Here is a 144,179-nt window from a genome sequence, read left to right as displayed (position 1 = left end):
CACTTATATTCTACAATTTCCCATTTCCTAGGACCCTACTACATCTTGGTTGAAAACCAATCAATGCAAAGTATTCATTCTAAGATTTCATTTCCATTCTCTACCTTTAATCCTAGACGATTGAAAAGTGTTCCAATTTGGCAGAGATTAGCTGCAAATGTGGTTAAGGAAAGAATTAAGGGAGCAATTACAATGAAGCTTGATGTGGAAAACCTCTCTTCTACATCCAACACAATTTACATTGCAGATTTGGGATGTGCAGTTGGACCAAACGCCTTCGACGCCATGCAAGATGTTGTACACTTCATACAACAAAAGTACACTCTCCAATGCCCGCAATCCAACACAACACTCCAATTCCTAGTACTTTTCAATGACCAACCCTCCAACGATTTCAACACACTCTTCACATCTCTCCCTCGGGAAAGGCCGTATTACGCAGCCGGTGTGCCGGGCTCGTTTCACCGCCGATTATTCCCCGAATCCTCCATCCATTTTGTGCACTGCTCGTATGCTCTCCACTGGCTTTCCAAGGTACCAGAAGAGTTATTAGACAAGAATTGTGGTGCATGGAACAAAGGGAGGATTCACTACACCAATGCACCCAACGAAGTTGTCCAAGCTTATGCATCTCAATTCGCTAAGGACATGGAGGAATTTTTGTGTGCTAGAGCAATGGAGATTGTGACTGGGGGTATGATGACCATCATCATGCCAGGACTTCCCAACGAAATGCCTTATTCTCAACTGGCCGCTAGTTTAATGTATGATTTTATGGCATCAACCTTCATGGATATGGCGAATGAGGGACTGGTAAGTGAAGATGAAGTGGATTCCTTTAACTTGCCCATATACACTCCGTCGCCGGCCGAGATGGCCTCAGTGGTGGAAAAAAATGGGCATTTTAGCATCGAGATGTTGGAGTTAACAAATCCTGCTTCTTTGGTAGGTGGTCCAGTTGATATAAAAGCTTGGGTCATTCATGTTAGGGCAGCAATGGAGGGAATGTTCATCAAACACTTCAGCACTGATATTATCGACGAAATGTTTGATCGATTGACCAAAAAACTCTTTATGTTTACTGAACAAGTGGAATCAGGGTATAAGGATCGAACTCAGCTACTCGTTGTTTTAATTCGAAAATAAAAGGTGTTGGTCATACGTACTGGGATTCCATTATTTTTAGTTGATTTCGATATTTTTACTTTGATTATTAAAGTAGTTGCATCTATATATCTTAAGTAATTTTCAACTTATGTGCGGATTAAGTTTTAGCTCAATTGGTATGGGCATTGTTGTCAATGCAGGAGGATGTGGGTTTGAGTGCGTTGAAACGCATTTTTAACTCGTGTTTAATTTAATAAATCTTAATGTTCAAGATTAGATTTGATAATCATGTATTTATTTTATTATATTTTTTTATTCATATTATATATATTTGTATATTCATATTGTTTTCTTTGTATTGTATAATAGTTCACCATTAAAAATTATTACATCATCATTCCGTTAGTTATTTAATTTTCGGATGACAAAATAAAACTAATCTCAAAATTAATAACCAAATTGTAATTATTTTAGTTCAATGACCAAAATAAAATTTACAATAATTAAGTGATTACTGATATAATTTATTCTAAATATTTTAACCACCATTAAGAAAAAAATTGTTCATTCAATAATCATAGATATGGTGTGTAGTATGATAATATTTTGGTAAAAATACTAAAATATGTCTCTCTTTGTATTTAGCAAATTTAAAAATAGGCCAACAACCTCTTAATCCAGTGGCAAGAGTAGTATGTTATAAGTATGGAAGTTTGAGATTTAATCCTAAGTTAAACTATCGAAATAGTCACTTTTGTTTACTTCAGGTTACATTTTAGTCACTTATGTTCGAAATGTTACGTTTTAGTTACTTATGTTAACGTGTTGTAACACTTTAGTCACTGAGCCGTTAATTGCTGTTAACAGTGTAACGGTAAGCTGAAGTGACACATTAAATCATCATTTCAAACAAAAATTTAGCTTAAATTCTACAATTGGTCCCCCATATTTTTTCGTTTTAAGCAATTTAATTTGTTTCTTTTACATTCTTTTAACTTTCAATTTTTTCATTCTCTTCTGCTTCTTCCTCTGCTTTCCTCCCTTCTCCATATCTTTTAATGTAGTTTTTCTATGTTTTCCATTTGTTAAAACTAGTCCCTATACTTTTATTTTTTTCGAAAAATTTAATTTTTTCTTTTTATTTCTTTATTTTCCTTTTCTTCTTCCCTTACTTTTATTTTTTGAACAATTTAATTTTTCCTTTTTATTTCTTTATTTTCCTTTTCTTCTTCCCTTTAGATTTAACAAATGGAAAACATAGAAAAACTATATTAAAAGAGATTGAGAAGGGGGGAACAAAGAGAGAAGCAGAAGAGATTGGAAAATTAAAAAAAGAAGAAGAAGAAGGTAAAAGGACATAAAAGAAAAAAATTAAATTGCTCAAAACGAAAAAATATGGAGACTAATTGTATAATTTAACCTAAAATTTTTGTTTAAATTGATGATTTAACGCGCCACGTCAGCTTACCATTACATTATTAATAGCAGTTAACGGCTCAGTGACTAAAATGTTACAACACATTAACGTAAATGACTAAAATATAATCTGAGATAAACAAAAATGACTATTTTAACAGTTTACCCTTAATCCTAAACAACCCATTCTAATCCTTCAATTTATAAAAAAATTTAAATAAATAATACAAAATCTCGACTCTACTTGTGAAATAAAATAAAATTTCCCACTATCCAATAATTATCCCTCCTTTCTCTCTCTTTATATATTAATCACTAATTATTATTCTTTCTACAAGTGACTAAATTTAAATATTTAATTTTCTAATTATATATCAAATGGATACTTATAATAAATATTTATTATATCTCATATTTATTTGATATCAAATTTATATATTTTTAAAATGTTTAATTAAATTATTTGCTCAAAAATTGGTTTTAATCAACGCAAGGACCACACCCATAAGCCTTTGGAAATTAATCAACAAAACCTAGCTAACCTCTCGTTATAATTTTTATTTTATTTTATAATGGCATAATGATTTATTTGGTCTTTAAAATTTATAAAAAAATCAATTTAGCCATTCATTTAATTTTTCATCTTTTTAGCCCTTAAACTTGTGTCTTTTATCAAAGCACCTCAAAATGAATAGAAAAGTTAACGTTTTCTTAACTTTGTTGGCATTGCATAAACGTGGACTGCCACGTGGATAACATGTCAACATTTAATTATTTTTTAAAATTTTAAAAAAATTCAGAAAAATATAAAACAATTTTAAAAATTAATTAAATGTTGATGTATCATCAACATAGCAAAGTTAACAAACGCTAAATTTTCTATCCATTTTGGGATAATTTGACAAAAGATACAGATTCAAGAACTAAAAGGACTTCTTCTTTTTTTTTTATAAATTTGAAGGGCCAAAAAGCTATTATACTTTTTATAATTTTAAAGATAGGAAATCAAAACTCAAGGACCACAACCATAAACCTTCCATTTATTTAGTGAAGATAAAGTACCATAATTTTGGCGCTACATTAATCTAACATTATTTAATCTTTATTTGAAGGTTTTCTTTCGTTAAATTTTTTTAAAATTAATAAATATGCATTTGACAACCAAATCGATCCATATATGGATGTCAATATCATGGAACATGATGTTTAATCAATCTGATTGCAAATTTAATAATCTTACTCATGTTTCAATTAATATATATTCAAATTCATGTTGTTACAATGGAAGAAAAAACATTTTTTTAGCTTGAAAATTTAGAAATGTACAAATGATACTTTGAAATATTTAAATTTTAGTTCGATTGAGTTTTAAGTCGACTGGCATGAGTATTGTTGCTAATGTAGGAGGATATGGGTTCGAGTGTGCTGAAGTCTATTATCTTCCTATTTATGGATTGGAGAGGGGGTATGAGTAGTTTTAAGTATTGACATTTAACATTAAAAAAATTTAAATAATAATAATTTCCATACATGTCCCATGCACATATGGTGTTCACATACTCCTCTACCATTTATATATATAGATGCAAAGGTAATTATAATCGCTCAATCTTTTGCTTCAGTGATCTAAATACATACAAAACTAACGGAGGGAATGGCTGCTCTGGTGTCCGATTCACTCGCAAAGGAGAACAATGACACGGCATCAGAGAATTCAACGGCACAGGTCATCGGCGGACACGGAACTAATAGCTACTCCAACAACTCCTCCTACCAGGTGCAAAACTTCAATTCAAAGTTAATATTATAGAAGAAAATAAAGTAGATTTTAGAAATGAACTCTGCTAAAATTTTCATGATCACATGATTAATCTGTTTAATTCACACTTTTCATATAGGTAGATTTCATAATTAATGGTTTTTTTTTATGTAAATGAATGATTAATGCTTCATTTGGATTAATTTACTTTCAAAACGATATAAATTAGGGTCAAGTTATGGTGTGTTCAATAATAAAATTTTCATGATCACATGATTAATCTGTTAAATTCCCACATTTTATGTATAGATTTCTCAATTAGTGAATTGTATTATATTTTATGATAAAGAAAAAGAAAAACTCGTTCAAACGAAGTCCTTATATTCGATATTTTATTAAAATAAATCCAATTTTGCAGAGATTATCGGCAAATGTTGTGACCAAAAAAATTGAAGATGCAATTATGAAGAACCTTGATGTGGAAACCCTCTCTTCAACATCAAACATATTTCGTGTCGCAGATTTTGGATGTGGGGTTGGATCAAACACAATAAATTCCATGCAAGATTTGCTCCTAATCGTAGAGAAAAAGTACATATCTCAGTGTCCTACATCTTCTCAAATGCCTGAATTTCAAGTGATTTTCAACGACCAATTCACAAACGATTTCAATACCCTCTTCACTTATCTCCCACAAGACAAGCAATACCTTGTAGCTTCCGTTCCTGGTTCTTTCCATAACCAAGTATTGCCTAAATCATCACTCCATTTAGCCCATTGCTCGTATTCGTTGCATTGGCTTTCTCGGTTGCCGAAGGAGCTGCGAGACGAGCGTTCTCCGGCGTGGAACAAAGGCAAGATTCACTACACCAGTGCTCCACCTGAAGTTTTAATGGCGTATGCGACGCAGTTCGCTGAGGACTTGGACGATTTCTTGAGCGCCAGAGGTCGAGAGATGGTGTCGGGAGGGATGATTGTGATTGTTGGGTCAAGTATTCCAGATGGGATGCCTTATTCTCAAGTTGTGAATGGTATAATGTACGATTGCATGGGTTCCATCCTCATGGACATGGTGAAAACCGTAAGTAAATACCTTTTTGTCTTTCGACCCCAATATATATACTAGAAATTCTATCAAAATCGTCGTTATCCTCTCTGTCATCCATGTTTATCGTTGTGTACGTATCTATGTATTACAGGGATCCATCAGTGAAGCTGACGTGGATGCATTCAACTTGCCTATATATGCTTGCCCTCCAGGGGAATTCATTGAGGGGGTCGAAAGAAACGGACTATTCAGCATAGAAGTGATAGAACTGATGAACCCTGCACCATGGCTAAAAGGTCCCATTGACATCCCCGTCTTTGTGAAACATGTAAGGGCCGCTATGGAGGGAATGTTCAGCAATCATTTTCCCAGCAAAGCCATTGATGAATTGTTCGATCACCTTGTCCTAAAACTATCAGACATTTCTCAGCAACTGGAATCATGTTACAGGGATGGACTTCAGCTATTTGCCATTTTAAAACGTAAATAAATCAACGCTTCATTTCGATATCGTAACGATGCTATCCGAAAAGACTCTATCTTGCATGCAAACATGTTTGATAAGATTCAGGTTTCTTGGATTATTTTATTAAAGCATAAATTTGTACTTTGTTTGGATGGATTGCTGGTATGAATGGGCAAGTTTGTTCTCTGATGGTTTGGATCTATAATAATTAGAATCCCATTTTCTGGGTTTCTTTTTTTGTATGTCATTTTCTGATATCAGTTTTATTAATTAGTCGGAGTAGGTTAACCTAATCTTGAACAAAATAATATGTTTTAATTATTATATGTATATATAAAATTTCAGAATTATTAATCCGGGATAAATCAATATTTAGTCCCGAAATTTGATTATTTTTTCGATTTGATCCTTAAACTTGTATTCCATTAATGTATGATGCCGTGGCACTCTGAGAGTCTGTCATGTCACCACCTAAAAACATTAAATAAAAAAATTAAAATTTAATCAAGTGATTACGTGATACAATCTTACAACGTCATATTATCATATTTTAACAAAATCTAAGTTTAAAAATTAAATTGAGAAAAACTACTCAATTTTAGTATTAATGTGGACAAAAAAATGTTAAAACCAAAGTGAAAAAATTTACCAAGTTTAGGGACTAAATGTTAATTTATGAAAAAGAAATAATGCAAACTAAGGTGGTAGGGTCAAGTATTTAAGCATTACAGACCCGTTTGGTATGCTTCATGTAAAAGCTGTATCAAGTGTTTGGTGGTTATATTGTGCTTGCTATATAAAGTAAAACATCAGCGTTATTTATGATTGTACAAACTTACCTTCATATGTCGTAACCATTTTTCTTTTTTTTCCTTTGTAACATAGGTAACATAGGTTAGATTTAGAGGGGCTCGTTGGCCTCTCTGGTCCCAACCAAAATTTTAGGCTCGTTTGTTAAGTCTGGGTTTGGCTCGAAAAATGGGTCTAAAATTTTGCCCAAATCTAACCCGAATAAAAATGTTAAAATTCAGGCCCAATCTAACTCGGCCGTATTAATTTTTATATAATTTTTAAATATATATAATACATGAAAAATAATAAAAACATTAAAATGAATATTTTCCAACAAATTGAAAACAAATTTTAAAAAATATGTATAGTTAAATAACACTAAGATAGATGCAACTTAACAAACAAATGCCTATAAAATAATAACAAAATTAACAATAAAATAAGTGTTATACAATAACAATTAATAAAATAATAGTAACATAATAGTGAAATGGTAGCAAAATAGAGGGAAAAATAAGAAAATAACATTATTAAAACAACTAAATATAGCAGTTTTTTTCCCTTTTGTGGATTTAGGCCGAGCCGTGCCCGAGCAAAAAATGCCTTACCTGAGGCTCGATCCTTTTTTAAACAAGTCTTATTTTTCTGCTCAAACCCATTTTTTGAACAGGCCTTCGGGTCGGACCGGGTTACCTGGCCCATGAGCATGTCTAGTTAGATCCATCATCTATGAAACTTTTATATGTGGAACATTTTTAAAAAAACATAGCATTGATGTGAAAATAGTTAATTTGGTTTTCAACTAAACCAATAGTGGATTATAGAATATATACCGGTAATTGAAACTTAAAGATCTTAACACTTGTTTATAGAGGAATCTAAAAAGAAAAAAAAAAGTTGATAATGAGTCATGAACGATGAAATTTTTCGATTAAAAAGTCTGGGTATTCATAAATATATCTAATTTCACATCACGGTTGATGAAATCTGCACAAATTTTCTATCTTTGTTTGACAACAATGACAGTAGAAAGAAACAGAGAAGATGAAGTCTATAAAATGATCTTTAGCAATCAACCCAAACCACTTTGAGAAGTTCATTTGTGGTGTTTGAACACAATTCTTTACATGCTGACGTAAAGTGTTAGCAGAAGCCGGGGCAAAGCCAGAAAACTTTTTAGGGGGCTAAAATGAAATTTAAATTTTTAATAGTCTATATCTTATAATTTTTAAAAAGATTAAATTAAATTTTCATAATTTTAGAGTGGCCAAAGTGTAATTTTACTTTTTATTGATTTAAAATTTTAAAAATTTCTAAAGGATCAACACAACAATTTTTTTATTTTAGGGAGCTAGGCCCTTGCTAACTACCCTGGATTCCCTATGTCACCAAGAGTTCTATGTTGGTTGACATATCTTAGAATTTTGTAATTATTTCAAGATTTACTTGCAACAAGTATAGTGGTTTAATTTCTAGTGGTAAAATAGATTATAAAGTCTTTAATTAGTGGAATTTGATATATCATCATTTATATTAAATTTTGCTATTAATTCCTATACTACGAATAAGTTGTGAATTTAGTCTCGTTACTTTATTTGGGTCATTTTTGTTATTATATATTTTTTTAAAAATTTGAAATTTCAATTTTGTGTCCTGATCAAATAGTAGTAGTTCAATTCATTAAGTTCTGTTAGTTTCGGAATATTATGCGACAAATATATTATCACGTGCCTAATGTCATGTTAGCTTACTATTCCATGTCTTACTTACAAAAAAGTCAATTCATGGATTTGACTGCTGTCATTTGAGTTAAAATTAAATTTTTAAATTCGAAAAGTATAGAGGCTAAGAATGCTCAAATTATAAAACATGGATTAAATCTACAACTATACGTATAGTACATGACTAATAGCAATTTTAACCAAACGTATTTAACTTCTACCATTTGTTTCAGGACTGAAATAATAAAATTGAAAAGTATAAGCATATTTATTTTGATTAAAATATTTACGTGATTGTTTAAGAATTGTTAATATCGTTAAAATTTTCGTTAAATTCAAGTTCATTATAATGTAATCTTTTTATTACATGGCTATCAAGTGGGGTTTTTTTTTAATTTCAAATGTCACATAAATGAATTTAATGGAAAAACTTTAACGTGTAAGTACATTTAACCTTCAATTTATTACTCTATAATTTGAAACGAAAAATAATTAACCCTAACCCTAACTTATAGATTGAAAACTACATATATTCTATACACTAGATTACGATACACTCAATGTGGGTGAAAATAGAATTACGTGACAAATACATTTATAGAAATTATATAAATAACAAATGAGGCTTTGGTTAAATGGTGAAATAAAAATATTGAAAACTATGAAGACTTGGGTCCAAATTTTATTACATATATAAATAACAAATGATGTTTTGCCTTTTACAAACACTTTTGAAACGCACTTCTAGAAAGGAGAAGTTAAAATTTTAATTTTCCTCTCCCAAAAGTATTTTGATGCTTAGTTACTTTTTACCCTCTAATAATATAATAAATTCCTTTATTTTTTATTGGTGCTTAATTACAAATATGTTAAAATTATTAATTAAAATAAAAATATTTTTAAAATAATACAAATGTGTTAATATCTAATTATAAATATTTAATGGCTATATTTAAATATTTGAAATATAGTTTATATGTTCTAATTAAATTTTATAAATATTTAAAATTTATATTTCATATATTAAAATATTAACAAGTTATAATATTTTTTATATTCTTATTAAAATAGAATAATATTAACTAATTTGAACATTAAATTTAAACGTATATTTGTTACTTGATAATAACATGTCTAAAATGGACATTTTACTTCTCAAAAATATTTTTTTGATAATAATGTTAAACAGTCAAAACTTAAACTAAACTTTTTAAAAGTATTTCTCAAAAATATTTTTCTATAATACTTTTTAAAAGCATCGCTAAACTTGCCGGGAACTGCATCGCATGGATCAGATGCGGGCCGTATGAAAGAGGGACCAATTCCATAAATTTCGGCAGCCAAGGATCTATTGTGGATTCTAATTGTAAGCCGACAAAATAAAAAGAAAAGAGCTTTTTGACTTTTTAACTACCCATATTTAAACCTTGTACTATTTCTTTAGAGGATCCTCAATTATCTATAATTGCATGGAGATTCTCATGTTACCAATTTTCGATATATGGTATTGAATTTCTTAAAAATATAAAATTATGTTTTAAATATATGATTCTTATACGTATACGCGTATGATAGAGTTTTTAATAATTATAATAAGTCTTCATAGAACACAATTTGACACCTCAATAATGTTAGGGTAAATTATAAAAATAGTCACTTTTATTTGACTTAGATTACATTTTAGACACTTGACACCTCAATAGATTCTTAACTAAATAAAGTTAATTTGGACTGCCACGTAGGACCACTATTAGGGAAGTAACGGAGCTTAACGGTAGAGTGACCACTTCGTAACAAAACGACAACGTAAGTGACTAAAACATAATCTGAGTCAAACAAAAGTGATTATTTTTGTATTTTACCCATAATGTTATAAGCAAATCTTTTACTACTTCGCTAATCATTAGCTGACATCTATTTCGGGATAGCTTGACATTACTATTGCAATTTAGAAGAGTTTTTAAAAAGTTTAATTTGGAAAACGTGTTTTTGGAAAGTGTTTTGAAAAAGTGTAATCTGTTCATTTCAAATGTTTGGTATTGGTGTCAAAAGTTAACGTTGAAAGTTAATTTGTCCATTTTAAAAATGATATTGTCACTTAAAATAAATTAATTTTCATAATATTTAAATATAATTATACATGAAATATACTCTTTTTAAAAAATATTTTAGGCAAATTAAAAGTATTTGTAAATTTAGTGATACATGCAACTTTTAAATATAATTAAAAGGAATTTCGTGCTGGCCAAGAAAAAAATTATAACACCATATTTTAAATGATGTAGAAAATTTTGGGTTTAAAGATTTTAACAGAAATTCCAGGTCGGCTTACTAATAAATTATAAAAATATATATTAAAAAATGCAATCTCCAAACAAAATATTGTCGTTTGCCGTGTGCCCTTTCTCTGCTCCACTAATCATTATATTATTTGAATTGCCACGTCCAAATTTAAAAAGAAAATTAATTTTTTGCCTTTTTATTTTTAATTTATATTTTTTTCAAATCATCACAAAATAAAAGATTTTATTGATGTGATGTATACATGAATTATCATGTAAATTAATTAATTTTTAAAATATTAAAATTATAAAAAGTATTTTCAAAAATTAAAAAGCATTCTAATTATTAAGAAAAGTATAAAAATATTTTTAAATTTAAAATAAATTAAACACTAACATGTGGTCCATATAATTATCCACATGTATGTCATGTTCTTAAATTTTCATTTATTTCAATAATTAAAAAGATAAAATAATAAAATAAAAGGTGTGCCTATTTCCTAGTCACACACAACTACACCCAATGAAATAAATTTCCAACATTTTAAAAACCTCTTGAAAATTCTTGGTAGGTAGCATTAAGAAAAAAATACTTTCATAAGATGGAAATTATGACTTTTGGGGTTATTTGTAAAAATAATATATAATGATTTTTTCCTCCAGTTTTAAAAAATTCATTTTGTTCTCTATTTTTTATAGCTTTAAACTTGTATTTTTGTCAAATCATCTCAAAATAAATAAAATGTTAATGTTTTTCTTTAACTTTGTTTTAAATTTTAAATTTTAAAATTTTAAAATTATAAAAATTATTTTAAAATTTAAGAAATGTATGACATGTCAGCAAAGTTAATAAATGTTAATTTTTCCATCCATTTTAGAGTAATTTGACCAAAAAATAAATTTAAGGGCTAAAAGAAACCAATAAATAAATAAAAGGGTTAAAATATTTTTTTTTATAAAATTGGAGGACAAAAATGTCATTATGCAAAAAAAAATTCTTTGAGGGTATTGAACTTTTTTTTAAGTCAGCAGTCAATGACTTTTCCTTTCCCAGTTTGTAATTTGGGTTTCAATCTTTTGGGTAGAGGTGTTCATGGGTCGGGCCGGGCCCATAAAATTTGGTTGACGTCCTAGGCCCGGGCCCAGTCTGGCCCGAAATATGAGCCTAAATTTTTGTGCAGGCCCAGCCCGAGAAAAAATTCTTAAGCCCGAGCCCGGCTCGATCCGGCCCCTTTTTTAATAAACACCAAAAATTTATTTTAAAAATAAAAAATAAAAAAAGCATTTTAAAATTAAAAAATAAAAAATAAATATTTATTATATTCGGGCAGGGCTGGGATGAGCCCGAGCCAAAAAAGTGGTGCCTGAGGCCCAGCCCATTTTCTAAACGGGCCTTATTGTTTACCCAAACTTATATTTCGGGCCTATATTTTTACCCGAATGCCGGGCCGCCCGGCCCATGAACACCTCTACTGTTGGGTCTCATCTTTTATTAATTATTATTACATAATTAAGGTTAAGAAATTGAACAACTTTTATTAACAATTTTAGGCTAATGTTGTGGAATATCTTAAATTAGTTCTTCATTTATTAACAAAATTTTCTGTTAGAGGGTAAAAAAGTCCTTGAACTTTGGCAAAAAATTTAATTAAACCTTTCTATAGAAAATACACTCAATTAAGTTTTCAAACTCTCAAATTGCGTAAATTAAATCCTTTGGCCGTTGTTTTTTTTTTATATCTTTAACTATTAAGTTATTGACGTGGTCGTTAACGGTAGTGCCACATCAGGATTTGTTGCCAAAATCATTATCAATTGATGAATTGGAAGGGTGCTATTTTAAAGCATACAAAAACATTTTAATATTTTAACGAGAATAGTCACTTGTGTTAACTATTTAAACTAATTAGTAACATTATATAAATAAAATAAAATAAAATATGGCAAATTAAAGTATAGAGATTAAATTTCAAAATTATTAAAATAGGAGGAGTAAAACCAGAATTTGACATGAATTTCTCGATATTTATTTGAAATTTATAGAATAAGAAGTAGGTTTATAAATAATGCAATAGAGAAAAAATTATATGAAACTGTAATTTAACGTCATATTTATCTTTTTTTCAACAAGAGAATGAAAAATTAGTTTTTTTTCTCTTCACAATACTTAAATTCAATTAAAAAATATTAAAAATAAGGGAAAAATCTGATTTATCGGAAAAGAATAATAATGACCTGAAATCACAAAGGTGGTCTATTTAAAGAGAAGCGAATTGCAAGAGCAAGCAGGCTCGCAAGCAAAGCAAAACACAGCAGCGTTGCCATGGCACTGCTATTGCTCTTGTTCCTAGCCAACATTTTAACAATTTCAGAGGGAACATGCGAACCGGGTATCGTAAAACAGATTCATCTCCTCCGACCAAGATCTGGTGCCGGAGGAAACTCCATACCGGGGTTATCGTGCCTGAGTTGGCGACTCGCCGTCGAGACCAACAACATCATTGGGTGGAAAACTGTTCCAGAAGAGTGTGAAGAATACGTAGGTCACTACATGTTAGGGAAGCAGTATCGGAAAGACTCGAGAGCGGTGGCTAAGGAGGCTTTTCTATACGCCCAAAGCCTCAAGCTGGCCGGCGACGGCAAGGATATTTGGATCTTTGATATTGACGAGACTACCCTCTCCAATACCCCTTATTATGCCCAGCATGGATTCGGGTATCTATCTAATCTAATAAACCAATGCAAAGTAAAAAAAAAAAAAGTCCTTCAATATTATCCATAGATCTGCTCCGACACATCTCTAATATTGTAGGCTCACTATTTTATGAAATTTTCAGAGCGGAGCCATACAATGCCACATTGTTCGATAAGTGGGTAATGGAAGGGGCTGCTCCAGCATTACCAGAGAGTCTTTGGCTTTACAACAAGTTATTGAGTTTAGGGATTAAGGTTGTTTTCTTAACAGGAAGACATGAATCTCAAAGAAACACAACTGCTTCAAATCTTAAGAATGTCGGATACCACGCTTGGAACAAGCTTATACTCAAGTAAGTTATACTCCTGCATTCACCCTACCTTCAAATGCTAACTAACCATTAACATCCTTACTAATTTCTTACCATATTTGTTCACTTTTTTTTATACCTTAAAGACATTTCTTTTTGCTTCACTTTTGTAGGGAACCATCAAAATATTCAGGGAAAACAGCAGTATTTTACAAGTCAAAGGAGAGGGAAATGCTGGAGAAGAAAGGGTACAGAATCATTGGAAATATGGGTGATCAATGGAGTGATCTCTTGGGGACCAATACCGGTAACCGGACGTTCAAGTTGCCGGATCCAATGTATTACATTAGCTGAAGATATATCACCAGCTTGCCAGCTGGAGGAGAGTGGCCATTGATTTATGTACCACTTATTTATTATGTGTATGAAAATTTGCAATAAAATAAAATAAAATAAAATTAAGACTTATTTATAATAAAATTAGTAAAAGTTTATATTGTTATTGGAATTTTATAATTTCATACTTTTGTACTTTTTAATTTTTTAATATATATTTTAATTTTTATAATTTCAATTTTTAAAATTCTTTATTTTTTTGAAAGATGGCATTACTATGATGTCATTATATGACATGTGGTATATGATTGGCTAAATATTCAAATCATTCGTTTTTAATATTCAAAGGATTGAATTGAGAACATCGGGAGACGTTATGGATTGAAATGGACCAAAAAAAAACTTTAATAATCAAAGTAGAAAAATAGTATACTTTAGGGGCTAGCGTGTGCATAAAGCAAAAAAGAAATGGTAAATATATCTATCTCGTGATACATACATACACAAATGATGTGGAATTTATTAAAGGTAATTCAACCAAGCTATTAATTTTCAAGTTCGGAAAATAAGTTGATTTGCGACAAATTTTTGGATGAGATCCAGATATTTCTGGGCTGAGATATCTGCATAGCATTTGAAGAGTTATCTCTTAACTTCGAAATGCACTTTATCCCTTAGCTTTGAAATGCACTTTATCCCTTAGCTTCGAAATGCACTTTGAATCACTCGATTTTGAGTTTGGGAACTCGAATTACTTGATTTCGAATTCGGGAGCTCAAGTTATGACCATTTTACTTAAGACTGTGCAAGCAAAATTTTTGGATGGAATTATTATTGAAAATTACAAGTTTCGAGCTTTAATTCGAGTTTAAAGCCTAATTTTGATTATATTTATTATTTTATTATTTATTTATTCTGAATTTTAGGATATTTTTAAGTATTTAAAGTTGTTTAACAGTTTTATGTTTCGTAGTAAACAAGAAAGTTTAGTTCTATTAAAACTATTTCTTGTTTAGATTAATTAGAGTTTTGTTTGAATGTAATTAACTAGCCTATATATATAAAGGTCTCTCCATTATTCATTAAAACTATTGATTCATTCATTAATCAAAATTTAACTCTTAGAGTTAATTTCTTTATGCAAGGTTGTTTTCTTATAATTTTTAAAAGTTATTTTTCTCTTGATTTTCTTAAATAAGTCTTGAGAATTCATTCTTCGTCCTTCAATTTGTCAAACAAGGTAAATTTATCCTAAAAGGTAATTTGATCATTTCTCAAGGATTAAGAGATAAAATATTATTTACTCGATATATTTGATAAATAAAATTTTAAAAATATAATACATTAAATATACTAAAACATCTAAATAAATATTTCTCAACTAATTAAAAATACATTTAAAAAAGTTTTTATACTTAAATAACACTAACATAGTTACAACTTAGTAAACAAATGCCTTTAAAATAGTAGAAAAATTAATAATAAAATAATATTTATACAATATCCAAATGATAACAACAAAATAATAGTAATATGATAACAAAATTGCAGCAAACAACAACAAAATAGATAGAAAAAAATTTAGGCAAATTTGAGTCACGCCGAGGCCGAGCCAAAAAATCTTATCCGAGATCTGGTCTGTTTAAAAAACGGGCCTTAGTTTTTGTCCAATCCCATTTTTTAGATCTATATATTTGCCCAAACCCTCTCACCTTTTGGGCAGGCCTTTGAGCCTAGGCGGACGGCCTGATCCATGATCAGGTCTAGTTAATAATGAGTTATAGTAAAATTGTTAGACATGAAATGCTAAGTTAACCAAATATGTGATATAGAGATATTAATTGTGATGGAAATGTTAATAAGAATATTTTGATACGTAAGAATTATATTATTAAAGTGAGTAATTATCTTTTGGCTATGAATGAGATTTATTGGTTAATTCATGATTTTAATCGATATCATGTTAAAACACAAGAATTATTATGTAAAGGATAAATAGCAATTGAAATTATGACTTTCTACTATTAGGAACTATTATGTGAAATAGGTACGCGTATAAAGTCTAATATTGATATGAAATTGATCATGAATATGTGAAGGAACTTAAAATGCCCTTGTATGATATGTTTATATGTATGCGTTAGATGAACAAGTGTTATACTTGTACAGTGTCCTAATAAACTTAGTGAAATGTTATGTCCAATTTTTCCCATTTTTTATCTGTTCAAAGGATTTTAAATGATACACACTAAATATGCAGATCACACGTTTTCGATTCAACCAAACTAATCCGATCTCTTATTTTTACAACAGGTCCAAAACATGCACAATCCAAACTAAACTGGATATGTTTATACATTATATATATAACATTCAGTGTCGTTAGGAAACATGAGCTACCCACATTTACCTACTACAGTAAACAGGAAACATAAGCCAGAACACCTCAATGCAAATGCAATCTACGTTGAAAGCGATGTTCCAGAGACGACAAATCCAAAGCTTCCCGAACAGCTGCTTTTTCTTTCTTGATCTGGATCAACTTGTCATAAACACACCAAGGAAAGCTCAGGAAATGATCCCTATTCATTCCCTCATTATACTGACCCCAATAACTTGGATGATATGTGACATAGTACCAAGCTGAGGCTTTTGCATATGCATCATCTATTTCTTCATCCAACTCACTTCTTTCTTCATTGAACCATGACCTAGCTTCCTTTCTCAATGATCTCACTGCCATACTGATCGCTTCTGCATCCCTTTTCTTCGTAAAAGATCTCGACATTTTCAAGATACCCCCACTGAGTATTTCAGCCTCCGTTTTGACCCTGTAATAGTCCATCAAATTCCCCAATTTGTAATCGTATTTACTTTTGTGGAAGAAAGCATCGTCGATATAATCCTCAAAGCCTTCAACTTCCATGTCGGGATCATAAAACCTCTGCATCTTTTCCCGAGTTAAGAACTTAATCGAGCATTCATTGGGTGCAAGGTTCTTCACCTCTCGGAAAAGCTTTCCAATAACATTGTGTGATTGATAACTTGGCTTGTCTGGTTTCTCCATGAAATCCGGATATTCTTTGACCCTCAGTTCTTGTGGTATTTCAGCTGGTACACCCGTTTTCGGAAAGTCAACTGCAATTGAAAACAGCTTTGCCAGGTTCTCTATCAGCAAAAGCAGTATGAGCATTTGAAATTATTCCCAAACTGTCATTGACTATGTAGTTTGTGAAGTATTCTTCAATTTCCTGCACCAGCATGTAGCAATTATCAAAAATCTCATAATTATATCTACACAACCCAACAAAATACAGTAAAGCAAACCCAATAGATATCAGTTCAAAAAAGGTCGCAAGCACAAGGAATGGATTACAACATAATACAAATACAAATAATAAACTTGAGCCTGAGTAAAAATTTCACTAGTTTAGAACCTTCGTAATGTGAACTTAAGTATCAAGAAACTTTTCTGCACATATTCCAAGCGGATTTATACAAAATACCCAACGAAAAATAATGTTGAAAACAGCTCTCAAAATAACACACAGTTCAAGTCATTATAACTATTATACTAGTGCCAATTGACAGAATGAACTTGTAAGAATCTGGAAGAATGTTAAACCAATGACATCCTGGAACCGAAAAAAATGTTGGAGGGGGGGAGAGAGCAAGAATCATGCATTTCAGCATCAAGAAACTATAACAAGAGAACAAGATAATCAAAAGTCATAACTATTAGATAAATTCAAGTGGTATATAACTGAATATTTCAATACCTAAAAAAACTATTACCTCAATGGTAACTTCATGATCCAATATGGTTGTTGGAGCGGGTGAATAATCCATAGGATCCATTTGCTTATATGGAATCAATTCAGGGTCCCAACAGACAAAGTAAATATCACCATCCAGATCACTTCCAGAGCATTCATTGGGATGAGGTCTAAAAATTTGATTCCATTTTAGTGTCAGCAAATCACCATGCAGTGTGAAATATTACAGAATACAATCAAGCCTACCATCTTGTTATTATGTGTAAAGACACTGAAAAGCACCAGATAGCTTCCATAAATTGGGCAGGATTTAACACAAATATGCAAAAGAATACAGGTATAGCTAATCTGCAATTCAGTAATACTCTGCTTGTAAAGGAAATGCTCAACAAGTTCCACCAAGAAGAAAAGAAACATGCATTTTACTACTGCATAACAATCAATGATAACTCCACCAATAAGGGACAAAAAAGAAGAAGCTAGAATCATACACTAAAACGATAGAAACAAAATAAAAGGCAGCTTTTGCAAAGTATAATGAAGAACAAACACTTTCTCAGAGTAGCAAGAAAAGGTAGAGTATGCCCTTTACGTACCTGGTTCCTTTCTGTGGAAAAACAACACAATCGACCATATGGTGCAAATCAGGCACATTGACAGCCCTTAATACACGCACATCGCCTGGGTGCAAGCAGGGGTTTTTGGCAACAATTACCTTACCCTGAACAATACAACGTTGCTCAGATCTAGAGCCAGAAAACTGCACAAAAACTTGGCCATAATTCAAGGTTCTAGTTTCATCCAGACATCCCATCATAGACCTTCCTTTTTGAACAAAAATCCTGGCTTTAGTCCGCAACTCCAGCAACTTCGAAGCTCGAAAAGCTTCCAACATCATTGAAAGGAATGGTTCAGCATCAGGCTTATAACCACACAAGAGCATTTCCTTCAGAATGTTAGTATTTTCTCCTGGAGACATTAACTCCAGAGCCTCCTGAGCCTCTAAAGGATCCGTCAGGAGAGCATTGAGTTGCTCAATTACTTCTCTTTGTTTTTTCTCAAAAGCACGGTCTGGAACTCCAAGAGTAGATAACAGGGTAATCAACTGGCGGTTCAGAAAACATGGCTGATACTTACTCCAAGCCAAAACATCCAGTTTAGTGTTCTCTGATTCATACTTTTCCATACTCTTTCTGAGGGATAATTTCCAAGATGAGGTCGGGTCAATAGCCACAACACCCTTGAATCCACCAATCCGAATCTGAAAGGCAGATGGAGTGCAACCCTTCAACCGACATTTAGCTGCCACCTTCTTAGCAAATTTAGCTGATATTTTTCCAATTCCATCTGAAAAGACGTATTTAATCCCATCCTTCATAATTTCTATATCTGGAATAAGGTTGATTTCATCTTTAGAAACACTAAGAGTTTCAGTTGATGAACTGAAAGATTGGCCCAGTCTAGCAGCATATTTTGCCACATTTCTTATTTTACTAAAATTTCCCATCCATGACCTTATATCTGCTGCAGTGAGCCCCTTTCTTGAAGCAAACATCCAGGCTGAGTTCTCCCGTAATTGACTTGATGAAAAGGCAAGAAATTCAAATCTCTTATCCCCAATCAGTACGCCATTTCTAAGAGTAGAAAGAATCCTTTCGTAAATACTAGTTCTCCTACCCCTTGCCTGCACATTTATTGAATGGATCTTCTCCAACTCTTCATCAACAAAACTGATGCGAAGAAAATTATCAATATCATTATGGAATTGGCGTAGCACACGGTTTGAAACATTAATCTCAGGACCACAAAAGTAGACCCTAGAAGGCGTTATCTGAACCCTTCTTACATATACCAAACCTTCATCTAAGGATATAGCAGGTGAACCTTGATATTTCCTCGATCTTGAGAAATTTTTGTACTCCTCAAAGAGCCACCTCGAAGGTTCATAGCAGCATTCTCTTAGATAATAAAGTTTCTCCAGCGCATGGTCTATGTAGACTTTGTCCATTCTACAAGGATCAACCAATCGATAAAAAGTATCATCAAGTGCTGGTCCTGGGATGCACCCATTTTGCACCAACAGATTAACCTTGAACAAGATTTCAAATGGCAAGTCAATTACCCGCAAAGGGCATACAATTGGGACTAGACTAAGATTGCAGGAGTAAGAAGAACCACTTTCCAAAACCAATCTGCTTTCATTTTCTTTGTAATAAGCAAAGTTCTCCCGAAAATTTGGAAGTCGGAGGTTGTGAGGAAGCTCCAAGCATAATACAGAAGATTGTCCAATACAATTAGAACGAGTGAAATCCGTTGTCCTTACCCATTGATCATCAGGCACATCCTTGAAATAGTTAAGCAAGGGATCATCAAATACAAGTTCAGAAGCACGCACTTCTTTCTCATATATCCGGGGAGCGCCAAATAACTAAAATAAAAATTAAAAGGAAACCACAAAGCAACACAAGCAATTATCATTTGTAAGAGATAAAACTTTAAGAAATTGCATTGAGCATCAAAAGAATAGCAGAAACTTCTTGCAATGAAGAAGTTAGTTCCTCAGGTATGGCTACTGAATAGTCCATCAACAACCTTGCATGAGACAAGTTTCATAAGACAATATTAAATCCATCTAGCTATCACCATTTTGAACTGCCTATTAATCTTAACAGTAAAATATGGGCTGATCTGTACCCCTTCTCGAGTATATATTGATTTGCACCAGTTATTAGTTTTCGATTGCCAAAAAGATCTAGCGCCCTAGATCAACAGAAATGAAAAACTCTATATAATTTACATGGATATAATAATGTCATCCAATTACCAAGTTGGCATCTCAATGATTTAATAGAAGACTAATGATCAGCAAAAGAAATATGATATATGCAGCTGACTGATTGAGGACGCCTGTTATCTGGAAGCAATGATGTTATGTTGAACTCTTATTTCTAGGAAGCAAGGATAATACAATAGAGACTAATGATGAATTTATGATGAAAGTTTAGCAAAGCAACCTGAATCAGAAGATGCTTTGAGGTTTGACTGTCAGGACAACGCAGCTCAATCTGCCAGATGTTCTCATAGAAGAGCTCAAGCTTGTATTTTGACCTACAATACGACACTAGAAATTCCAATTTCCGCATTCCAGTCCCAAAATTTAGAGTAACATTTTCTGCTTTCCAGAGAACATAAAATTTTTCTACAGAGACTTGACAGCCAAAATTCACCGTAACACGTTCCATTGTGTGCAAAAAGGCTCTCGGCTTTGGCACGATGTCGGTCTCCATTTCTCGAGCCTTAAGATATGATCTCCCATAGTATAGCCTTTGATTAGCCAACCTTATAATTAGCTCTGCAGCAGAGCTTCTGGTAAACTGCACAATAGCATATGCTCTTCCACCCTTTTTATGCTGCCTGATCTTCAGGGCATAAACAGTTTCTCTGCCCGTATATCCCTCTAAAAATGTCTTTACTTCTCCTGCAGACACATTTGAGAGGAACCCATAAACCTGAATCGTCTTACCCATTGTCTCAATTCACTCTGTGCTCTTACCACCTTACAGCATACAATTAATTAACTGCAAAAACCAGAGACCAATATATAAATAAAAACCTTCAAATGCACCAACATGGGAGACAAGTTAAGCTGCTGTTCAAAGAAACAACAATCAAACTTTCATAAAGAACAAGGAAAAGAAGCAACAAAACAATCAAAGCTTTTTACCTGTAATGGCCTATGTTATCCATTTTTTTTTTCATTTTTCCTAAATTATCCATATCATATATATATATATATATATATATATATATTGAACTATATATTTAAGTTCGATCTTGACAAGTCCTACCCCTTAATAAATGAAATATGGATATAGAATATTCTCCAGATATATAAAAGCGAACTTCACCAACTACAGGATCACATTCAAATAGTTAAACGGATTTCAACAGAACTCATGCCGGGCAGTCACTCCTATCTAACACGGTACCATAACTAATGGCTAAATCACTAGAAGATAAATTTTATAGCACAGACATATGTGGATTTTACATGAATGCGAATGAGGATTTGCAGTCCCTCTGCCCAAACAAACACTTTCAAAACAGAAAAAAGAAAAGGAAATCAGTATTTAAAAAGCAGAATAAGAGAAAAAGGCTGCGCCCAATATCCATGAAGAAGAAAGATTTTAACGTTTATCAAAGAAAAATAAATTGTAACTCAGTTTCAAATTGAACGTCTAGTTTCAATCATTATTAAGAGAAGAAAGAAAAGAAAGAGGCTTTACCAAAGAGAAGAAGAAGATGAATGATCAGTCATAACGATAACTAAACCCAAACTCCATTGATATTAGAGTGAGAGTAACATAAAAGACTCCAACTTTACTTAGAATCCTGGATTGTCAACTATTTTAGTCAATTTACTCAAATAGACGAAGAAAAATGCCGTGATTTCCTCCGTCGCACCCCACATTGCAGGATGTTCTGCAAATCGCTTCGGCTGGCCACGTCACACGTTTAACATTAAATTATTATATATTTTTCCAATTTTCCATTGGCTTCCCTATCTAATAGCGAATGGCTTTTGGCCACGTCAGCGATTTTGTTTTTACGTGAAGATTTTCGTGGAATTTTGTATCGTGGAAAATGGAAATCAATGGAAAAGGACGATAAGGCCGGGTTTGTCTGTCGTACGGCCTGCCTTCGTCTGAAACTTGCTTACGAAGGAGTTAGTGGGGTTATCCGCTGTGCTCAATCTTAAAAAGCAATATTTATCACCGGCATTTTCCACTTATCTCAGTGACAATGCGATAATTGGAAAATTTTACAAATTTACAAAAAATAAATAAATAAAATTATAAAAAGTATACATAATTTTGAAAACATTAAAATATGTTGCAATTTTTTAAAAATTATTAGAAATTTATAGAAATTACTAGAAATGATAAAATGTTGTAAAAAATTATAAAGATTATATAAAATTATTAAATTTTTTTAAAAAAAGTAAAATTTGTTGTATCTTAATGTAGGGTAAATTACACATAAAAGCCCTATTTTTTTAAAATTTACCGAAATAGGCTTGGTATTTTATTATTTACCGGAATGGGCCATTTTCCATGAAATCGCGTTCACGTCAGCGCGATGTCAGGGGATGTGTCAGCAAATTGTGTCCACGTCAGCGCGATTACTTACATGGCAACAAATTGCGTCCACGTAAGCGCGATTTGCTGACGTGGAAGCAATAATTCATGAACAGTTTATGTTTTTTAGATTGGAAAACTTTGAAAGGCCATAACTTTTGGCTCGTTTGTCCGATTGAGACGATTTTTTTTATTTTGAATAGCTTTTCGAGATCTACGCACTGACAAATGCCGAAGGCGGTTTGCCGCAGTTTTCGTCGAAAAAAAATCCTTTTTTGCCTCTAAATTTTGATTTTTTCGGTTTAAAATTGAATTTTGAAACATTCAAATCATTATTTTCCTTATTTATTTGAAATAAACACCAGGTTTTTTTTTTTACAGAATTGTTGTATTATTTTTTCTGATTTGACACGTGTATGGAATAGGTCCGATAAATCATTAGAACGTAAGTAATATAATTAAGATAATAACAGTATTTTTATAATATGTCGCTTAATTAGTTTAGCTTAGTTGATTAAGATGCTTGCTCTTTTCCCTTAATAGCTTGGTTCAAATCTTGTTGGTAATAATTTTGAATCTTTTTTGTACTTGTTGCATTTATTTTTTTAATCAATTAACTCTTCAATATTACATTAATATATATTATTAGTACAATAGTATAGACGGATTGACAATTTGAGCTACAATATTATGAATATTAACTACAATACATAATTTGAGCTACATATTACAGTAATAAATTAATATGTATTATTAGGGGAAAAATACCAAAAAAGGGGGCAAATTACACATAAAAGCCCTATTTTTTAAAAAATTACCGAAATAGGTCTGGTGTTTTATTATTTACCGGAATGGGTCATTTTCCCCGAAATCGCGTCCACGTCAGTGCGATGTCAGGGGACTTGTCAGCAAATCACGACCTCGTAGGCGCGATTTGTGTCCACGTAAGCAAATCGCGCTGACGCGGACGCGATTTGCTGACACGTCCCCTGACATCGCGCTGACGTTGACGCGATTTCAGGGAAAATGGCCCATTCCGGTAAATAATAAAATATCGGGCCCATTTCGGTAAATTTTAAAAAAATAAGGCTTTTTTTGGTATTTTGCCCCTTAATGTATACATACGCTAATATTTGACATAAAATTGATTGTATTTTAAGAATATTTTAATAAAATATTTGACATAAAATATTAATATTTGACATAAAATTGATTGTATTTTAAGAATATTTTAATAAAAATTAAATTTTTAATATTTTAAAATACATCAATTTTTAGTATTTTACCAGTATTACTAACATGTTTATTTGACACGGCTCCCTTTTCAATGTATGAAGTAAGCTTCATTCATCCATTATCGTGCACTTGCTCTTTTTGTTTTATACCAAAATTATTTAGAATGTTACTTATGGACTTGCGAAGAATAATGGCATATTTGGATATTTACGGGCATTTGATTTGTAATTGTGATGATAAATATTAAGGATTCAAAAATATTTGGATTAAAATATTTTAAGACAACGGATGCACATGTCAATAATTAGACATCTACTTAACTTTTAAAAATTTTATTTGTGAATTAAGATATTGAGAACGAAGCTATAATAAATACAAGAGTAGTTGAACTTAAATCACATGTTGTACTATGAATTTATAATGAAATTATAAATCTATTCAAGTGAGGAACATTATTTGTGAGAACACATTTGATTGTAAAACCTATTGTATTATGATTTTACATGCTAAGTTTGCAGGAGTAAATTTAATGGTGAAAGTAACATTCTTCAAGGTAAAAAAATAAGAAATTTGCCATGGGTGTGTAATAGATTTAGGATCAATTGCCGTAAGTGATAAATATAGTAAATACTTCTCACTAAATTAAACTCCACAGACCTAAAAAAATCGAACTACTTAAATAATCTGTGTCCGCTGTTTGTGTTTTTTTTTTTTTTTTTGTTTTGCAGTCCTTAAAAGAATTGTCAACTTTCCCAATCACTTCTTCCAGAAGTCCTTGGTTATGAGCAACTGCCATCAAGTTTACAAAAACAAAAGCAAGAAGGTTTTTCACTTTTGCATGGAAATTGCAGGTGATATACCACACGAGCTTGAACATAAGTGCTGATGGAAGCACATTGTTTAGTGGGTATACAGATGTTACATGTGATGAGTTGGTATTTGATGTTTGGATGCCAAGATGTGTGCTTTAGACACTATAAAATCTATTAAAAGGTATATTGATCATTTGACTTTCTTTTTTTATGTTGTTATCATATTTATTCCTTTAAATCAGGAATAATATTATACTTATTTTATACTCATTTTGTTCCATTACGGTTCTATTTCATTACCACCGAATAGCTATTATGTTGCAACTCTATACCATTATAGAGGAACCAAACATGTTAGTGTCGTCAAGGTGTATGCTTAAGTGTGCCTAGGCCTTAATATTATACAACAAAAGCATCTCATTCCCATTTGATCATGCGCAGACTTAATGTGCCTAGGAGCACTTTTCTGCAAAAAGAAAGGGATAATACTAACTCTATACTTTTCAATATTTCAGCATTCAACAACAAACATTGACCACAAGTAAATCATGCATACTAAGCCATATACTCTCTCTCACACACACATACAGAAACTCAAACATATACAGTTTGCGCTTTATTTCACTCAGGCTAGCGGTCTCTTTGGATGTTGCACCTAAGGCAATAAAGGGTTCTAAGATGTAAAGGGCGCCTTGCACCCTTGACAACACTGAGGACACTAAGCCAAAAATCCAGAACAAGGGTTGGTTATATCTATGAAGTTCTAAGAAGCAGATTACTTGAACAAAAAATCGATCCATGAGGGAATTTTGGTGCAAATAAATATATTTTCAGAACTGAAAACATCTTCTAACTGCCAAAATATAAACCTAATTGTTTAGTACATGGAAAGACTACCAAAATTTGGTTCAACTCACCAAGATAATAAATATCCACATTGAAGACCGAATTAAACTAACTCAACGCTACTAAGTTCAAATCCAATTGCCTGAACGAAGTTTACCCGAGCAAGATCAAAAGTAGATCATAACAGCAACTCAGCAATCTGAACAGCATTAAGTGCAGCTCCCTTACGTACTTGGTCACCACAAACAAAGATGTCCAGCCTGTTTTAAGATTCTATATTAGCATGAAAATCTTTTAAAAGGAAAAGTAAAAATGTAGGAGTTTTACCCCTGGTTTCCTTCTTGAGACAAATCTTGGCGAATTCTGCCAACTGCAACATCATCTTTGTTTGATACCTCCAATGGCGTAGGGAAGTGATTAGAAATCCGATCATCAATAACTATGACCCCGGGAGCATTTTTCAAAATTTCTCTTGCTGTGTCCTGATCAATAAAGAATTTACCAAATAAAGAGTTGAAATTTGAAAAGGCTACACCAATGCAACATATAAATTAGCATTTCCTTGCATCGATTAGCATTGCCATTATTCTGAACCAGGAAAATTCTCATTTCTGTTTCCAATTTTGAGATGCTCTTATTAGTATTGCAGTGTGTGCTGCTTTTTCTCCAAATAGGCAACCATGATTAGGGATAATATAAATTGGAGCCATAGTATTTATTGTTATCAATAGGCTACATGAAACATCCTTACAAAATACTTACCAATAATAATGTGGGTTGAAAGTATTAATATAAGATGCTTCTTCCATTTTTAACTTCCCTCATTCTAATCATAAGGGTTGAACAAAATCCAACTTTAAACCTAACCCACTCTTTACAACTTTTGTCCCAAGAAATGCAAATGATGAAAGGAAAAAGGGGTCCAAAAATAAAATCGTAACAAGTAAAACAAGAAGAAGCCCTAAAATCCATAGTCTAAATTCCTTTTTCAAAAAAAGGCTCAAGAACTTAAAGATGAATGCAGTGCATGTAAATGCACCAAACATAGCTACAATGACAAAAAAAAGGTCAAATCTTGCAACTTTTTTGTCACTTTTATTTCATATATTGAAGATAAAATTGTAAATCCGCAAATCATAAAATATTACCTCATCAAGTGGCTTCTCGAACTGAAGATTGACACTTTCAGCATGTGCACGCATCACAGGGACTCGTATGCATGTAGCAGTGACTTTAACATCAGCATCATTCTGAGAAACAAGTGAGGGCGATCATGCAAGACAAAACATGCTTTGATGAGATGATTTTTCCTTCTCGATCTCACTTCCAAATGCAAAAGACATATTACATAATTTTATATATCAGAAACTTCAATTACTTACCCAGATTTTCCTTGTCTCTTTTACCATTTTCATCTCCTCTTCATTGTATCCATTCTCGAGAACAGGGGCATTATGTGAGAACAAATTAAAAGCATACTGCAAAAGTAAAAGAAAGGAGACAATTATAAGAAACCAAGAGAGATGTAAAAGATATTGCAAACGACTGATACTGTAAACGAATGTACATACTTGCTGCTTAAAGATATTACAAGTGGGCGGTTTCCCTTCCAAGACCTAATATAAAATACCACAAGGAATCAGTTTAGAACGAAATCTCATATAAAAATAAACAACAAAACGGAAAAGGAGAAAGGAGAAAACAAAACGGAATCAAACAACCTCACGAGTTTGTAGCTCAAGCTCGTGCATGGCAGCAGCACCAGCACCACTAGCTGCCTGATATGTACTAACCACCATACGAGTCACCTGGAAAATACCACAGGCAAGCATCAGATGTTTAAGCAGCTTGATGCAGTATAATTATAACTTAAGCATTGAAACCACCAAAAGATTTACAAGAACAAAAAACATCCTACGCTAAAGATTCAAATACCCAATAGCTTTTACAAGCGATCAATTGTTCATCTCATTTCATTCAAACTCAATATGTCTTCAATTTCTAGCCTAGATTACATTACATTATATTCTCCTTTTACAAACAAAAGAACCAAACCTATAACAAATGACTAAAATTGTTGTTATTCCAGGGAATATCTCAACAACTATAAAATTTCGACTATTCGAAGCTTTCAACAAGCTTTAAAGAATTATCCATCTAATTTAATTAAAAACCAAACGCATCAACGAACAAACAAAGCAAAACCAAATTCCTTACCAATCAAAATGTATAAATATTTACGAGTAAATAACCTCATCCCGAGAAAAAAAAAGGAAATTTATCTAATACCTTGGCACGGCGATGAAGTGGGGTAGCAGCCATTAAGCAAATAATTGTAGAACAATTCGGGTTTGCTATCAAAGCACCCTTTTTCATCCCAACTTTAATCCCATCCATTGCTTCTGGATTCACTTCAGGAATAACTAAAGGCACCCCATCAACCATTCGAAACGCAGAGCTGTTATCTACCACGATGGCACCTTTCTCAACCGCAATGGGACCGAACTCCTTGCTTATCGACCCACCAGCACTGAAAAGCGCGATGTCGACGTTATTAAAGCTATCGGAAGTTAGTTCTTGGACAGTGAAGGTACGGTCCTGGAAGGAAATGGACTTGCCAGCGGAGCGTTTGGAGGCAAGGAGCTTGAGGGAACGGTAAGGAAAGTCACGGTCGGAGAGGACGGAGAGGAATTCTTGGCCTACGGCGCCAGTGACACCAACGACGGCGACGGATGGGCCCGATTCTTGGAAAGACATGCGGACCTTGGAGGGGAGCTTCTTTGGTTGGAGTTTGTGTTTTGGGGTGGAAAGAAAATGGGGTTTGAGAGGGTGGCTGAGGGAGGCCATTATCGAGCTCAAGGAGGAATTCAGGTGAGACAGTGAAAAAGGGACCTATAGGTATAGAAGTGGTGGCGGCGAAGCGGCGGCAGTGCCTAGAGGGTAGCTCTAACTCTAAGCTGCTGTGGTGACTGCTGCTCATATTTAAATGCTGGTGAAAAGGTTTTCAGCTTTGATGGTTTTGGAAAGGTTTTTTTTTTTTGTTAATTGTTTTTAGAGAAGTTAAAATAAATTATTAAAGGTTGAACTCTTTTATTTATATTTTAGTTACTCAACTTAAAAAAATTATAAAATATTTATTAAATTATTTAAAAATTTTCATTTAAGTCATTAGACTATAAAAATAGTTGATATATGACCTTTTATGTTCGTTTATTTTTTATGAAACAACTTTAAACGTTACAAATTTACAAATTAAAATCTAAACAGCTTTCTTCTCCGATCTTTGACATTGACTGTCAAATCGACTTAGATCTAATGTATATTCTTCTACTCATCGAATGGTACTAGTCCATCATATTAAATCTTGAGTCGTCGCTTGAAGCTTGCTAGCCAAACTTAAAAAAAAAGCCTTAAAACATTCCATCGATTTAAACAAAAACTCTTAAATAGTTCGCTAACTTAAATAAAAATTTTCGAATAGTTTAATGATTATTTTATACTTTTTTGAAGTTTAAACTTACTAATAGTTTAATAACCTTGGGTATAGTTTACTCATTATTTAAAATAGAGATAAATCTCAAATTATACATGAACTTTGATTGGGTACAATTATACACACGAAACTTTAGTTTTAATTCAATCATACACATTTAAATAAATATATCAATTTATTTTTATATTAGATAAATATAATTATCTGTGTATGCAATACAAAACATAAAATAATACTATATTAATAATTTTTGAAAATTGAATCATATCAAAATTTCAAGTATGACATTGCACAAAATCAAAATTTATGTATAAAATTACACATTTAACTAAAATTTATGTATAATTTTAATATTTATCCCACTTTTCTAAAATCTATTGGCTAATTTTCTTTTGCTTTTTCAAAAGTCATAAACCATCAAAGTTGAAAACCATGAACATCAGTCGACATTTACAGATGGGCAGCAACCCCCAAAAACAAAATTATTTATTCGGATAATATTTTATTATAAATACTATTAATATTATAAATAATTTATTTTATTTTATTTTGAAGGATGAATATTAAAATTATACATAAATTTTGATATAATTTGTAATATTATAAATCAGCTTCAGCTTTTCACATTCCACTAATTTCATTTATCTGTGTGACATAATTTTTGCTAAGTCCTATAAATTGATGGCATTTTATTAGGTTAAAATAAATAATTATATAAAAAAGATTTATTAGGGCAAGTGTTTATTTCTTATGTAATATTAAATTCATAATTTTATTTGATTAAAAATGTTACGTGTGAAATCATGATTGGTTAAGGTTTTTTTTAATAAGTACTGGTTGAATAAAAATGGTGATGGAATGAAAGTTTAGGTATCTTTTTTGACAAAAGAAAAGCTTAAGTCTTTAAGTGAGAAAAATGTTATAATTTAGGGTTAATTTTCTATTTAATCTATTTTTTAAAAATTACTTATTTTCAAGAGCCTGAAAAAATCAGATTTCAGCAGTAGGGCCTAGCTTGCAACTCCCAATGGGTCAAGTCCAATTTTTAGGGATGTGCATTTGGTCGATTCAATTTTTTTATGTAAAAAATCGAATAAATCAAATTGACCTAGGGAGCAAAATTGAACAGAATTGAACCTTCAATTGAATTCGATTTTTTTGGTTTTTAGATGATTTCTAGTTGATTTTTTTTTCTAATTGAAGTACTTATAATTTTATTTCCTTTAATTTTTTTCACATAATTGTATTCTTTCTTCAATTTAGTATATTGTATTGCTTTTAATTTTAATTTATTATAAAAATATTAAAATTAATTCAAACAATTTTAAGGAACTCAAAAATATTTATTTTCTTACATGGTAGCATACAATATCCATGCCTTCTACTATTCTTGATAGATATATATCAATTTGGGTTTTATATTAAATAATAAAAATTAAAATGAATATCAGAAAAATAATTAAATTATTAATTTGGATTTTAAATATTAATGGGTATTGAGTTTTAAATTTTAATGAATAGACTTTTAAGAGTATTAAGTTTTAGGGAGCATTTGAGTTTAAGATTTAAATTTGAGTTTGGGTATATAAATGAGTTATGAAATGTTGGTCTTATGGCTTATTTAGTTTAAAATATTAAAATAAAAATTGATTGAATAAATCATTTAAATCGAATAATTAAACTGAAAAATAAAATAAATCGATTTTTTAATTCAGTTCAAACTCACCCTAAAACTTATTACACTAAACATTGATTGATTGGTTGAGTTTAGATGGACGGTACTTTTAGTATAAAAAAATGATAAATGTGAGATTAAATATCGTAACCTAAAAACAAAAAAAGAAGTTAAACACAACGTACCACATCACTAATCGAAACTCACCCTAAAACTTATTACACTAAACAATACAAAACTTTGCATTACCACTAGCTTTTGTATTACTTATTGGTAAACGCGCCTATTAGAAATTCCCTTACCTTTTCTAGTGGAGAATACTAAAACCCTAAACCTTGATCGCCCTTTTTCCAAGTTTCAGTTTTTAGTATCAATACAGCAATGGCTTCCATCTTCAGGAACTCAAAGCTAGCAATCCCCAAAGCATTCTTCTCCACTCAGGCCGTAAAACAGAACCCTCCATTTCCATCTTTAAAAGCCGCGAAATCCGCCATAATAACCGAGAAGGACCCTGAAAAGCTAGCGGAAATCTTCGAACAATGTTCCCATTTGCCCACTTTCCTCCGCCACCGCCCCATCTACCACCTCTCCATCCGCAAGCTAGCCCGTGCCAACCGCCTCGACCTCGTCGACCGGCTCCTCGAGACCCAAAAGCTCCATTCTCAAGACACCCCTGCGCTCAAATCCGAAGGTTTTTGGATTCGTCTCATTATGCTTTACTCAAACGCTGGGATGGTTCCACAAGCACTCCAAACGCTCGACGATTTGTCTAGAAACAGGTATTGTAATATATCTGAAAAATCCCTTTGTGCTATTCTCACAGTTTATCTAAACAATGGTATGTTTGAGCAAATTCACGATTGCTTCAAGACTCTTTCTAAGAAGCTTGGCGTTAAGCCAAAGGTAGTATCGCATAACTTGGTATTAAAAGCATTTGTAAAAGAAAATAAGATCGAATCTGCACGTGAATGGGTTGAGAAAATGGATGTCAATCCAAATATTGATACTTATAACATATTGCTAGGGGCTTACTTGAAGAATGGGGACCAAAATGGATTTGATGGGGTTATGAAAGAGGTTATAAATAAAGGGATTGAAGGCAATTTGGCTACTTATAACCATAGGATTTCAAGGTTGTGCAAGAGTAAGGAATGTGCCAGGGCTAAGAAGTTGTTAGATGAGATGATTTCAAAAGGGATGAAACCAAATTCAGCTAGCTATAATACTATTATTGATGGGTTTTGTAGGATAGGGGATTTAGAATCGGCTAAGAAGGTTTTGGATAAGATGCTGAGTGATGGGTATGTTTTGCCTTGTTCATTTGCTTATTATAGCTTGATTAGGAGTATGGTGAATGAAGGAGAGTTGGATATGGCTTTGGAAATGAGCAAGGAAATCATAAAGAGGAAATGGGTTCCACCGTTTGAGGCGATGGAAGGTCTGGTTAAAGGGTTGGTAGAAAGGTCGAGATCAGAGGAAGCTAAGCAAGTTGTTGAGAAGATGAAAAAGAGGCTTAAAGGTGATGCCTTAGAATCATGGGGCAAAATTGAAGCTGCTCTTCCTCTATAAATGATATTGAAGCAATGGTGAGGTCTGGTTAAAGCTTTGGAGGGTTGCTCTTTCTTCATAGAAGCAAATGCAAGGCCATGCAACTTGATCTTCCTCCATTGAGTTATCACAAGATATGCTCATTTCTATTTGGTGAAATGGCATATTAAGCTTCTGAATTTTAACAATTTTGTTGCATCTGATAAATCTTGTGATTTTATGTTTTGAGGGGAAAAAAATGATTATTTAGTAATAATTATTGGAATCTTAGGCTGGTTTTGAGTATTTCGTCATGTTTGGTATTTGATTTTAGCCTGATCATATTTTAGGTCTGGCAATATGCATAACAATCATATTGCACATGCCTAAACCAAATATCAGAAAGATGATATTAACCGAATCATTTCAGTGTTGTGTACGTAGGAGGGTCCTAACATTCATCGAATGTCTATTATTTACATGCCATAACCTCTCAAGGTGAAATTGATTCAGCAGCTTTGAATAAGCACAAAAGTTCCTTTTAGAGTTAGATTTTCATTTTTATTTTCAAATTCAATTACGTATGTTTCGAAATGGATAAGGTTAATTTCCCCATTTTCAGTAGAGGGATTGAAATGCATTCCACCCCTAGGGACAGGGGCTTCCCTGATACTTTTGCCAGGGAACCGATAAAAGAACAGCCAAACTAACTAAAAAACCGTTTAAACCAGATTAAAGTTATAAAATGAATGCTTGAATTATTATTTGTGTTTATTAATTATTATATATATTATGAATTTTCTATTGTCTATAATTTTAAACCAAAAATTAATGGTTTCGACTGTGCTAATCCAATTCTTACAAGCAGAATTATTGAGCATTTGAATAGAAATGTAACTCAATTTAGGAAACAACCAAGAAAATTGGCTCTAGCATTCACAATCGCATTCGACTTAGCCCTGAAGTTTTAGAAACTATGTTAATGAAATTTAGGCCAAATACAATCAACAAAGAAAATCAAGCACAAGGGGAAGCTTCCAACAATTATCTCTCGAATACATCAAGTTTTAATTATTATAACAAAAAAAAACATTACTTAATGATGCCAACAGGACATAACGCTCTTTTTATGCTTATATAAAGGCAACAACAATGGCCAACGTAAGAGAAAATCAGGGGAGAGACGCAGGCTTTTACCAGTTTGGGGAAAACCATGTTTGTTTCACTAGCTTCCATTCAGCAGAATAAACAGTTCCTCATCTTTAATTGCTCCCTTCTCCATCGCCCTTTCTAATGCACTTAATCCCCCCTCATCTGTAATTGAAGACTTTGCTCCTCTGCACAGTTTTGCCAAAATTAAAACCACTTTTACAAGAGATGAAAGTACTAAGTATACTTTGATGCTATCATTTATTTGTCTGAAGTTGCAGTTTTCCTATGCAGCTTACCTTCTTAGTAGATGCTTTGCCAATGAGTTGTTCCCTAGCGCAACGCAATGGTGCAAAGGAGTCCTTCCATGGAAGTCGCGCATATTTATATCAGCACCAAACTGCAGCAGCAGCTCAAGCATCACACAGTTCCCACCTTGGCATGCCAGATGCAACAATGAACAACCTTGTAGACAGTTCCCCGGGTCATTAGAATCCTTGATTCTCTGACAGTCCAATGGATCATGCTGTTCCTTTTCAAGAGACGAGTCTTGTGCATCAACAACATGGTGATACAACTCAATGCTAACAATATCATCAAAGGTTGTATTTACAATGTTGGCCTCTGATATTGCAAGTAGACGATATACTTCTTGTATATTATCAGTCTTAACTGCTTGCCAGATGTTGGTCAAATTAGGAGGATCTCCAGGTTGTAGTGCATCTTTGATGATCAGCAATTTGTCTACATACTGGTTAGGAGAAGGAATAAAGGTAGGTTTTGTATTCGATATCACAGCTTCATATCATAATAGCATAAGAGGTGAAAGGCTTATCTAATCAGCATTTGCATGGACATGAAGAGAAAGAAAGATCAACTAAATACCTTAGCATGAATGTATTTCTCTTTAAGGGAAATCACATCTTTGGCACATGGTTTTGGTACTGATGTGTTTGTAGCCTTTGGTTCATCCACGCTGCAGTGAATTACATTAGCAGGAAATAGAAAGCAGATTATTGTATAAATCATCAGTTTCCTCAAACTCATTCTTTAGTAATGAAGAAATGGTTGTTAGTAGCATATTTTGATGTTCTTATTAGCCTGGGGAAACTCTTACCTCTCATTCTTAAGGAGTGAACCTTCCCATATAGAGTTACAATAAGCATTGCCCAGAGTACAGAATAATTCCACAATTGAAGGTTCCCACACTTTGACATCTAATGTCAAAGATCTCACCTGCACAAACAAAAAGAGTAATCTTTTATTTAAGACTCTTAAAATGAACTTAATATCATGATATCAATTTACTTCTACCATCCTCCTTCCCATTAACAGTTCTTCTAACATGTTGAAAACCAAATAAAGATTAAGAACTACAAACTAATAACCAAGAAGACCATGAGGTGTTCTTTCTTTTCTTTGAAGAATAAATTGCACCTTTGAGATGTGTACACCAAGGTTACGGTGAACACCTGAGCATTCAATGCATAACAGTATGCAAAGATTAAGAGATGCCCAATCAGGTTCAGCAGCACTGCACTCTGCACAAACATCATTTCCAGGAATTTTTCTGAGGACTGAAGAGATGGGCTCTGCTCTATAGCCTGTTTGTTCAATCTCCGAAGTACCATGGCTATTAGGTGATGTAACATTAGAAGGAGGTCTGGGAATATCCACATGCTTTTTTCAGATGCAGCCACAACAGACAACCAAAGCACTATTAGCAGCAATTTGATGAGAATTAGAGCATTTCACATCACTACAAATGCAAAACTGTGGCTTTAAAAGCAGAAAAAAAAATTAAAGAACCTGCTGCTGGATATGAGAATTCAAAAGAGATACGATAACTGCAGTTATTTTATTAACCCAGTCCATTCTATCTACCCCATTTTCAGCCTGGCCAACCAGCGACAAAACTTATCAACACAATCATCATCAAGAAAACATTGTTATAAAGTCAAAAGGCTATGTGTCCTCTGTAAATCACCTGTAATGTGTAAGTTTTCAGTGGAGTTAAAATTCTGAAGCAAAGCCGTAAATCTGTGTCCTCTGTGTCCAATTTTATTGTAGAAGCACGAAGATCGACAGTACGAGAGCCCAAAGTTCCTTCATTAAATGATAATGACCTACTATGCCTTGCACGGAATTTAGCAAATACACCACTACTGTCTCCAGCTGAACCAGTATGTTGATGGTGATAACCCTAGGAATAAAGCAGATAAACATCATGCTTCATCAAAATCATTTTTCAAATAGTTTCATAGTCAAACCAAGGATGTATGAAATGCTTCTTTCGTAGAACCAACTCTACTATGCATTCATTTCATGCTTGTTGGATTTCAGATCAATTCAAACATCTTCATATCCAAGCAAAGTGAAAATATAAATGTACATCAGGAGAGGACACTAAAACCAAATAGTCAATTAGGGGAGGAATGAACCACTAAAAAAATATTATGTGGGTTTTCAGGTTGCAAATATGTACATAAACAATCCCATATATGTAAATATATCCATTCTTACAGTAACAATGGAAATTGCATCAAACATTAGATTCTTGGACCTAATAGTTTCTACCTGTGCAAACCCGGGAATCTTATTCCAAGATTCTTGGGATATTAAAAGCTACATTGAAAGGAACTGATAGACTAATTTGGAGAACTATGCACGGCTAAACAGAGGATTATGTCAGCTATTTGAGATAGACTAATTTAATGACCCAAACCCTCATGGGATTAGAATCATCGGGAACCTTGTCTGGTCAGAAAGCTTTGAGCACTAGTGGATCAGAAGGTTCTGTTATATTCAGCCAAGTTTCAAACGCTACCAGGATTGTCTCTACAGGACCCAGTGCTGAAATAGGTATTCTTTCACCGCTCACCATGTTGAAGAAGATTCAGCAACCTGGACTACAGATTCTAGAGCTTCAGACCACATGATAGGTGATGTATCATCGTTACAAGAACGCAGCTCAATTCACAAGAGTTGTACAGTCAAAATTGTCGTTGGGTCACTGACAAAGGTGACTGGTATTGTGAAAGTGACCATATCCAACACATTAACACTTCAAGCTGTCCTTTTGTTTCCAAAGTTAACATGCAACTGGCTGTGAATTAGTAAAGTTACTAGAGATTTGACGTGTATTGCTAAGTTTTCCTCCTCTCATAGTCATTCGGGGAAGATGATTAGCAATGCCAAAGAAGTTGGAGGTCTCTATCAAATTAGGACCAAGGATCGATCCTCAAAGGCTCAAACTCATTATTGTTAGAAATTGAGTGGGCAACCAAAAAGAAGAAAGATAGTGAAAATTTCTTTCTTATCAAATTTAAGAATAATTTTCAAGCTATTCATACACATACAATAAGAAAAGAAAAAGAAATTAAATATTTTATGATTCCTAAATATAATCAATTAGCTAAAAAGTTACTTGTCTAATCTCTAAGAATTTGCTTAATCTGTTAATTATTCAACACTTCTCCTCAAGTTGGTGCATAAATATTACACATGGCCAACTTGCAAATCAAATTATGATATGTTCTGTTGTTGAGTCCTTTGGCTAATACGTCAGCTAACTGTCTGCCAGATGTCACATGGATTAGTCTCAAAGCTCCAGTAGTCAACCTTTTTTTTTTATAAAGTGTCGATCAATCTCAATGTGTTTTGTTCGATGTTGAATCGGATTTTGAGCAATACCGATGGCATCTTTGTTATCACAGTACAAGGATAATTTTTTTCTTCTAATAGTTTTAATTTATCCAGTAATTTTTGTAACCACAGAAGTTGACAAACACCTTCAGCCATTGCTCTATATTCTGCCCCTGCACTTGATCGAGCAATCACACTTTGTTTTTTGCTCCTCCAAGTGACTAGGTTTCCTCTAACAAGGTGCAATACCAAGATGTAGACCTCCTATCATATAGAGATTCTACCCAATCTGCATTTCTATAGGCATTTATTTGGAGGTTACCATGTTTAGAGAAAAGGAGACCTTTTTCTTGGTGCAGACTTTAGATAGAATGCGAAAAACAGCCTGCATGTGGGATTTTCGAGAATCATGCATGAATTAGCTTACCAAGCTTATGGAATATGCTATGTTGGGTCCAATGTGTGAGAGATAGATTAATCTTCCAACCAGGCTTTGGTATCTCTCCTTATCCACTGACTCTTCAGTCCCTGTTTGCAGCTTATAATTGCTCTCCATAGGCGATTCTGCTGGTTTACACCCCATTTTACCAGTTACCAATGCAGATTGGGCTGGGTTACTAGACGATCGAAGATCAACATCCGGATATTGTAGACTTGTGGGAGGTAATCTTATTAAGGCAGAATACAAAGTCATTGCTCAGGGAGTTTGTGAGCTTTTGTGATAACATAACTGCCATCAATATTGCTCAAAACCCAGTCCAACATGATCAAACAAAACATATTGAGATTGATAGGCACTTCATTAAAGAGAAGTTGACTACCAGTATTTTGAACTTAGTCCATGTGACATCTGACCGACAATTAGTCGATATCTTTACTAAGAGGGTCAACAACAGAACTTATCACAATTTGGTCTACAAGTTGGGCATGTGTGTATCTATGCACTGACTTGAGGAAGGGTGTTGACCATTGACTATTGATAGCCTTGTCAATCAAGGCTGATATGATTTCTTAGGGTTAAATTATCGAGATTTTATTTGTTCTATTTATTGTGAAGATTGTATTTACTTAAGTAGTTCAAAATAGTCGTGAATATATTATACCCATGTAAATACTTGAGTTAATACACAAGAACATTATTCCAAAACCCTCAAATTATTATTTTTTCGTCAATTTCTTCAATTATCTTTGTAGTGTAGTTATCTAGTTTATGAACAACCCAAATGAAGTATATCTAAAAGCAGTGTTCAAAATATTGAGATACCTAAAAATGACTCCAAGAAAAAGCTTATTTTTGAAAAAGAGGAATTAACAGGACCATAGAATTTTTCATAGATGCTGATTGGGCATGATCTTTGAATGATAGGACGTTAACATCTGGGTACTGTTCCTACTTATGGGGAAACTTTGTCACACAAAAGAGCAAGAAAAATCTGTGGTTGCTCAAAGCAATGAGATTTTATTGACCCTAGTTCATGGAATCTATGAAGGAACGTAACTAAGAGAACTTTTAGAAGAACTTCATTTTCCAATTCAAAGTCTCTATGAAGTTGTGACAATCGAGCAACAATTAATATTTCGAAAAGCCAATGCTTGATGATCGCATCAAGCATGGAGATTGGTCGACACATAGAGTACATGTTGAAGTTGTATACACACTTATATGACAACAAACTAAACATATCCTTACCAACTCCAAACCCATCCCTAGAGCTCAATTGACGCGTATTTGTTCAAGCTGGAAATTATTAGCATTAGTTCTCCAGCTTGAGCGGAGTGTGGAAATCTGGGATTATTATTCCAAGGTTCTCTGGACTTGATAAGCTAAATTGGAGGGATTTAACAAACTAATTTGGAGGACTATATACAGCTATAGGGCAACAAGACCATACAAACATTTAATTTCCACTGCAATGCATCATCAATTTTGTCAAAACCATAAATTAGCTAGCATCAAAGCTAACATCTAGGTACAGGCATACCTCCCCTTCACCCATAATCATAATTAAAGGACAAATTGCTCCAAGCTATATTACTAGACATGATCAACCAAGGATAATAATAAAATGTTAACACATACCATTGGTTTGATACCCTTATTCCTATAATAGTATAAACTTCCTCGACTATCAAGTACAAAGAACCTTCTTTTCCAATCTCCCCTCGAACTAGAACGTTTCAACAAATATCCTTGTTTGATTGTCTGGACCTGCAAAAAGAATGAAAAAGAGTACTTCATTTCTCCAAGTAACAACATTGATGAAATAAACACGATGTTGATATGAAAATAATAGCCCAAGTAAAAGATATGAAGATCAAGCACTCACCTCCCCTTCAATGGAGGACAATATGAGTGGTTCTACACTTTTGTCTAAATTCATGCCAACAACTTGAATAGAACCAGCATTTGTTGAAGGCTCTATGTTGTTAGAAACTCGTAAAGTATCTATCTCAGCTTGGGTCCTGAATTCTTGAATACGTTTTTCAAGCTTCTCTTGTTCAACATTTGCTAATTCTTTTGATTGTTGAGCATAGATCAATACCTGATACAATGTGCACATATGGCAGAGATATGCATATAACTTATGCATTTATTACATTGACATTTATATAACAAAAAGTTGAAATGCATGACTCCTGTTGCATCCAAAGGATGAAATTCTTAATTCAAATATCTCAAAGATGGATTTGCGACGCAATTTATATCAAGGTAAAGACAAATTCATATGCATCAGAGAAGACAAAATTTTGTTCTTTAACATGGTAAATCCCCAAAAAATATACACAAGATGACAATAATACAAAAGGAAGAAATTTCCAACAATCATAGATTCCTTTGACTATATGTCATTATCTTCTTTCTAATATCATGGAGGGAACAACCCTTATTGAATAATTAATCAGTTAATTGGTTTGTAGTAATCAACACCATCTCATTTGTTTTGTTTCAAACCAAAAAGTGAAAAAGGTAAAACATTACCTGGTGAATAAATGGTTCCAACTGGCTCAATATGTCATACCCCTATACAAAAGAAATCAATTATATTCAGTCCACATACATTACATCTTTTTAAAACTAGCTCAACCTAGCAAAAATTTTGAGAAAGAAAATACAAACCTGCTTAAAATATCTAAGATGGGCATCCATAATTGCACTTATAGATTCCAGAAACTCATACTTTTTTTTTGCTTCTATATTCATCAGAGCAGTTGCCTGTTTTCCTTAAACCACAAAGAAAAGTCACCAAATGAAGTACGGAATAAAATGGAAATACAATTTTAATATAAATAAATAGTGAGACTTGCTGCTGCAGTAAACATACTAAATCAAAGCGCCTTCTCTCAAAAGAAAATTTTGAATTTTGTAGATCCTGTCAAAACCAAAATCCAATCCAACCCAGAATACAAGCCATGTTAGTTTTATTATTGAAAAGACAACTGTACTCTATGGATAACTTTAGAACTTAACAAGAAAATATGAGATGATGATGAAGACATGATATAATTTGAACAAAGAATGCCTTCATAGCAAAAACCAAGCTATTATTCCATGCTTTAATATAAGTGTTGAAAAATATGGAATGGATGAAGGAGTGTTTGAGCGAGTGCCCACTTTCTGATCAACTACAACAGTCGAGATTGTTGAACTAATTTGGCCTGCAGTGCAACAAGTGACCAGCAGCGGCAACAACAACTGTGCTCGGAATGCAAGACTGAAGCTGGACCGAATGAAGCAATCTGTTTTGTTCATTTTGTTCCTATGTAATTTTGTTTAGTTCAATTGTAATTTACTTACAAAGTTAGTAGGATTAAGTTTGTGATGTGAACTTGATGTAAAAGCTGAAATGTCAGCTTATATTTTGTGTTTTGATCAAGGTAGTGTTAGTCTAGCTTAAGTGGGAGCAGTTATGTCATTAGGTAACTGTCATGTTAACAATTTGTAACTTATATTATTTCAAATTTTGAATGAAATACATGATGTTCTTCAGTTACAATTTTGCTGCTGTTCTCTTTTCTTTTTGCTTCGATTCCATTTTTTTGCTTGCTACTTTGGTTTGTTTTGCTGTCAATGTTCCAAAAAATGGTATCATGAGCCCAAGTCTTTGAGGGACTCTGTTGTTGGTTGTGTTTTTTGGCTAAAACAAGTTTGGAGAAGTAAGAAATCGAAGCTGTTGGGCTAGTTTCAGCAAGATGAGCTTCACACCACCTCCACCACCTATGTTCACTGGAGAAAACTATCACATTTGGATAGTTAAGATGAAAACATATCTTCAGGCACACGACTTGTGGAATGTGATTGAAAATGATATCGAACCACCTCCATTGAGAGCCAATCCCACCATTGCTCAGATGAGCCAACCCAGTGAAGAGTGCTCCAAGAAGCATTAAGCAATTGCCTACTTGCAGAATGGGGTATCAGATGTGATCTTCACCAGGATAATGGCCCGTGATTCACCTAAACAGGCATGGGAGAAGCTGAAGGAGGAGTTCATGGGGTCAGACAAAACGAGGCAGCAGCAAGTGATCAATCTTAGGAGAGATTTTAAAAATCTAAAGATGAAAGAATTCTGAGACCATCAAGCAGTACTCAGACAGGATAATGACCACTGTCAACAGCATAAGGCTCATTGGAGTGGACTTCAGTGAGAGAAGAGTTGTTGAAAAGGTCATCACAACTCTCCTTGAGAAATTCAAGTAAAAAATTTCTTCACTTGAGGACTCGAGAGATTTATCAACTATCTCACTGTCTGAGCTGATAAACTCCTCTTTTGCACTTGAGCAAAGGAGAGCAAATAGGTAGGAAGAACATCCTGAAGGTGGTTTCCAGGCAAAAGCCAATGAAGGCTCAAGTTCAAATCTGGAAGGCAATAAGCCTTGGCATAACAAAAGCGAGAAATCAAGGAAAGATGAAGGAAAAAGGGTATTTCCACCATGTATTCATTGCAATAAAACAACACACTCAGAAAGATACTGTTGGTTTAGGCCAGGTATTCAGTGCAGAAGTTGTAAACAGTTTGGCCATGTTGAGAAAGTGTGTAAAAATAAAAAGAAAGAACCTGTTCAGCAACAGGCTCGAGCTACAGAAGATCTTCAAGCTCAGGAGGAGCATGTTTTCACAGCCTCCTGTTTTATTAGCACAACAAAAGCCAAAAGTGATTAGCTAGTGGATAGTGGTTGCTCACACCACATGGCAGCTGATGAAAAACTGTTTAAAGACCTTGACAGGACCTTTACCTCAAAGATCATAATTGGAGATGGGAACTTGATTGAGGCCAAAAGCAAAGGCAATGTGATGATCAGCACTGGTTCAGGTAACAAAGTGATTACTGATGTGCTTTTTGTACCTGATATAGATTAAAATTTGCTTAGTGTGGGCCAGTTAGTGGAAAAGGGTTATACCTTAGTTTTTAAAAATGGCTGTTGTAGTGTTCAAGACTCACGTGGTTAGGAGCTAGTTACAGTAACTATGACTAATAGGTGCTTCATGCTTGATGTGAGTCAAGTGGAGAGAAAGGCTTACACCAGCCTTGCTGATAGCACTGGTCTTTGGCATAGGAGATTAGGCCATGCTAATTTTAGATTTCTTGATCTGTTGCATAGGCTGAATGTGGTTGATGACAGGTTCAAAGTTGAAGTCACTAGTTCTGTTTGTGAGGTTTGTCAGCTTAGTAAGCAGGCTAGATTGCATTTTCCTGCTGATAGTGCATGGAGAGCTCAAGAAAGGCTTGAATTTGTGCATTCTGATGTCTGTGGTCCAATGAAAACTCCTTCTCTCAATGACAACAAGTATTTTATCTTGTTTATAGATGACTCGACCAGGTTCTGCTGGGTTTATTTTTTGAGGCAGAAGTCAGAAGTATTTGAAACATTCTGCAAATTCAAAGCTTTGGTTGAAAATCAAGCTGGTAGTAAAATCAAAGCCTTAAGAACTGATAATGGCTCTGAGTATGTGTCTGACAGATTTCAGAAGTTTTGTGAACAAGCTGGAATTCACCACCAGCTAACCACTGTTTATACTCCTCAACAGAATGGAGTATGTGAGAGAAAGAACAGAACTGTGCTTGATATGACCAGATGTTTGCTATTTCAGAGTAAAATTCCAAGCAAATTTTGGGCTGAGGCAGTTAACACCTCAGTGTATCTGCTCAACAAGTTGCCAACTCGAGTAGTCAAAGACAAAACTCCTTTTGAGGCTTGGCATGGAGTTAAACCAGTGGTATCACACTTCAAAGTATTTGGCTGTGGTGCTATGCCCATATTCCAGTGGAAAAGAGAACCAAGCTCGAAAGCAGAACTGTTCCAGAAATCTTTGTTGGCTATAGTAGTACCAAGAAGGGCTATAGAATGTTTGATCCATCAACAAAGAAAGTTCTGGTCAGCAGAGATGATGAAGAGAAGGTTTGGAGTTGGAATGGTACTAAAATAGACTCAATTGAATATGGTCAACTAGAATGTGTCTTTGAACCAACAGAAGAAGTTTCAAACAGTGAAGCTGTTGATGATGCACCAGTGAGGCACCAGAACCATTGCTGATGTTTTTCAAAGAAGCAATGTTGCTATAGTTGAGCCATCTGAGTTTGAAGAAGCTATTAGAGACAAACATTGGAAGAAAGACATGGAAGCAGAACTGGAGATGATCCACAAGAATGACTCCTGGGAACTAGTGAACAGACCTTATCAAAAGAAGGTCATTGGTGTTAAATGGGTTTTTAGAGCTAAGTACAATGCTGATGACTCATTGAACAAGCACAAGGCAAGGCTTGTGGTGAAAGGCTACTGTCAGCAGTATGGAGTTGATTTCATGGAAACATTTGCTCCAGTAGCAAGATTGGATACAATCAAACTCCTGTTTACTTTGACTGCTCAGAAATAATGGAAGGTTCACCAATTAGATGTAAAATCAGCTTTTCTGAATGGTTTCCTCAAGGAGGAGATTTTCATCGAGCAACCAGATGGATTTAAAGTTGCTGGAGAGGAAGACAAAGTGTATAGGCTGAGAAAGGCACTTTATGGCCTGAAGCAGGCACCAAGGGCCTGGTATGACAAGGTTGACACTTACCTGTCTAGGCTCGGGTTTGAGAAAAGTGTCAGTGAAGTTACACTTTATGTGAAGAAGTCAGAATGTGAGACATTGTTGATTGTTTCTCTCTATGTGGATGATTTGCTTGTGACTGGAAGCAAGAGTGAGCTTATTGATGAATTTAAAGCTCAAATGCAGGAAGTATTTGAAATGACAGACTTGGGAGTAATGACATACTTCCTTGGCATGGAAGTGCATCAATTTGATCAAGGCATATTCATCAGCCAACATGCTTTTGCCTTAAAAATTCTCAATAAATTATGCATGCTGAACTGCAAAACAGTAAGCACACCCGTGGATTAAGGTGAGAAGCTAATAAATAATGGAGACCAAGAAAGAGTTGATGAGAAGTAATATCGAAGCCTGGTAGGTTGTCTGCTATATCTAACAGCAACTAGACCTGATATTATGTTTGGTGTCAGTCTCTTGTCAAGGTTTATGCACTGCTGTGACGTGGTTCACTTGAAAGCAGCAAAGAGGGTTCTTAGATACATTAAAGGAACTGCAAGTTATGGTGTGATGTTTGAAAAAGGAAAGGAGCTAAAACTGGAAGGATATTCAGACAGTGATTGGGCTGGTTCTCTCGATGACATGAAGAGTATCTCTGGCTATTTTTTTACACTTGGATCGAGTGTCTTTTGCTGGTGTTCGAAGAAGCAACAAACTTTTGCTCAGTCCATAGCTGAAACAGAGTACATTGCAGCTGTAGCAGCTGTTAATCAAGCCATATGGCTCGGGAAGTTCCTTCATGATCTAAATGAGGATCAAGCTGAAGCAACTGAGATTTGGGTAGACAATCAATCTGCAGTTGCCATAGCTAAGAACCCTGTGTTTCATGGTAAAACAAAACACTTTAAGATCAAATTCCATTTTATTAGAGAGGCTGAGCAATCGAAGGAAGTCAGCCTTGTTCATTGTAGCTCAGAAGCTCAGTTGGCTGACATATTGACCAAGCCATTGGGAGCAACCAGGTTTGAAGTTTTAAGAAGAGGAATTGGTGTTTGTTACATACAGTCCAAGGAGGAGTGTTGAACTTTGGCCTGCAGTGTAACAAATGACCAGAAGCAACAACAACTTTGCTTGGAATGCAAAACTGAAGCTGGACCAAATGAAGCAATCTGTTTTGTTCATTTTGTTCCTATGTAATTTTGTTTAGTTCAATTGTAATTTACTTACAAAGTTAGTAGGATTAAGTTTGTGATGTGAACTTGATGTAAAAGCTGAAATGTCAATTTATCTTTTGTGTTTTGATCAAGTTAGTATTAGTCTAGCTTAAGTGAGAGCAGTTATGTCATTGGGTAACTGTCATGTTAACAATTTGTAACTTATATTATTTCAAATTTTGAATGAAATACATGATGTTCTTCAGTTACAATTTTGCTGTTGTTCTCTTTTCTTTTTGCTTCGATTTCATTTTTTGGCTTGCTACTTTGGTTTGTTTTGCTGTCAATGTTCCAACAGAGATTGTTTCCATATATGAGTTATTGGCAATTTACAAAATCAGATTTTTGGGTTGGGTTGTGTTGATATTGTGGAATGTATCTAACCCATCAATGAAGATCATATCTCTTGAGGAAATATATATGGAGAATTGGATCGAATTGAATCATTCTTATCTAATCCCTTGGATGAAAGAAGTTGGATTGGATTGGATTGTTGAAGTCTTAGTTGCCAACAATCATTGTTTACATTGTTTGTTATTATTATATTGTATTTAGCTTATTTAGTTGTTGTTTAATAGGTACGGTAATAAATCTTCTTTATGTTAGCAAGCCTTGAAATATTCTACATAATTTAGAGACTTGTGTAGGTTATTGTATAGAGAGATATAACACTTAATCTGTTCAAGTTAGGAACTTCATTTCATTTTATTGAGTGCATTGTGATTGTAAAACCTATTGTGTTGTAGTTTTACATGCTAAGTTCATAAGGGTGAATTTAGTGGTGAGCATATCATTCTTCAAGGTACAAAGGTGAGGAAATTGTCACGGGTGTGTGATAGATTTAGGATCACTTATTGTAAGTGTTGAAGATAGTGAATATTTCTCTTAGACACCCCTTCCAAGCACGTACCTTGTGTTTCGGGCCAACAATAAGGAATTGATTTATTAGTTATATTGTCAGTTCTTGAAACAAAAATGTATTTACTTTTGGGGACCTAGATAAAATGTTCAAGAATTGCAACTAATACTTTTGTCATGCAGATAAAGTGGGAGTTCTTAGATACTGGAAACAACAGAAAGAACATCTAAGCCAAAAAGAACAGACTGTGTACTTCATTTGATGACAGTAAGCAGAAAGAACAAATCAAACACGTAAATTTGTCAAGAAAAAGGCACAACAAATCAGGATATATTGTCCAAAAACAGGGAGCTACAAACTAAAATGATATCGGACCCAATAGTTAAATGTACAAACTAGTGAACTAGATTCAGTATAGCAGAGAAAACTAGTGTGAGACTTAATAGAGTATAGGATAAGAATGTCATCTTTGAGCCCTCTTAAAAACATGTGAAAGTTCAATAATTACATAAGGAAAGAGCATACCTCTTCTAGTTCAACAACAATATCTCCTCGTGTATTCTTCTTCAGAGACACAAACTTTTCACGTGCCTGGAAGTAAAAGATGATTTGGTGAAAAGCATTATATCTAAAAGGAATTAAATATCATGGTAGTTTTAATGGTATTGTTTTGCTTGATTGTGGCTTTTCATAAAATTTTAAAGGAAAAATAGTTATTTAAAACTTCCACAAGACATATATTTGCATCACTTTTATATTCTTAGCACTTGCATTTGTAAATCCATTGGAGAACATATTTAGGTGATGAGACATCCCCATCAGTGTTTTGCCACATAATATTAAAGAAAGTAAACTAGCAGTATATTTGTTTTATGCAAGGAATATTCAGTTTCCATAACACAGAAAACATGTCATCAAGTTGCTGACTAGGTTTTTATGTTTTTCATTTCTATTAGATAACACTGGACTTACAAGTATTCTTAGTGGTAGTACATATAAACGTAGCATGTTTTTACCTAATAATTACTCAGTTCCAAGATTGAGAGAGAAAGAGAGAGAGAGAGAGAGAAGGAGATTCAAATTGCCATTAATATCCAATCATAATAATGACTTCACGCTGGAAAGGGAGCTTCATTATCTTTAATACCTGATCATATACATATTTAGCTTTGTTAAACTGTTGACGAGACTCCTGCAAAAGACGGAGGATAAAAGCTATAAAGCAAATTAGGAAAGGCATAAAAAAAGGAATTTAGCTCAAGACTCTAACATAGTTAGCAAGGAAGAAAAGTTAATAAAAATGTTGAACTTTTCAAAAATGAAAGCAAATATTATGTTTGCTCATTTGACTTATTAGCTGCCCCCAAGGTCCCACCATATAGACTGTTGTATTTTGATCTCTTAATGCATCTTACTCATATTTGTTTCCACAATTATGAACATTTAGATCCAATATTGTCCATGAATAGGATAAAAATATTGTGAATGTTTCTTGTACAAAAAGAACATCATGCCTCAATCATTCAATCTTCTTTTTATATGAGTGTCCTATACTTTCCTCACATTATAAATTTCAGATTCCAGGGGGATTATAGAGTTTTGCTAGAAAGTACTCCCATTTTCAAGATGATAAGGAAGGAAAAGTGACACATGGATAAATATATAAAAGAATGGAAAAAAATATTTAGGCTAACAGTAAACTACATGGATGGATAGTGTGGCAATAGATAATAGAAAAAGCATAATATTCCCACTTTGATGAAAAAAAAAGTGGAGGTGGGAAGACGAGAGAGAACATAATGCAAACCATAGAAGTAAAAAGACCACAAAAGAGTGATGTGCAAGGTTGTTTACAGTGGAAGAAATATTTCAGAGATTAGGCCCTCTCAAAGTTGTTTCAAACACAACACATGAATACACTAAAGGAAACATGACAAGTAATTAAGTTTGCTATAAATCCAAAGTGGTTGTTTAACAGAAAAAGTCCAACCTATGTCATCTACTGCACCTAGATCAAGTTTAAAGACATACAAAGAAAGCTAAAGGGTTGCGTCGAAACCATTAACAACCCCATTGTAAGCACATAGAACAAGGTTTCAATGCAAAATCTCAAAAGGGGAAAAGTTTCGCTCACTGTCTTGATTTCTTTTAAGTTTTTCAATAGAATTAAATCCACATTCATAGCCATTCAAAAGTGGGCTAGATAATGGCAATTTAAATTCTAAATTCATGAAAAAAAACAATGAATTTTACCTTTACATCTTGCAAATCAACAGTCATAAAGTGCATTAGCCGATCAGCTAACAAGTGCTCCACCTGTAATAGGTATTCTAATCTCAGATACAAAATTGAGCATCTCAAACAGGACACCTAAAATAACTATTCTCTTAAGCATGTAGCACATTGTTAAAATGGAATCTCAAATATGAAGTTTTCTATAATTAAATGCTTATTTGAAGTTATGCAACAAGTGGCCTCAAGATTACAGTTTTCGTGTACGACTAATATATTCAATGTCTACCAGTGCTATTATATATAAAAAGCAAGGCAATATAACCAATCGAACACAAAAGCATTTTTATGGAAAATGAAGAATTTATAAAGTAATTACATATATATAAATTACCATGTTGAATACTTTTTTGAGTAAATATACAATCTCAACAGTGAATCCGCTTTTGCTAATGTCACAATACGGCTTGTACAGATACCATATGTACATGCACCGATAAGTCTTGAGCAATGACAAATTCAAAGGTCTTTTTTTTTCTTGTCATAGGGCAACTTATTTCCTTATTAAAGCTAGTTGAAGGAGTTCATACCACACATATACATTTTTCAATACAAGTTCCAAAGGTGCATGATATCTACCATCAAGAAGCTCACCTTCTAAATTAAGAATGTTACACAAATTTGGGAGAAAAGGAGTTGATGCGATACATATACTTTTTTCAATACAAGTTCCAAAGGTGCATGATATCTACCATCTAAAAGCTCATCACTTCATTATATCCAGTCATAGTAACCTATAGAGATCTAAATAATTGTTATTAAGGTCTTCGTACAGATAACAAAAGCACCTCAAACCATTTTCGGTGCGGCCAATTTGTTCAAGCACGCAACTGGTGCGTCTATGTGTGCTTTCTTTTTAAAGATTTAAGAATAAAAGTGCCCTTTTGATTGAACTTCTCTTGAGTTTCTTTTATTTTCACTTTTTTCATTAGATATGCCTTTACTAGTAAGAAACAGATAGTATCAAACTCTATACTCCTCAATATTCGAGTTTTCAACTATAGACAAGGACCATAAGGAAATCATACAAATTGACTAATAAAAGAAATGTGTGCTGTAGCTAAACTAGACCACACTTTAAAGTTTATTTCATGTACATATATTGCTCTTTACTTCACTTAGGTTAGCACCCTTTTTGCGCCTTGCACTTGAGGCAATATAAGGGTTCTAGCGCTTAGAATATGCCTTACATCTTTGACAATACTGATTTAAATATACCCAAAGCATAGAATACTACGTAACCATGTACAATCATACAGGACAAAAAAAATATTGGTTAAGAAAATAAAATCTAATAAAATGTTGTTAGTAACAAAACATATACATTAGGAATAACATTAATAAGACAAAAGCTACTTGTCCAATATTCTTCAATTGGACAAGAAAGAATTGTATTCTTCTAATGGTAAATTGATACTCACTTGTGAAAGAAGCATCTCCTTGTAGTTAGCAAGCTCACGAAATGCATTGATGAACTTAGACACAATCGGTCCTACAAAAGGGAACCATGTAAAATTCCTTTGAGGTAGAATCTTTAATCTTTCGGCTAGATTATTCTATCCACAAGCAACTACATTATTTTTGAAGTCAGACATATTCTCATCTCCTTTTTTTTCTTTTTACATTTTAATTTTTGATACATAAAATAATCTAAGACGCAAAAAGGGGAAATATCAAGGGCACCATATACTAAGAACCCAAATTATGTAATTGAATAAATCCCTTTATCTGTTGCAGGTCAAGTACTCCTTAGAGGGTATTTACACAAGTGCTATATAGCGAAGTAGATGAACCCCCCAAAAAAAAAAGTAGCATTAACTGATTCTCAAACAAAAAAGGGTGAAAAGATCACAACCTAACCTAACAATTGAATGATAAAATACCAATTCAAAATGGGATGATGTTATAATATATCGACCCATGTAGCAGCTTAGTAGAATGAAGGGAATTAAAAAGTTGCCCCTAACAGTAAGTTGATGGAGACCATGGTATCCCCATAATCTTCCAGCATGACAAATCAACCACCAAATGAGATGTAGCCAACAAAAGTACTAGTAAGAAAAAAAGTACAGATGAATCTGACAATTAAAAAATTAAAACTTAGACCACTTTCTACATCTCTTTTTAGAAAAAAAAACTCCACATGACGTATGTCATTGCCATTAAATCTCTTAAAAATAAGGTTCCAAGCAAATGCAGAACAAATATCATAATTTCAACGATCATCTAAATAAATATTTTGTTGGCACCATCAACACATTGTCATTGGGCTTAACGAAAAATCTTCCAAGTTCAACTTTGGGGCAGTTTCCAAGGGTTTGAGGTTAGTCAAGTTATAAAGAACTCAAATCCTCCCAGCTTAGCTAACACACCTGTAGCTTCTTTCCTTAGCTAAACTAAAGAAATGAAAAAAAACAAAAATAAAGACACACACACACAAAAGCTTCATTGGTCATTAAGTGTGGTAGAATAGGTTTTTCTTACATCCTCTAGGAAATAAGCATTCTGCTTATTCGCATTACCATTATATAAGCTTCTCATTACCATTGTACTAATCCATATAATTCAACCACGAATGTCTTCATACCATATATTCCACATTAGTCACACAACTTCATAAGAAATTACTGGAACAATTTTTCTAAAAGTCTAAAACCTCAAGTAATTCATCTCACTTTTAACTCCAAAATGGGGAGACATCTATTAGTGAACTATATAATATATTGAGGTGAGCAGGAGGGCTTAGATGTATTGGCTTATGCTCAAATCTTGCTCACACTCCAACCTAAGACCTCTCTTTTTAAATTAAACAAGGTCCAATTCAACGTGATACTTCATGATCTAACGTTCTGAATAAAGTGCATACTTCTAACTATTCACCAAGTGATTTGGAGACTAACATCATCTACAACCCAATGGAATCTCCTAACATGTCTTTTCCTTATGTTTTAAACACATTATTCTATAGCAAGGATGAACACAAGGGGTTTAAATACAAATCATACGATTTAAATGCAATTCCTATCCAATTGCATTTGTTCAATAAGCCAGAAAACATATTTTTCAAATAGATTTCGGCTTTCTATCATTTGTTCAACATAAATTTACTTGAGAAAAGTAGTCCATTAGTAAAAAATGCACGCAAATAAGCGAGTCAAATCGACATCTGTGTTTATACCCAGTAATTAAAAGAACTTGTAAAATAGAACCCAAGTTATAGCAACCTAATCGAAATTGTTAACATTTATTTGTAAGAAACAACTGACATGGTTGGTGCTATAGTGAAAAGGTGAAATAAGAAGACACGTTGACTACCTCCAATGGAGACACTAATGGGATCATCTTGTCCACCACCAAAGGCTTCTAAAGAATCAGCAAAGCTATTGTCTCCATTAAATGCTTCTCCAAGAGCTGTCCTGCAAAAGAAATAGAGATAGATCCAAATAATAAATAAACATATATGTGCGTGTGTGCGGGCGCTTGCATGCATAGAGAGAGAGAGAGAGAGAGAGAGAGAGAGAGAGAGAGTTATTAGGCTTGCTACAAAGCTTGCTACAAAGCTGATGCTTTTGTATTAGAGACCAAATATTTAACTCAAAGGCTTGCTACAAAGCTGATGCTTTTGCAGGTTGAACTCAGAGCACTCAGAATATGTTTTCAGTCAGTATTATGTGGAAGAGACGAGAAATGATAATCAAAAGGTACAAAACTAATACTAAAAATGAAAATAATAATAATAAAATATCCATATTTTATATAGAAAAAACTTAGTATTAATAAAAATAACATAACCTCAATAAATTATGATTGACAATAATTAAATCCAAATACTTCTATTAGTGATCATAGAAAGACAAAAGTACGTACATAAACTTTTTACTTCCTTTGTATAGTGTTTGACAACGATCTTTCAACTCATTAGTCGTGTTCTCTAGAAATGATATCTGATCAATCAACCAACAAACGTATTAGAACCTTAATTTCATAATTTAAACAAAAATAACAATAATCCTACACGATCATGAAAAATATTTAGGTATAGCAATACAAAATAATAGCTAATTAGAGCAGATTCAACCGAATTTCGATTACCCAGTAAATACAAAACCCAATTAAACTGATTTGCATTCGATAGATTGAACCGATTATTTAGTAAATACGAAATCGATTGGAAATGATGTACATTCGATAGAATGGCTAAGAAATTAATTGAATTAAAAATATCAAATATAATTCTGGAGTTAAAAAAGGAAAATGTACAAGAATGAAAATGTGAATGTTGGAGTTACTTGGTTTTGAAACATAGGGGAATCTTCTAGCTTGATAAAGTTCGCCATCGCTAATTTTCTTCTTTTATCTTTTCAAACTCAATAACAACAAATCTCAGGTCAGTGTTTCGGATCCAAGAATGAAAATGCTGGAACTAAGAGAAGAAGGTAAAAACAACACTTGTCCCTGTTTAACAAAAGATCTTTTTTGGTGGAGCGCCACGGATTGAAAATCTATGCCAGTTAAAAATAAAAATAAAAAGGTTAAATATATCCCAACTTTTTTTTTCGTCCATTATACTAATATCCGAGCCTAATACCGTTATTTTTTTTGATGTGACAGCATTGCCATTTACACGCCGCCGCATGGACTGCTATTTGCAACTTTTTTTTTTTTAATTTTCTTTTTCATTTTCATTTTTTCTTTTCTTCTAGAAATTAATAAATTTTATAACCTTAAAAAATTATATTTCTTTTCCTTCTAGAAGAATGAATTTTTTTTTTCATTTTCAATTTTAACGCTGCCACCATCACTACCCGTTGGATTTCGGAACCGTTCAAGTTGGATGCTAGCAGTCAATGGTAGCCTTCATCCCTCCTTCAACCTTATTGGTTCGGATCTCCCAAAGCAAATTTGGTTTCTACTTCTTCCAAGTGGTTGTAATTGTTCGAGCAATAGTTTTTTTGGGTGTTGCACTAAATTTATTGTAAATGAGTCAAATTACTAGAAGTAACCTCTGCGTGAGAGTGAGTAAGGTGAAAATATCTTAGGAAATCAAAATTGGAAGCGGATGAATAGATCGTGAGCGAGAATGCGAAGAGGAACCGGAGCCGAAGATAGAAGGAGAACGACAGCCTCTCGTCGGCTTCTCCATTGGCAGAATACAAAGGGTGGATGGTTTTTTTCCTCAGAAAATGGCTAGAGATCACTTTTTTCTTTTCTTTTCTTGGGTTGAGTAACAGAAACAAAAAAACCAAGCAATGAAGAGCACAGGAAAAGAAAGGAAACTGAACTAGAAAATGGGAAAAAAAATTTATGTAGATTTCTAGTAATGATGGTTTATTGTTGTTTCCATATTTTAATGAAACAATATGCTGGAAATTTGAGTAGAAAAAAAATTGTTGTTATGTGCCATGGAATGATAGTTCCTAGGGTTTCATGTTCTTTAACAAATAAAATAAGAAGATAATGACGATGATGATGTTGGAAAAGAAAAGAAATAGAAAAACAGGAAAGAGATAAAAATTAATTATTTTATTCTCTAATTATATCATATAAAAATTCATAATTTTTTGAATATTATATGTTTTTTAATTTTATTAAATTTTAAATATTTTTAGATTATATATCATTTATGCCACGTGTTACAATCTTATTCTACCACCTGTCATGAATTTAACACGTTTGATTTGGGTACCGATTTAGTTGATGAAAGAAAAGTTTGGATACCAATCTAAGAGAATGGACAAGTTCGAATACCAATTTTATATTTAACCTTAGAAAAAGAATATGAAATTCCATCTGTTTGAGGGCTTTGAGCCTTTGTATAAGGGCATCAATCCCACTGAATGAAACCTTAAGAATAGGCAAATATCATGGGGCTGGAACTTAAGTCTAGCAAATTGTGGGGTTTTAGGTGATTTCTTTGCTTCAAATTTGTCTAAATCCGTCTAACTCTCAAAGGATGAGAATTTTTACAAAAATTCTATAAGGTACCGAAATATAGCAAAAATTAGCTCAAAGCGAAAGAACTAAAAAACCACAAAAAAGTAATGTACACAAGGTGTTTGAGTAAATACTCTTAAATATATCCTTTAACTCAAGAATGAGTCAAGTACAATAAGATGATTGCAAATCAGGGGAAGACCTATTTATAGTTGAACTCCCCAGATCCAACGGTGAAAATTGAATTATATCAACAGTTGAGATTAGTGCCTATCTACAATATAAGAGTTTTATCCCTTAAGATTTAAACTCTATACAATTTTTATCCCTTAGGATTTATAATAATTACCGTGGAAACTCTAGTTTTACTAGTGCATTTCATTGGGCCACCAAAGCTTCAAATAGATGGGTTTCTCCCTATGTTCCACGGATCGGGTCAATTCAAGTGGGTTAAATGAACCCTATTGAATTAATTGACCTTTAAGGGATGGTTTGTGTACATTCGTCATAGGCTTTGATCCGTGACCTGTGGCATTCTCCCCTACCCATTCTTGTGACGCCCTTATCGTGTCCTCAGAATGACACATGTTTGATTTGTCTCGAAACTGCCATAACTCCTCGACTGATTCCTAACCATTCTCTCTATTGGGCAGTTTCACCTTTTGAAACATTTACCTCGACTGATTCCCAATGAATCATCTAACTTGAATTGCATTTCTCTCTTGTACATCTCAATCAAAAGAGATCATTGCTCTTACTTGCCCCCATTGTGACTTGCCTCGACCGACATCCCCCTGATCCATACAAAAAGAATTTGGCATACCCATATTAAACACTGGGTTAACCTTGAGTATTGTCACAAACTCTGCTTTGTAAGCCCCTTAGTTTACCCGTTTCAAAACTTTGAAAGAACCTATGTGTCTTTACCAAGACAATGGTAAGTCATAATGTAAAACACTAAGAAAGTGTTTGAGATGTACCTTGCTCATGGCATTTACTTGTTTTAACTGTCCAATTTGCATCACTACTTTTTTCACAAAGTCTAATGCACAATCCACCTCACTCATAGGTGGTAACCCCAATGATTACTAAAACAGTCTTCATATCAAATTTCTACACCTATAGTATTTCCAAGGAGGTCTTGTTAGCACTCCAATCTATCAAGCTAATGTTCTTATCACAATGAACATCCTTGACTAGTTGGATTGTCGAAAATACCTTGGTTTCATCCCTCATGTTTTGACTCACTAGCACAATGCATTATTGTTGTCAAGTATCCAAGATACATATACAATTGGCAAAAGGAACCAACAGAGCATTCATCTTGTCAAGGAAATTTAAGTCAAGAACAAAGTCGAAATCATCCAGGTGAATTACCTTGAAGTCTTCATTGACTTTCCATTGACTGTTCTGTAGCTCAACCTCTTATGCTACTCCCATAGTTGGAACTCTTTAGAATTTACAATCTTAATCTTCTTGGTCGATTTGCTAACTGAGAGACCAAGTTTACCCATAACTTTATCCGATATAAACCAGTCTAATGCCCCTATATCAACAAAAACACTCTTCCTACAGCCTGCGATGTCGATGTCCAAAAATATTAACCTTTTCTACTTACTATCCCTCTTTGATTTTAATGAATTGAGTATCATTGACCCAAGCTTTAAAGCCTCACTCTCCAGCTTCACTTCCTCTTCTTTACTGATCTTGTGGATAGCTTAGATTGCTCTGGACTAGAGGTGTTCATGGGCCGGGCTCGGGCCGAGCCCAGAAAAAAATTTTGGCCCGGGTCCTAGGACCCGGGCCAGGCCCGGCCCGAAATATGGGCCTAGAATTTTGTCGAGGCCCTTAGGAAAAAATTCATAAGCCCCCTTGAATTACTAGTTTTTAAATAAATACCAAAAATTTATTTTTAAAATTAAAATTAAAATTAAAAAAAGTATTTTAAAAATATTTTAAAATTAAAAAAATTAAAAAAAAAGTATTTTAAAAGTATTTTAAAATTTAAAAAAATATTTATTATTGGTAGGGCCCGGCCAAAAAAGTGGTGCCGAGGCCTGCCCATTTTTAATCGGGCCTCATTTTTTTGCCCAAGCCCATATTTCGGACCTATATTTTTACCCAAACCCTCCCATATTTCGGGCGGGCCGTCGGGCCGGGCCGGGCCGCCCGGCCCATGAACACCTCTACTCTGGACAGTCCCGTATCTTATGTGGTCCACAATATAAGAAACATTTCATTGACTTTTTCTTTTCTTTTCTCTAACCCTCTTGGCTTCAACAAAACTCAAGATCGAATCGAGCTTCATCGATGCTTTAACTGGCTCATTATCCCTTTCGATGGAAAAATACATGGATCATTTCAAACAGTCCTTTACCATATGTGGACTATCACAAAAAAAAAACATCTCACTGGCCCATTCTATTTGTTGTTGGGCTTCCACTTCCAATTATGTGGTTTCTCATTACCACTATTGTCGTTACTATTCTCAACTCGTCATTCTTCATCTCCCCCACCATTTCCCTTCTCTTTGGGCTTGGAAGACTCAAACTTGTCTTTCCTTAGAACAAGCTCAATTAAGGATTCTGCTACGGTCATAGCTTTGGAAAGTTCTTTGACCCTTTGATGTTGCAACTCTTACTTTGCCCACAACTTCAGCCCATTCATAAAGAAGAAAAATGCATTATTTTCACCCAAATCGGAAATTTAGAGTATGAGTTTACTAAACTGTTACACATACTCCTTAACTATGCCTTATTGCATAAGCCGACACAACTTAGCTTGAGCCTCATCCTCGACATACTCTGGGTAAAACTACCTCTTGAATTCAGTCTAGAACTTCTCCTAAATTCCAATGGTAGCTCCACCTCATTTTTCGTCTATAGGTGTAACAACCCAATTTTTAGTAGTGTCAGAACAGTGATTTGAGATCACTAAATCCGATGAAAAATTTAGAAAAATTTATTAATTAATAATTATAAGTTAAGCGTGATTTTAGAAATATTTTTGAATTAGTGAATTTTGTTATTTAAAAGAAATTATTAGGTAAATTGGGTGAAAATGAGGTATCGAGACCTTGATATTATAAATCGAGCCGTAAATATTTTTATAAATATTTACGAGTGTCATTAGGTAGTATTAAAGTTTCGTTAAGAAATTTTAATGTTTGATGGTTAATTGATTAAAATGATAAAATTGAATTAAAAAATGCGTATTGGTATTGAATTTATTAATAGTAATTATTGAATTTTGAATAATATGTTTAATAAATAAAAATAAGGTGAATATCGATATTGAATTAAATGATATTGAATTGTTTGTGAATTGAAATAATAGATGTTTTGAATTGATTGAATATTTGAAATTGTTGTGGAAATGAATTCGAAATTGGAAAAGTAAAATAATACCCTATTAGCCTATCGGACTAGATTGGATACGAATGACATGCCATAGGATTTGTGATGTGATGAGGAGATTTGTAGTTCGGCCAAGAAGATGATTCTGTTAATATATGCTTCGGTTTATCCGAAGAGGCGTCTAATGCCTTATTGGTATGTTTGGGAGGATATGATATACTGGTGTGTAAAGGAGATTTATATTATTCCGGGTGTGTTAGGTTGGATATTCTGGTGTGTTTGGTTAGATCCGTGTATCTGTCAAGGTCTGAGTCTTGTTAATAGGGGTAAATAATTGAAATGAGAAATTTTGAATAAGTGTGATTGATTGAGCTATGGAAAGAAATGAGAAAGTGAAATTGTGAATTGATATGTGAATTAGAAATCGAGATATGAGATTTGAAGATATGAACCCAAAGTTCATGATGTGATTAAGAGTAAATATTTGTTATATAATATTAGTGAGTACAAATTGCAATAGAATTGATATTGAATATAGTGATAAATTGAATGAATTGTATATGAATTGAAATGAACTATTGGAATGAGATGTGAAAAATTCAATGGAATTGAGATAGTGAAATAAGGTATGAATACGATTAAATACAAGATTTAAAATATTGCTTATTGTTATTAATTATCAAGTTGATTTTAAGTATGAGATAAATAATGAATAATTGTAGACATTAAATAAAAATGTATATAATTTATCGATTAATGTTATAAATTTGAATTATGGTAATACCACTAAGTATACCCATACTCAGCGTACGGTTGTTTCCGTGCGCAGGTTAGTAGAAAGCCAGTGTCCAGTCCAACATCCAGAGCAATCCCGACCTCAGAGAAATTTTAGTGATGTATCTTTCTTTTAATAATGTGGCATGTATCTGGGTGATGTATTGATTAAAGTACGCTATATATGTTATTTATTTTTGAATTAGTTATAAGTTATCTGATATGTTTGGTAATTCTCCGTAACCCAATTCCGACGACGGATACGGGTTGAGGGTGTTACAATGGACCTATGTCGCCATCATAATAAAGCGACATCAGTAAAATACATAGCAACAATATTTACCCTAGTCAGGCAAAATATTTGAATATGCTATTTGGAGCACTTGTATCGGTACATAGCACTTCTATTGAAACAAGTGCCCCAAACTATCATAAACAAGTGCACCTCCAATCACCCTAGAACATCTTTAAAATGATTTTAAATTGTCTCTAAAGGATTTTAACTGCCATAAACTTGGGTTAATGACTTTATAAAAAAAAATTAAAGTTTGAAGTTTAGTAAAGCTCCTATTCCTCTCACCTAAAAGACCCCAATTTAAGCCGATAAGCCTCAAACATTTGGTTTATGATCTAAATGGGTTCAACATGTATTCAATGACCCAAAATGATTTCAAAATTGTATATTACACTTTCTTAAATGTTGAAAATTGTTTTAAAGAAAATCTATAAGGTTGCCAAATGGTGTTTTATTAAAGGAAAATTTTGACTATGGTTTGCAAAGTACTCCGGTAGCACCTACTATATATCAAGATGGGTGAGGGGTGGTACAATAGCCATTTTAAAGAATAAATAATGCACACAATTCAAGTTCCTAAAGTTTACCTATACCTTGTAAGTTTCTTAAATTTAATGTACTATTCTACTCTAGAGCTTAAGATTCAATTATTGTGGAGAAGGAATTGAGTCAAATTTCATAAGCTCAAGAACTTTTAAGAGAACTTTTAAGGGGTGTGAAACTCTTCAAGATGATGTTACTAAAATTCTGAGTGACAATTAAATTGAAACCGTGTACATAAAATGATGAAAGGACAAAGGGTTCATCATTTAGTAACATCGTGCTAAGTTTAAAATTCTTCAAATTCCTTATCGACAAACAAGTCTATTGTATATGCATTTTATTATTATTGTTGTTGTTGTTGTTGTTTATTTTTTTTATAAGTTTACAAAATATATAAACTTTGACCGGGGCTTTACCTAAATTATACAGATAAATTAACTTACCATTATAGGGCATTGTTTGATAAATTAAAAAAAAGTGTTGAATATGATTAAATAATTTGATAAATATAATTTTAAAATTTTAAAAGAAAAGCATTTAAAGGATAATATTAAAAATATAAAATAAAATAAAAGAATTGAAAAAATATACATAATGTATTTATTATTTTCACACTTTTCATTAAAAGATTCTATAAATTGCTTATTATTATTATTATTATAGATTGTGCTTAAAAATTAAAACATTGAAAATATTAATTTTAATTGATTTAATATTTTCAATAAAATATCAAATAAGTACTAAATTTCCTGCCAAAGATCACCTTACCACTCTAATTGTGGTTATATATGTTAGCAAGCTTCTATTTATTCTTTTGAATATTTAGATTTAATTAATTGAGGGTCCTATACCATAGCTTAAGAGCAAATTAATAGAAATGTGAGCAATTTAATTTTGAAACAAATAAGTAAAAATATTACCTTCTTAACCCTTTTATTCACACTTAAATGATTGACTTTATACTCAAGAGATTCTCAGTTAACTGTTCAACTTTTTAAATTAACCCTTTACTTTGTACAGTCGCCACAACCTTTAAACTGGTTGTTAGTTGCTGTTTCTTTAATACTTTATTTTTTAAGTTTTATTTTGTTTTTAATTTCAATCCACGTTATTGTGGTTTTATTTTATCCACAGTTTCATGATTTTATTTTATTTACTTTTAATTTTTAGTCATATTCTGGTGAATATATGTGATTTGTTAATATAAAGAGTACCGCTAGATCCATATCATTCTCAAAAGGCTTTATCATGAGAGATTATAATAATGATTTATTCGAGATGATGAGAAGGATGATAGGACATTTGAGACTTGACCTTTTATGCATTACTGATGCGATGAGTCTCTTAGGGCTTTTGGCAATTTTTTCTTGGTTGATCGGTGTTCATTGTTAAATTGATTTGATGATGACGAGGCTAGGATGCAAATTTCAACGATTTGGTCAAGCTGATACATCTCTAGTTTGTTTCTTAATTATTCCTATGTAATGCCAATTTGTCCTTTATTTTTTCAGATTATTCTGCCGACATAATATTTATACATTAATTTATAGTGATTTATTTATCATTTGTACTATATATCATATCTTTGTATTATTATTTTCGAAAATAGACTTATATTTTGAAAACAAAGATGAAGTCCCACCAATCTTTTTTATGAGGTGTGATCGGATCATCTCGTAATTTGATTGTTTTAATAACATGCTTGATTTACTAAAACAATAATTTTTGGTCTACAAAATCCAGAACGGGAGTCGGTTACGCACGAGTAAGGATTAGCACCCTCGTTACGCCCAAAATTGGTACCTAATTGATTACTCGATGTCTTAGTATCGAAAATTAAAAATTTGAAGAGAATTTAAAACGCGATCCCACTTTGCATAATGTTATTTTTAAATAAAATCACTTGAATAAATCAAAACATATGTAAAAGGCCCTCTTATCTCGAGGTAACAAAAAGTCATATCCCGTAAGTTAGGATACGACATTTCGAATCCTCGAAAATAAGCTTGCTCTTTATTTTAATTACTATTTAAATCTCATGTGTTTTAATTTTAAAAGGAATGTTCGGTTATCTAGGTTCAAAGAGAAAGTCGAACCCTATAAGTTAGAGCATGACTTTTCGAATATCTAAATACGGAACAATGCCTTAATTTTAATTATTTCTTATAAGTCGTGTAAAAACGGATTCACTATTTAATATGATACACGATTGAACAAATAAATATATCTAAACCTAAGGTAAAATATGGTAAGGACTAAAATAAAAATAAAACGGCTAAGCGAATAAAGAGAAGAAAAATCAAAATGATCATGATAAAAACAATAATAAGTACTAAGTAGGTAGCTGAGATCACGATAATCTAAAAGTAATAATGCAACACAAATTGATTATAATAATAACGATAATGATTATGACATGAGTAATATTTTATTTAATAATATCATGAAGAATAATAATAATGCAACATCAATTTGTAATAATAATGGTATAATACTAATATGCATAATAAAATAATAATAAAATACAAAAGCACATACAAGTAATATAAATAAATAAATTTTAATTATGGAAGAAGGTGGAAGAAATAATAAATGAATAAACAAATAACAATAAATAAAACAGCTTATAAAAAGGATTGAAATTAAGTAGATTAAGGATTAAATTGAAATCTAAGCAAGGTTTACAGCATAAATTGCGAAATAAATAAAGGGGCATAAAGGACCAAATTAAAAATCCAGCAAAATTTGATGTAAAAAAAGAAATAAAGGACTTAAATTAAAACGAGAAAATGAAGAGGGACCAAAAAGGGCATTATCCCATCCACATCACTCGTGTCCTTCCCATTTTGGGTCCACAGTGAACGAGGGATTAAATCACAAAAAAAATAGAGGGGTAAAAATAGAAGTACAAAATACTAAGCTATGGGACAAAATTGAAAGATATTAAAAAGGCGGAAGGATTGAAGCAGAATTAGCCCCATTTTTACGAAAACACGCGGATCTTGCTAGTATCTGGGTCGGGTCTTGGGTTGTGCTCTAAAACGACGCCGTCTTGGGGCTTCTGAGACCAGCCCCAGATCGGAAGCCAAAATATTCAAAATACCCAAAAAAGACTAGAAAACCTTTCGGTTCCTCGCACTCCTTTCCGACGTGGTCCTCCGGTGAATCGAAAACAATTCAAAGACCATACGCCGAAAGGAACCGTCTTTCGTTGGCGACGATATCCTCGCATGCTCTCGACATTGGAAAACGAAGCTGCGTTCAGGTAAAATTTTTTATTTTATTTTTTTGTTTTCTTAAAAAATATAGCAGATAAAACAGTCACCTTTTGAAGATTTTTTGCATTCTGTTTTGATGATTTCTTTTTCCGTGTTTTTTTTGTTCGATTTCTATTTCAAAAAAAGACAATTACAATCTATTATTTTTAGGCTTTTAGAGCCGATTTTACATTTTATTTTTTTATTTTTTTCTACTATTTCGTACTACTTCTTGTGTTGTTTCTGCATGTTTGGTTTCTGTCTTTTCATTCTTTTGCAGGTGGTGGTTGTCGGTAGCAGTTGGCGGCAGCGTGCTGACGTAGGGGACGTGCGGCGCCAGAGGGCTAGATTAGGGTTTCTGTTTCTGAACATTGTTTAGGCTAACGGGCCATTGGGCTATTTGGGTTTTTTTGTTAATTTGGACTGTTTAGGCTTAATGTAATTTGGGTCTGACATTTTGTAAATGGACTGCACTGTTTATTTATTTGGTTTTGTTTATTATATTATTTTGTTTAGTGGGCCGGCAGAATTGACTTGTTACAATTATTGTTCATAGTTCCTATTAATAATATTAATTTCTTTAAAAAATTACACTTTTACTTCAGAATAAAACGCTCACTTTTGTAGTTGAAGCAACTATAATCGAATTTATGCTAAACATCTTAAAGTAAAATATAAAATTAAATAATAACAAAATATATAAATGAATATAGATTCCAATATTCAAATTGACAGTATGCCAAAGCTGATAAAGACATTGTCATATATGTTGCAAGAACTTGAGCCTCTTCCAAAACTGAGTCAGAATGTTCTTTTATAATGCGATTGTTTTTCTTTTCTTTTTTATTATTATTATTATCTTTCAAGTACGTTTTACAGTAATAATGTTGTCTCTGAAGTTTGAACCTGCGTTCTTCTTATAAGTGCAATACTTAATATTTGTTGATCTTATATTGCCATTAATCAAAGATCACTTGTTCATGAAACAACTAATGATCCAACTCAAAAGTCTCAAAACGAGAAAAACATGAGTCAACTCGCCTCTTAGGGAGCCGTCAACCAGTGTCAAACACTGAGTCGAAACTCTTTTAACTTCCATACCTCCATACCAGTCTTTTGTTTACTTCTGCTGGTGACCAACTAATTCCCACTATCAGCCCAGCTGGACATGATGGATCCGCTTATGAGTCCTTTATTAAAGAAAAATCTGTCTCCATACAATTGATATGCAACAACCGTGATTCTACATGATCTTTCATTTGAACAAGCCTTTTTCATGTATCAGTATGTAAGATCTTGTCTTTCATTTTGCTAAATCTTGTTGCAGTTGTAATGAAAGACAACATCTTTCCTACTTTTTAACATTATTCCAGAAACTGGGATAGATTTATGAATCTAGGAGCACAACATTTGACTATGTACAATGGATATCTACACTTTAAGTGCTGCTAAGGTCAAAGGTTATTATGAATTTGGATTTATCAAACATCCTTTCAGTTAAGTGCACTCAAATCTGAGAATAATTACAGTTTTAATAATATGTATCGCCTCTTTGGTTTCTTTGAATTGAGAGCTTTTGACTGCTTTTGGTTTGATTAAGTGACTTGAGGCTTTTATGATATACCACTTTAATTAGGTATAATTGAATTCTTATCAATCTGCTTTCTTTGGTGGTCTTAACAGGTTGATGACTAGTAGCACTTAACCATGATGAGATACTTTTGGTAATCTTTAGGAACATTGTAATGCAACTTGCAAGTTAGCTTATGCAAGTGCTGGTTTCTTTGATAATATTAATACCTATGTTATTCGCACTCAAATATAAATGTCAGATATCGATCTATGTAAGATACAGGTTCAGTATGTTCAATATTCTTAAACTTTTTCTATGTATTTGGAATATCATGAGATATTGGAGCCTGCAGCATTTTGGACTCAGTTTTTAATGTGGTAGACATAGATAGTATATTTCATCTGATATTTATGGGTAAACATTGATTAGATTGTTCCTCGGTTGATGTCTTGTACTGGGTTCTCAAAAGTATGTGAAAATGCTTATGACTATGTTGAAAAAAGTGTGGCTCAGGTAAATGTAAGTGGATTTATTCGATGGGGACAATGATGTTTACTCCTTCAAAGATGCATGAACTCAGCTGAATTTAGTTTGTGTATACGTCAGTTTTTAAACTTTTTAACCTATGGGGTTAAGGTGGGATGGTGGGGTCGGTCTGTATTCCCCCAAGTTAGGGTATTGAATGATGATGGGTGAGACAGAGGAACTCAGCTGTTGAGCATTTAGCAATGAAAGCCTGTCTTTTCTGTATGTGTTTTTCTTAGCAGTTAGTAATGCGGCGTGATGGGGATGGTTCTAACTCTTTAGCTTGGTACATTGTATGTTACTTCATAGTGAAGGACTGATGGATGTTCTAGTTCGAGGTTGAGTATTAGTATGGGATGACTTGACTAGATCAGCGCAGCCAAAAACCATTATGTTTTAAATACAATAGCAAACAAATATACGAATGTCTCATGATTTATGTAATGTGTTAAAGTGTGTATTTGGTGATCGAAGTGATAGTGCAAGTAGGTAATATAGATGGCATTGTGATAAACAGCAATAAATTTACTATTTTTTATCCCAATACAACAAGTGATTTTGCAAAATTCTACTCCTAGACCATAGGGAATTTTGACACTCAACTCGTCATTAGAGACTGGAGCACCAACAATGGCATGTTCATTCAAAGAGAGCGAACTTGATGTAAATAATTAGCGGCTATGCAAGATTCTTTGGAAAGTCGAGCAAGCTGGTCGGACAAACTAAAAACTTGTGTATTCACATAGGCATTGTGGAGAGAGTCCCATAAGAGTTTGGCACTGGGAGCTACAAGAGTGTAGTGATCGTCATATTGATAGAAGCAATTTGCCAATCTCTATGTGTAGAAGTGCGTGATGAAGCTGGAGAAGAACCATTAAAACTGCCCAAACAAGTTGTGTCCACACATAAGCATGAAGACTAGAGCTTTCAAAGAGGCCAACTTAAGACTGCTAACAGTGATAACAGTGATATCGGAAGCCATTTGGTGAGGGTAGGTGGGCAGCCAGAGAGGATTTTACTCATTAGAGTGAAAAAAGAGATCCATATCTCCACGTGCATCAGTTACATACAGAACTTTTAGGATCTGTTTCATTCCTCGTTTTGAAGTTTCCCTTTGTTCCTTTTTTTACTATTATTAAAGATAGTGGGCATGTTCAGTTATACCCATCTAAAAGACGACACAAAGTCCATATTTTTACTAGCTTGACAAAGATTTGCCTACCCTGTAGGCTTTATAGCTTCAAAAAGTTGCTCATTAACCAAGCATCTTGAAAAAAATATAGACATATCAATCATTTGTTCACATTCTTTAAAATAATTCCCGGAATATTCGGTGGACATGTCTATCTATAATTGTATTCAGTTGGCAACAGTTAAAAGAACAAATTTCTCAAACTGCCCTATCTTTTATAGTAGTCATAAAATTCCATATACATTACTAGAACACCAAAATACAATATCCCCCTTTTGAATCAAAATTAAGAATACAAATAAACATATTAGTTTCTCTTTTCTCTTTTAACTTGTGTTAAATTATGCTAATAGGATTTCGTTTAGCTCTTGGCTGTTATGCTTGGAATATATAGTCTAGTATTTGACTCTGTTGTTGTTGTTGTTAAGTCCTCGGAGCCCTTAAGTAGAAACCTGGGAAGGCCAACCTTGTACCCTGTTTTTCTGACATCTTCTTGAACTTGTTCTCTGTATTCCCTGAAAGTAAATCTTCTGTAAATGGAAGGTTTTACGAAGCTCTCGATCAAAGAATCGTAAGAAGGGCAAAGGAAATAAGCTATGGAGTATCTGTCCGTTGTTGCATTGGAAACCACCTTGTGTTCCACGCTTTTGTAAACATCATTGCTCCATGCCTGTAGAAAATTATAGTTTGGGGATTTAGAATTTAGAATGATTAAATTAATAATATGTTGACAGTGAAAGAGAAAAAGTTTGGATTTGTTTGAACCTGGAAAAGGTCCCCAATGTTGACTATAAGAGCATCTTTGTTAGGTTTGACGGTCACCCATTTGGAGTCTTTCATGAGTTGAAGCCCTCCAACTTGATCTTGGCAAAGAATCGTTAGGAAATCGCTGTCGGTGTGAGGCACTAAACCGAAAATCTCCGGAGATATTGGACATGCTGGGTAGTGATTCAGGCGAAGGAAACATGTTGTTTCGTCGCATATGTTGCTGATCGATGCTTGTTTCCAGTTGCCCAGATTTTCAGTCAGGATCCCTGCTAGAAGCCTCGACAGCTCCGACATGGCTGCTGCAAAACATGTCATCACTTCCCTGTACAAAACCAGAGGATTTTGGATTAGACTTTAGACCTCTAACTTAAAAATCCCCACAAAGGGAATGCAAGGGTGTTTTAACTTTTAATAGTTTTAGTGTACCTTAAAGATTTGAAGTCTCCATAGCAAGCTTCATCCGAGACTTTGGTGAGAGGGACATGAAAAGCTTCGGACCAGGAGAATTGGTTAGGACAAGTAGCCCTAGGGCTTCCCCACCTGTAAGAATTATTCAACAGTCCACTGGTGGCTTTCGTTTCAAAGGGTGCTCGGAATAATTTCACTTGCTCGCATCTCATCTTGTCGACTAGTTGAGAGCTAATGCCATGGTTCACCACTTGGAAAAAGCCCCATTCCGATGATGCTTTGCAAATGGCGGCAGCACAAGCTCGGCGAACCATTTCGTCGTCACTGCCTAAATCACACAAGTCAATCAATGGAAGCTGGCATTCTTCCATGGTAACTCGGGTTTGAGGTTCATCCCATTGAGTGGAGTGGCATAAAAGTGTACCATAATGGTTAAGGAGAGGTGGGTCTGAATCTGAATGAGCCATATTTGCAAATGGATATACAACACACAAGAGTCTTGAAAATATGTAAGTGTGAAATGCAGGGTGGAAACTTGAGGGGGCAACTCTGTCTATATATGGTTCGGGGACAGAGAGTCTAAAGGGCAAAGAGAACAAGTGAGAAGCCACCAAATGTTGACAGATGTCGAAAGGAGAGCGTTTCACTCATTTATTGTCTGAGACAGAAGGATTAAGCCTTTGTGCAGGATGGTGGGATAATGATAAGAAGAAAAGATCCAAACCTACCTTCAATTTTTGACTTTATTGAAAGCTTTTGATTGCGTATGCAAAGCCCCTTTCTAACAAGTAAAGGTGGGGTAACTTTGTTTTTCCCTTTTGGCTACGGGGAAATGGCAAATGGGAAAACTCTAGCAGTTTTTGGATCCTTCCATGTTCTTTACACCCAAAAGAAATTTTGGGTCTTCTGCCTTTTTTCTATTTCATTGACTTTCAGGCATTTCTTTTGATTTTATTTTCCCTCTTTTGGCACCTTTGGGGGATTGATCAGAAAAAAGATGATGAATATTTTAGTATCAACCTGACTTGGAATTCTTTGGAATGTATTGTTTTCTTTTTCTTACTTTTGGGTTTTAATTAAATTTGAAGCAGTAGATTCAAAATCGAGAACACCACCAGTGCTAGGAGTAAGCAAGGGCCTGCCCAAAAAGAATTATTTTGTTTTTGAAGAAAATACTATTATTAATAACCATGAACAATGTCATTAACCTCTTGGCTTAGTGTCAAGAAGTATGAGAGTTTGAATTCAATCTCTAACAATCTCACTCCTACTCCCAATTATCAAAACACATAGTACAAATGATAGTCATTGCAACATTGAAATAATTCAAAAACAAAAATCCTAGCCCTACCATCATCAAATCAACCCGACGATAAACACCGATTAACAAAAAAAAACTATCAAAAACCCCCAAGAGACCCACCGCATCAGTAATGCGCAAAAAGCCACGTTTCAAATGGCCCATTCTCCTCTTCATCACCTTAGATCTATCACCATCATGGTTGAAAAAACTGTCAAAAGCCCCAAGAGACCCACCACATCAATGATGCATAAAAGGCCAAATCTCAAATGGTCTATCCTCCTCTTCATCACCTCAAATCTATTACCATCACTATGATCAATCATGATAAAGCCCTTTAAGCATGATTCCTAATAGATTTAATGACACCCTTATATGGACAAATCTCACATATATACTCGAACATAACTAAAAATTTAAAAAAAATCACAAACTACTTTTAAATAAAACAAAGTGGACAAACCAAAGCCACGAATAATATGAACAGAATAAAACCACAATAATTTAGATAGAGATTAAAAGCAAAATAAAAAGAAAAATGATGTTGAAAAAACCACGACCAGTAACCAGCTTGAAGGCCAGCGCCGCCATCGACGAAGCAAGATTTAATTTGAAAAGTTGAATGGTTAGGGTTTTTCTATAAAAAAAATTTGGAATTCTATATAAATTAATGCAATAGTAAAATTACACTTTGACCTATTAAAATAATAAAATTTCAATTTAATCCTTTTTATAATTTTGAAATAATAAATTAAGAAATGGTAAAATTATATTTAATTGATTTATAAATTTATAATTTAATTGTCACTCTTTAAAATAAATTTTAAACTTCATCTTTAACCTATAATACTCAAATTCTAAACTTTATTTAATAAAAATTAAACGTTGTGAAGCTGGGTTTGGATGGGCGGTGTATTTCCCTGCAGTTAGTGTAAAAATAACGGTGGCGGTGAGATTAGATATTATAGTAATATTATAGTGTGAGATAAAAAGTAAACAAAAAACGCACAGTACCACACTTAATCGCCTGTCCAAACCCACCAATTAAAATAAAGTTAAAAAATTAAGAAACCTTCACGAGTTAGCCTAATTTTTAAAATAATCTGGGTTTGTTTCTATGATCAAATATTTCTTGCAGCACAAGAATCTTTAGGCTCTTGAGCAAGTTGCAGTTAAGAAATGTTATCACACACTTCCATGTGGTGTTTTCCAAAAAGAACAAGAATAGAGCCGTCAGGAAATAAGAAAAGTCTCAGCTGCATAATCTATATGCTTTTCTGGGAAATTAATATAATCAGATAGGAAAAAAAGTGGACGACTCATCATTCACACTTGATTCTTTCCTCTTTTGATCTCTGGGAAAAAAGTGCCTTCTTGTTTTCTGATTATTTTTGTGTTGATGATTCTAATTCAGCTGCCAAAAGTTAAATAATTCCTGGAACTAAACCCTCCAACCGACATGTTTTAATATATTTCTCCAACATAGTCATACCAGGAAATAAGGAACTCCCCAAGAACATACACCTAGGAGTTCATGTCTTGCACTCAAACAGAAATCATGTCTAGTCAATTTCTTTTCATTTTCTTTCGTATGTTACTTTGCTTACCATCTTTTCCAAATTTACTAGAGTAGAATGGGTTCTTTTCAAAAGATAAACTTTGACTATACTCAAAAATCAACTTGATTAAATGCTTTCTTTTCAACATTATTTTTCATAGTATACAAAATATTATTAAAAAAAATTAATTTTTTTTATCATTAGACATAATGTTGGTGGCTAAATAGCCTCTTCCAATTAATGTCGGGTAACCCCTATACCCATTAAAAGAAAGAAAAAAAGAGGAAAAGGAAAGAATGAGGGAGGGAGGATCCATGTGCTCTTTTGAATAGCATGTGATATGATGGGGAAATGAAGCCGCCGCCCATCAAGACTTTGAGTTCAGACAATGATTTGACAAAATGATTTCGTGCTTCACACCACTGGGTTGAATAAAATCTCACCATTTATTTATTTTTATCACATTTTATATTTTTAGTAATAACATGAATATAAAATTAATATGTATATTAAAAGTAAGGTTTCATGTTTATTAAATCTCATCACTTCTCCCTCACAATTTAGCTTTTGTAGTGGTTTCCATGATACTATAGATCTTCGCCTAACATTAAATGAAAGTTTATAAATAAATAATAGCCGGTTCTACTTTTTAGTATTGGTTTTTGTTTTTGAATGTCCTCTAGAATATTTATTAGATTTATCAAAGTAAGCATATAGCTAGATTTATTGAGTTTTGTTATTGAAGGATTTCATCATGATTGCACATTGTGACAATGATTGCAATATTAAACTTTGAGATGATGATGAAGAAGATAAATCATTCGAGACTTAGCTTTTCGTTCATTATTGATATGGTGGGGGTTTCTTGAAGGCCTTTGTACAATAGTTTGTGTTGAGACAGTTTTTGAGGACTGCCAAGTAGTGTCCATTGGTGTTTGGTACTACTCAGCTCAAAAAACTTGCCATGTTTAAGTTAGCAAATTTGGCTACAAAATCCTTGGGTTTTGATTCTAATGATGCTTTGGGTGTTTGCAAGCCCATTTATAATATCCAAATTAGTTATAGCACCATATTCTAGAGATTGATTTGGATTGGATCAAGACAACCAACTTCCCAAGTTTGGTGAGATTGGATCGAATCAAGTAAAACTTGAACATATTTTGAATATTCTAGACTTATCCTGATCTCATTAGATATCTTCTTTATACGTATTATCTTGCTAGTTTCATAGGAAGATTCATTGTAACTGATATAGTATGTTATCAAGTCTTTCTTCCTTACAAACTGAGAAGATTTGTATAGGTGTTGTACAAAACTGAGAGCACTTATTTTTTTTCATTAAGGAGCATTTCTTGTGAGTGTATTAAGTAAAAAAAATCAAGTGAGTTACTTGGTTAATGTCATAGGTTTTTAAGAAACTTAGAGGAAAGTTGTCTAGATTTTAGGTACAAAGGTGATGAGTCTAATCTGACTAGTGTTAGAGGTTGTAATAACTTTTTGTACATGTTGCTAAGATAGTGGATTATTTCTCTGGGCAATGCCCCACAAACGTAAAAAAATTGAACTGTATATACATATCATGTGTTTTTTGTTTTTTTTTCCTTGTTTATACTCAATGTCTGAAACAGTTGGCACTGGTTATAAGCACTTCTTCTGGCACTGCTCAAGTTTTCATGAAAATATCAATTTAGTTCTTTTTATTGGTATCAAAACACACACTTAACACCATCTAGTGGATTTCTCGGTGTTGTTATTTACTTGCAAGGGAAGGCTCATCAGCTTCTCGTCCCCCTATGCTCGATGGTGTGAACTACGCCTACTGAAAAGAAAAAAAGTTGGCTTTCATAAAGTTCTTTGATGAAAAATCTTGTAGATCAATTCTTACTAGTTGAGAACATCTATTCACTAAATTTGATGGAGTCAAGACACCTAAGTTAGAATTAACTTAGACCACTAAAGAGGAGAAGCTTGTCGATGCTAACTCAAAAGCTCTCTATCAATTTCCTGGGTAGATCTTCAAGAGTTCAATAGAATCTCCAAAAGTACTCTTGCCAATGAAGCCTAGGAGATTTTTAAAACAACTCATGAAGGCACTAATAAAGTAAAGCAATCAAAGTTGTAGCTGCTAACAACAAAGTTTGAAACTTTGAGGATACAGGAAAATGAGATAAATGGCGAATTCTATGTCAAAATTTGTGATTTATCGAACCAAAATTTCTCTCTTAGAGATAAGTACTCAAATTCAAAGTTGGTCAAAAAGGTCCTTTGATCATTTCCTAAAATATTTAGTATCAAAGTTACAGTCATCAAGGAAGCCAAAAACATTGATGCTACGCACATTGATGAGTTGATTGGCTCTTTAAAAACCTTTGAAATCAAATTGGATAAAGCTAAAAGGAACAATATCAAAGGAGAAGATATCATTGCACAAGTTACTGACATAATTCCCACTAATCACAACAATGTTATAGAAAAACTATAGGAATAGATAGCTTTACTAACTCAGAACTTCAATGAGGCTTTCAAAGACATTCTAGAAAAAGTCAAAAGTTTGAAACTTTCAGGAATGATTAGAAAAGGAAGTCCAAAGGAGTTATCATCAATAAAGAAGCAATCAAGGATAAGAAGAAGGGAATTCAGTGTCATGAATGTCATGGTTCAGGCATATACAAGCAAAATGTGCAAACACCTTGAAAAAGAACTCTTATGTGTCATATGGAGCGATAAGGATTCCACCAGTAGCTTCAATTCTAATGAAGAACATTTGAGTAATTACGTTGTCTTTACCTTTAAGGTGGACATTGCTATTGCAACTAAAAGTGACACTGATGAAGCATCTGAAGCTAAATCAAATGTTGGGTTCTTGAAGACTTACAAAAAATTCTTTCAAAAGTGGGAATTAGTGTGTAATGTCAACTCCAGACTAATTGTTGAAAATAATCGATTAAAAGAAAAAAATTTGAAGTTTATCTAATAGGTGGAAGCAAAAGAGTCACAACTTGTTATTTGATAAATGCCAAAAATAACATGTTTTAACCTTTTTATTAATGCATTTTTGGATGATTATTCGATTTAAAATGGTTAATTTTATGCTCCTAATCCTTTAAAATCCTATTTCTATACTTAGGAGGGCATTTGAGAGCAAAATAAGTGAAAAACGTGCGAAAATTAAAAATTTGAAGTAAGTTTCAATAGTCGCACGGGCTGGGCCATTCTACACGGGCTGTCACGCAGTCATATGCTAGATCGTGTGGATTTCACGAATCACACTCTAAACATGCAAAAAGAGCAATTTTTAGGTTTTCCAGGCATTCTAAGACCTATATGTGATACAAATAAGAAGATTGGAGAGAGCTATCATAGAATACTCAAGAAAACAACTAAGAAAACACCATTGAAGCCGACTTTGAAGCAGATTTCCATCGAGATTAATGATCTCCTTTTGATTTCTTTGAAGTTTATTATGAGTTTTTTTGTTTCTTGTAGTTATATTGTCTTCGAGATGTTTTTATTTCATATTATGAACTACTTTTCTAAATACCTAGGGAGATGAACCCTAGGATGGATTCTGTTATTTGATTTCTATTTTATGCAATAAATACTTGGATCTTGTTCTCAATTATGTGTGCTTAATTCTTGATTTAATATTTCTAGACTATTAACCCATGTTTGATGTGTTTGAATCAGAGGAGAAATAAACCATGTTTAAGAGTAGATCTAGCATAATTGAGTGGAGTTGCATGCAATCCTAAAAATAGAACGATATAAATCTACCGGATTAGAGTCAAATTTAATAGGGGGATCCATAGATCGAGTTAATGCAACAATAGGGGTCTTAATTAGAAAGAAATTTCAATTAATCAACCTAGAGTCAGTTGCTATTAGTTTTGAAGAATGATATTAGCATAATTTAGGGATTTCCACAGATCAAGGTACTAAGTCAAAAAATTGCGTAATATAGATTGATAATGACAAATGAAGTCTAGGTGGATTCTTTCCTGAGTATTGTCTCACTTCTTGGTTGTTAATCGTTTATTTTCCTGATTTGTTCTTTGACGTGTTCTTTAGTTTATTAATTTAGTCAATTTTAGTTTTAATCAATCACTCTAATTTGTCGATTAAATAATAGAAAGATGATAATTACTAGGACTTTTAGTCCTCATGGGAACGATATCTTTACTCACCATAATTATACTATTAATCGATAGGTGCATTTGCCTTAGTCAGATTTTTAGTTAGTTTACAACTGCATCACTATTGAAATAGCAAATCTGGAGAAAACTTGAAAAGAGTTTTATTTAACAAAATAGGTGCTCAAGATATTCAATGCTCGTACTAGAAAACTCGACAAAATACTAGTCGTAGGAAGACAAAGCCCCAAGAAAAGGAGGATTGGGTATGTTGATGAAAAAGGCAAAGTTCTTATTGAAGGTCCTACTATCTTTGTCAAAGCTATAAATGATTTTCACAGTGAAGCTGAAACCAATCTACTGTGATTAATATTGATAATAAGGGATTCCCTGAACCCAAGATCATTGTCATTATTATGGTACACTAGACTACATTAGACCAGGATGTTTTAAAATACTGCATGAAGTTGTCAACACAGTTGCTATGTCATCAACAGAGTTCACTTGAGACTAAATACACGCATGACTCACTATGAAATTTGAAAGGGAAGAAAGCCAAGTGTGAAATACTTTCATGTCTTTAGGAGTATCTACTACATTCGCAAAGATAGAGAGTATCAAGGGAAGTTTAGTTCAAGAGTGATGAAGGGATTTTCCTAATCTACTCATATTCAAGCAAGGCTTTTCGAATATACAACAAGTGAACTCAAAAGGTAATAAAATATATTAATGTGGTTATTAATGATCGATCTATTCACAACATTTCCATAGACGAAGATAAATGAGTGGCACAAACAATGCCCACTGCTCCAAGCACTGAGCAAGCAGCTAAAAAAATTGAATAAGAAATTCATTAGAGATACAACCATTATCTAGGGTTAGAAAGAACCATTCTATCAGTGATGCAATTAGTGACATCAACGATGGGGTAAAGAGAAGAAAAACCATGACCAAAATATAGAGATATGGTAAGGTTTGCTTGTTCCACCTTTCAAGTCAAACCAAAGAAGTTTGAAGAAGCTTTAAAAGATGAGGATGGGATCCAAGCTATGCAGGAATGACTCCAATAGTTTGATCAAAATAAAGTCTAACAACTGGTACCAAGACATTCAAGTTGTAATGCCATTGGCACAAAATGGATTTTTAAGAATAAGACTGAAGAAAATAGGAATATAACTCACAAAAAACCCAAGATTGGTGGGTCAATTGCACACACAAGTTGAGGGAATTTAATTTGATGAAAAATTTTCTCTTGTTCCTCAATTGGAGGCCATTTGATTTCTACTAGCCATGGCCACTCACCTTAACATCAAGTTTCATCAGATGGATGCGAAGAATGCCTTCCTTAATTAATTCTTAAAAGAGGAAGTGTATGTTGCTCAGTCAAAATAATTTAAGGATCCTGATCATCCTGATTTTGTGTTTAAACTCAAAAAAGTCATCTATATTTTGAAGCAGACCCCTTATGCCTAGTATAAGAGACTCTCACAATTTCTTCTTAATTAGGGGTACCAACGAGGCCTAGTTGACAAAAAAATCTTCATCAAGAGGCATATAGGTACCTTTTTTGTTACTTAAATCCACATTGATGATATAATATTTGGTTCCACAATCTGAGTTTTATGGAAAGCTTTGTTAAGATGATACAGAACAAGATTGAAATTAGTATGGTAGGAGAATTATCCTACTTCATTGGTTTCCAAATCAAATAGCTTGAGAATGACATCTTTATGTCATAAGAAAAGTATACTAAAAACTCAATCAAAATTTTTTGAATGAATAATGCAAAGACTACGAGGACACTAATGTCACCAAGTGAAAATATCAACATAGATGTAGGAGTTCCCACTGCTCCTAGCACTTATAAGAGTATGATAGGAAGCTTGCTCTATCTGAATACAAGTAGGCCTAATTTGAGCTTTAGTGTAGGTGCTTGTACTCGATATCAATCCAACCCCAATAAGGCACATGGAAAAGCTATGAAACACATCATCAAGTATGTTCTAGGTGTACTTAATTTTGGGATATGAATGTTAAAAGATTGTGCTATGAGCTTTGTCGAGTATAGTAATGCAAACTGGGTAGGAAACATAGATGATTGAAAGAGTATTTTTGGAGGCTATTTCTATCTATATGAAATCTTGTATCTTGGTACTACAAAAAGTAAACATCAACCTCACAGTCAATAGCTGAGGTGAATTATATTGTAGTAGGAATTTGTTATAATAGATGTCGATAATGGCAATAGAATGATCGCAAAAATAAAGAAAAATAAGAACACATAGATTTTACGTGGAAACTCTTTCGGGAAAAAACTACAGGTAGAGGAGAAGAATGTCACTAATTTTGAAAAACAAATTATACAAGATGAGTTTTGACTACATCTATTTAAAGGTTGAAAAACCTTATTCTAATTAATTTAAAAAAAACAAGGTAACATTGATACATCATATGTTCCTTTTGATTATGTTGAAACTTTTTTCAATGAGTTAGAAACAAGCCATTCCTCTTTAACTGGTGATTCTATCACCTATATTTTTGAGCCTAGTACTAATTCATCTGTTGTTCAGAATCCTAGTGTTGAACCCATTATGGTTATTAAAGAAAATGAAGAGGAAGTTATGGTTACAAGAGTGGCCATAGATCCAAACATTGATCTTGGCACTATCACTATTGAAGTTAGTTTCAAAAGGACTCAACCAATGCTCATTGAAAAGACAGAGTAGAGCTACAAAGCTTCAAAAATAAATATGACTATTGATAAAGGGAAAGCTCATTTGTTCCCTTTTGATCTAACGAGAAAGAGGTTAAGCTTGATGATCGAGTCATCTTCGAAGACAAATTCTGATGATGATATTCCTTTGAAGAAGCTTTAACTTGGAGGTATGGCTCAAAAAAATAGGCCTAACATCATTTTCTCTCTCGAAGAAAAGAAGGCAGCCAAGCTTGTAGACCATTAGTCTAAGAAAGAGAAAGAATAACTACTAAAGAAAAAGGACCAAGCTTTCCTCCCCACTACTTGCACCAACAAGTATTTGCTCTTTGCAAAGAAAAATTTTAATATAAGAACAAAACATTGATGGAATAAGCTTTGGAGATAGGGGCATTAACATTCTACTTAAGAAAAATGATCTGCTACAATCTGTTGCTTTTTACAACCTTATGTTAAGGAGGTTGTCTATGAATTTTATGTCAATCTTATCAAGACCATCAATGATTCATCAAGTAAATTGTACCACAAAGCTTATGTTCAAGGAAAGTGGTACAAGTTTAGCCCTGAATAAATAAAAGAGCTCTTGCTTCATCCTTGTTCAACTGATGTGGAACTGGAGGAATCATATGACTTCATGGCCAAGACCATCATAAATGGAGTGCACTAACTTGGCCAAATGCATCTAAGCTTCAATCCTCCACTTTGGAGCCTACATATGCTAGCCTATTTTTCACTGCTACCAAGAACTAGATTTCCAACAATGAGAGGAATACAATCACTAAAAAGCTGGTCATTCTACTAAGAAAAAATTGTGATTGTATTCAGTTCAATTTGGGGTAACTCATCTTTTAGGAGATCATTAAGCATGCAAATCAAGTCTACCTTAGGTTATGTTTTCCTTTCCCTTCTCTTATTTTCTAGATACTTTATAAATAAAATCTAAAGTTGTTCTTACAACTAAAAATATGAGAAAAAGCTTGTCGAATTAAAGTTTTCTTACAAGTGGCTTGAAGGGAAGTATTTTGAGGCTAATCTTGGAGTCATTCTTGGTGCTGAGTCACAACCTGTGGATGCAGTGCCTATACCACTTGGCACTAAAACTCGCACTCTTGGGCAACTGTCAGCTTTTGAACAAAAGATGCTACAACATATGGATGATGAAATTGCCTCTCAAGAACGGGCCATTTAACGACTTCAAGCCAATGCAAGTCATGATAAGGCCTTGTGGAATGATTTGCTGACCAAACAACTCCATTAACTCCTTAGAAAACTTGTTAAAGAAAAAGGGGCAGTAGGATATACCTATTGTTGCTTTTAATGTTTTTCAGTTTTTAATTCTTTTCGAAGTTGTAATGTTGGTAACTTTAAACACAAGTTTTATTACTTTGGTTGTTATATTTTTTAACCTTTTTTCCAATTATGCTTACTATTTTATAATTCCTAGTATTTTAATTACTGATACGATCATCATCTTTTATGGAACCAATGATTGATTCGCTTGATTATATTAATTGTTAAGTATGATTGATTAAAAGGGAGTTAATTAGGGGGAGCATTTGTATCTCTTGTTGTGTATGTTCTTCTATTATGGTTTTCTTCAAAAAATTCCCAAAGAGGGAGATTGTTGAGGTAATTTTTGAGTAATACCAATGAGTAGTGCCCATTGGTGTCCAGCACTGCTTAGCTCAAAAATTCGTCATGTTTGAGTTGACAAATTTTAGCAACAAAAATCCTTAGGCTTTGATTCCAGTTGATACTTTGGATGTCTACAAGCCCATCTATGATATCCAAAGTGGTTATATCTACATAATCTAGAGATTGGTTTGGAATGGATGAAGATAATCGACTTCCCAAGTTTTGTGAGATTGGATTGAACCAGGTAAAACTTGGAAACATATCATTGTGATTCAAGACTTATCTTGAGCTCATTAAAGATATTCCTTAGACTTATTATCTTGTTAGTTTCATGGGAAGATTAATTATAATTGATATAGTAAGTTAGCAAGTCTCGTTTTCTTATTAATTGAAGTGACCTGTATAAGTGTTGTACAAAGCTGAGAACAATTATTCTTGCTCATTGAGGATGTTTCTTGTGAGAGCACTGAATTAAATAATCAACTGAATAAACATATCATGTGTTCTTTGTTTTCCTGTCTTGTTCATACTATATGTCTAAAATAGTGAGCGCAGATCTTAATCACTGCTCAAATTTGCTTGCAAATATCAATTTAATTTTTTCATGTCATAGTATGTGCCCTATCTCTGTATTCAATATTATTTATGGTTTCTATTAATGAAATTTATTTTAAAAATTGACTTAGAAAATAATTTGTATTCAATTTAGTGATTGCCGAGTTCGACAGGTTCATAGTACTTTATTCAAATAGTTCGAAAGACTAATTTTAAAAATTAAATACTAAAAATTTCATTAAATTTCAAGCATTTTAATCACCAACAATTTAATTAAGTAAATAAATTTAATTAAACTAATTATTTAAATAATTAAATTTATATCTCAGATCGCAATCAATCATAAAATTTTAGTATTGAACTCGTATGTATTACAAATAAAATAATAAGAACAACAATAAAGTGATGCCGCCCGAAAATACAACCATCACATGTCGTAGTCGTTAATTATATGATTAATTTAGAAAAGGTTAGTTATATGATTCATAATAAATATAGAAAATTGTTGGCACTCGTGAGGAATTTCTATTTTAATTAATGAAACAAAAGAATCCGGTGGCATATTATTATTAACAGAGTATCAGATGCTCTTGAAGACCTGAAGAAAACTATAAAATAACAAGCTTCATTAATTTATTATATCATACAAAATGGAAGCCCAAGGCAATGAAAATTATTTTCAAAGACATTTTTGTTTAGGGTCGGTTGCATTCATATAAATATTCGTGTATATAGTAGGAGAAATTCTTTGTCTCAAGATGCATTCATGCTTTTGAAACAAGTAAAGCCTACGTTAAAAGCAAAATTATATTTTAATAATAATAAAACCTATATCATATGGTTGCTGTTAATAATTTCAACTTAGATATTAAAATATTTATTAAAATGTGTAGTATTCTTAAATAATAACTTTAGGTTTGACTTGATGTGTAGTTTTTTAAAAGAAACTTTGACCTTTGAACAAATTTATGCCAACTTTTTAATGTTTTTATGTTTATGGTTCTTTTGTGATAGATTAGGTTAAGAGATGGATCTCGTAGGGAGATGAAATTAAAAAAATATTGGAATTTGCAACACTTTTTGATGCTTTAAGTGGGTGTTATAGCTTTTTTATGCTTTAAAGGTAGGTGTTAGGGTTTTGTAATAGAGAAGCTAAGAGGAGAGAGATTTTTTTTTTTTGTCTTCCCTTAGTCCAAAGGTTGCTCCTTTTTTACTATTGGTTTACACAGCTATCATTAATACTTGACAATCACTAAGCAGTATTACATGGTCAAATCATAATATGAAAAGATAGTTTGTATTAGTAAACGAATGTAAACATGTCTTTAGTCTAATCAGAAATGAGCAAACCGATTGAAAGACTAATATGTTGTCTATCAAGTTCAATTGGGGGGATGATTTGCCTTGGGCATCGGAACGAATGACTTCTAGAAGATAAAGACATAGTTGTGATTAACTGAACTAATAGCACGTCGGACTAGACCCAAGAAGAATATATCTTAAATCTGTTTATGGATTTATTCACTTGTGATGTTAGTGTAACATACCTAAATCCTGAGTGAATGATGAGCGATGTATGTGTGAATCATATACTTTGATGTAAGTAAAAGCCTGAACTCAAATAGGGTAAGGAACCGTAAGCTAGTGCGTTGTGATGAATGAATTAATTGTTATTTGATAGAAATTGGCTTTTCATAAAGGAAAATTTAATGGTTACCATGAGATAAAATAGGACCACACTAGAAGAAAGGATATTATCTCAAAGAGATTAAGGATAAGGCCATTGAATGAACACTGATTGAGTTGCTTTCGTAATAGTATGTCGTTATGGAGAGCTCAGTCATAATACTATACTGGAATGACTTTGTGACAAAATGAGTTTATAATTAATAGGTGAAAAGCTGAAACTTAATTATAAATCATTTGATCCTTAATCGCACATGTCTAATCGGTCCCTCCGCTAGCTCGTTGAAATGAGAAATGAATAACATGTTGAATCAAATGAACAAAAATAAATAGAAATGGTGAAAAATGGATAAATGGGAAACATTTGGAAATGATTATGGGTTTCTCCAAAATGAAAAACGAAAATGGAGAAATGAAATCATTTGGAAATGGATGTGGTTTTCTCCAAAATGAAAATGAAAAGTGAAAATGACTTGGAAATGAATTTATGTTTTTTGAATTAAATCAAATTTGAAAATGAAAATAAATTATTTGGTCATAGAAAAACCGTTGAATGTAGAAAATTAAATATATTTTCTCATAGATTATTTTACGATAAAGTCATGATTTTAACAAAATTAGAATTGGGTTGAGAAGATTATTTAATTGATTTATTAATTAAGATATTTATTCTGAAATTAAAAAAATAAATATCGGGTTGGATCGAATTATAAAGTACTGGGTTAAAAGTCTAAGAAGTATACCTGTAATTGGACTCGATATGGCAGAGGCCCAAACGCTCTTCATGGTAAAGAGAGGGATGAAAAACCCTAGTATTATTAACTAGGGTTGTCGCTCCCTATACTTCTAGTTAGACTAAACGTTTGTTTTTTTAGTTGAAATAACTTCTATAAACAGATGGCATTAGTGAGGCAAAATACACAACTTTAAGATATTGTTATCCTGCCCGAAAATAGAGAGTTTTATTCTCTAAGTATTAAATCTATTTTCTGAAATAACAATTTTGTCGGTTTCTATTTAGAAGAGATTTTTTTTTGTTTTCACACTAAAATAAAGAAAATTATTTTTTTCTGTGTTTGATTTGTATTGTTCGAGCTCACACTCGAAGTAGTTCGTGATACGAGAATAGCAAATAAGGTTGTTCGGTTGAAAGTCAGGAATGACAAGGATTCTTCTAGTCAAAAACACAAGTGTGATTTTGATAAAGGGTTTATTGTTCTAAATATCACAAACCAACTCGATTTTCAAAATTTTTATTTTCACTTATGCAAAAAACCCATTTTCAAATCAGATTTTTTCCAACATGGCTACCACAATGTACTTCTTCTGTACCACCACGGGTGGAAATGGACCCACGATATCCAATCCCAAAATGGTGAAGGGCCACAGGTTGGAGATGAACTGCAACAGTTCAACTAGTTGAGGTGTACATGTGAAAACTTCTGGCAGGGCTTACACTTGGCTATGAATTCCATGGCATCCATTTGGAGGTGGGAAAGAAATAACCTTGATGGGGGAACTTTTGTGCAAGGGCTCGGGCTCTCAAATGTCATCTAATTTCTTCACTATATAGCATAATAAAATTGATTCCTACCTTAAGCATCAGATCTCCTATCTCAGTCATCTCAGTTAAGAGGAGTCATAGAAAGAACAGGCTCAAAATCACAATCAATTCCTTTTTGAAATTCTCATGCGGCTACCGGAGCTCTCCCCGCATGCCATAAATGACTTAGGAATAGGAAGAATCCTAGAACCAAATGAGAGGTAGCTAACCAACTTCTCGGAGGGACATAATTAACTGCATTGATCTCGGTAGTTATGCCACCTATAGATTTTAAAGACCTTAAAGGAGCATATGTCATATATTTCGCAGAACGTCATTCTTGCCAAGGTTGTATGTCTTTTTTCAACCTACTCAAGTCCAAACCATTGGGACTTCTTAGAGGTTCTAACCAATGAACATGCAAATCCTTTATTAGATATTGGTAATAGATGGACTTTCTATAAGGTCTATTTTACTGACAGGATTTATCACCTCTTCAACGAATTTGATAGCTTGGCTAGTGACTCAAAATTTGCAATTACACAAATCCATTTATGTATCTCCCTCATAACATATTTAACTTAAGATGGAGCCAAACACTTCAAGAATGGATGCTAGAAACTTTTCATGTCTAACACCTCATCTATCATAATGTATCGGGCTACTTTTTTATGAAGCTTAGCCTATTCTATACAATTGAAAGGTAGGTTTACACCTACAAGGAATTCCACTATTGGTTTTATATAGGTTACCCCATCATTTATGCTAAAGACCTGTAAAAATGTGATATAATTGGGTTGCCTCTTGTGTTCTAATAGAATCTTACCCTATTACTTAATCTCAATTAAAGAAGCCAATCGAAAAAAGGAGTTCGCCCAAGTGTTTTCAGTTATAAGGATCCTTTCTACCTTAATCTCTAGGTACCTAGGCAACAAACATTTGACCAACATATGATGCTTAGCCAACGTGGATTCATGAATCTCATACTCACCCTAAATTTACTTTGCTACCAATTTAGAGTTTGTGTGAAAATGTAACTTATGAACTCTTAATTTCAGTGCTAGCTCAAGACCTAATATGAACGCTTCATTTTCTGCTACGTTGTTAGAAGTAGAGAAAGCAAAGGACAACCCATATTGCCACTTGTTACGTTTCAGATTGATTAACAATATCCCAACTCCTAACATGTTGTTTCTAGATGATCCATCAACATGAAAAGTCCATACATTAACTTATATAGACAATTCTACGATGGAAGGTTCCTCAAGTAAAGATACAAGGTTCATAGGTGTTTCTTAACTTATAGATGGTTTCGAGCCCTTCATGAAGGAGCGTTGAAGGCCTTCCTTGGCAAGAGCTCTAAACCAAACTCGCTAAGTTCTACACTTCACTTTATCAATCAGCCTAAAGAGTCGACCTTCCTAAGGATATCATAGAGGTTCTAGTCTAACAATACTGTAATTGGGTGAGCTTAAAAATATCATTAAAGTTTTCTCGTAGCAATCACTAAGGTAAAGACAATCTTTTAACTTTTGAGTAATTTAATTTCCTATCTTGAAGAACCTTACTCACATAATATTTTAGCTGCTAGTGGCCACTATCCTCTCTTACCAACACCGCTACCACTGTTTCATCTGAAGTTGTTATGTATAAGGATAGACAATCCCCTGATGATGGAAAAGCAAGTAACATAGGGGGTGCTCAAGTACTGTTTTAACTATTAAAAGAATTGTTGTAGCCTTCTGACCATTGAAACGATGCTTTGAAAGCCTTGAAGTAGAGTAGAAACTTATCAACCATTTTTCAAATGGACTAGTTTAGAGCTACCACCTAACTAATCAAATGTTAAATATCTTTAGTGCTTTCGGGAGGATTCAAGTCAAGAATGCCCATGATCTTCACTGGGTTGGCTTCGATCATCCTGTTTCAAATCATGAACCCTAAAAACTTGACGGCTCCTACTTTAAAGGTGCACTTGATGGGGTTCAGTTTCATGTTGTACCTTCGTAACACAGAGAATACGTCCCGAAAATCCTTAACATATTTTTCTATGGTGACACTCTTGATAAGCATATCATCCATGTATACCTCCATATAATGTTTGATCTAGTCCTTGAACAACTTGTTAACCATTCACTGGTAAGTTGACCTCGCATTCTTGAGGTAAAAGGGCATGACCTTGTAAAAAAATAGTTTATCCTCAATGAAAAGGTGGTCTTTTCTTGATCTTCTTTGGCCATCAAAACTTAATTTTACCCTAAGAAAGCATCCATAAAACTTATATAATGATATCCTACAAAGGCATCTACTAACTTATCAATAGAAAGAATTAGAAAAGCTATCTTTTGGGCAAGCTTTATTAAGGTTGGTGAAGTCTACATACATCCTTCACTTGCCACTAGACCTTGACATCATAACCATATTGGAGACTCACTCTGGGTAAGTGACTTCCCTGATGAACCTTGTTGCTAGTAATTTTTGCACTTCTTGTCTTGCAGCTTTGATTGTGGGTTGAAATAACTTCATTTTCTTTTGTTTTAGAAGTCAAACTTTAAGGTCTACACCTAATAAGTGTTTAATGATGGAAGGATGAATGGTTGGCATGTCTTGTACAAACCATACAAATACATCAATATGTTTCCTCAGTAGAACTTTTAATTTTTTTTGGACGGTGAGAGGTTGGATGCTACTTGTGTAACCTTATCAAGATTCTCGTCACTCAACCAAAAGGTCTTAATTTGTTCTATTACTTCAAATTTGAGGCGTTTGGCTTCTAACCTCACATCTAAACTCTCCAAGTTCAACATTGGTTTACCTATCATGTTGACTCTAGCAGAGTTCATGCCAAAGGAACCAATATAGATCATTCAAGTAAAAAAGGGGCCAATACCACCCTTGATGAGTTGCAGGAACACAATATGGCACTGTATTGGCCGTCCACTAGTTGGGCTTCATATACAATTTGCATAATGGAGAGAAATTTAATATTCATACAAAAAGTGGACACAACCATCTTAGTCATTCTTATTATGGGTCGACCAAAGATGGCCTTGTAGGTTAAAAGATGGTCCATCATAAGAAATTTTACCATCTCTGTCACACTATGTTAACTATCGCCTAGGGTAACTTGGAGTATCACTGAACCTTTGACCTTAATTGGCCGATTTGCAAAGTCGAAGATGAAACTAGATTTCTTCAAAATTGATTCCTTATGACCTATCTAATAGAATGCCTATGAACTTAGGTTTTCTACCGAACTACATGTGTCCACCAATATTGTTTTTACTTGAAAACCCACTATGGTGGAAAAAATAACAATGAGGTAATTTCCTTCCACATCTACTACCTATTCCTCGTTAGTCTCGAAAAACCATTTATTTCCCTGGTACTAGGAAAATAATTCATATTTTTGCAATCATTCCTTTAGGGGCAGACCCTATAGTAGTCACCGTAGTTACACGAAGGGGAAACATTACGCGAAGCACAAAAATATTTATTCCTACCAACTGGGGTTCTAATGTTACTCCGTTGAATCTAATCACTTTTAGCAAACCTATGAGTAAACCCTGTCTGAGGGTTGTTGACAAGGTTATACATGAGAAATTGGTGAGTAGTTCCCGTAATGAATACTTGGATAACAGATCATCTGAAACCCTATTTGTTATCATGGTGGCTAAGTTGAATCTTTAAACAAAGTCACAGAGGGACTCACACTCCTTCTAAAGGACATACATGATGTAGATCGGGGATTGCTTCAAGGATTTGTTAACTTCAATATGACTCGTCCTGTAAAAATAGTGGTTGCTTGACTCTTAGTATGACAACCCCCTTGGATCATGAGCACTATCTCGATCTTCCTACTCTAATTGGGAGAAACAAAAAGCATGTTTTCTCTTTTATTAGGTAGAGACTTAGTAAGCATATCTTTATTTAGAAGAATAAGTTTTTGTCGAAAGTTGTAAAAAGGTCTTGCTTAAAATTGTTGCTAAAACGATCCCGATCTATTATATGAGCAATTTTCTTATTCTATTGAACACTTGTGACACTTTTCAAAAGATGATGAATTATTGATAGTGGGGTTCAAACAATAGTGACAATAGGAAGATTCACTAGGCTTCTTGGGATAGGTTGTATGCACCCGAAAAGTTAGGGAGCATGGGCTTCTACAATCTTCACTACTTTAATCTTATGATACTTTGTAAGCAGACTTTGAGACTTATTATGAGTCTGGGTACTCTTTCTAGTCGGTGTTTCAAAGCTAAATATTATCCAACTAGTGATATTTTATGCTACTGAAGGCAATAATCCTTCATTGGGAAGAGTATTATGGTTGCTAAGTATTTGATCTTAAAAGGTACAAGAAGGCGAGTAGAGGATGGTGATTCCATTGAAGTCTTCAAGGATCTATGAACTTGTGATGATAATAATTTTTTAGTGGATTCGACTCATTTGCCTGGCATGGAAGATTTCAGAGTCAAAGACATTTTGGCTTAATGTGGGACATAAAGTTTATTAATGGTATTTTTGTTCCTTATGACGTCACTTGCATCTCAAATACTTCAATCAATTATTACAAGGGACTCAATTTTTGCAATTTGTATTATAATGCAAACATTTTTTATTTGATTAAGACCGACTATTGGCTTGTTATTGATCTCTATTCACCTATTCATTCACCTTCGATTACTAGACCTTAGCAACAACTTGGGACTCTTATATCCCTCCAAAGGTTAAATTTTTTTTTAGATTCTTGAGGGGCTTTATATCGTGTAAATCGAGGCTCATCGATAAAGGAATTCAATTGGGTTCTAGTTGTTCTCAATGTGGAATGGTCAAAAGCCTTGATCATGTACTACTTCATTGTATTAAGCTAGTGTGATTTGGCATCTTACTAACTAATATTTCTCAAATTCTTTTGTTTATGATTTGATTATATCTTTTTCTAGCTTGCAAGATGTTGAGATGAGGTGTAAGGTTCTAGCAACAAATATTGAGTATATGGTTCCATAGGAACTTGTATTGTTGGAGGAACATAAATGTACCAGAGGCACTCATTATGTATTTTTTCGTTTCGTATTTGTATAATTGGCTTAATGCACAAGGTGTGTTTGATAAGATGTAAAACATTCCTGCTACATTGCGCAGTAGCATTTTCATGTGGATTAACCCTTAAAGTAGTTGGATAAAATGGAATATAGATGCGATGAGCTTTAAGGAGGAACTGTTGACTAATCTTGCTACAATTGTCAAGCATTTCAATGGTGGTTTTATCAAAGGCCTTTCGAGTCACTCTTGGTTACACTTGGAACCAAAACTCACTGAAGCCTTTGTGATTCGTGAAATTCTTTCTTAGTTGAAATCCATTGGTATTGATCATATTATTGTTGAAACCGATTATCTTCAAGTGATTTTTGGCTTGAATGATAGTGTTAAGGATATTTCTTATTTTGGTATGTTGATTTCGGACTGTAAAGCTCTTGCTTCTCAAGTCCAAAATTTGTCTTTTTGTTGGATGCGTTGGGAAGCTAATATGGCTGCTTATGCTTGCAAGGGTAGCCTTCTTGCATGTGGGCTACATAGAATGAGAAAAACTTTTTATTCTTTCCTTGATTCTACTTTATGATGCCATGTCTACTCTATCCAATAAGACTAGAGGACATAGGATAGAATGTATAAGTAAGTCTGTTGGCTTGGGTTTTAGTTTATGTACTCTCTTGTATTGCTTATAGCTTATTCTACTTTGCTTTAATGAAGTTATATTTCTTAAAAAGATCTCAAACTTCCCTTTCTTTTATATTCTTTCCATCTATTCCTTTGGGTCTTTTCTTTTTAGTTTCATTTTTCAATCATTTCCACATTGATTTCTATGATGTCTTAGTTTTGCCAAGCACCATCATATATGAAAGCTTGTGCATAAATAATAGTTCACTCTATTTTCTTTAAAAGTAGTGGTGGTTCTAGTTTTAATTTTTAAGTTTTAATCCATTTTGTTTTATCTAAAAACTATAGTGGTTCTTGTCCAATCTGTTTTCTCTAAAAGTAGTTGTGGTTTTAGTTTTAGCTTTTTTTTTAATCATGTTTTGGCATATACATGGGAATTTCCAAAATAGGGGTGCTACCAAATCTATTGGGAATCGTTTCCGGATAACTTTGTAATGATAAAGCACTGTGATGATGTTCACAAGATTAAACTACGAGATAATGATGATGAGAAGGATAGCGAGCTAGGATAGATCATTTGAGACTTGGTTTTCCGTGCATCATTGTTGTGGTGGGTCTTTTGGGCTCACAATTATGGTTTATTGGTTTATCGTAGTTCGTTGTCAGGTTGGTTTGATGATAACGAGCGGGGATGCAATTATTAGTGGTTAATCAAATTTATGCATTTTTAGTTTGTATCTAAACCTTCGAGTAATATGGTTATTATCAAGTTGTCTTTCTCCTCTATTGATCTTTTTTTTTCTTTGAGGCAATGACATTTGTGCAACAATTTGTAGTATTTATCATTTATACTGTGTGTCATATCCATGTAATTATTATTTATAGTGTTTTAAAAATGACTTTTAAAACCTTTCCTTACAAATTGCTTATTTAAATTTGTCTTTATATCAAATTTGGCGTTGTCTACTTGACTTTCTTCAACTTTTATATATATATATGATAGGAATTGAATCATATAGTATAAGTATAAAAAATTGCAAGGAATAAAGTGTAAATTTGTCATTATATTATATAAAAATATTAAAATTTGTCACAATACTTTATTTTAATTAGTACTTGCTTTATTAAAAATATGAAAAGTTGATGCCTAGTATACTTCAAGAATCTACCTATATAATATTTTCAACTACTTTTGGAGTTTTGAGGGATTAATAGAGACATTTCTCCATTAGAAGTTAGAGGTGATTTAAATATTTTGAAAATAATATAATTTTAAAACTTATTATTATATTTTAACTGTTTGTGCATGATCAAATAAACTCATTTTTGCCTTATTAATTTTCCTTTTATTTTTTAGTAATTATAATGTTTTATCTTAATTTTTCATGGTAATTTCATTTCAATATTTTGTTAACTTGAAAAGGAAAAAAATTTATATAGGTAGAAAATGATAGCTAGAAAATAATAAAATATTTATACGATTATTTTAGGAAATAATAATATTTATATTTTGTTTCAATTAAAGGAAATAATACTATATTTATTAATAAAATATGAAATTAATTCATATTATTTTGTAAAAAATATTACCTTTTTTTTACCGTCATACATAATATTATTATCATCCATAAACATTTTAACTAAAATTTATTTACTTCAACCACCATGAAATTTTTAATTTTTTAAGAAATAATAAAATTTTTAAATGTAATAAAATTAAAATTCTATACAACAATTTTTATATGACAACTTTACATTTATAAACAATAAACCTCTTTTTTTTTAAGTTTTAAACATTATTAATACTTTAAATAAATATTATAGTTGAATATTTTTAACATTAATTTTATTTTGTAAATTCCCCTTTTAAACTTTTTATTTTTATTTTTTAACTTGTTTAAAAAAATTGTCATTAACAAGTTGGATTCTCCTAACCAGTGACTACCTCGAGATTATTAGATTGAATGAAGACCCTATCATGACCTTGCTCCTGAAGTAGGATTAAACCATCCTGGATACCCCAACTCGGCAGCAAAGGCCCAGCACTTCCCCAAAAACTGATTATATCCTCAATTCCCCATTTCATCTCGAACCACACTTCCTATAGCAGATAGACCGATATTCATCTAAACAGCACCATTAGAATTAAGGAAAAAACACATACCTATTAGTGATTGCTCACAAAGTGGTCCCGATCCCAACACCAACGCATCCTTGTGTACTAAAGTATATTGGTTGGCTTAGCTATATGACACCTTAATAATCTCATTCAGATTTATGGATATACCTTGGAAAATAAAAAGATTTCTATTTTTACAAACGCGCCACACTAGTAACCCAAATAAACAAGCTCAACTTGGATCCATCGTGTTAAGATTTGAGTGAACATGTAAATTCGAAGTCAACCAATCTATTATATTGCTAGAAAAGAAAACATCTTGTTGGCTTAGTGGATAACTTGGTACCAAACATCCTTCTCAACCGAACAGTCTCTAAGCACATTTAATGCATCTTCATAACCATATCCATAAAGAGGACAAGATTCACCCTAACCAATCCTCATTTAAACTCTCTCGGCATTGGTTAGGAGTCTCTATTTCAGAACAATCCAAATGAAATGCTGAACCCTCTAAAGCCGAGGAAACTTCCAAACTATGTTCCAAATTACATCCTTGGGATTCCAAAACCCCCCTTCAACATCCAGCATGCACTTTTAATAGAGAAAATCCCTGATATAGAACAAGACCAAGAAATCAGATCCGAACCTGCAAAAGGCATTGGTTAGTATCATATATATATATATGGATACATTGAATTCTATGTTAATTTTTTGAGTTCCCAAATGTTTCATTTTTTAGTTATATTTAAAGTGAGTCCTATCTTTATAATTAAGCTTTAAATATAATTTCCTTATCATTTTAATTAGAATTATTTACAATTTTAATGATGACGAATAATTACATTAGTGAGATATTTCAATTTATCAATTTTATACTCATACTTATATTTGCTTTATTGATGATGTATTAACACATCAATCGATAATAATAATTGCATTTGCTTTATATATATTTAGATGAAGAAGATATTTGATATTGACGGGTGTATAATAAATTTTTTAAAATTTGATGACATGATATTAGTGCATAAAACCCTATTTTCGGGATGATACTAGCATAAGTTAATCTCAATATATAAACATAATACTAAAATACTAAATTAAATTTGAAGTAAAATACAACTAACTTTACAATTTTTAAAGTCAACCTTGTGGGATCATTGTTTATATTTACCACTAAATTTTTATGTGATTGAATTTTGCCACTAAACTTTAAATATGTTTTGAATTTTGCCATCAAATATTTTTTATTTTACCCTCAATATTGATTTTATGACTTGAAAAAAATTAACAAGAAAAATATTATATCAAATATTTCATTTTAATAGTGAACAATACTTAATTCATAAAATAAAATAAAAAATTGAATTTAGAATTTTATTTAATGAAAGAAAGACTTGAAAAATAATATATATATATATATCAAAAATAAAATGATTGTTTTATAAATAATTGATTTTATTAATTATTAATATTATATTATTTAATTTATTATTGTCTTAACTTGTATGGAGTGGTTGTTAAAATTCTTATCAAACATTCGTTTAGCACGGGTTCAAATTACGTTAACTCCATCCCGCTCACAATATTGTATCAAAAAATTAATGAATTTATTATTTTTAAATATTAAAATAAAATATTTATAATATTTTGATTAAATTTTGTATTCAAATAGTTTTAAAATCAAATTGAATAAATCAAGATTTAGCGGTCAAATTTAAAATATTAATTTAGTTAGAAAAATATTAAAATACACTTTTATATATTCAAAGTAATAAATATTAATACGGGCATATTTTTATTTTTTCATATTTTTAATAAAATAATATTATAATGAAATTTAAACTTAAAACACATAAAATTTATTTTTTAAAATAAATAAAGTAAATAAATGGTTTAAAATTAATAATCAAATAAAAATTATAAGTTAATATTCCTATAACATTGTTGGGTGTTGGGCCAAGTATGAGTTTTGGGCCTTTGAATGAAATGTCCATTTATTTGGATTTCTGACACATTTATTACAAGTTTCAAATTGAAATCATTAAAACCTTTTTCAAGTAATCATGATTCTTTTTGCCTATTTCCATACTACAACTTCCCATCCTATGTATAATAATGTTTATGCACTAACCAAATATAGCATTCTTTCCAACTTCTTTTATCAATGATTAAATCCATTATGAATAATTTATGGAAACTGTCTTTTCTTAATAAAAACAATTTTACTAATTTTGAATTTATTAATTTGAACTTAATCCGTATGTTGGTTTGATGGTCAAGTGTGGCTTGAGTTCAAGTTGCGCTAATCGTGTTGTTGTTTGGACTTTGTGCTCTTCTTGTAATTCATACAAAAGAAATTATTAATTTAAATTAAAACGATTTAAATAGTCGAATAAGCATTTAATTTATATAAATAAATATTTTTTAATATTTATGATTAATAAAACAAGTTTACAACATTAAGTAAGGAATTTAATTCAATTTAATCAAGGAATGAAATGAATGAATTATATTAAAATAAAATTTTGGTTTAGTTTTAAATTAAGACATATGCAAATTTTTGTTGTTTTTTTAAGTAAAAAGACTAAAATACATTTAAATAACGTAATTTATTTTAATTTGAAAAGATATTTTTATAATTTTGTTAATGTAATTGGTGTTGGGTTGACTCATAATCAAGAATTTTGTTAATAGTATAGATAATTCTAATACATAAAATAATTTTTAATTTTTTAAAAGAATAATATTTTAATTAAATACATAAATAATAACAAATAAAATATAAAACTAATAATTAACTTTAAAAAAGAATGTAAAGAGCTTTATTAATAGAATTATGAGTTTCTGTTGGGTCAAATTCTATATACAGTGTTGTTATGTATTTATAACCTTTATTATTGTTATTAATTCTGTCAATTAATTTGATATGATTGATTTTTTTGTTAAATTTATGATCACATGAAATTAAATTATTCAAAACGAAAAAAATATGAAGATTGATTGTATAAATTAATCTAAAATTTTTGTTTGAAATAATGATTTAACGTATCATATCAGTTTACCATTACATTGTTAGCGGAAATTAACGGTTCAGTGAGTAAAATGTTACAATGGGATAACGGAAGTGACTAAAACGTAACATTTCAAACATAAAGTACTAAAATGTAATTTAAGGTAAACAAAAGTGACTATTTTGATAGTTTACCCAAATGATAAGGGACTGAATCCATGAAAAATACATTATACAAGACCCTTTCATAAAAAATTATGTTTCTGTTCTACGATATGAAAATATAAATCTGAAAATGAATCAAAGGTGCTTGCTTTTTCTTTTCCATGGAAAATCTGGTAGTCTATAATCAAATGAATAAAAACAGAAGGAGAGGAAAAAAGGGAGTCCCAGTTAAAAGAAGACAACATATAAAAAAATAAAAGGAATAAAAAAGGTAAGCAAAAAGGAAAGGTGGAGAGTCCACAATAATTGGCATCAAATGCTTATGGGGATTCGCACTGTTGCTGAATTCCAAGATCTGCAAATTTCAATTATGCACATATTTATACTAATAATGAAATTTCACTTTACAAAAATTAAAAAAGGAAAAAAAAACCCAAACTTTTTTCTTTATTTTCCTTCATTGCTTTGCAAAGATTCACTTTCTATTGGATGGAGAGGTGTTAAGCTAATCTCTTGTCTCTCCAGCAACAAAAATGGAGATAGTAAACTAAAGCAAAGAACCCCATTCCCCAAAATTATATATAAAACAAAGTAACAGTAGCAAAGCTTTTAGTTTGTAGTGAGAAAGTAAAACGCATAACCGATTAGGGTTTCGTCGGAAAGTTGCCCACAAAAAGGTAACTTCTCCCTCTTCTTCATTCATTCATCCATCTCTATCTGTCATTTTTCCCCCCTTCTTCGTGTCGTCTTTTGACCTTAGATTCTTTTTTATTCAAATTGATGGGATTTTTTTTGTTTCTAGGATTCGATTTGGGGGATCGAGTTTTCGATATTGATATGACATTTTTCTTTTCCTTTTCGGCAATTTGTCATTGTATGCGAGTGATTCAACCGTTGGGTCTTTGTTGAGCTGAAATGAACAATAAAGTTATACAAGTTACAGAACAAACAAGTTTGACACAAGTTACAGTGTGTGATGATGGGAGGAGGAATTTCTATTTTCATATTTGAATTTGGTTTGGGTTTTTGGTAAAGCCAAAATTTGAGTGAGATAGGTGGGAAAAAGAAAGAAACGGAAATTTTGACCACAGAATCGAACACTAGGTTTCATCATGTGGATGATTTAGCTTCTATTATGAACCGACCGGCCGTATCTTTCCAATCAACTACTACTACTGCTATTAGTAGTAGTTCTGAGATGATTCCGATGGGTGGTTACTTTGCACCGCCGCCTATGTTCTTGCCTGGGAATTCCAGTATTATTACATCCTCCCCTGCCCTATTACAACCGGGAAACTCTTCTGGATCTTCCTTCCTTGTCGACTCTGTTGCAGGGCTCAATCATGATACAGGGTTGGCGGTGGAGTGGTCTGTTGATGAACAGTATATATTGGAGGATGGCCTTGAAAAGTAAGTGCAAGAGTTATAATTCTGCACTATTAAAATAAGTAGTGTAGTTGAATTTGTCATGTTTTATGTGAAGTAAAAGATCCCTTATTATGTTAGTAGGATTGCCGTGTGTTTTTTGTAATTGATTTTTTTTAATGATAGAACTGTTTCCAAGGAGGTACTAATTAGGCATGTCTTGTTTTTGAGATGAAGATTAGGTGCTAATTTTTGTTTTTCAATGTACATGTATATAGATATAAAGAGGAACCAAATATTTTGAAGTACATAAAGATTGCAGCTAGCTTGCCTGAGAAAACTGTACGTGATGTTGCATTGAGGTGTAGGTGGATGCAAGTAAGCTCCTTTCTTTTCTTAATGATACATTTCTACCATCGTTTGTACTGTTTTTTATTGTTTTGTATCATATGATTTAAGGTCTCATTCTTTGTCTGCATATGATTTGTTAGATTATTAGTTTTGATATGGCAGAGATGTTCGGTTGACAAAACTTGTTCTAGATTATCAGTACTAAAAAGACGATGAACCAAAACGCATGTCCTTAATGAATTTATCTTGTTCTTAATGCATTGCAATTTGTTGCATTTGGTGATGTTTTGAATATTTGACTTGATAAACCCTAAACCCAAAATTATCTATGCTAATTTTGTTATCAAAATGCCTTCTTTCTTAATTCTATTTTGACTGATTCCCAAGTAGGCCAAAATTATTTATTAAGCTAGTTGTTAATTAATGTGTTAGCGATTGCCCCCGACTGAAATGGTAGCAAAAAGCTACAGAAGTTTGTTGCTTCCTCCCATTTTGAAGAGGCTGCTAGCCCCCTTTTGTCTTATCACAGTTTTGTCTGGCCTGGTTAGACTATGCTGTCAAGAAACATAAGTTACCATTGGCATTGACTAGAGCAAGTGGAATCTATCAATATGTTAATTTGGTCTTATTATTTGTATTTATAATATGTTATATATGCATATTTGATATATTCATCTCTTTTAAAAGATAAAGGTACTTTTTGGAAATTGGCAGAGAAAGCGTAGAAAACCTGAGGAACATAATGCGGGAAAGAAGGTGAACAACAGGAAGGTAAGCTGATGAATTTTTGTAATTTCACGCAACAGATAATATTGATTTCTTATATCCCTTTCCCCTAATGATTTTAAGCATGTTAGTTAAATTTCTAGAGAAAAACACATGCTCCATGAGATTGCAGATTTACTATTCTACTCTTCTATTTATGTTTTGGTCTTTTTTATATTATTTGTTTGGGATTATATTATAATTATTATCCATAATATTAGATTTATTAATGGATATGATTATCTATATGTTTATTACCATTAGTTACCTAGTCATGGCATGTTAATTTGGAACATAAAATTTAAGGTTTGAATTTGGCAAGGAACAACAATTTTCTTTCTTTCATTTTTCAAAAGTTTATGTAAATCCTGATTTGTAGAATTTCTCTAATTTTCTCATGGAAAAAGCAGAGGAGATGTTGGGATGAAGTATAGATTTGAGATAGGGATTTTGTTTGGGTTCACGGAACTACCCTTGTGATAAGTTCTTTGTTTATTAGGTCGAAGTCTGATTAATATTTTATACATGTTTAAACAGTGCTTTTTAGGATTGAAAGAAAGAAAATAAGTGCAGTAATAGTCCAGGATTGATGCATGGTAGAAGAAAAATATATCAATTAGAGAAACATTCCAAATATGATACCTAAAACTTAAGAGAAAAAAGAAGATACTATTTTTAAGTGAAAAGAAAAAGGCTTATCTTGGTTCACATTAAAAGTTTGACCTTTCCAAAATGAGAGATGCCAATTACTATAATGCTACACCACTGTAGTACAGAAATTAACTATAGAAATTATTTTTGAATTAGAAATTTCTAATTCATATTTTATACTTTTCAAATGTTCTGACAGCATAATGATACTCTTTACACCTCTGGCTCTGAGGCTTTTTTGGTTTTCTTGGAATTGCCTTCTTTCTTTCATGTTAAATCACAAAGAAAACTGTTAATTATGAGTAAAATTTAACAGCAAGTAAATGTGCTGTATCTCAATTTGTTAAGTTGAATGCCATGACTGGGTTTCCTGTCTTCGTTTCCTGAATCAACCACTGTCTTTAGGATGTAATTTGATTGAGGAACCCATATTCTAAAGATCATACTTCTTCAGGATAAGCTGGTGGAATCATCTTCTAAGATGACTATGCCTTCACCTCTGCCACCAACCATGGCTGCATATCCTCTCATGATGCGTCATCTGGATCAGAATGAAAGAACGCCTTCTGAAGGTTTGTATTTTATGCCTACACCTAGAAGTATCAATATCTTTCTTCTGGTTGTGGCTGCTTTTAACTAATATCTTCCTACCAGTATTTTTCTGGATCTCCCTTTTTTATTATCTCAAGGAATGTAGGAAAATATTTTGTGTAATCTTCCAAAATAAAAACAGTTTCAAGAAAACAAGCTTTGGAAAGTTAACAGTAATGCATTAGTTATAATTGTCAAGTAGCTGAACGCAGAATCAGTGAATATCTGTGAAATATTAGCAGCCTAAACACCTGTGGCATTTAACTACAATGCATCTTTTGGATAATGTGACTTCCTTATATTGGCTTGCAGTTAAAGGTTTTGTTTAATGTAAATCTAACTGTTGTGTGTTTTTTAGGAATATGTGGTACAACTATGCATCTTTTGAAGCAAAATGCTCAAACTTTTAGTCAAATCACATCCAATCTTTCTCAATACAAGGTGAGTGTGTCATTTCCTAGTTCATAGCATTTCTTTGATTGATAATATGCAATCATGCAGCAAACAATAAGTTTTAATTGACATGAAGTCGGTGCCTTATTGTTTGTGTGCTGCTTTTTAAAGTTCAATCTGAAAGTTATGCTAGTGTTTGCCGTAAAGTTCAAGAGGTTAACTGAGGTGATACTCAATCCTTTAATTGATGAACGTTGATGGCGTTAGAGTGAGAGTAGGAAAAATATATATCACTGATGAAACTAGGAAGAACAAACATTTCAGATCTATCATCATTGTTCAAAATTTTAGGTTCATTTGCAAACTGATACAAGGTGGCATATGAGATATCTGTGATTTCAACCAATCCAGTTCTTCATTATAGAACATGGCAACAGTCTGGCCCATATGTCTGTAGGTGTACTTTTATTATTCCATGCTCCTTCACTTCAACTGGCTTAATCTCTATTTGACAAAAAAAAAAAAGGATGTATTTCTTCATCCATGCTAGACATTGTGTATTGGTTTTTAAGTGGGCCTTGTCCTTCAAAGGAGGTCACGGGTCCATTTATTTTTCTTTTTCAAAGTGCTCGTTAAATTTTGTTTTTGATTGCCTCATATTATATATATGATTCTTCTTAGCAGTCTTTTGAGGCTGGCTTATTAAGTAAAGCTTTTTAAACAGTTACAGGATAACATTGACCTCTTTTGTCACGCAAGGAACAATATTACTGCCATGCTAAATGAGTACGTGGATTTTCTTAGTAATTATCTGTTGGTGATTAATACCTTCAAACTAGCATTTTGATTATTTCTTGGGTTTACCCTTGTGCACGTGTCCGGGTTATTAACTTCACTGTGACCTTTTGCAGCATGAGAGAGATGCCAGGATTAATGAGCCATATGCCACCATTACCTGTATCTGTTAATGAGGATTTAGCAAATGGCCTCTTGCCTGGAGCAACTAATGTCTTGCCTCAGGTAGGTTGTCATTTAAACTGATTCAGTTTGCATGTGCTGGGGTGGGTGGCCAAAAAAGTGGAGTCGTAGACACTGCCATAAGCTAAAAATTTGTTCAATTTATGGAATCTGTTCTTATATTTATCTAATTGAGGTTTCATGCAAAGCCTTCTTTATGCTGGTTGAGAATGTAACCTTTCTGGGTTGATCTGAATTTTGGTCTCTTTTGGTCTTACACTCTGTTCACGTTATTCAGCTTCACCAATTTGCATTTAGTCATTTAGTCATCTTACAGCTGCTCGACTGCTTGTTGATGTCTATTCTCCTTTCACACCGTTGATGACTTACAGCTGACTTACAGGTCAGCATGCAGTCATCTTAGCTTGATGTTAGGTCACATAAACTGAGCACTTAACTTTATCATGAAATTTCTACTGCCCCTGAGATGGAGAGGGGGGAACGATTGAATTTTACCCCTCGAGGTCAATCCCTTATAATGTTATACACCGACTAATGTTGATTTAGTGGCAGGAAATTAGTAGCCCCCAGGGCAATAGGTGACCCTGCAAATATTTTAAGCAAATAAGCAATGGTTACTTGTATTGGTCCACTTGATCACTCTGGAGCATCCTTGTTTCACCTTGTTTTGTTTCTCCTTGTGTACCCAGACAATGATTTTTGGCTCGCCAAGTGGGATCCATCTCAAGCAGGAACCGAGGTGCTGATATGGGATTGTTGAGATCGAGATTGGATATATCTGGTTTGTGTAATTACCAAAAGAAAGAAATAGAAATCGAGTGTAAATGCCATCAGGAGCTTTTAGGATGCTGTCTCTTGTGTAAACACAAATACTCATCACAACATTGGGTGCCACCATGGAAGATTTGTGGAGATCCCCCCATTTTTTGGAACCTGAAAATGCTTACCCTCCAGATATCAAATTCAAGCACCGGATAATAATTGCAGACCACTTATCAATCTCCTTGCTCCAGGAAGGAAAAACAGATCTCTAACTGGTTTAGATGAATTTTGCATTGAAGCTTATTCATGTGTATAATTTGTAACTTGCAAAACACCTAGGAGTGAATCCTTATTTGGTGCTTTTGAATTATGCAATTGCTTGTATTCTGCCATCTTCTTTTGTTTCAGTATTTGACCAATTTGAAATGCTTGATCAATTTCAACTCACTGAGTTAGGATGATTTTCATTTTTTTGTAATATTTGAAATTATAAAGGAATTGCCTCCAGATATAAATGCTGAGACTTGAATAGCATGAACTTTACAAATGTTGAACTTCAAAATTTAAAGGTCATCTATTAAATAATAATTACATTAACCAATAAAAAAATATAGCATATACATGACAACAACCATCTCTCTTTTTTTTTCCCATTACAAATAATTTTTTAAAGAAAAATAAAAACAATATTTTGTAATGTGAATAAATAAATAAGTAAATAGAAACCTCTATGCTAATGCAGCTTCTTCCTGTATCTTTTCCTAATCAATATAAACCTATTTTGGTTAAATGATTTCATCCCAAATCTTCTGCCATCAGAAAAAATAGCATGAAAGGATTGCTGGTATTAAAAAGCAGGGGCAGTGAGTCACAAATTACCAGACCAATCATAATCCTGATACACAATGGTAATAGGGTCTCCATCACCCAACATAGTCTTCAAAAGCTTGGCGTTCCTTCCTTCCAAGTAATTCAGGACCCACTCCAAGATTTCCTTCTCTTGTCCTCCAAAATCTTGGCTAAACCTGTTAGAGAAAATGCCAACGTTATGTGTTGCTTTAATCTCAGAGATGTCACCATCCCACTCCATCTAAAAACAAAAACCTTACCACTTGATGATCCGAGTTAAATAAACAGTTCTAAGTTCCCTATCAATTTTTATCCCGTCACTCTGAAAGTAGTCCTTGGCTGCAGATATGAGCTCATCTTCCACATTGTGGGCAGTGAAAAACCTAAGCTTGGGGCTTGATCTTGCTCCTTTGCATAATCCGAAATGAATCAATGGATTCACTTTCATAGGAACCAGCTGCCATCATTTATCATGAAAAACAACACATTCAAAAAAAGTCGAACATTATGTAAAAGAAAGAAAAAGGGAAATAGGGGGTATACATACATGTAAACGGCGGTCCCCTTTACTAAAGGGTTTGGTCAAAGAATAAGGGGATTTTCGGTTGTTTCTGAGGATGCCATTCTCAATGATGCTGAGGGAATGAGGGTAGCCTCCAATGACGTACTGGAAATCCAAGAAAAAGGCTTTATTGTCAAGTATGCCTTCGGGATGGCCGATGCTGATCACAGCATGGATCACCATCGCATTGTATAGGTTCAAGAAGAAGGCTAGCCTCTCATTTGGTGTGAATAATTGAAGATTTATCCTTTGCAGATCCCGAGTCAAATTTATATACCTGCTTCCATATATCAATACCCCATTTAACTCCTTTCCTCATATCAATACCCCATTTAACTCCTTTCCTCATATCAATACCCCATTTAACTCCTTTCCTCTATGCATTCATTAACTTTACTTTTTCATTCTTAAATTGTCTCCCTTTTAAGGCTGAGAAAAAAACCTGAAATCAAACCGAACCGATAATTTGATTCGGTTTGACTTTTTTATAATTCGGTTTGGATTAGGTTTATTTCATTAGATAAGTCTAAAAAAATTGTTTAAAAATTTCAATTTTTGAACAGATAAACTCAATATATAAATTCATTTAAAATCCAAAACAAAACTCATTACTTCTAAATTTTAAATATAGCTTTTATTATATTTTTACATATTCTATATAATTAAATAAAATAAATCTTAAATTTAATTTCAATGGTAGAATCTTACGAATTTATTGCTTATTTATTATTATTGTTAAAACTAAGAATCTAAGTTCGTCTCTTTTTTACCTATTATTGTTAAAATCCGAACCGAACCGATTTAGTAGGGTTCGATAATAATCGATTTCTTATGTTCATCGGTTTGATTTCGTTTTGAAAAATGAAAAAAAAAACAAATACCCCAATTCAATTTAAAAAATGAAAAAGAAAAACAAAATCAAACTAATGTCACCTCTAAAACGGTCCACAAAAGTGAAAAAAAGAAGCTCAAATCCACACTGCTTTATTTTTTTGGTGAAATACAAAAACAAGATAAAACCCGAACAATAAATACGATTAACACGATTCGGACTTAAATCACATTTGAGTTGATGAACACTCTGACCATCAAATCATCATACGGGGTTCATTTAAATTTTTTTTTAAGTCCTAATGTTTGACACATGTTGATATGGATAGGGATGGTAAAATTTAAGTTATTTCTTGGATTTTGCATAGCTTAAAATTATCATTACTTTACCTCTTATAATATAATTTATTGTTTTTTTTTTATTTTATGTTTGTTTTATAATTTATTTTTAAGGTTTGAAATTTGGGGTTATTTTTCTGACGAGGTTTTTTAAAGTTTAAATTTGTGTTCTCTACTTAGTGCAACATATCTCGGCATTATTTGTGTTCTAGATGCATATGTTTTCAAAATCTATGCAAATGTGGGGCAACCGTTGCCTTAATCTGGCTCTAGATTTAAAATACATGAAAAATGTCGATTGAGTTTTAGCTTAATTGATATAGGTATTACTATCATTCTAGAAAGATGTGGGTTTAAGTGCTGGTTTAAGAAAAAGTTATAAGTAATTCTAAATATTATGTAAAAAAAAACATATATGATCGGGACTTAAATATATTGGTAAAAATACCTGCGGAATTCTTCACTTTTGCTGATGCGGAAATAATCGACATGGAGTCTGTCGTCAGAAACATAGCCATCCATTTCCACAATGGAAAACATTAACTTGGAAAGCCTATCCGCCATAAAAGATGCAGGTTTTGGTTCATTATCGTTGGTTGAGCTTCTGAAGTTGAAGCATCCCATTATAAATGGTTCATGTTCTAGGAAACGATAATAATGGTTCCCATTCTCAAAATCATTTTCCCTATAAAAAAAAAAGGTAATGTCATGTAAGATTAAACTTCCTATGATTCTATTTTTATTAATCAACAGAATGTTCCTAACCCAAAGACGTGGTGGATGAAGTGCTTCTGGGCCATCATCTTCGCTGTTGCAATGCCCTACACCATCATCATTACCTGTTAACCTTATCATTGCTTTTTCTCAGAGAATAGGATTTCAACCCCAACCAAAGCATCATATTGGATTAAACCTTTTGGATCAAAATTCATGCTAGTTTAGATTTTTATCCTCTTTTCTTAAAAGCACTTAGAGAGACGAAATTAGACTAGTTAACTTTTTGAACTAACTAATGAAATTAAATTGGATAAAATTATGTCTAATTAAGTATAGGGGACTAAAACCATAATTTGACCTTTAATTAGCATAAGTATAATTAGGTGAACGTCGTGGTTTACTGCAAATTATGTATGTATACCTTTCTTCTGCCGCAGTCAAGGTGGTTAATAATGGCTTCCACCATATCAGGACCAGCAAAGCAACTCTTGACCATTTTCATCTTAATCAGACGGTCCTGAATGGGCAAGCTCTGTCTCAGAAACCTCACTACCCCCACCAATCCATCTTCTTTGTCTTCCTCATCGTTAATTCCATAAACCGGTGCTTTGGGTGCTTCTTCGGGACATTTCGGACCCAACAACTCATTCATTTTCTCATGCAATTCCCCACTCTCACTCAACGATTTCAGCGTCGCCAATCCGCCTATCAAGCTATCGTTAAAGAATATCTGAGGCACTTCGCAACTCCCCGTTCTTTCCATCAATTCATTCCCACTTTTGGTGAACACATCGATGTTTATTTCCACGTATCTAAGCCCTTTTTCTTTAAAGAATTGGCGAGCAGCGATCGAGTGTTCGCAGTTGGACTTCGTGAACAACGTTACTCGACCCCTTATTTGATCTTCCAGCCTTTCCTCTTCGCTTTTCAGCTTTACTATGACTTTCACGCCGGGGATTTTGAACTCCGTTACCTCGAAGTTTAACGAGTCGTTCTTCAACACGAAATCGCCACTGCCTTCTTTTACCGACGATAAACGGTTCCTGATCGCCGCTGAAAAGCTGCTGCTCCGATCTCTTATGTATTTCCCTATCGAAGGCATGCTTTCGGCGATGGACAACGACTGCGAACGCTCCATTTTTGGCTTCGGTGGCTCCGGTTTCGGGAGATGAACTTGAGCCTTGCTGGTCGGAATGTATTTATTATGGCCATTGCAATTGATTTGATGATCAGCCTCGTTAGCAACGTCGGAATCTGGGGTTTTATTAACTTCAGTGGAATCCGAATCTTCTTTGTTTTCACTACTTTTTCCCACCTCGACATCTCCATCTTGACCGGCCCTCACTCCGCCGTTGGGAATAATCTTCTGATCAGCATCGCAGACTTTGTCTTGCTCAGGGTTGATTTCTATTGGATTCATTATTGAAGAGGGAATTGAAAAATTGAAAAAGAAACACGATGTATATATGTAAAGAAGAAATGGGAGTACAGAAGAGAAACCATAGCGATCAAAACGGAGAGATTTTAATGGAAGAAAAAATATAGACAAAAGAGAAAATTTTAGAAAGCACCCAAAATACCAATGGTGGCCCATTCGCCACAATGAATTTCAATTTTTTATTACTCATATATCTACTTATCTATAATTAATTCAAATGATTTTTATAATTATAAAACCAAATTTATATGTTATATATTTATATCAAATATTAAAATTTATTAATGGTATTTGAACACATTGGAAAGTTAACTTCAGACAGGTTCAGAGGGATGCCAACAGAGTTGTGGACTGCATTGCTAAGGCAGATGGTGGCGTGATGGACCAATTGATTATTTTTAGGAACCCCTAGATATGTAAGGGAACTTTTAGATGATGGTATTCGACAATCATTGCTGGTCATAGATAAATTACATTAGTTTACGATATTTTCTTAAATTTGTTTCTAAGTTTTCTATTCACCAAAAAAAAAAAGAAACCACTATTGTATTATCCTAAGGAGCACTAGAAAACTAATTATTTATTTATGAGTCCAAATCTGTTATTATAAGCATAAAAACCGTCAGTATAGACTCAAAAGACTTATAGCGATGGTCAAATGGAAGCCTTTAGTGACACTAGGTTCAATCGGTGTACATTTTTTGGTCTATACTGACAACTGTCGCCATTTTTAATAAAACTTTTACTGACAGTTTTGTTGCTGTCAGTACATTACTATATGATTTTCTGACGATCATTTACAGGCAAATTTCGTCAAATAATTTAGAAAATATATACATTTATCGATGGTTTCCTTTACTAATTTTGTTTAAAATTTTTTTTAATATCCATTGGTATAATTTAAAAAATATTAAAACAATTTATATTCTTAATTTCTAATCAATTTTTTCATGTATGCATTTTTCATTATGAAGATTAATTTTATTAAAATACTAATCATTTAAAAGCACTAAATTAAAAGGTATTAAGTATGATATTTTGAATTATTAATTATATTTTTAATTAAATATTAATTGTAATTTCATTTGTATGCATTTGGGATTTTCTTTTTCCTAAGAGGGAAAGAATGTTTAAGGAAATCAATAATATATCAACATTGTTTTTGTCCCCTCGGTGAAGAATCCAGAAGAGACTCTTGAGGCCTATTAGTCTTTGCAACTTTAGCTACAAAGTTATAGCAAAGATCATGGCAAATTGGTGGAGGCTTTTCTTTTTGGATAATGTATCTCCTTTTTAATCAGCTTTTGTTATAGGAAGTAGATTCAAGATAATATGTTGGTAGCCCACATAAGAAAAACTAACTTGGCTCTATGGCTATTAAACTTGATCTAAACAAGGCCTACAATAGAGTGTAGTGCGGTTTTCTTGAGAGACTCTCAACAAAGCTAAGGTTCCATGATTCTTTAGACTAGAGAGTTATAGCATGTGTCACAATAGTCAAGTTCTTGATGATGGTTAATGGGGGTAAGGGGCAATGAGTTTTTCCCTTAGCGAGGTTTGAGACAAGGTGAACCTCTTTCAAAAAGCTATGTTGAACTCCAAGTTCCAAGGCTTAGAATCAGCAACTAGGCCCTCTTTAGCTCATCTCTTCTTTGCAAATGATTACCTTACCTTGCATGGCTGAATAATAAAATTATGCTGCTATCTTTAGATTACTATAAAGTTTCAACAATATGTCTCGTCAACTAGTGAGTCTCAACAAGTTGGTGGTTCTTTTTTTTCTTTTTCTTTTGAAAATATGTCACCTTAGATCAAGTGTTCTTTAAGAGATATACTCGGAGTCAATGATATAAGACATTATTCCAAATACCTGAAGTTATCGTCTATATGGAGTCTGAACAAGAAAGTGGCCCTGGACTTTGCATATGAAAAGATTAGGAATTGCTAAGGGATTGAGAGAGAAGCTACTTTCTTAGATGAGATATGAAGTGCTTCTAAAAGCGATTGCCATGGAAATTCGAATCTCATCATGCAAGGGATAAGGCATTAGTTGAATGAATTGGCTACCACTTGCACACCCTAAGAAGAGTACTGAAGGAATGGAGTTTAGGGATTTTTAACAGTTTAACATTGCTTTCCTCACAAAACAAGTATGGAGAATGATTTTTAATCAAGATGCACTTCGGGCTTGTCTCCCTAGGGTTTCTATTTTCCCTTAATATTTGGACTCTGCGATGTTGAGCTCTCCATCTTGGGCTTAGGAAAGTATTCTTTAGGGTATTTATCTAGTTAAATATGTCAAATTGATTGGTACATGATTTGACATCTTTCCAAGTGTCTTCCCCTGCCTTCTCCGAAGACCAATCTATTGTGATCATGTTTTAGTCGCAACGAATGTAAGGCTATTGAGAAAGTCATTATAGGTTCCCATAAATGCATGACAAATTTGTGTGGCACTTTTCAGAATAAGAATTCTACAATGCTCGGTCTAGGTGCTAGTGGCTTACCTTAAGTAGATCTAATATTGGTAATGATACATCTTGTGACATCTCACGTTTGATTCAGTCGTCAAATTCAAATGCGTAACTCATTATTACGTTTAAAGCAACTTAAACTAAATCAACCACAAATATGTAACGTGACATTTAAGCAATTATACTTTCCTTACATTCTCAATCATTCTTATAAATAAAATAAATGAATGTACATTAATCATATTCTAAACATTTGGGGTTAAACGAGGTTGAAGACGTAGTTAGGATTTGAATGCAACCTTTATTGAAAAATTTTAACATTGTGTCTCAAGATAGGGGTTTCCATTTCTCGAGACAGATCTCACCTTATTTTAGGTATTTTTACTTCGATGTGATCATGTCTAGAGACATAGTTCCTCCGTTTTATTAATTCAGCTTCAATGTTTAGATGTCAAATTGTTTGTGTGGCACCCATCTAGGATATTGAAGCTCTTGTTATCCATGCAATATGTCTTGAGGAAACAAAAACTAGGTTCGCTGCAAGCCATCTTTAAGTTTGACTGCCACAATGTGACTGCTCATCGCATCTTACCAAATTCATTCGATGATTGGAATACCTCAACAGCTAAACCAGACATTCTGTACTCAATTCAGTGCTTTTCTCATGCTTCTTTTTCTTTTATAGACTTTGAAAGCAACATGGTAACAAATTGGGTAGCTAGGCCACCGCATGAGCTTCAAACACTCCTGTAAATTTGTGAAAAAAATGTCGAAAGATGGAGGTTGTTCTTTCCTTCCAAGAATATGGGATACCAATGAGTTTCTTTTATCAAATGAAATTTTAAATGATAATGGGCTTTTTATTGATGCTGTATTATTGAGCTTTAAGCAATATTATGTTTTGGACCATCCTCTTTTATCATCTCTAAAAGCTCTTACATTTTTGTAGGACATATTAAGGATATTAATAATTATATAGGAGATATGATGCCTGGAGATTAGAGTACTAAGAATTTTTGTTTCTTCTTTTTATCAAATGATCTAGCGTTTTTTTTTTAATGAGAATTATTGAGCTTGGATCATTTTTTTTATTTGTATTTAAGATTTTGACTTGACACGATAAAAAGAAGAAATAGAAAAATAAAACATACATTATTTTTCCATTGATATGCTTGATAAAAAAAAAATTAATGAAAAAATTGAACATATTTTTTCCTTTTATTGTTTGATAAAAGTCAAACATAACAAGATTTAAACATCGGAGATCCCGATAGCCCATACCGCCTCAATTTTTTGATACACAAAGTTTGTTTCAAGATGCCCAATGTAATGTCTGCCGATTCGGATGCCCAGATCTTCAAAAAACAAGCATTCATAGTTTTTTTTTTTTTTTGCAAGGCATCACACAAAGAAAGCGGCAGCAAGAACACACCCATACAACATACTGGCATAGCCTGTGCCACAATTTTCAAACCAATCTCGAATAAAGGAGAAAATTTGTTTCTTATTACGACCAACCAACAAAAGGCAACCCCAACATCCCTGTTTGACATTGGCACTAAACATGATAGCCGACTTCTGCAAATTCCGAACATCCTGTTCAACATTCTCTTCTCTTATTATTCCAATGTTTTTCCTTTCTCAATCTTTTTTTCTATCAAATGCACTTAAATTTTATTTTTTGTTCTTTGTTAAAGTTTTATTCCCCTAAAAAACTGACATTCAAAATGAATATAGGTTGGCTGACACTTGACTTGAGAATGGTAGGTTTTCTATTATTCTAACCACAAGTCAACCTTCTTAAACAACCATTTATATATGTGACAGCTGTGTGTTAAAATTGAAACTTCATTCCCAGTCCTTCAATGAAAATAATCTCCCTTACCTCCATCTCTGCATTATTGATTTCAGCTATCAAGTATCAAATCGAACAGGCAATTTTAAGTCTTGTCAGGTATGTATGTTGCATCTCTTCTTGTAATTCATATGTCAGAAGCAAAACACATCCATGTCTAAAATTTCACAACAAACATTTATCCCAGACATTAATATTACCATGATACACAAAATCATCTACGTTAAGAACAATATTCCATAAAATTTAAGAAACTTCAACCCTTCTTTTTTGTTCTTTTTGGTTCTTTTGGGTTTTGCTTTTACATGTTGTATGGTACCAAAACAGACTGATATGTTCCACAATCTCTTTCCCTCAGAATTTACAAACTTTCTAACTTCGACCACACCCGAAGGTTTAGAATCCAGGGCCTAAGAGCAGCTCGTTGAGTACAAACACAACAAAGACCATCAGATTTTGCCACTCCCCCTATTGCTGTTTTCTGCTCTCTTTTTTTGCAGGGTGCACGATGACCCGTTTTTGAAATCGTTAATTCCTTCATAATTTGTCAATCATTCAGCGTATAGGATGATACTGGGTATTACCTCGTTTTGGTGGCAACTTCCTCAAAATGAAAAGGACTAAGGATGAAGGTAATATCTCCACCAACTGCCCATCAAAAGAAAACAAACCAACCAACAAAATTCATTTAAAATTGCACTTTCCATATCTATAAGCAAGGCATGAAGTTCATGTCCCACGCTTAGGAATTATAATAATAGATATATTCAGTCTTAGATTGTTGAGAGAAAACCAAGTTTGACATCCTACTTAGACTGTTTTATTTGGTTATTTTGTGAAGTCGAAACTACTCGGTAGATAGTATATACCAACTTAGCCTATGTGATTAGTGTCTATATTAAAGTTGCAGATAAATAGCATTTGACTGACATGCGATAGAAATCTATATATATAGGACAAGAATTGACACTCAAGGATAACATCAGATTGTAATATTAAGTAAAAATAATAAAAGCCATATGTATTAAACTAAAGATTATATTCAGAAAAAAAAAAGCATACAATTCAAAAATAAAACAAGAATCATATTTAGAATCCACCATGATAAATCTATTTTCTATGATAATAGGCAAAGAAGTATATGTTCTTTAATTTAATTAGTAAAAATTTAAAAACTTAACACATGGCTGCAGATGTAACTCACAATTATCAGTGAAACTATTATTAAACCTTAAGTTCAAGGACTAGGTTGCAATGAGGATAAAAGTTGGGTGATGGTGATCTATTTGACCCAGTATACAACATCTGGTCATAACAATATATGATGTTAAAACAACCCCGTTTTATATTTGACAGCAAAAATAGTCATCACTGCACTTAAAAGCTTCTTTGATGTAAAAATCTGATGGCAAAGACTTATAAATTGCTTGTCAAACTTGCAGTTTCTTGAAATATGAATTTCTAGTTAAGTAAAAGAAGCATGCAACAATCATTTAATTTTTATATGGCAATAAGATGAGTTAAGAAACTTCCACACTGTATTTGAACATGAGTATCTAACTTAATAGCAATAAGCAACATAAAACAAACATTCATCAAAAACAACCATTCATCAAACTTACCAGGTAATATATTAAGTTTAGAATTGGATGGTTCAAAACATCAAGGTCAGCACCTTTGTCAAATGCATTAAAGCACATCTACACAAAAAAATAACAATAGAGCTCAAATTACATAAGTTTGGACAAATGATCAATGATTGATCAATTAGATAAATGATCTAAACCAACTAGCAGCTAAAGGGTTCAAGTTGAATACTTCCATTTTTTAACAAAAATGCTATAAACATTATATGCATCTAAAGTTTCACAAAGATCAAATAAAACAAGCTTATAGCTTTCTCAAGAGAAATACAAAGGGTTAGTAAAGCCAGAAAAGAAATGAGGGGTCTACCATGATGCATCTGACTAGGAAACATGTGAAGCATATGGTTGTCACATAACCAACCTGCCCAATCCAAAAAGAAACAACAATCAAAAAATGCAAATGGATGGCAAAATTGTTGGACTCAAAACCACAACTGCATTAACGTAAATATATACTTCTTGCAACTTCTTACGCCGTCCTTTGGACTCTACAGGGAAACGCTGCAACATTAAGAAAAGCCTGCAATGATTGGATATGTTATTATATAGCTTTCCCATGCTCACACAATAGACAAGGTATTTTTACAATACAATCTAACTGGAATCTTAGAAAATGAACAAGGGCAAATGCAATTAGGAGATGATACAAGCAACATTGAACTACAAGAGTCGTCGTCAATAATTTTCTCTGACAAAAGCCACATAACCAAGTATTCATTTCTAAATAAACTAATAATATTTGTTCTAATGTTGATGCATACAGGATTATCAACAATGAGTACAAATGTTTAGCAAAGCCTAAGTGTCTGTAACTAGGTGCACACATGTCATCAAAGTATATCCATATTAAAAAGTTTTAGTTGAGCTGCATCATTACTATATTTTACATCCATTGTTTGCAGATGCGAGTGTTTTGTAGTACAACATAGTGATATATTGCTTTTTTTATATCAACATGATATATTGTTTATTATATGTAAATGTTTAACGCACTGTTATCCTTCCTGGTTTTGTTATAACAGGGAAAAATCCACTGTTTTAATTCACAAACCAGATATCAAAGCTTATGTCAACATATAAAAAGAAAAATGATATAGAGGTTTTAAAATGTGTGCTCCCTAAACATAAACCAAATTATCACACTAAGCTAGCTCCAATGCCATTAAAACAATTAGAAACAATACAATAAATGTCAATGCAATTACCTTCCACCATACAGTAAAAAGCCAAGTGCCGCAAACAGTGACACACCTGCACATACAGTGAGGATCAAATATCCATTCATTATTGAAACAAATTACAACAGGATTAACATTTATAAAGCATCTAAACTAAGTGATTATCCTGAATCGTGGTACATCAACAGAGCACCAAAGTTACTCAACAGTTAACTACTAAAAATCTATTAAGAACACCAAAAAGACTTACCTGCAAAGAACATTTTAGATAGAATGACTAAAACTGGGATATATTTCCACCACAATATCAGCCACATTGCTATCTGAAATCAAGTACCCCCAGCCTCATGTTAGAGAAACTTTATCAACATCTTGTCCGAAGCAATGTTTCAAAGGAAATCAAGTATGCAACAGCACTTACAAAGGTGACAGAATCATTAAACTTGCTAGATAAGAAAAAATATATACCTATGTTACTTGGACTCAGGTATGAGGGTCAGATACGAGTATGTATCTGACATAGGTGTGGCTAGTTTTTCTATGTTTTTCTATGTATTTGAAGGATCCTAGGAGGTCATATCTTCATATCCGTGTTTCGGACATAAATGTCGGTCATGGGTACTTCATGAAAAATGAAGAGTCCGAACAACTTAGATATATTTTGTGGGTTCATATTTACTACTAAAATTTGCAAGTGCTAGAAACATCCTTGCATTGTTCTAGCAAAAGAAATAGCGTATTCTAACTTACTAACCTATTTTATCTAATGGCAAAATAAATATCATATTCTTCTAACCTTCTAAAATCTGCAAATGCTATATACATCCTTCCCCACTTAACATGTATAGAATATGTGACAAATCAACAAACGAAGTTATGTGAAACTATATAACATTATTGTTCTGGACCAAACATTACTAGCTTTCAAACAGAGAGAAAAACAACTTAAATTCTCCTTTCTATGGGCACTTTACCAAAATAATAGAACATAAATATCACCTGAATAGTATAAACTACAGCATTAATTGTAAAGAAACTAGGCCTCAATCCATCAGTTGATACAGCACGTGCCTGTTTACGATAGACAAAGTTTAAGATAAAGTCTCATAAAATTAGAAAGCAGGAGGTAGGGAGGCAACTCATAAAGCTCAAATAACCTAACCTGGTAGTAAATCTCAGCCCAAAACAAAATCAAAAGTGCATATGTCGTGAAGAAAGCTAGACTCGGCATGTCAAGCAAGATATGTTGAACAATCTAGAAAAGATGCGAAAACCAAGCAACAAATTATGTACAACTTAAGTCCGAGTATATATTTTCAAAAGATAAACGCAATGAGCAATGGTGTCCCAAACCTCTGGATGTAAATTCTGCACACTCCGTCGGAAAACAAAAACTAAGGCGCGAACTGTGTTAAAAAAGAAATCGCGTTAAATACAGAAACCAAAATACTAAAAATAAAAAGCTTTCATTAAAATTTTATAAATACAAACCCCCATTCACCAGAAAATTTAGAAAATGGAAGACCTTCTGCGTGGTCCAACCATACTCGGGAACTCTCATTTGTATCCGAATCAATTGAACCTAAAAATATCAATTAACGACAACAACGTTAAGACCATAAATATACTAAAACAGAATCTTAATTCCACTTGATTTCTTAAATAAAATTTTCTTATCGCATTAAAAAGGTAGAGAAAGCAAATAAGGAGGTTAGTTTTTAAAATTAATTAATTAATTAAAACACAATCAAACCAAGCTAAGCTCTAATTAGAGAAGAAAAAAGATAGAAGGGAGGAGAGGCATACGAGAGCAACGGCGGCGACGAGACCGTAAAGAGCGGCGAGAATGTGAAAAATGCGATCTTGCCAGTGCCGTGAACCGTTAATGTCACGCCACCAATTGGTTGTGTCCTTCAGCTTGTATGCTATCGCCGCCACATCGACGCTGTAACTCTCCATCTCTCACTCTGCTTTTCTTTTTTTCTTTTTTTCTTTTTTTTTTCTGAATGTATATATATTTCTTACATGAAAGAAGAATCAGAGCACTAAAAATCGAAAAATCATAATTAAACAAAAAAAGAAGTAAAAAGTTTGGATTGAGTTTGTGCTGTGGATTTTTTCTTTAGCTTTTAAGCAAACAACGGCGGCGAAAAAGGAGAGGCGTGGAAATTTTGGAAGAGCGAATGGGTGATTTTCTACTTTCGTATCATTATTGAATTGAATTATTTATTTTGTCTGTGGAAGAAGATACTGGTAATAAGAGGTAATCAGTTAGAGAAATATTAGGATAATACGGATGTATGATCTTAGGTGTCTTTCAGGTGACCGTCATTTCAGCTGCCAACGACGTGTGACCTCTGTACGGTAGAGGTGGCATTTGAGATTTAAAATATTATTGAATATAAAAAACATATTATTGTTATGAATATCTGGATATCTATTATGATCAAGATAAAATTTTGATGGATTTTAAATTCTAATAGTTATTGCTTTTCATATTTTCTTTGTTCTTTAGTCTCTCTATTTCTCTTTATTTTATAATAATTATGATTATTATATAAGAAATTATTGTCCATTCAATTTTAGTTTGACTAGCATGAATATTTTTATCAACATGGGAGGATGTGGATTCGAGTGCACTAAAACGCATTATCTTCTTATTTATGGGTTGAGGAGGGGTATGAATAATTAGATTATTAAGAAAAGAAATTATTTAAGCTAATATATCAACAAATCACCACATTTCTTACAAGAATAATCAACTTCATTTTTTATATGGAAGAAGGTTATAAGTGGTTTTACGCAAGTGTTGAGAACCACAAGTTATTTAGGAATGGAGATTAAGAAAAATATTCTTGGGGAAGAAAAGTCGTTCTCTTTTGTGTAGATAGAAGGGGATCTATATAAAGTGGTTAGCAATCTAGCATATGCCTCGTCGAACGAGCACCTTACTAGGTAAAGGTAGAGTCATAGAGAGTAATGTGGCTTTCCAGTTAGACAAGCTCTTGCCTGGGTGACTGTGCTTTTGAGTTGGGTGACCCTATACCTAGGTAAGCTTTTCTTGTTTGAGTATTCATTCAAGGATATTCACTTTTGCACAAGGTAAAGCCTTCTTGGATGATTCTTTTTGAGGCAATGTGGTTTGGGTATAACAATTTCCCTCCCTAATTAAAGGGTTGGTTATAAAGTGATGAGATTTTTTTTTTGTGATGATTTAGAAAAAACAAAGTTATGCCTTACACTGACCTTGACTTTTGGTACTTAGGAAAAGTTTTAGTTTTTCTTGAATGGGCACTTAAGGATTCATGTAGAGGCATGCGAGTTGCGTCGGATGTTATGACCCTGTCATTTCATTTTTTATATAACTTTGCATTTATTTAACAAGCCGTGTGTCACACTTTGTTTAGATACTAAAACGATGTGTTGATCACAACATTTTCCATGTGTTGCACTATGATTGGTAATGAGTTATTTTGCCTATTAAATTTTCTAAGGTCATTTTATTTTATAAATAGATGTCTTCAATTTTTGAAGTTTTTCATCTTTTCGTAGAACTTAGGGAAACTTAATTGCTTTTCTCATTTAAATCTTCTTTGCTTGTAAGACTTAGGATTTATTGAAGGAGTTCCATTTGGGTAAGTTTGTTTTTTTTTTCTTCTTCTTTTATTGTTTTTGTTTAGGAATTTGTTGCCACATTTTCTAAAATAGTGACTTTTCTGTCATTGTTACCTTTGTTTTGTGGTTTTGTAGTGTTATGTTTTTGGTTTTTGGGGTAGTCATGGCTCGTGAAGTGAGGGAAAAAAAGATAGAGAATTAACCCCTTTGTAGGCGTTGACTCATGTTCTAAAACTTTTGTTTATAAAAAATTTGATGTCCCTATGAAGGGCAATTTGTGGGAATATACCATTAAGGAGGAGGAGGAGATGATGGCAATATTGGAACTTCAGGGAATCAAATTGCCTCATTACGAGTATCATTTTGTTGTATTGATAGGATCCATTGAATGAGTGATGTTTTGAAGAATGAGAAGGGCTTCCTATCTCCTCATATCCTTGATGTAAGTTTCTATCCACCCTTTGCATTATTTGTTCATCATTGTGTTAGGCAATTATGGCATTGCCCCTAGTCAATTAGCAGGAGCCTCTAAGTGTATTTTTCTAGCTTTTCTTCTTGGATTGTAAGATGAGGCATGAGTTGCCTATCTTAGTACTTTCAAGGATTTGCACTCACTCAATACGTAGACTGTAGTAAGAGCATAATGATGTTTTGTTTTATGATGCATTATTATATAAGTATGTCGGTATATTTTTAGAAAAATTATCTGCATTTGGAAAAATGTAAATGCATCTACATAGAAAGTAAATTGATAGATTCGTTGTCTTCATTAAAGCTATGTGTTTGTGCCCAACATAAAGTAAATAAATGGATTCCTATTTCTCATAAAATGGACCATGTCTTCATTAAAGCAATGTGTTTGTGCCCAATATAAAGGGTGGCACTGCTTGAGGATATTATCATCATAAGAAGGCTAGCAACCCCTTGAATATCAATGAATTGTTTACTCTGAACAACTTTTAGTTATAATGTTTTAAGGGAAAAAGTTTCAACAATAATAAGGTTGGCTTGTATGGCTCACTTAGACAAGGGTTGGATGGTCGATAAAAGATCAAGACAAGCTACGAAAAGTAATAATAAGAGCTTCTTGAACCTAAAGATTACATTTTTTTTATATGTTAAACACTATGTGAGGATGAAACATAAAAAATAGCCTTTGATTGGTTTTATGAATGGAGGGGATTCGTCAAATGACATATTGGATAGTAACTTGGACAAACATATTGGAATTCCTACAAATGAACCTAAAATGGTGAATGTGAGGGGTTTTAGTAATGTATAAGTGAACCATTTTGTTTCATATTCGAGTTGGTATCTTCTTGATAACAAATGGGGTTTGCAAAATCCTTGTGGTCAATAGATCCTGATGGATTTGTATTATTGCAATGTTTCAGAACTTGGTTTTAATATTGATGTTGTTTTCTTTTTCTTTTTTGTTTTTTAAAGAGTGGCTCACATTTTGGTAAGCCTACTTATAGAAAAACTTAAGGTTGGTTTTAGTAAGAGACCTCGAGAGGATTCTTCTTTAGAGTTGCCAACCTCACATCCATTTCTCCTTCCTTTGATGAGGGGCATGGTGATTTACAAAGGGGTTAATTTACAATGTTGGGTTTATTTAGAATGTAACTGTAGTTAGCATTCAAGCAACTTATGGTCCTTTAAATTTGAGGGATGTTTAGCTTATTTTCACCTATAGAATCCCCATATCTTTTGACATATTATGGTCTTGTGGTTTTGAGTGGAAGGCTTAGAGGGATAAGGAGAGAGTATTTGGTAAATTTAAGCTTCCTTCTAAGACTCCTTAAATTGCTGATAATGGTGTTGAAGAATCAAATGTTATCAATGAAATTACTTCTTGTATATTGTCCTTAACGGTTTTTGCACACAAAATAAAATGGAAGCAAATATTGGCCCACTGGTTATCTAATGTTTAACTAGTACTAAGCAGTATTATGTGGTTGGATCATAATACGAAAAGACAGCTTGTATTAGTAAATAACCTAAACATGTCATTTGTCTAATTAGAAATGAGCAAACCGATTGAATGACTAATATATCATTTATCAAGTCCAAATTGAGGAGATGTTTTATCTTCAGCATCAGAATGGATGACTCTCAAAAGATAGAGACATAGATGTGACTGACTAGACTAATAGTACATTGAGCAGAACATAAGTAGAACAAATCCTAGATTCGTTTATGGATTTATTCACTTGTGATGTACATAGTGTGGTATACCCTAATTCTGAGTGGATGATGGGCTATGTATGCATGACTCATATACTTTGATATAAGTAAAAGTTCAAGTTCAAATAGAAAAGGAATAGAAAGTTAGTGCGTTGGGTATACGACTTCTACAATATGCAGCATCATTCCACAATAGTGGAATTCATAGCCCAACTAAAAGGAAAATGATATCCTATCATCGGCACTACATGATAGATGAAAAGTAAACGTGGCCACAAGTCATTTGTCTTTGTGATAAATGACTTAATTACTATTTTATAATATTTTTTTCATGCAGAAAGATGTAATAGTTACCATAAAATAAATTTGGATAATATTAGGAGAATGGGTTTATCAAAGAGGTTAAGGATATCCTATGAGGGTAACACACTTATGACAAGGTCATTGGACTAACACTTATTAAGTAGCTTTCGTAATGGTATGTAATTGGGGAGAGCTCAATCATGATACTATAGTGGAATGAGTTTGTGACTAATAAGTTTATAATTAATAGGTGAAAAGTTGGAAGTTAATTATAAATTATTTTATCCCTAATTATATATGTTCAATCGGTCCATTCGTTAGCTCGTTGAAACTAGAAATAAATTGCATGTAGAACTAAATTTATAGAAATGAACAAAAAAGAATGGAAATGATAAAGTAAGAGAAATGGGTCGCACTCACAAATAAATATGTTTTCTCGCTAAGTACAAAATGACTTGAGAACTAATTTAAGGTTTTCAAATTATTATTAATTAAATAATTAGAGTTCGAAAATAAAATAAAATGAATTAGTCATTATGAACTTGTTGAGTAAGGAAATTAAATATACTTCCTCATAGATTATTTTAAGGTAAAGTTGTTATGACTTTAATGAAATTAGAATTGGGTTGAAAAATTATTTAATTGAGAAATTAATTTAGTTAATTAAATTAACTAAATTAATTGAATAAATAATATTTATTTTGGGAAATAGAAAACAATGATTGGGTTGGATTAAATTATAATGTGTTGAGTCAAAAGTTTAAAAAAGACATATAATTGAACTCAATACATGAGAAGCCCAATCTGCTTCACATAACATATGAAGGACAACAACCATAAGGGAAATTAAGAGGGTGTGCCACCACCCTCTCTCTTAGTTAGACTATGAGAGTGTTTTGTATTTAAATAATATTATTTTATAAAAACTTATTCAACCAAAATTCTCATACCTCTTCTTATAAATATATTTCACAGATTCACTTGAAATTAGAAGGTTTGATACAACGTTATTTTGTTAGAAAATAGTGGGAATTTATTATCTAAAAATAAATTATATTTTCTAGGAATTATGATATTTGTCGATTTCTATTAAGAGGAATTACTTTCCTACTAAAAGTAATTATATCATGTATTTTCTATGATTTTGGTTCATGTTGCTAGAGTCCACACTCAAAGCAATTCAGGATACGAAGATAACGGAGGTCGTTCAGTTGAAAGCCAAGATTAACTTGTTTCCGTCTCACATAAAACACAAGCATTATTCGATTAAAGTCTATTATTATAAATATTATAGAAGGGCTTGATTTTGAAATTTTTTAAATCTTCTGCTATAACTATAAAAATGATATTCTCAATTAATTTTTTCAATAATTGGTATCAGAGCCAGGTTTTGCTATGTTTATAGTATAATCGATATCGAATTTTCTCTATTCTTTATGTTTGGTTATTTTGATAAGATGTGGCATTCTTCTAATTATGTACATGTTTTGGGTTATATATGTAAATGAATGTATTTATATTTTATTATATATGATAAAGTAATTTTGCCAAAGTTGTGATTCCTAAAAATTAGATTAGGTGTAATTTTAGGTTTTAATAAATTTTGGGATATGTAATTAGATCATGAACTATCATTTCCATTTAGGTTTTATTTTATTTATTTAGAATAATTCATGTGAGTGGGAATAGACTTAGGTTTTTTTGTAACCTAAATTTTTCAGTGAAACCCAGAGAACTGAGACGTATCCAAAGCTGATTGAGACAAGGCAAACTCGACCCAACCAACTGGTAAAAGACAGGTAGTGGACCGATCGACGAAAGTTGGCAGCGGCAGGTGGCGGTCGGCAATAGGTCATTCGACGGTGGCGATGATGGCGTCAACAGTGACGTTGACAGTGGTGACAACAGTGACACGTGGTGGTAACGAAGGTTCAACGTAGACCCCTTTGGTGAACTTTTTTCATATTTTTGGGTTTTGGAAATCTCTAAACCAAGATGTTTGGCTTTCACCTAGAAGACCCAAAGAATACTTTGGGGTAATAAATGTAAAATTAATTTTTATTTATTTTTCTAGGATGAAATCATGAAAACTTTGGCTGGTCAAAGTCAATTTATTTTATGCTTTTATATGATAGCATATGATATTTAAATTGATTGAAAAGTATGTTAATGCATATATATGATAAGCATGTCATATAGTTTAGGAAAAGAATAACACATGTACTTGTTATGACATTTTAATCATTCATGATTGAAACCGAAAATAAAAACCTTGCATGTTTTCTAAAAGACTGAGTGGGAGAAGGTCTCTAAACAAGACCTACAATCTCCGTCAATGGTCTCTTGTGATGATATGACAATTTGTTGACACTAAATTAGGTATTGTCATATGGGTTTCACTAAGGAGATTTCCCTAAAAGAGATAACTACCTTATGATGACATATGATAATTTGTCGACCATGAGGTAGGTATTATCATGTGGATTCCACTAGGGAAGTTTTTCTTTTAAAAAAGGACAACTAGTCATACATGTTGCTCGATGAGATTGTCCCATGATGACTCATTCATAGTACATGTTATGGTAGAAGTTGAGTTGATGGTTATACACTCAAGATCATTTTAGTTAAGTAACTTCCCACAAAGCTCTACTTAAGTTAGAATGATGGTCAAACATGAAACAATTATTAGTACGTGTGATTACCTAGGGAATTAGGTTCACAATTGGATGGAAATCCATGTTCTTACTAGTTGATTAAAATTGCCCCAATGTGAGTTAATTCAATAGGTACTGTAAGAATTATCATTGTAATGGTTTATACATGTTTTTCAAGGTTTAATGTAACGACCCAAAATCCGTGGGCACCGGAAAAGTATATTATCGGGCTTCCGTCTTAGTAAACTGAGTCATAAATAATTATTAGAAGTAATTATGAGTTTAGTTGAGTGCTTAATTAGGTGAATTTAGTCTAATTAAGAATAATTAGGAGAAAAGGATCAAATCGAATAAAGAGTGAAAGTCTAATTATAAATTAAAAGAAAGTAAAAAGGGCTAAAGTGGCAATTAAGCCACTTACATGGAAAAGAGCGGCATATATGCGTTAAATTCAAGACTTATTTAAGTTATATATAAATATTATATGTATATAATAATAATTATTATTATTATTTATTTAAATTGCAATTTATATTAATTGTACTATTTTATTATGGAATAAATTAAAATTAAGACAAATGTGTGGTGATAAGATGGTACAAGTGTAATAATGTATAAATATACACTTGTATTATAATTATTAATTACTTAAAATTTAAGTAAAAGATATTAATTAATTAATTAATTATATTATGAGATTTTATTTGGTAAACAAATTAAATAGTGACAATTGTATGGTGTTGATGGTGTACAAATGTGAATATATGATTGAATATTTAATAGATATTTAGAATAAATATATTATTATAGTATAAAGTAAATAAAATAAAAGGAAATAAAAACAAAGCAAAAGAAAAGAAACAGAATAGAAAGAACAAAGAAACAGAGAAAGAGACGAAACAGAGGAGAAACAGGGAGAAAGAAGAAAAGAAAGAAAAGGAAAATAGGGTTTTAAAGCTTGGAATTTAACTTGGTAAGTCAATCAAGTCCTTTTCTTTTAATTTAGATGTTTTAGAAGTTAGTTTTGTTGAAAATAAGTTGAGGTTTTGGAAGTTAATAGATTTTTTTAGTAGGGTTTATGTTGAATAATGATGGAATTGAGGGTTTATTTGATAAAAATTTTGATTGGAATTGAATAAAGGATTGAATTGTAAACTAAACTATAAGTTTTAAATTTTAGGATTAAATTGAAATAAATTCGAAATTATGAAAATATGATAAAATTAGATAGTTACATATAAGTTTGGCAAGAAATTGAGTAGCAAGAAGGTATGAATTGAGAAAGAAAATATATAGATTTAGTTAGGATTAAATTGAAATTAAAGTAAAAGTTAGATAAAAATTTCAGCAAGTAAATTGTGTTGTGCTAATGATTATGAAAATTATCTTAATTTCTTTTCGTAGCTAATATCGCACCGAGGCATCCACGAGGAAAGGAAAAGAAAAAGTGGACGAGGAATAGACACGGAATTACGGTTTGTATCATTATAATTCAAATTTTATTATTATTAAGTGTTTAATTTGCTAATGATGTGTGGTAAGTATTTTAAGGTAAGTGTTTAATAAATCATAATTTATAATGTGGTATTGAAATTGAAACTAATCTTGAATCGAGTTATGGAATATTGGATATTGTTTTGAGTCTTGAGTGAATTGTGAAAATCTTGAATATTGTTATGTATATTGCATTGAATTGTGAAATTACTGGAATAATAAATTACCGTAATATCTTGTGAAACTGATTGAAATAAGGAATTTATAATTGATACTGAACTAAAATGGAAATTGTACTGGAGAGTGAATTAAATACCCTATTAACTAGTCGGGCTAGTCGGATATAGTTGGCATGCCATAGGATATGGAAGAGTACGGGGTATTTGCCGGCTTACTGATTAGGCACTTATGTGCGAATCTTTATCTTATCGTTATCGGTTCGGCACCGTGTGTCGAATATTGTTATCGTTATCACATTCGATTCGACACTTTGTGTGTCGAATCGATTCTTATTACTGATTATCGATTCTTTGTTCTTGGTGTGTTTGGTTGGAATCCGTGTATCCGCCGAGTCCGAGTCAAGTTAATAGGGATAAATGAAATAAATTTACTGATAAAACTAATCTCGAATGATATATTATATGTGAAGAGTGAAATTTTAAATAAAGAAATAAGAATGATATTTATATATAATTAATTGCTAATATTAAAAGATTGAATTGTTTCTTAGTAGTGATAATCGTAATGAAAAGTATGTGTGTGATTTAATGTATTTAATTATAAATTGAATTATAGTGATACCACCGAGTATATGCATACTCGTCACGGTTGTTTCCGTCTTGCTGCAGTTGTAGAGGTCAATCTTGATCCAAGATCAAAAACCGGACCGACTTGACAAACTTTTGGTGATGTATAATTTTCCTTGGTAATGTGGCATGTACATAGGATGTGTATAAAGGTTATTATGTTTTAGTATGAATGATTAAAAATGTTAGTAGTATAAGTTTATGAATTATAATGAAAGAAGTTTATCGATCTTTATTTAATTTATTACATTGTTAAATTTAAATTGACATTATGTTGATTAAGTTGATTAGAAGGTATTTAGAATAGGAATTGAGAATGTGAAATGAATCGGTTGAATTGGTTGAGATTGGAAATACTATGGTTTTAATTGCAGGAGGTATTATGCAAAAATAAGCCGAAATGCTGCCGAAATTTTGTAAAAAAAAAACAAAAATAAAAAAAAAAACCTCGGAGTATTTGAACGAGTTTCATTTCACTTTTTCATTCATGTGTTGAACTTCAAAAGTTTATTATATGGATTTAGTTATACAATTATATTACAATTGTTATTTTATTATGAATTATTCGTAAACTGTTTGATATGTCTGGTAATGCCTCGTAACCCCGTTCCGGCAACGGTTTGGGGTTAGGGGGTGTTACATTTAATGTAAGACATGTGCATCATTTTAATGCACATTGTATGTTGCAAAAAAAATTTAAATATTTTAATTGCTTTACCGGGTTACTATCTCTATTTCTTTTCTTGTTTTTTTTTTCTTTTGTGGAGTTTTAATAAATTTATAGCTGCCCATTTTTTAAATTGCTTTAATGCTTAGTCACTAAAAATACACAAATGGGTTTTAAAATAATTTTACTTTTCCTTTAGACTATGTTTAGATGAAAATTTTAAATTTTTAGAAGTTTAAAATGCTAGCATTTTAGAATTCATAATGTTAGGATTTGTAATTGTTTTGTTTTGATAAATAATTGATTTAGGAAAATTAATTTATTATAATTTTACAAATTAAAAATAAGAATAACTGTATTAAAATAAATAATATAAAAATATTTAATAGGAATATTATTATATTTATACAATTTTATAAATAGTTTTAATAAATTTAAAATTAAATATATATTATAATTAAATAAAAATGATTTTTGAAGTTTAAGCTTTTTATCTTATGATGAAACCTGGTGTATTAAATTAAATAAAATTTTGAAGAATTTTGAAAAATCATTTATTTAAGTGGAATTTGAAAAGGAAATTGAGCTATGCCCTTTTGAAATTACCCATAAATTCTAAGATTCTCCTATATATTTACCTAAATAAGTAAATTCAAAATTTTGAAAACCTTAATATAAATTAAACTCCTCTTACAAATTACTCACCCAAACACACCCTTCATCTCTCCTTAAACCCAGAAATTAAAAGAAACCAAGCCGTCGATGAAGTTTTGAATGTCCTACAGGATGGTGGGATGAATTTGACTTTGCCCAGATTATCTGTGATGTATTTTGATTTCTTTCTTACATATAAAAAAATCAAAATTAATAATACTTTTATTGTCACCTTGTTTTTGCTTTCTAAATTGACACAGTGGATAAATAACCCAATAGAAAGGAGTTCGATGAAATGATGAGTTCGATTCTTTTCAAAGATATTGTAGGAATTGAGTAAAAATAAAGTTTGATGACCTTATAGGTTGAGCAAAAATTGGCAGGTTTGTGTTATGTGTCAATTGCAAGGTATGTGACTTGGATTCCACATAGGAAAGTAAGGCTTAGTTTGGATGGGCGGTGCGCTTAGCTTCGATAAGGTTAAAAATAATGATGGTGGTGAAATTAGTTATTGTAGAGATGAGATTGAATATTGTTACAGTGAGATTAGAAATAGTGGTGGGGTGAGTGTTTGGATTCAAACGCAGCTGTAACGGTAATGTGAGAATAGAAAATAACTATTAAGGATATTAGATTAAAATGTGTATTTAAATATAATAAATAACTAAATTTTATTAAAATTATATTTACGTTGATTAATAAAAAATATAATTTTAAAAGTTAAATAATAATTAAAATATATTAAGCATATATATCGAAATTATATTTATGTTAAATAATACTCATTAAAACTTATTAAATAATATTTATATTTAGAAAAAAATCATATTTATTTTAAATAATAACCATTACAAGTTATTAACATAATTTTTGTATTAAAATAAATATTAAAAATGTTAAGAAATTATTAAAAATAAATGCAAATGAAATGGGTAAAGTGGACTTTTTCCACTTTCACTGGGGTTTCAGTTTCCTCACTACAATCTCTCCTTCCAGTAGGAGTGTTATCCAAACACATCTCCTATAGAAGCCAAACTAAGCCATGTTCCAGTTAGAGTAAATTTTAGCTTGGAATCTGAACGCATTGAGGGATCAATTGCATTCAAAAAGGGTCTAATAGATTTTCTAGTGGGGTTTATATGGACCTAGGCTCTCTAACTTCAATAGCTAGCTTTTGGGGTGTGGTTCTCTAAAGATTTTTATCAATTGGTATCAGAGCTAGCCATCATGCTTTTCAGTTGCAATTGTGTAACGCAAATGGTGTCGTTAGCATTTTAGTGTTTGCTCGGGACTAGATTAAGCTAGTGCAAAGCTAGCCCGCGTGAGCGTCGGAGCTGCAAAGCGTGATGGATTGTTATGTGCCAATTGCAAGGTTTGAGATTTGGATTCCACATAGGAAAGTAAGGGATTTTCTAGTAAGGTTTATATGAACATATGCTCTCTAACCTCAATAGCTAGCTTTTGGGGTGTGGTTCTCTAAAAGCCCATATTAGTTTGCTTATTTTCGATTGATGAATTTTATTTTTGGTTGAGTAAGAAGAAAAGCATGACTCAGTTGCTAGTGAATAACAGATCCAACTTCAATCTTCATCAAATCATCTCAACTAATATTAATTCATCATTTTTAAAATTTTTAAAATTTTAGGTTATTTAATTTGGAATCTCTTGGATGATTTTGAAATATAAATTTTTTGACAAAAGTGACACATGGCACCTTATAATTGAGTCACGTGTCCTAACAAATCATAAATTAATGTCATTAGTAAGAGATACCACAATGATAAACAATGGAAAAATACATGTATCAAAATGAACTTTTTCAAAATAAAATATCACATTAGAAGATTTGATAAAACTTAAGTATCAAATATGACATTATCTCATTGATTAATCGCTAAGTTGTAATTTTATATAGCTACTGTCTAATTCTTTTAATAAGCTAATTTAGAGTTTAATAAGTTAATATTTTAATTTGGTTTAATTTGTGTGTGTATATATATATTAAAAGGTATAATGATTTATTTAACCCTTCAACTTTACAAAAAAAGGTCATTTTAGCTTTTCATTTAATTTTTATATCTTTCTTAGCTTTTAAATTTATGATGTTTGTCAAAACACCCCAAAATAGATAAAATAAAATAAAAGTTAACATTTTTAACTTTCTTGATAATTTTAAAATTTAAAAATTAATTAATTTTAATATGATAATCCATATATATGTCACATCAGTAAAGTTAACAAATATTAATTTTTTCATTTATTTTGAGGTGATTTCATAAACAAAACGAGTTCAAAGGCTAAAAGAAGTGAAAATTAAATGGAGGGATAAAATAATTTTTTGACAAAATTAGGTCCGAATAATTATTATTCCTTTTTAAAAAAATAAATGAAATCTTCAGATAAGTCCATTTTTATTAAGCAAATTGAAAAGAATTAATTTAGTGTAATTGGTATTCCAAAACTGGTTGAATTTCAATTTGAGAAAATATAAAATTAATTTTCAATATTTTTAAATTGAATCCCTAAGTTATTCGCTCCTATATATAATAATATTATACATAAACTCGATCCAATTGACTTGAAATATATTTTTAAATTATGAAAAATATTTTATTTAATTAAAAATATATTATGTACATGAATTTTAAAGTGGTTGAATTATAATTTTTCAGTCAAATACATACTTAAAATAAATAAAGAATAATAAGAAAAGATAAAAAGATACGTGACCACAGCATACCATTGAGTGCCACACACAATTCCCCCATTTGTTTGGCTCGTCTTGCTGTCCATCACATCTTTGCAATCTAACAATTCCCACTGGTTCCCTCCCTTTCTTCCATTTCGACTTCCTATTCCATTTTTCCCCCATTTTCTCTAAACCTTGGAAGCTCCAAAGAGAAGAAACCCAAACTCTCATCTTGATTTTTTTGCTTAATTCCTTCACATAATTCTCCAGTTTATTCATGTTTATTATCATCACCAACAACTATGGTTTCTGTTATCCCCACTTTTCAATTGGGGCACTAAAGATCTTCCTCTCATTACCCATACTAAATGATCATTTTACAATCTTCTACTTCCAGTTTTAGCTACCCTCTTCTTCCTCCACTCTGCTGTTGTAAAACCAACATCTCTTTCCCACCCAGGAACAGGAAAGCTCGACTCATCACTCTTTTCATCCCTCGCAGGAAATTATGGCTTCTTGCTTGTGCAATTCCCACTCCAGATTCAAACAAGCTTAATGTAAAAGTGGCTAAAAACCTGGTAGCCAAAGGGTTTTCAAAGGACTTCGTGGATGGGGAGAGTCAAGAATCTTCTATCCCAATGGGCTCGAATTTCACTAATTTCCAACAAGACCCCATTGTTGACAAGTTAAGGACTCAGCTAGGTGTTATCCATCCAATCCCTTCCCCACCAATTAACCGAAACATTGTTGGGTTGTTTGTGTTTTTCTTTTTTGTTGGGGTTGCTTTTGATAAAATCTGGACTTCAAGGAAAAAAAGAAGCAAATCGGGGAGTCTCGATGGGGAGGCTGTTAGAGTGGGAAGTGGGGTTTGGCCACAAGTTCCAACAAGCTTTTCATCCTTCTTGGAAAAGGATTTGCTAAGGAAAGAGTCAGTTGAGTGGGTTAATATGGTGTTGGGGAAGTTGTGGAAAGTTTATAGAGGTGCGATTGAGAATTGGATCATTGGGTTATTACAACCTGTTATTGACAATCTCAAGAAGCCTGATTATGTCCAGAGAGTGGAAATTAAGCAGTTTTCTTTAGGGGATGAGCCTTTGTCTGTTAGGAATGTTGAGCGCAGGACTTCCCGGCGCGCCAACGATTTGCAGTAAGTTTTTTGCCACTTAAAACTGTACTTACTCTGCCTTTTTTTAATCACAATTGAACTGTCTATGATTTTTCATTCATGTGTTTAATTACACATAAAAATTCTAGTTGTCAAGTTTAAGGTGTTCTTGAGAATAAATAATTTCTTCCTATAGAAGTATGATGTCAAGTTCGATGCTTAATTTGCTATGACTTGGGGATTATTTATGGAGGTTTCATTATGCAAATTTGAAAGTGCATTTTGATTAACTTCCATTTACTTTGATACAGGTATCAAATAGGACTTCGTTATACTGGTGGTGCTCGCATGTTGTTAATGTTGTCGTTAAAATTTGGTATTATCCCAATTGTCGTGCCTGTCGGTGTTCGAGATTTTGATATTGATGGAGAACTCTGGGTTAAATTGCGATTGATACCAACGGAACCTTTCGTTGGAGCTGTTTCGTGGGCTTTTGTTTCTCTTCCGAAGATCAAGTTTGAGTTATCACCATTTCGCTTGTTTAACTTGATGGGTATGTAATTGTGATGACTCCCTTCTTAAACATATTTCTGTCTTTAAGCTACGGATTAAAAAATAAATAAAGAAGTTATTTGTTAAGGTGTTGGTATGTCTACCGTCAAGGGAAACTAGGACAAATTTGAAAATTTTAGCATTGCTTAATTTACTTAGTGTTCTTCAATGACTCATGTTTGCTCATTACTATTGTGTTCATTTCATTGTTGACTCGAAATATTAGTAGAAACAATTACTGGATGACGAGGAATTAGATGGCAACAGAAGAAAACAGTTCATGCTAATCTCTTGTAGAGAGTACATGGTTTTTTGATTTTGGTTATATAACTATGTAGTCAAGAGAAACATTGTGACTTTGTTCATTAGAGTCTTTTTTTCTTTGGAGATTGCCTTCAATTCCTTTGTGTAAGTTTTAAATAAAAAATTATTAGGAGTTGACTATTTATGGGCTGACTTCCATTGAAGATGCTGATACGTATTCCTTTTTTCTCTTCTTTTGTGCATGCACGGCCAATACCAGCAATTCCAGTTCTTTCAATGTAAGTGCAATTTGTTTCACAGTTGTTGTAATTTATTCAAGCTTACTGATTTGGTTTGTAAACATTTTTTATTTTTATTTTTTTGTACTGGTATGTGGGTTAAGACTATCTAAGTATAGGAGTCATTTACATGAAATGGTTGCCTAAAGCAAATACTATGAGAACCTTTCTGTTATCAATTTAATATAATCTTCCTTTCCCTTTCACAGCATTGGAGTCATTAAATTACAGATTTCTTGATGTAGGTTTTTAGAACTTGTCAGAGTAGAGGCAAATGGCAGACATTTGTTTTGCATTTTAGCCTACTAGTCTACTTGTAGTTTTAAGTTAAGATTTTACGTAAGCTTGGTGTAGTTGTACCTCAACGTTCTTGATATTATAAGAACCTCTCTGTTATGAATTTATGATAATCTTCCCTTCCTGCGTATGAAAATGGGTACTGAATTTGGCATTCATTAACTAGTACTTCTAATTATTGTCGCTGCTGCTGCTATTAATATACTTTTTTTATGCATCATTCAGCTTATGTAAATGTTTTATCCGGTGATGGAGCAGAGGAATTCTCTTTGGCTCTTTTCTTGTTAATATTTTCATTTTATTTTAGGTGTTATTTTGTATCTTCTGGGTTTGACCGCTTCTCTGTATCTCCTTTTTCTACTTTACTCATATTTTGTCTCCCTACATTTATTTTCAGGTTTTTGACAAAGCTTCTCACGGTGGATTTGCCTCGACTCTTTGTACGCCCAAAGAAGATTGTTTTGGATTTCCAAAAAGGGAAAGCAGTTGGCCCTGTTCCAAATGATTCGAAACGTGAGGAAATTCAAGAAGAGAAAAACAAGGATTTTGTTGGAGAACTATCTGTGACTCTTGTAGATGCCAGGAAACTTTCTTATGTATTTTATGGTAAGAGTGCTTACAACAAAAGCAATGCCCAAAACTTTCACCCAAGGTCCAATAAATAACTCACCTTTACTAGTGTCAGTACTCTATCAACATGAGTATGGGAGAGCGAAGAGATGACTCGGAGCAGCAGATATATAAATTACTTACCAATGTTGCCTAATGTTTATATGTGCGGAATTTTGATGGGAGATAAGCAATGAGGATGAAATATATTAGTCTTCCAATAGTTATATGTTTAGCATAATCTTTTGTATGCATGCGTAGCTTCACTTCCATTTACCATATTCAAATAGTGCTCATCTTTTGTCAGGCAAAACAGATCCATACGTCGTTCTAAGCCTGGGGGACCAAGTTATACGAAGTAAAAAGAACAGTCAAACTACTGTGATTGGGCCTCCTGGTGAGCCAATTTGGAATCAGGTGCAGCTTCTTAACATTGTTTTTCCCCATATAGGAGTCTATCAATCTCTAGTGAAGATTCTGCAAACTGGATGGAACTTTTATATTTGAAGCTGCAAAATTTCTTTAATCACAAGTTGTTGTCATTTTTCCAGGATTTTTATTTACTTGTGGCAAACCCTGGAAAAGAAAAACTTCGCATCCAAGTGAAGGACTCCCTTGGGTTCACTGATTTCACAATTGGTACAGGAGAGGTAAACTTTTTTTATTTGTGAAAACAGTGTATATTATTGTGGAATATCACTTATATGTGCTTAGATCATCTTCTGGTACGGCCATACTTATTTAACTTCATGATTTAATGTTTACAATAGTTGCCATTCTATCTTTTAAGGATTAGAAATTACAGACACATGTACACACACATACATTTTGAAACTGTTAATAATTGGAGAGGTAAGAGAGCAAGTACATGTGGTAAGGCAGGGCTAGCGGGTTGTTCAAGGAACTTATTAACTGATAGGCGCAATGATCCATCTTTGACATAGCAGTTGATATCTATTTCTTGTGATGAGGAAGCAAGGGTTTCCATTTTGAGGCTGTTATGTTGCATAGTGCATGGACTATTCTAGATAGAGCTTTAGATTTTATGAATATGTCGATGAATACTTGGTCCGTCCTAAGATAGTCAATGGATTAGATGTCAATAATGTAATGCTGTTGCTGTTTGTTTGATTGAGATGGAAAATAGTCAACAGCTGAAGTTGGATTGGTGATAAAGTTTCAATGTGTTCAAAGGCCTATTGATGATAATATATATTGCAAGATTTTCACAGTTATATTTTTCTTCCCTTTTTTATGAATTTGTTTATCTGATGCATGGAAACTTTCAGGTTGATCTTGGGAGTCTTCAGGACACTGTTCCAACAGATAAGATTGTGGTCTTGCGAGGAGGTTGGGGAGTGTTCAGAAAGAGATCTCGTGGAGAAATATTACTTAGATTGACATATAAAGCTTATGTCGAGGATGAAGAAGATGACACAACTGCAACAGAATCCGTCAGTGCTGATTTTTCAGACGACGAATTGTCTGATATTGATGAATCAAATGGGACATACGAGCAGGGTATAAAGCTAAATACAGATGAAACCAACAAAGAATCATTTATGGATGTTCTAGCAGCTTTGATTGTGAGTGAAGAATTTCAAGGGATAGTGTCATCTGAACCATTGAGCAAAAACTTGGATGACATATCAAGAACAGGACCTTCAAAAACAAGATTAAAGGGTGTTAACACGGAAGCTGCACCGTCCGATTCCGATAAAGGATCTGAACCGCCTGGAGGTATGACATTTAAGTCTTGTATCTGAGATTTCATTTCAATTATTTGTTTTTGTTAATTGATTAGACGTTCAATATCTTGCCTTCTGCAGGCTCAACCTTATTATGGTTTGCCGTGATCACAAATACATTAGTGCTAATTGCACTGAATATGGGTGCCTCAAGTTTCTTCAATCCTTGATGTCAAATGATGCGCTTAGCTGAAGTGTCGTTGCTTACGCTTGATCAGGTAATTCTCTAACGCCTCTTTTCTTCTCAACTTTCTCTTGAATATGATTATAGTTGTCTGCATGTCGTCTTTTCACTTATGTTACTCAGATTCTTTATTTTTCTTAAAATACTCATGTCTAAGTCTAACACATATTCAAACATGGGAACGAGACAATGTATTAAAACCCCAAAGATCAAACCAGTGAGTTACCTCTAGTTATTGGTTCAATCAGTCCAATCGGTTGGATCAATTGAACTGGCTTTGTTTTTATACAATAATAGGGGTAGGGGATTGGCCTAACATGGTTTGAATTCATACCAAACAAGTGTCTGATAAGAATTTTAACTAGTGTTCCATTTATTGCCAGTTCAATCAAATTTTATTGCTAATTCTCAGTTTAATCGATCTGACTGGTTTTTTTTTTACCATTGATAAGTGTATGTTCTTTCAATTAAATGAAAAAAAAAATTGATTGGATGCACTATATGATTTCACCATTTTCTAAGTGGTTATGTTATGTTTTCCAGGGGCAGGTATTAGGCCATCGTTTTACGAACCTAACATTGGGTTCTGAAGGGATACAGAGTTTTGATTCCCGTACTGAAAATACCATTATGTAGATTCATGATTGTTAGCAGAAGAGTGTTCCATGGCGGCACGAAAATTTTTGGCTTCTATTGTTATTCAATCCAAAATAAATGTCATTTTACCTTTTATATCTCTTCATTGTTCATGGCGGCATTTCATTATCAGTCCATTTTATTTTTCTTATTAGTATTTTATTTAAAATTTTAGTAAAATTAGTTTTATTTATAAGCAAAATAAAAATAATAATTTTAATTAAAATATCATTTCAATAAAATATTTAAATTTTATATAAAATATATTAATCGTGTTTTATATTTGGAAATTAAAGATGTTGATTAATATTATTAATATATTATAATTTTTATATTTAAATATTTAAAAATTTTAATATAATATAAATTTTAAATGTTGTTATAAGTGTCTTAAATGCGATTATAAGTATATAACAATTATCTCTTTATAACATTTAAAATTTTAATAGATAAATGGGGTGATTATAGAGAATTTGTTAGAATCTGATAATTCTTTTAAGATTTCACTAATAATAATATTATGAAATCAAGACATAATAAACTAAAAATTAAATTTTAAAAACATGATAAATATGATTAGAATCAATCGAAGAAAAGATCGAGTCTAATAAATTAAATATATTTAAGCAAATAAACAATATTGATTCAATAAATCAATCTTTTTATGATAAAAAAGTATTATGGAAGCTTTTATACTATAAGTTAGATTACATTTTGCCCTTTAATTGAAAAATGGGTAAACTAGTTCTTATCAGTTAGATCGAAGAGCAAATTTGTTATTTTCATTAAAACTTTCATCCAATTCTACTGTTAAAAACCAGCATGATTGACGAAATAACCAGATAACACGTGACATGTCACGTGTGCCTCATTCTGAGTATAGTGACTAGTTTTTAATAGTAGAAATGGAGAGATTTTTTAACAGAATGATCAGTCTGCTCTTTGATTTAATTTTTAGGTACTAATTAACCCATTTTTTTAGTAGAGGTGACAAAATGCAAATCCAACTACTAATGCGAAGACCTCCATGATACTTTAACCATTATTTATTTATTTATAGTATATATGAGTTGCTGTATTTAATATTAAAATTCTTTTACTAAATTTTAGTGGTTATGATTAATTATTTATTCTTAATCCTATTACACAAAAATTCTATGAAATTATATTATTAATAAATTTTAAATTTCAAAATATTATTATCCACTTAAAATTTATGCGTTATTATCCACATAAATTTAAGGACCCCATGCCGTATTGTTTTTCCTAGTTAAAATTTATTGATTTTAATAGTACTAGTATTAAAATAAAGGGACTAATAGTTAAATATTTAGACTAACCAATGACACAGTTTTTTTTTAATCATTATATTGTAATGGTAAAATTATAGTTTCGATTTTTTAATTACTCGATATATTCTGAATCGATCCGCTCCAAATTAGTATTTAATTTGAAGAGTGGAGCTTAAAAACATCATGATGTTTGAGGCCAAGATGTAAAAGTCAAGCTTAACATGGAGAGTCAGCGAAATTATTGTTTCGATTTTTTAACTACTCAATATATTCTAAATCGATCCGCTCCAAATTAGTACTTAATTTGAAGAATGGAGCTTAAAAACATCATGATGTTGGAGGCCAAGATGTAAAAGTCAAGCTTATCATGGAGAGGTCAGTGAAATTATAGTTTCGATTTTTGAACTACTCGATATATTCTGAATCGATCCGCTCCAGATTAGTATTTAATTTGAAGAGTGAAGGTTTAAAATATCATGATGTTTGAGGCCAAGATGTAAAAGTCAAGCTTATCATGGAGAGGTTTTCATGGCTCTAATTGTTAGATCTGGTATCTTGAGTATAGTATATTCGTTTTGTATATTTTTATTTTTCGAACAAATTGGTTTAATAATAACTTTCATTAATTATATTAATACCCTTTTATATATTGTCGTCAAAGTTTTTACATGCAAAGCAAAATAGAAGCAAATATTGGCTCACTGGTTTTCTAATATTTAACCAATACTAAGTAGTATTATGTGGTCGGATTGTAATACGGAAAGAAATTTGTATTAATAGATTAGCCTAAACATGTCATTAGTTTAATAAAAAATTATCAAATCGATTGAAAGACTAATATGTCGTCTATCAAGTCCAAATGGCGAAATGTTTTTTCTTGAGCGTCGAAGCAGATGACTCCTAAAACATAGAGATATAGATGTGGCTAATTGAACTGACAGTACATCGGACATGATCCAAATAGAATAGATCCTAAATCTATTTATGGATTTATTCGCTTGTGACATTTATAGTGTGGTATACCTTAATCCTGAGTGGATAATGGACTATGCATATGTAACTCGTATATTTTAATGTAAGTAAAAGCCTAAGTTCAAATAAATAAGGAACCGAAAGTTAGTGCATTGGGTATACGACTTCTACAGCATGTAGCGTTATTCACAACAGTGGAATTCATAGCCAAACTAATAGGTAAATGATATCCTCTCATCGACATTACATGATAGATGAAAAGTAAATATGACAACGAATCGTTTGTCTTTGTGATAAACAATTTTATTACTATTTGATAGAAATTGATTTTTCAATAAAGAATATGTAATGGTTACCAAAAGATAAAATATGATCATATTGAAAGAATAAATTTATCCCAAAAGATTAAGGATATCCTATGAGGGTAACATACTTATGATATGGTCATTGAATGAGTATTGATTGAGTAGCTTTCATAATGATATGTAACTAGCGAAAACTCAGTCACGATACTATAGTATCGTGACTAAATAAGTTTATAATTGATATGAGAAAACTTAGAACTTAATTATAAAATATTTGAGCCCTAATTACATATGTTTAGTCGGTCTCTTCCTTAACTCGTTGAAATCGAATAGTATTGTGACTAAATAAGTTTATAATTGATATGAGAAAACTTAAAACTTAATTATAAAATATTTGAACCCTAATTACATATGTTTAGTTGGTCTCTCCCTAACTCGTTGAAATCGAAATGAATTGTATATGGAACCAAAAGAATAGAAATGGATGAAAATAATGGAGTCGAGAAATGAGTCATATTTACAAATGAATGTTTTTCTCACTGAGTGTAGAAATGTCTTGAAAATTAATTTAATTTTTTGAATTATTAATTAATTAATTAATTAAAGTTCAAAAATGAAATTAAATTAATTAGTCATTCTGAACATATTGAATATGGAAATTAAATATATTTCTTTATAGATTCTTTTACGGTAATGTTGACATAATTTTAACGGAATTAGAATTGGGTTAATAAAATTATTTAATTAGAAAATTAATTTATCTGATTAAATTAATTAAATAAATAATATATAATATTTATTTTGAGAATAGAAAACAAATGGTTGGATTAAATTATAATGTGCTAGGTTAAAAGTCTAAGATGCATATATAATTGGATCCAATACATGAGAAGTTTAACGTGCTTCACATAAACATATGAGAGGTGACAACCTATTAACATAAGTTATTACACACTAGTTTCAAACATTGTTATTCTGCCAAAAAGTAGTGAGAATTTATTTTCCTAGAGTAATTTTTTTTTAGAAATTACAATTCTACCAATTTCTATTAAGAGAGAATTACTTTCCTATTTAAAGTAATAAATCGTTTTTGCTTCTGTATTTGGTTTGTGATTGTTCGAGCCCACACTCAAAGTAATTCGTGGTACGAGAATAATGAAGAAGGTTTTTTTTCCCATATCACACAAAGCATAGATATTTTTCAAGAAAAAAGCTTATTACTCTAAATATCACAACCGATTTAATTTTCAAAATTTAAATTTTTTACGGCGACAGAAAACCGTTTTCTAGACCTGATTTTTCCAACACTAATCAACTCCTTAAGGTTGAACTCTAATAAATTGGAAGGTGAATAGTGCTTCCCACGACTTCAAGAAGAAAAACAAAAATGAAACAACTTCTAAAATAAACAAGAAAAGAATCTCACAAAGAGAAAAACTCGAAGAGTTGAAATTTTATTCATGAAAGGTGTGTTTAATGAATAATGGAGAGATATTTATATAGGTTAGACTGCTAGTTAATTACATCAAAATAGAACTCTTGAGTATAATGAAACTCTAATTAAATCTAAATATGAAATAGTTCAAGTGGAACGAAACTTTCTTGTTGACTAAGAAATATAAAACTCTTAAACAACTTAAAATACTTAAAAATATACTAAAATTTAAAATAAATAAATAATAATAATATAAAACCTAAGAAATATAATATTGGACTCGTATATAATCAGAATTAAGCCTTAAAATCAAACTCAATATGATTTAAACTCGAATTAAAGATCCAAATTCCTAATATCTCGTAATAAACATGTTTAGAAATTTTGCTTGCATAGCCTTCACTAAAGCGGTTATAACTCGAGTTCTCGAACTAAAAATCGAGTAATTTAAAGTGCATTTCGAGATTAAGAGATAGGTCCTTGATAGCTATGAAACATCTCAACCTAGAAATGTTAAGATCCCATCCAAAAATTTATCACAAGTCGGTTGATCTTTTAAGCTTGAAAAACAACAACTTCAATTAATTTAAGTTAATAAAATTTACCCCATCCATGTATGTAACACATCCAAAGTAGGGCTTCAATTTTTATGATATTTTGGGCTTGTCAAATGGGTTAGTAAAAGGTTAAGCCCAACACGTTCTTGGGCTGGAATTTGGGCTTCTCATACTTGTATCAGTCTCTTTATTATAGGTATCTGATTAAATTATTTCTTGTACTATTAAATAAATTAATTTAATCTCTTTACTATTAAATAAAATCAAATAAAATCAAAATAGAATAAAATTAATATATATTATTTTAAAAATATTATTTATTGTTTAACAGAATTAATATAATTTATTGAAGTTAAAATGGAGGGTGAGACAACCAACCCTACCAACCGGACCATGCTTGTTAGTTTAGGTAGATTGCCCCTCATAGTGTACCAAATTTATATGGATATGGACTAACATAGCTTGCCGATGCTGCCTGTACCACCCGCATCCCTATACAATAAAAAGAAAATCCGCATTTAAAGGAAAGCAATTAACCAAATGCTATAATCTAGACTACTATTCATATATGAAAATTATAACCTTTATCCATGTTTAATTGGGGGTTTATGAATCGATTCTAGCTCAATTCGGCAAGCCTATCACCAAACATTAGTTTAGTTGACTTTAATGGTATTACGTGCATTCAAGGTCTATTACAGGAATTGATTGAATAGTCATTCTTTTCTCTCATCACGAATCGTCATTCAACGCTTAGAATAAGAATTTTTTTCCCTAATTTCAATTTTTGCCCGCCCTCACCTCTGCCGAAAGAAGGAGGAAACTGTAACTTTCTTTTCTTCTCATCTCTACGTTTCTTTTTCTTTTTTCCCTTTGATTACAGAGGAGACCTAAGTCAATCTATTGAAGCATAATTCCTTTGTTGACATATAAGTTATGATATTTGTTGGATTAAATAAGTACAAACAATAAACTCCGTGTGATGGTCTAATGGTCAGGGAGTTTACTGCCACAAATGTAACCTGGATTCGAGTCGTGCTAGTCACTTTGCTGTTAAAGCTTTGCCTCCTCTTATAATTAAAAAAAGAAAAAGAAAGAGTACAAACAGTATGAGTTTATAAAAGGGAAAAATAAAAAATGAAGGAATGCTTTCAATTTGATCATTATGCATATATTATACTAAACTCATCTTGTTTTACAACTTGGCCTTACTCATTAATGCCAGTGAACTTCTTTTCCGTACTCAAAATAAATTATGTTAAAGGAACAAGCTTTATATTTGGTAATGTGATTCCTTTTTTCAAATCCACTTCTCATTTTGTTGGGGACTCATCTTTCATACTTTTTTTTATTCTTGATTAGATTCAAATTACTATCAAAATTATAAAATGTATAAATAAAATAATTTTGTTTTAAATGTTAAACAACAATAAATTCAAACTTATAGATATTTTATTTTATTTTTTAAAATTATAATAATAGTGTAAAGCCGAACAATTAATACAATCATAATATCATCACATGGTATTCAGAGATATTTTATTTTTCAGTATATATAAAATACAAATAAATAATGGGTCGAAAGAATACAAATAAATAAGGTAAATTATCACATTACGTAGTTCAATCATTTTGACCACTCTCGTTAAAATCACAAACGGTAAATTGACGTGACAGTTAAAAAAATCATTAATAACAAATTTAGCTTTCAATTTTAGCATATAATATCAATTTAGTCATAATTTTAAAAAATTAACCCTCAAAATTTACAAATAATTTCAATTTCATCCTTATCTTCCTTCCTTTCCTTTTTTTTATTTTATTCTGAGTATGTTTACTTCTCTGCTGATTTGCAAAGAAAGGTGAGCAAATATATAAAGGGAATTGTGTCCCTTTAGTTGCTTGGGGAAAGAAAGCCACTTTGATTCTACAAGAGTTTGGGGTTTTTCAAATTTCTCTTTTTTACTGTGTATTACTAAAAGGAAGGGTCTTCCTCTTGCATAGCTAGATATGTGAGCAGCATTTGCTTAAACGATGGTGTTGGGGAGATTTTTATTTTATTGAATATTATATAAATATTAATATAAAATTTAAATTAATTATTATATATTTTTAAAATAATTACTTAGTTTAAATTTATATATTATTATTTTTGTCAACAATATTTATTTTATATTTTAATTTAATATTATATTTTTTGAAATATTTATGCATTTTATATATTTCTTTAATTTTTTAAAATTAGGATCTAATTGAGATTATTTATAAATTTTGGGAATTAATTTTTAAAATTATGACTAAATTGATACAATATGTAAATATTGAGCATTAAATTTGTTATTATAATCATCATTCCAAAAATTAAAACTTTCAGGAAAGCAACAAACACTCCTTACAAATAAAAATAATCTCAAAAATGGACCAAGAAGGACTACTGAAGTATTTGGGTAGACAAAATTAGAACGATAGACGGCTTTTGAATAGGGAAAGAAACAGGCGGATAATGACAGCGGGATGCGGGGGCAATTCAAGGCGATAATTACGCGTCGCCCACATTTTCTGCACGAAATCGCCCATAAAGATATTGTGATGGACGCCCTGCTTCCCACACGTGCATTTCATTTTCTCAATTTCTATTAAACAAATGATAAACAATTAATTAAAATAAAGAAAAGAAACATCAAAACTGCACTTCATTTTTCAATTCATGCAATTGAAAATTATATATAATATTTTTTAAAATATATAAAATAAATAAATTCATGCTCTTAAATACGTATTACCAATATTGAGCTTTTTAGTATTTTTATTTGGGTGAACATGAGTAAAATTTTCTATTCATTTTCAGATTGACCCTAATAAATAGGTCTAAAATTTTAATTAGATCTAGCTCGGCCCATGAGCACCTCTCTAAATGTAATATTTTTTATTATATTTTTATCTTGTTTATGATTGTAATTGAGGAAGAAGTTATTGTGGAGTCAGATGCTTTTAGTGTAGTTGTTATGCCCCTCATGGTTGTAAGTTTTCCAAAAAAATTGTTAATAAAGTTTTATTGTTAAAAAAATTATCTTCTGTGTATTTTTCTTCAATGATTTTTGTATAAAAAGAAAAATGTATAAGTATATATTAGCTCATTGATTACTTAATATTTAAATAATATTAAGTTGTATCATGTGTCAGACTATGATGGAGAAGACAACCTATATTAGTAAATAATCTAAATGATTCGTAGTCTAAGGAATTAAAATTGAGCAAATTGTCTATAAAGTCCAATTGGGGAAATATCATGTCTTGGGCATCGAAGTAGATGAGTTCTAAAAAGATAAAAACATATATGCGTTTTTTTAGACTAACAATACATTGGATATTGCCTAAGCTGAATTTATCATGAATTCACTTATGAATTTATTCACTTGTGACTCTCATGGTGTGATTTATCTCAATCTCAAGTAATTGGCTATGTGCATATAACTTGTATAATTTGACATATTAAAAACCTGAGTTTAATCTGAGGGGAAGATGGTTAATTACTACCGCCACCATCTGAAATCTTTGATGGTTAAAAAGTGAAGTTACAACACTTATTACTATTTTCAAGTATAAAAAGAACCAGAAAATGATGGATATCTAATTAAAATAAAAATAAGGTCTGCAAAGCAAAGCTATAGGAAGAAGAAGTGCGGCAGCCATAACAATTAGTTGAGGTTCAAAAAAAGATCCTCATCTTCAAAATTTTGAGGTTAAAAAAATGTCTTTACATTCAAAAGTCTCAAATCTCAAACCCTAATTTCCAATGATCTCCACCATCAATCAACAATTGTTTCTTATTTGATTAGCTCTCTTAGAAATGCTTTCAAAATTGCCCCTTAAAAATCCCAAATCTCTATGGTTGATTGAATGAGTTTTTGTTCAAATCAAAAGTTTAAGCAAATGGGCAAAAGATTAAGGCTGTGGAAAAGAACAAAAGAGACTGCTTGATTTATACGAATGGATTTTGAAGAACTGTAAAACGAAATGGAGTGGCGTGAAAGAAAAAGGACAGCATATCAATTTATTTTCTTCGACTTTTTTTTTTTTTCTTCTCCTTCTTTTGCTCGGTTAGGGTTCTTAAATTTGGGTTGTTTAAATGATAGCTAGCACTCTAATGTGACTGGTTGAATGCCAGGTCACTTTTTATTATGTTTGTAACGGAAAATAAGTAATATGACTAATTTGTTATTTTGAAAGTTGAGTACTGAATTAAAAATTAAATGAATGTTTTTTCATTAAAATCAAAATTGATTTAAAAATCAAACTTTTCCACTAGGTGAAACCTTAGGCATTGCACGAATGCCGCCACCGTCATCATTGCTCATCACCATATCGCCTTTCCTCCAACCAAGCTCATAGTGTCATCTTTCTCCCTTTTCTTCTTTCTTTCTCGCTTAACTCAAGCCCCAAGTAAAAAGCTAGCCACCTTATTTTGTTCTTACTCCTGCTACCTTATTCCCGCATCAGAGCTCCGACTGAAAGCCACCCTTGGGCTCCCCTTTTCCCCTTCCTTCAACTAGTCGACTTAGTTTTTCTAGAAAACCCTAGGAACACGTTGAAGGTTCATTAAAGGTATGAAGCCCAAGCTTTCAATCCACCATTGTTCGTCAATCTGACACTGTTAGTGCCCTGCTCTGGCCACCATGGCCACCGTTCGTCAACATCTTCATCACCACCACGTTCCCTGTACTCCGCTATAAGAACCTTGGACCAATCTGGGATGTTGGTCGACAATGAAGTTGGAGCAGCCATTTTTGGGTCTTATGAGTTTCCATCTTTCTCAAAATTTTGTGTTATTTCCATATTAGTGATGGACAATACATTTCCGGACTCTCAAAACATTTCATGTTGAATAATAAATGAATTTTTTAGAAAAGAATAAGAGAAAATGAAAAAAAAGGGAAATAATTTATTATTAAGGAAAAAATAAAAAATACATGTTGGCATTTCAGTCATTAAAATGACGAGGATTAAGTGTCCACATGTTAGCTTTTGATTAGCTCAAACAACCACATCAGATTAAGGGGCTAACTTGAGTGAGGAACTGAAAGTATGGGGTAAAATGATCGAAAAAAATAGTAAAAGGGTTTAAGTGAGATATGACATATTTTAGTATTTTCAATATTCATTCTATTATGTTTCAATTACTTCATACAAATACTTCCTAATTTGTATAATTTTCTCATAATTCAAATCACCTGTAAATTAATTTATTTAAGAATAAAATTATCAAATAATTATATATTAATATAAATATTATATTAATTAAAATTTTAATCTGATATCAACTATGTAGTGTAATAGTAATGAAGTTCTCTGCTTATAAAAAAAAAAACTTAATCCGTACTTTAATTATACCATTTTTCCTATCTTAGGGTGAGTTTGGATGGGCAGTGCGTTTACCTGCGGTTAGTGTAAAAACAGCGGTGGCGGTGAGATTAGATATTGTAGTAATACTGTAGCGTGAGACAAAAAGTAAGCTAAACGCACCGCACCGCACTCAATCGCCCATCCAAACCCACCCTTAGTGTTTTTTTTCCAAATGGTGCCTAAATTATTTTTTTTCCGAAGTTGATACCTTCATCAGTCGAATCGTTAAATATATTTTAGAAAAGCTTAACCCACAAATTAATACTTAAACTATATTTTTTTCCCAAGTTAATACCTAAATTATTTTTCTTACTCATTTTACACCAAATGTTATATCCATTAAAAAAATTCTAACCAAATAATAAACCACCACGTAATATACACATAAAAATATATATTTTTTAATTTTTTATTTCTCTTTATTTTTTTTCTATTTCTCCTCCCTCTCTTTTTTCTTTCTTCCTTTATAATGTCTAATAACACTAATAATGCTCAAAATTTGTCCTCTCTAGGTCGAGACGCTAATGATTAATTTTGTTTTCGAAATTCACCACATGCTTGCTTAACCTGATGTGATAAAAAAAGTTATTCCATTGATCAAAACTAGTGTTTTTAGAATTAGACCAAACCAGTCGGTCGTTCGGACCGAAAACTAGTTGGGATACTAGTATGGAGATAGAGGTTGAACCGATTGACCTATAGATCGATTGAACTGATTTTTTATTTATTTATTTTTATGAATTCTTTAAATAATTTATTTGATTGAATGGAATAAATTGATCAAACTGAAAACTAGGGCCTAATCAATTCGATCATCAGTCTGGTCCTAAAGAAAGAAAGAAAAAAGAAAAGAAAAATATTTAAAAATAGTTTTTATCATGTGCCAATTTTAATTGGTTATTTGAAAAAATAGATTTAAGAATTAAACTAATAAATGTGTTAACTTGGAAAAAAATAGTTTAGCTACCACTCGTGTCTACTAAAAATTTATTTAAGTACCAAAATGAGAAGGCATAACTTAGGTATCAATTTGTGGGTTAAGTTTTTATTTATTTATTTAAATTTAGTGATTTGACTAACAAGATATCTACTTGGGGAAAAAATAAGGCTTAAATGTGTAAAAAGCCCTCAAACTTTTTCAAAAAAAGCAATTAAGCCCCTCTTTTTTTTTTACACTCAATTGGGTACTTGAACTGTTAATACATAAAAAAACCCTCAAACTTTTTCAATTAAAGTTAACAATCCCCAGTTTTTTTCAATTAAAGCCATCATGTATCGCAACACAACGTGAAATGTGACAAAATGATAAAAATAAAATCAATAAAATTATATAAAATTATAAAATACTTTTTTGGTGCGATAACTTTTATGAGTTTTATATTTCTTTACATTTTATATTTTTCTTACGACTTTATAAAAGTTTATAAATTTTTATATTTCTATATATTTTATATATTTTAATGATTTTATAATTTTTCCTATTTTTAATAAAATTTAAATATTTTTATATTCTTTTATTAAAACTTAATAAATTTTATTGATTTTTATTTTTATCAATTTTTGCCACATGCCATGTCATGATTATGACATGTGGTGGCTTTAATTGCAAAAAAGTATTTTGATATATTTTAACCGTTTAAATACTCAATTTAGTGTAAAAAACTTAATTACTTTTTTTTAAATGTGAAGAACTTTTCTACCATTAAGCGAAAATAAATTAAATATCAAGATGGAAAAATAGTACAATTTAAGTACTAATTCGTATGTTAAGAATAAAAAATTGATTTTACCGAACCTAGCGAACAAGCATATTCTGGTTATTATAATTTTAAAATTTAAATAATAAATAAATAATTATTTTAAATCCAATTAATGTGGAAAATAATTCTAGTTTAATAAGAAATTTCCTGGTTTTTTTTCTTTTAAAGATATGTTTATAAAATAGAAACATAAATAGACACGTGGAATGAATGTAAACGGGGAGTTTGCCATATTTGTGATATTAATTTTAATAATAGACAAGTGGAATGAATGTAAACGGGGTTTGCGATATTATTTTTACTTTTAAAAGCAGATAACTCTTTTACATCATATAAAAAAGTTATTTATCTCAAATTACATTTTAATCACTTATATTTAAAATGTTGTATTTTAGTCACTTACATTATCATTTTGTTACGAAGTGGTCATTTTACCATTAAACTTTGTTACATTTAAGTTGATATTTAAAACTCATTTGGACTGTCATTAGAGAGATAATGGAGTTTACTAGTAGAATGACCACTTCGTAACAAAACGATAATATAAGTGACTAAAATATAATTTAAAGCAAATAAAATAAAAAATATTTCCATTTTATATTTTATGTTTTAATAAAATAAATCATACATAATGCATAAG

The 144,179-nt window shown here is 32.3% G+C and overlaps 11 protein-coding genes and 2 long non-coding RNA genes across 16 annotated transcripts in view; 8 read left to right on the top strand and 5 right to left on the bottom strand.

The window, feature by feature from the left end:
* LOC105781122 (loganic acid O-methyltransferase) overlaps positions 1-1,426 on the top strand; it is a 2,766-nt gene extending 1,340 nt beyond the window's left edge. The window contains exon 2 of the mRNA XM_012605696.2: positions 145-1,426. Coding sequence (XP_012461150.1) covers positions 145-1,146 — 1,002 coding nt within the window. The 3' untranslated portion in view covers positions 1,147-1,426. The remainder of the gene's footprint in view (positions 1-144) is intronic.
* Positions 1,427-4,148: 2,722 nt separating this feature from the next.
* LOC105781878 (probable S-adenosylmethionine-dependent methyltransferase At5g37990) lies at positions 4,149-6,038 on the top strand. The gene is made up of 3 exons (XM_012606405.2): positions 4,149-4,300; positions 4,701-5,363; positions 5,482-6,038. The coding sequence occupies exons 1-3, from the start codon at positions 4,178-4,180 to the stop codon at positions 5,818-5,820; spliced, it is 1,125 nt and encodes a 374-aa protein (XP_012461859.1). The 5' UTR covers positions 4,149-4,177; the 3' UTR covers positions 5,821-6,038.
* Positions 6,039-12,861: 6,823 nt separating this feature from the next.
* LOC105783093 (stem 28 kDa glycoprotein) lies at positions 12,862-14,098 on the top strand. The gene is made up of 3 exons (XM_012608286.2): positions 12,862-13,306; positions 13,429-13,638; positions 13,770-14,098. The coding sequence occupies exons 1-3, from the start codon at positions 12,915-12,917 to the stop codon at positions 13,948-13,950; spliced, it is 783 nt and encodes a 260-aa protein (XP_012463740.1). The 5' UTR covers positions 12,862-12,914; the 3' UTR covers positions 13,951-14,098.
* A 2,089-nt stretch (positions 14,099-16,187) lies between these two features.
* On the bottom strand, positions 16,188-22,201 carry LOC105783092 (RNA-dependent RNA polymerase 1). The gene is given in 6 exon segments (XM_012608284.2): positions 16,188-17,093; positions 17,095-17,183; positions 17,728-17,878; positions 18,305-20,136; positions 20,723-21,286; positions 21,995-22,201. Coding segments are annotated over 5 exon segments (3,300 nt in total). The 5' UTR covers positions 21,236-21,286; positions 21,995-22,201; the 3' UTR covers positions 16,188-16,378.
* A 3,492-nt stretch (positions 22,202-25,693) lies between these two features.
* On the bottom strand, positions 25,694-28,714 carry LOC105783680 (uncharacterized). The gene is made up of 7 exons (XM_012609269.2): positions 28,030-28,714; positions 27,462-27,548; positions 27,312-27,356; positions 27,123-27,218; positions 26,889-26,990; positions 26,068-26,222; positions 25,694-26,000 (listed from the first exon to the last, which is right to left on the bottom strand). Exons 1-7 carry the CDS (start codon positions 28,585-28,587, stop codon positions 25,919-25,921), a joined length of 1,125 nt encoding a protein of 374 aa, XP_012464723.1. The 5' UTR covers positions 28,588-28,714; the 3' UTR covers positions 25,694-25,918.
* A 2,470-nt stretch (positions 28,715-31,184) lies between these two features.
* On the top strand, positions 31,185-32,741 carry LOC105782870 (pentatricopeptide repeat-containing protein At1g61870, mitochondrial). Its single transcript, XM_012607925.2, has one exon. The coding sequence runs from the start codon at positions 31,290-31,292 to the stop codon at positions 32,475-32,477; it is 1,188 nt and encodes a 395-aa protein (XP_012463379.1). The 5' UTR covers positions 31,185-31,289; the 3' UTR covers positions 32,478-32,741.
* A 574-nt stretch (positions 32,742-33,315) lies between these two features.
* On the bottom strand, positions 33,316-53,119 carry LOC105782869 (ADP-ribosylation factor GTPase-activating protein AGD4). Of its 2 annotated transcripts, none has more exons than XM_012607921.2 (19): positions 52,914-53,119; positions 52,492-52,568; positions 51,940-52,040; positions 50,046-50,116; positions 48,586-48,648; positions 47,480-47,524; positions 46,858-46,923; positions 40,553-40,600; positions 40,348-40,443; positions 40,210-40,251; positions 39,557-39,772; positions 39,310-39,438; positions 35,572-35,787; positions 35,394-35,480; positions 35,022-35,264; positions 34,702-34,820; positions 34,470-34,560; positions 33,884-34,335; positions 33,316-33,772 (listed from the first exon to the last, which is right to left on the bottom strand). In XM_012607921.2, exons 1-19 carry the CDS (start codon positions 52,959-52,961, stop codon positions 33,661-33,663), a joined length of 2,322 nt encoding a protein of 773 aa, XP_012463375.1. In that variant the 5' UTR covers positions 52,962-53,119; the 3' UTR covers positions 33,316-33,660. The 2 variants fall into 2 exon arrangements, with proteins under 2 accessions (XP_012463375.1, XP_052482272.1); XM_052626312.1 differs by having other exon boundaries at positions 51,940-52,035; positions 52,914-52,932.
* A 9,371-nt stretch (positions 53,120-62,490) lies between these two features.
* Positions 62,491-63,284, top strand: LOC105784536 (uncharacterized). Its single transcript, XR_001130564.2, has 2 exons — positions 62,491-62,791; positions 63,064-63,284. It is a non-coding gene; the product is annotated as an uncharacterized LOC105784536 (long non-coding RNA).
* A 2,983-nt stretch (positions 63,285-66,267) lies between these two features.
* On the bottom strand, positions 66,268-67,791 carry LOC105784535 (gibberellin 2-beta-dioxygenase 6). 2 transcript variants are annotated; one of them, XM_012610445.2, is made up of 4 exons: positions 67,268-67,791; positions 66,839-67,163; positions 66,705-66,743; positions 66,268-66,588 (listed from the first exon to the last, which is right to left on the bottom strand). In XM_012610445.2, exons 1-4 carry the CDS (start codon positions 67,714-67,716, stop codon positions 66,514-66,516), a joined length of 888 nt encoding a protein of 295 aa, XP_012465899.1. In that variant the 5' UTR covers positions 67,717-67,791; the 3' UTR covers positions 66,268-66,513. The 2 variants fall into 2 exon arrangements, with proteins under 2 accessions (XP_012465899.1, XP_012465898.2); XM_012610444.2 differs by having other exon boundaries at positions 66,268-66,743; positions 67,268-67,790.
* A 25,748-nt stretch (positions 67,792-93,539) lies between these two features.
* LOC105782995 (uncharacterized) lies at positions 93,540-99,631 on the top strand. Of its 2 annotated transcripts, none has more exons than XM_012608143.2 (9): positions 93,540-94,005; positions 94,131-94,738; positions 94,972-95,071; positions 95,732-95,815; positions 96,915-97,032; positions 97,410-97,492; positions 98,169-98,230; positions 98,356-98,464; positions 99,112-99,631. In XM_012608143.2, the coding sequence occupies exons 2-9, from the start codon at positions 94,464-94,466 to the stop codon at positions 99,166-99,168; spliced, it is 888 nt and encodes a 295-aa protein (XP_012463597.1). In that variant the 5' UTR covers positions 93,540-94,005; positions 94,131-94,463; the 3' UTR covers positions 99,169-99,631. The 2 variants fall into 2 exon arrangements, with proteins under 2 accessions (XP_012463597.1, XP_012463598.1); XM_012608144.2 differs by having other exon boundaries at positions 93,548-94,005; positions 95,759-95,815.
* LOC105782994 (uncharacterized) lies at positions 99,134-104,067 on the bottom strand. The gene is made up of 6 exons (XM_012608141.2): positions 102,904-104,067; positions 102,531-102,586; positions 102,214-102,450; positions 100,581-100,872; positions 100,294-100,490; positions 99,134-100,209 (listed from the first exon to the last, which is right to left on the bottom strand). The coding sequence occupies exons 1-6, from the start codon at positions 103,900-103,902 to the stop codon at positions 100,053-100,055; spliced, it is 1,938 nt and encodes a 645-aa protein (XP_012463595.1). The 5' UTR covers positions 103,903-104,067; the 3' UTR covers positions 99,134-100,052.
* A 4,149-nt stretch (positions 104,068-108,216) lies between these two features.
* On the top strand, positions 108,217-119,356 carry LOC105782514 (uncharacterized). Its single transcript, XR_001129829.2, has 4 exons — positions 108,217-108,348; positions 108,608-110,471; positions 110,918-113,020; positions 118,900-119,356. It is a non-coding gene; the product is annotated as an uncharacterized LOC105782514 (long non-coding RNA).
* Positions 119,357-126,195: 6,839 nt separating this feature from the next.
* On the top strand, positions 126,196-131,915 carry LOC105783697 (tricalbin-3). The gene is made up of 9 exons (XM_012609289.2): positions 126,196-127,289; positions 127,559-127,800; positions 128,323-128,341; positions 129,036-129,244; positions 129,555-129,664; positions 129,799-129,897; positions 130,537-130,987; positions 131,077-131,213; positions 131,723-131,915. Exons 1-8 carry the CDS (start codon positions 126,511-126,513, stop codon positions 131,163-131,165), a joined length of 1,998 nt encoding a protein of 665 aa, XP_012464743.1. The 5' UTR covers positions 126,196-126,510; the 3' UTR covers positions 131,166-131,213; positions 131,723-131,915.
* Positions 131,916-144,179: the final 12,264 nt, after the last annotated feature.

Source organism: Gossypium raimondii, chromosome 13 (genome assembly GCF_025698545.1).
Source record: "Gossypium raimondii isolate GPD5lz chromosome 13, ASM2569854v1, whole genome shotgun sequence".
Taxonomy (NCBI): Eukaryota; Viridiplantae; Streptophyta; class Magnoliopsida; order Malvales; family Malvaceae; genus Gossypium; species Gossypium raimondii.
The sequence above is the reverse complement of the archived record's forward strand: the minus strand, read 5'-3'. Positions and strand labels throughout refer to the sequence as shown.

What these genes read in the sequence shown, in the direction of transcription:
- LOC105783697 (XM_012609289.2), top strand. Translation starts at nt 126,511, where the DNA reads ATGATCATTTTACAATCTTCTACTTCCAGTTTTAGCTACCCTCTTCTT. An exon ending in ACTTTCTTATGTATTTTATG is followed by an intron (nt 129,245 to 129,554) that starts GTAAGAGTGCTT and finishes ATCTTTTGTCAG; the next exon opens with GCAAAACAGATCCATACGTC. An exon ending in TCACAATTGGTACAGGAGAG is followed by an intron (nt 129,898 to 130,536) that starts GTAAACTTTTTT and finishes GGAAACTTTCAG; the next exon opens with GTTGATCTTGGGAGTCTTCA.
- LOC105783093 (XM_012608286.2), top strand. Translation starts at nt 12,915, where the DNA reads ATGGCACTGCTATTGCTCTTGTTCCTAGCCAACATTTTAACAATTTCA. An exon ending in TATGCCCAGCATGGATTCGG is followed by an intron (nt 13,307 to 13,428) that starts GTATCTATCTAA and finishes TGAAATTTTCAG; the next exon opens with AGCGGAGCCATACAATGCCA. An exon ending in TGGAACAAGCTTATACTCAA is followed by an intron (nt 13,639 to 13,769) that starts GTAAGTTATACT and finishes TCACTTTTGTAG; the next exon opens with GGAACCATCAAAATATTCAG.
- LOC105783680 (XM_012609269.2), bottom strand. Translation starts at nt 28,587, where the DNA reads ATGGCCTCCCTCAGCCACCCTCTCAAACCCCATTTTCTTTCCACCCCA. An exon ending in TTGAGCTACAAACTCGTGAG is followed by an intron (nt 27,357 to 27,461) that starts GTTGTTTGATTC and finishes ATTTTATATTAG; the next exon opens with GTCTTGGAAGGGAAACCGCC. An exon ending in TCTCAAGAAGGAAACCAGGG is followed by an intron (nt 26,001 to 26,067) that starts GTAAAACTCCTA and finishes ATCTTAAAACAG; the next exon opens with GCTGGACATCTTTGTTTGTG.
- LOC105782870 (XM_012607925.2), top strand. Translation starts at nt 31,290, where the DNA reads ATGGCTTCCATCTTCAGGAACTCAAAGCTAGCAATCCCCAAAGCATTC.
- LOC105782869 (XM_012607921.2), bottom strand. Translation starts at nt 52,961, where the DNA reads ATGGCGAACTTTATCAAGCTAGAAGATTCCCCTATGTTTCAAAACCAA. An exon ending in CCCCTATGTTTCAAAACCAA is followed by an intron (nt 52,569 to 52,913) that starts GTAACTCCAACA and finishes TTGATTGATCAG; the next exon opens with ATATCATTTCTAGAGAACAC. An exon ending in AGAAATACATTCATGCTAAG is followed by an intron (nt 34,336 to 34,469) that starts GTATTTAGTTGA and finishes TCTCCTAACCAG; the next exon opens with TATGTAGACAAATTGCTGAT.
- LOC105782994 (XM_012608141.2), bottom strand. Translation starts at nt 103,902, where the DNA reads ATGAATCCAATAGAAATCAACCCTGAGCAAGACAAAGTCTGCGATGCT. An exon ending in AAAAGTGAAGAATTCCGCAG is followed by an intron (nt 100,873 to 102,213) that starts GTATTTTTACCA and finishes ATATGGAAGCAG; the next exon opens with GTATATAAATTTGACTCGGG. An exon ending in AAGGGGACCGCCGTTTACAT is followed by an intron (nt 100,491 to 100,580) that starts GTATGTATACCC and finishes AAATGATGGCAG; the next exon opens with CTGGTTCCTATGAAAGTGAA.
- LOC105784535 (XM_012610444.2), bottom strand. Translation starts at nt 67,716, where the DNA reads ATGGCTCATTCAGATTCAGACCCACCTCTCCTTAACCATTATGGTACA. An exon ending in GGAGACTTCAAATCTTTAAG is followed by an intron (nt 67,164 to 67,267) that starts GTACACTAAAAC and finishes GGTTTTGTACAG; the next exon opens with GGAAGTGATGACATGTTTTG. An exon ending in ACATTGGGGACCTTTTCCAG is followed by an intron (nt 66,744 to 66,838) that starts GTTCAAACAAAT and finishes AATTTTCTACAG; the next exon opens with GCATGGAGCAATGATGTTTA.
- LOC105782995 (XM_012608143.2), top strand. Translation starts at nt 94,464, where the DNA reads ATGAACCGACCGGCCGTATCTTTCCAATCAACTACTACTACTGCTATT. An exon ending in CCAATCTTTCTCAATACAAG is followed by an intron (nt 97,493 to 98,168) that starts GTGAGTGTGTCA and finishes CTTTTTAAACAG; the next exon opens with TTACAGGATAACATTGACCT. An exon ending in CAACTAATGTCTTGCCTCAG is followed by an intron (nt 98,465 to 99,111) that starts GTAGGTTGTCAT and finishes TTGTGTACCCAG; the next exon opens with ACAATGATTTTTGGCTCGCC.
- LOC105781878 (XM_012606405.2), top strand. Translation starts at nt 4,178, where the DNA reads ATGGCTGCTCTGGTGTCCGATTCACTCGCAAAGGAGAACAATGACACG. An exon ending in CCAACAACTCCTCCTACCAG is followed by an intron (nt 4,301 to 4,700) that starts GTGCAAAACTTC and finishes CCAATTTTGCAG; the next exon opens with AGATTATCGGCAAATGTTGT. An exon ending in TCATGGACATGGTGAAAACC is followed by an intron (nt 5,364 to 5,481) that starts GTAAGTAAATAC and finishes TATGTATTACAG; the next exon opens with GGATCCATCAGTGAAGCTGA.